The sequence below is a fragment of the Mustela putorius genome, unplaced genomic scaffold (genome assembly GCF_011764305.1).
Source record: "Mustela putorius furo isolate JIRA1106 unplaced genomic scaffold, ASM1176430v1.1 tig00000174_pilon_pilon_pilon, whole genome shotgun sequence".
Lineage (NCBI taxonomy): Eukaryota > Metazoa > Chordata > Mammalia > Carnivora > Mustelidae > Mustela > Mustela putorius.
This window is the reverse complement of record NW_025421304.1, coordinates 42831439-42973074: the sequence shown is the minus strand read 5'-3', so window position 1 is coordinate 42973074 and position 141636 is coordinate 42831439. Positions and strand designations below refer to the sequence as shown.

The 141636-nt window shown below is 59.0% G+C and overlaps 1 protein-coding gene across 6 annotated transcripts; it reads right to left on the bottom strand.

Moving 5' to 3' along the window:
- Positions 1 to 22644: 22644 nt before the first annotated feature.
- LOC101673278 (BTG3 associated nuclear protein) lies at positions 22645 to 140502 on the bottom strand. Of its 6 annotated transcripts, none has more exons than XM_045076415.1 (13): positions 140388 to 140502; positions 116419 to 116557; positions 111918 to 112009; positions 110656 to 110855; positions 97644 to 97760; positions 95842 to 96017; positions 86168 to 86407; positions 79484 to 79651; positions 74194 to 74324; positions 72701 to 72772; positions 71338 to 71376; positions 43959 to 44102; positions 22645 to 23022 (listed from the first exon to the last, which is right to left on the bottom strand). In XM_045076415.1, exons 2-13 carry the CDS (start codon positions 116486 to 116488, stop codon positions 22969 to 22971), a joined length of 1503 nt encoding a protein of 500 aa, XP_044932350.1. In that variant the 5' UTR covers positions 116489 to 116557; positions 140388 to 140502; the 3' UTR covers positions 22645 to 22968. The 6 variants fall into 6 exon arrangements, with proteins under 6 accessions (XP_044932350.1, XP_044932348.1, XP_044932349.1 ...); XM_045076413.1 differs by lacking the exon at positions 22645 to 23022 and adding an exon at positions 39597 to 40241; XM_045076414.1 differs by lacking the exon at positions 22645 to 23022 and adding an exon at positions 39597 to 40241 and having other exon boundaries at positions 72701 to 72763.
- Positions 140503 to 141636: the final 1134 nt, after the last annotated feature.

Below are 141636 nucleotides of genomic sequence, written 5' to 3'. Positions count from 1 at the left end.
CTTCCTACGGTCAAGAGAGACAGGCTGCAGGAGGGGGTGTCGGGGTCTCCCGTGGCTCCCGCAGGAGGCGACCACGAACCCACCGGTGGGAACACATTCCCTCAGTCGGGCACAGCAGGCCTCGCGGAGCTGAAAGCGGGGTATGGGCAGGTGGTTCCCGCCAGAGGCTCCGGGGAGGGGCTGGTCTCTCGCCTCCTCTAGTATCCAGAGGCTGTGGCTCCTGGACCCTCCCTGTACGTACCAGCCAGTCGCACAGCCACATCGTGTCCCCAGGGAGGACACTGGGCCCACCAGGACCATCCCCAACCACCTCCCCGCCTCCGAGTCCTTAATCGCACAAACACCTTTAGGCCACGTGAGGTCGCGCAGTCACGGAGTCTGGGGTCCATAATGTGGACGTCTTTGGGGGAGCCGCCCTTCAGCCAACCACGGGAACAGGACCTCCAGGCCAGGCCCCCCAAGGGACCGGCACACACGCGGGGCTCCGTCGGGGTTCTGCCAACCGCACCGGGCAGACGCTGGTCTCGTGCCGCCACGTCGGGCACAGCGTGGAGACAGCAGCCAGCCTGCACCTGGAGAGGCTGCGTGGGCTTCAGGCCCCGCGAGGGAACCGTCCGGGAGCTGGAAGCTGCCGTTCTCCTCGGAGGTCGGGGCGAGCGAGGCTGGAGAGACCCCGGGCCTGCGCACCCCCAGCACTGAGCGAGAGCGGGCAGCGGGTTCCGCGCCGCGGCCACGGGGGAGCGTGAGCCAGCTGAAGTCATCGCGAGGCCGGGCTCGGAGGGTGATTTCCAAAACATGTGGCTGGGCGTGACGTGAAGCCTCGGGACTCCGGCCTGTGATGGGAAACAGACGGCGGCCTGGCGTGTCGTCCCGCACGGAGGGGAGAGCGGACGCCACTGTCCTCAGCTCCCCTGAAGACGGGGCGGGCAGCACACACCGCCCACCCGGCCCAGGGCCCCAGGTCACCCCAGGAGGTCACCGGGACAGATCCTGGCCCTGGGGGTGTAGGGGGCGAATGGGTTCCCGCCATCAGCAGTGGACAGGACAACGGCCAGCTCCGTCCTGCATCCCTCTCCCAGGGGGCAGGCAGCGACACGCCACGCACGGAACCTGCCCGTGCGTCTGCCTTCCCGCGTCCCCGGAACACGCCTGCACGCACACAGGCTCGCCTGGCTTCCCCCCAAGCAGAGGGGCCTCTCTGCGTGCTCACAAGTGTGCAAATGTGAATTCACACCTGCTTTCTTGCCCAGAAGTGAGACGGCCCCGGGAGGCATGGCCGGGGAAGGTCCCTCCGGCAGGAAGGCCAGCGAGAAACCCCGCCCTGCCCCATCCGCCTCCGGACGGGCTCACTGCTCAGATGACGCGCCAAGGCTTCGCTCTGTTTTCCATTTCTCAACAGTCTCTGGCTGAGAAAAGCGGTCCGTGGGGTGAGTGTGCCTTAGCTTCTCCTTCTACGAGAACACGGAACTCAGGGCAGGGCTGCTGGCGGAGCCCCCCCGCCCCCTGCTCCCTCCACGGGCGTCTGAGCACAACCGTCCGTGTGAGATTTCATCCAGCAGAGACACGGGCAGACAGGCAGCCGCGGACCCGCGCGGGGACAGGGCACCCTCGAGCCTGAGAGCCGCCCCCACCAGCCCCCGCGGCGGCCGCCCTCCCGCACCGCGTGCCCTGTGATCCCGGAGAGCCGGGCCGTGGCTAGTGCGGTCCTAACGCGCTGGAGCCCCGAGCGCAGGCGAAGCCGGCTGCCGTCCCGTCGGGCCCCCGGCCTGACGCATCGCTGGTGAGTGTTGAAGGTTCCCCGCGACACTGCCGTTCACGTCGTGGGATTCTCCAGGTGCCGATCCTTAGGGACACGCCTGTCACTTTACAGCAGAACTACCCACGTCCCGTGTGGTGCATTTTCCAGAGGACACTCGGCTGCGGTGAGACCCTGGTGCTTCCCTCCATCGCCCCTGGAGAATCCCAGTGTCCCCTGGGGCCCTGCCCTGTGGATGCGGTGGGGCACACCTGGCCCCCTCTTCCAGGAGAACAGGCTGCCTCGCGTGGTTCACAGCGTGGATTCACACAGACCCGGGGACACATCTGCAGGAAGACGCCCCCAACCTACAGGTTTACACAGTCGTTCTTAAAAATTGTTGAAGTCACGTCTGCACCCAACGCAGGGTTCACACTCACGACGCCGAGATCAAGGGTCACAGTTCCACCCCGAGCCAGCAGACGCCCCCACAGTGCTGTGGCTCCCAATGGACAGAACCACAGAAATCTCTTCCTGCCCCACGACAGGGTTCACCCCAAATTGGCCACTTTCTGAAACCAAAGGCTTGGGGACGTCTGGCCGGAGTGACTGGATTCTGTCAACTGAACGAGGGTTCGTTCACCACTGACCTAGGGAGTCCGGCCGCCGAGCCAGAGCGGGACCTGGGCGCTGGTTTCCGTTATCGTCCGACGGATCCGCCGCGCCGAGCGCAGAGCAGAGGCCCCAAGGGAGGAGCGAGAACTACGGCCATGTCCACGACCCTCAACCAGGCCCCCGGACCATTGTGCTCCAGGCTTTGCCCTGGGAGACCCTCAGCACAAGACAGACCGGCGGCCCAGAGAGCGTGAGCGCCTCGTGCCAGTTTGCACAGTGAGTGAACCAGTCGAGCGTTTCACACTCTAGCAGCACATTCTGGATGACTTTTGTGAACTCAGTCCACTTACAGTCGACCTTGACACCAGGGTTGAAGCCCGCAACCTTCTGAGAAGTGGGTCCATCTCAGGGCGCGAGGTGCCCGGGAAGCTGCAGGTTTGCTCCCTGCTTTGTCTTGAACGAAGCACGGACTTTCCCAGAACAGCTAGTGACGCCTGGCTCCCGCCCCCCTCGGGAGGGGCAGCCCTGGGAGTTGTCTGTCGCCACGCACCCCGAAGCAGGTGAGCAGGTGCCCAGGTGGACAGAGAGCCCAGCAGGTGGAAGCAGAAATCCCGACCGGACGGGGCAGCAGCTCCCGTCTGGGCTGGGGCCTCCTCCACGAACAGAGCACCTTGGCCCGGAAGCTCAGGTTCCTGCAGACGGGAAGGGCTTCCGGAGAGTTCTGGGCCGGCACCCATGCCTCTCGCTGGGGCACCCATTTCATGGAAACGCTGCCCTTCAGGAGGCTGCACCGGCCAGTGTCCCAGTCACCATCGGGGTTAGGCCACAGCCGTGCGCTGGGCCTCCTGGGGGCAGGGGCCATCCACCGCACCCCCACACTCAGCCCTGGGGCACCAGAGGGAGCCAGCCCCCGCCTTCCAGAACATGCACGTCAGCGCCACTGACCCTGACCGCTCCCTGCCCGCGGGTGGGAGCACGTGTATGCCAGAGGCTCTGGGCTCCATGGTGGGCACGGCCCCCGTGAGACCCTGCGATGCTGAGTGAGGCGGGAGAAAACGCTGGTCGTTCGGGGGAAGAGCCGCTTCAAGCAAGGAAGTCCTCCTCAGTGCCGTTCTGCTGGCGGCCACGTCGAAGCGTAGAAGCACGTCCCACGGACACCCGTCCACTGCGGCCTGACTGCGTCCGGGGCGCCCAGCATGCACGGCGGCCACCGAGGGGGACACTCGGTCCTGCCCATGCTCCGCGCACGATCACCCCTGTGTCCAGGCACCTCGCGACTTCCCTGCGACGCGACAGACGCCCTGAAACCAAACTTGTTCACCGGCTGCTGACGACATCATCAGACTCAACTGAGTCCCCAGGAAGCAAACACAAGCTGTGTAGACAGAGGGCACTGCTGAGTCAGCGGGTCCTGAGGGCAGTGGGTCCATCTCGGAAGGAGAAAGTCACTCCCCATCAGAGTCCCTCAGAAGTACGGGAGGACAGATGTCTCCTCACTCACGTGGCTCTGACGCCAGAACCAGACGACGTCCCGTGAAAACAAGACCAGAGCCTCCCCTAAGCCCAGAGGGTAACTCCCGACCACGTGTGAGCGCGTCGACTCGGCTGCGTGTGAAAATGGCAGCACGCCGTCACCAAGTAGGGGTTCGTCCCGGCAAGGTAACCAACCACGGTTACAGAAGGAAAAGAGGAGAAGTATGAGATCGTCTCATGAGGTCTGGGGAAGCTCCTGACAAAACTGAGATCCAAATAGGACACAAACCCACAGCCAGTCTGGGAGAGAACCCACCGCCCCACCGGTGCGGAGGCGCCTGTGGGAGCGCCGGGGCTCACGCCGTGCTAGGTGCAGGGGTGGTGCACGTCCCCCGGAGACGAGGCGTGCGGCCCGCCGTCCGCGGTCCCCACTTTTACGATGTGCTGCGTCTCAGCTGGTAGGAAGAGATCCTACAAACCTGAACTCACAGACAACGGGAGCAGCTCCCTGGATGAGCCTAGGAAGTTACGGGGGAAAGAACAGAAGAAGCAGGTTCAGGAAGAAGAAGGATCCCAGAATCCGTCGTGTCTCTCGGTAGAGGCGCGCGCGATGGGAAACTGAGAGAAGATTTAAATTCAACCAAAGGGATGCCAGGCCCAGCGGTGAAAACCCCAGCACGGCACGGACAGAGACAGCAGGACACGCAGACAAGGAAGCGACCTGTGTGTGGGTCGAGGGGTCCACGCGGTGCGATGTGGCCCCTCCCAGGCCGGCCCACGAGTCCACGGACAAGCACGTTGTTCCTTCAGTAACACAGAGGATCTGTCCGAGCCTAAGTTTGTTTTTTATTTTTTTAAGATTCTATTTATGCATTTGAGAGAGAGAGCACGTGTGCACCGTAAGGGAGCCGCAGGCGGGGGGGAAGCAGGCTCGCCGCTGAGCAGGGAGCTCGGTGCGGGGCTCGATCCCAGGACCCGGAATCATGACCCGAGCCGAGGGCAGACGCTTAATCAGCAGAGCTCCCCGGGCGCTGGCCGAAGTAGTTTTGGAAAAGAAGACGCGTACTCGAAGCTACGATGATCCCGGTGGGTAGGCGTCGGCATGAAGACAGGTCAGCCGACGGCCGACTCATTCCCAACCAGGTGCCCCGAGAATTCCGCGGGGGGACCAAGGGCCTTTTCAGAAAACAGCAGCACCACGACCGCATATCCACACGCAGGGAAACTCAACCGCCAACCCCTGCTTCCGACCAGACACACGGATGGTCCTGAAGGGGATCACAGATTCACCCGGAAACGCTTCGTCTATAAAACGTCTGGAAGAAAACCCTCGAAAGATGACTCACGTCCTTGGGAGGGACACGCAGTTCTTGGAGAGGACACAGAAGAGCTTGAGCCATAAAACACTGGTAAACTGCACGCCATGAACTTGCGTTCTTCAGAAGCCACGATTAAGAAGAGTGGAGACGCCACGGACAAGGAGACGCTACGCAGCAGACACATACGTCTCGGAGGACGTGTCTTCGGACCATACTTAAAAGCTCTCAAAACTCAGCCACAAGCTCGGACACCCCAGTGGAGAGGGGCCGAGGACGGAGGAGACACTTCCCTGAAGACCACGGCGGCACAGGACGTGCTCCGAATCACGAGCCACGAGACAACGCCGACGCGCGCCTGTCCGAACGGCGTCCCAGCGACAGACAGGACCGGGCTCTGGCAAGACTGTGGGGACGTCGGCCGCACCGGGGCCGGGCGCGGTGGCGGCAGAGGCCCTACCGAGGGGCCCTGCAAGTGGGCGCCCCTGAAAGTCTGCCCCGAGGTGTCCACCCTTGTCCCCAACATCTGCAGCCCCGGACGTCCGTGGCGGGGACGCATGAGGGTAAGACGAGGGCGCCCGTCCCTGCACACGCGCAGGGATGCGCTCACGGCGTTGCTCCCAAGAACCCCATGTGGGAAACGGCCTGCGCCCCTCCACGGGGGAGAGCACACGCCCCGTGGGACAGCCAGGCCACGAAACGCTACTACCCGTGAGAAGGAGCGAGGCTCTGAGTAGCACGCGGGGATGGCCCTCCGCAACGCCGCGCCGCACGCACACACATTGCGCCTGAGGTTCTGCGCATGTGACAGTGGAGACGCGACGTCTCATCCAGTGAGGGGAAGCAGGTGGGCGACCGTCCCGGCGACGGAGACCGCGGGTCTCAGCGCTGGTGGCAGTTACGCGTGCCCGGACTCACCAACACGCACATTTCAAATGATAAAAAGTATCTAACGTGAGAAAAATGACACTAAGACCCTTAGATTTTGAGAAGACGCCGGCACCCCTCGAAGGGCCCGCCCGCCCCGGCCGCCGCCCGCAGCTCCGAGGGTCAGACCCGCGGCGACCACGACAGAGAGGCACACAGACCCGCGACCAAACCCTGGCGCTCGCCGTCGGGCCCGCCGCGTGCCTGGCTTCTCGGGGCCTCGCTGGCTCACCAGGGTCAACGCCTGCTTTCCCCGCACCCCCGGCACGTACCATCCACGAGCCCCTCACAGGGACCCCGCAGGAACCAGGCGAGTCCCCCTCGGTGCAGAATGAGAGCTGAGACACAGAAGGACGCACGGACTCGGACGGACGCCACCTGGGATGCGGCTGGGAGGCCAGCGGGGGCCTTGCTGGGGGCGCGGCCGGCGACGTCTCAGCCGCCACTCAGTCCAGCCTGGGCCTGGCCTCTGGCACTCGGCGGCAGGGGTGCGGGGGGCGCGGCAGGGGCTGCCCACGTCTGTGCGGCCCTGAAGACGGGAGGCGCGTGGCTTCGCGGTGGTGGGGTAGAGACTCGCCACGTCCTCGTGCGTTCCTCCTGCGGCGGGCGGACTGAGAACGGAGAGGCACGGGCGAAACAAGTCCTCGGGATAAGGACGCCGGAGCCGGACGGGCATCGCGCGCCTACGTCCACCGTCACAGCGGAACCGCGTCACGGGGTCGGGCAAACACTCTGCCGGTTAGGGATCAGGACGCAACAGACGAGATGGTCCCTCATTCTCCGGTCCCTGGAGGGGAACAGATGCGCTCAGCTGCGTGGGGACCACGGGACCAGCTCCCGCGAGGCCCCACGTCAGACGGAACCCGCACGCCACGAGCCGTGGCGCCGAAGCCAACCGTCCTGCCGAGGACGACGTCGCCTCTCTGCTCCGCTGCTTCTGAAACTGGCCGCGTCCGACCAGTCTGACGGCCGTCGCCCCTGCTTCTGCAGGTTTCAGCAACCATTTGGCGGCGTCGGCAGAGTTTGTCTTTGGTCTGACTTTGCACGAACCTCTCGCGCGGTTTTTATTTTCAGGTCTCTAGAGCAGGGTCAACTCTCGGAGGCCGCCACCGGCACCGGGGTCGGAGGAAGGCAGGCGCCGTGCAGACCCCGTCGGCTGCACTCGTGTCCCGCGGAGGGAGGGAGGGGGACCGACGCGTCACTTCCAGAGCCTGAAAATCCACCCCTGCAGCTGAGATCCAAGGAGGCCCTCCGGCCCGGCTCCTCCTTCCAGAGCCACGTCCAGGCCCCGCGCACGGCCGGCTGCCCTCCCCCTGCCCCCGCTGGCATTTTCGGGCGGCGCGCCCTGCCTTCTGCCCGCCCGGAGGCAGCGCCGACAGGGAGCGTGGGAACCATGTGTCCTCGCCCACGGCCCACCCTGGGGGGGTGCTGACTCATGGCTTTGGGGTGGAGCCCCGGGATCCGGGAGCCCAGCCGGGCGCTGGCGGATGGAGGGCGGCGCCTTTCACGGGCCTGGGCTCGGGCTCCCGCCAGGTGCTGGTAATGAAGGTCGGACCGTGCCCAGCTGCCGGTGGGTCGGGGAGAGCCGCTTCCTTTCCCAGCCCCGCAGCTAAGAACGCCTCCGCCTCCCTCGAGGGCCGGATGACTTCACCGCGTGAAATGAAAACAAAGATCCCAGGCCCAGACGCACGTTCCGGCGGCCATTTCTGTAACACACGCGAGGCAGGAGGGCCTCCCTCCCCGGGGTCAGCGGGGCTCGTCAGAAGATCGGTCGGTAACTGGAACAGCCTGGGCCGACAGACGCCCCCTGGAACCAGGGGAAGGTGGAGAGAGGCCTGGCACGGCTTCCCCCGCTGGCGTGGGCACGTCCCCCACGGGGAAGCAGCTCAGACACCAGCTTCTCCATCCAGACTCCCCCGGGGGCACCTTTTCGCCCTGGGCACCCCCTCCCCAGGGCAAACTCCCCTCCTCCCCCTCCCAGAAGCCCGTGGTCTCCAGGCTGGGAGGCCTTGGGTCCAAACAGGCTCGCCCCCACCCCGAGGGCCCTCCAGGTAGAGCTCAGGGCGAGCCCCAGGTGGGCGTCAGTCCCTGTGCTGGCGTTGGCGGGCGAGCGGTCCTGCCTCCCCACACTCACGCGGACGCCGTCCCGACAATCTCAGGCCGGGCTGGTTTGCGGACAGCTCCCCGTGTCCCAGGAGAGCAGGGAAGCTGCGGGACGTGGTCCAGCCTCGGCTCGCACGGCTGCACGGCTGCCTAGCAGGGCACGGCTCCCGGCGCCTGGGGCTGCGTCTCGTCGACCCGCAGTGCGTGGGGTCTACGTCTGAGCCACCAGGCCCCACACCAGGGGCAGGGGTGACTCCCAACTCCTCGTAAGGAGTCTCGGGCTCTGCTGGACCCCGGGGTTCTCAGAACCCGGCTGCTGAGAGCAGCTGGCTTGGAAAGGACTCACCAGTGGAAAATGCATGGCCAGGAGTCCAGAGGGTGGCTGCAGACTGGGCTCTGGGCCGAGCCAGGAGCTGCCACCACCAGGGTCCCCAGACATGCACATGCCCCACACGGACCAGCTTCTCCGGCCACCCTAGTACCGGGGAAGCATCACCGCCATTCAGCAGCGCAGGAAGGGTCAGGAAAACGCGCAGGAGACATTGACATTGACATGGGAAGGAAGGACGCAGTGGGGCAGCCGGCAGCCTGGCGCTCTGTCCTTCCGTCGGGCAGCCGGCAGCCTGGCGCTCTGTCCTTCCGTCGGAGGCTGCACCACAAGCTCCGGGACAGGTGGCAGTGACCTGCGGTGGCTCCCGCCCCAGAGAGGCCAACCAGCCGTGTCTGCGCCCCCAGGTCAACCCTGGTCTCTCTGCAGGTTCCTACCGGCACCCCTGCCGCCTGCGTGCTGGCAGCGTCCTCCTGATTCTCGCAGTGGCGCTCCGGTCCCGTGTGTGCGTCTTGTGTCGGCTTCAAGTCCGAACGTTCTCTTAAACGGGTCCCACTCCGTCAGGGTCTCTCCGCGGGTAACAGGCACGGTGGGGACCGCGCCCCTCACCCGGGCGCGCCGGTGAGCTTCCTGACGTCTCGTCTTCAGGTGAGGAAGCGGGGGTTCTGCGGACACCGGGGTCAAACCAGCAGACTCTGCTCCTAATCCCACCACAGGCCCCCGGATGGGCACCTCCACCGGAGCGCACGGAGGCTGTGGTCCTGCTCTGGGGCAGCCCATGGGAGGCCCCACGAAAAGGCTCCGCAGGGCCGTGCTGGGAACAAAGTCCCCAAGGGCCACCAAGCCTTCTGGGGGGAGTGTGAGCAGCTCTGTGGGGCGGCTTTTCCATACAGGACACAGGAAGGCAAGTGACCGTCCAGCCACGGGAAAACCCTCGCCGTGAGAGGGAGGGAGGGAGCAACCGAGACGGCCCAGTCCTGTCCGTCAAGGCCTTGGGGGAGCCACTTCCTCCCTCGATGGTTGCCGGCTGGCAGCCGAATGCAGCCAGGAGACCTTCGGTGTCCCTCCAGCATCCCCGGGCTTCCGCGAGAACAGCCCCGCCCAGGGACGGGGTCTAAACGCAGACTTCCGGGGTCTGTGCACAGAGTCCAAACCTGAAAGTCATGGGGGCGCCTGGCAATCTGCATTTCTGGGGGCAGGCCCTGTGGTTTCTGCCGCAGTGAGGTCTCACCAGGCACGGTGGGCCGGGGGCCTCCGACACGAAGGGCTCCGTCCCAGGAGCTGCCAAACAGACGAGAAACAAAATCACATCTTCATTCTCACGACCCTCCAGCTAAAACAGAGCATCTGCTGCAAGGTCAAATGTCCGTCCCAGAGTGTGGGGCTCTGTCCCCGGGGCAGCTGCAGCCGCCGTCGCAGGGAACCGCATGACCTGAACCGCACTGTGGGGCAGAGCGACCTCCTGATCTCCGCGGATGTGCGGCACGTGGCCCGATGTGCTTCCTGGGGCATCTGTCCCGCAGCAGACCTGGGCTCCTCTCTGCGTCCAGAATTCCGGTTCTACCTCATAGGTCCAAGATCTTGACTCTGAGCTGGAGCCGTGACACCAACACAGTTAGGAAGCCCTGATCGGAGTGGGACGCCCAGCAGCGCGGCCCGCGTGGCCCACACGTGAGCTGCACGTGGCCAAGAAGCAGACTCTCCACAGGAAGGAAAATCCCCACGATGTAGGCCCTGGGCTTGGAAAGCCGCAGCTGCCCTCCCGGAGGCGGGGCAGGCCCGTCCCCGCACAAAGGCAGCAGCGTGGAGAGGCCGACTGAGGGGCGGCGGGAACACGCGCCGTGAGACCCCTTTCCTCCCATCCTGGGGGAGGCGGCCCGCTGGGCCAAGACGACGCGTCCCTGCAGCTCCGAGTGGCCACAGAGCTCACGTCCCATCCGGCTGCGGAGAGCCAAGGAGGGCAGAGGCTCCCCTGCACGCCTCACGCGGCCTGTCAGAGCCCGCTGGGTTGGAGACGGGGGCCCAGCGAGGTTGAGGGGCTCACCCGAGGCCCCAGAGAAGCAAAGCTCCTTCCGCAGGCCAGACCCCGCTGTCCGTCTCTTTCCTGACCTGCTGCCTGAGGGGCCGCGCCTTCCCTGAGCGGAGCGCTGGGGCGTCAGGAGAGGCAGCGCGGAAAGCTCGCTCAGGCGTACACCCCTCGGGGCAGAAGCAAGCTGTGCCCCCTCGAGCTCCTGCTGCACCCCGACAGGGATGCGGCCTCTGGGCCACCAGCAGTGGCGTGACCGTCCACGCTCCCGAGGGTAGAGAGACACCTTCTAGAGCCCGTGCCCAGGAGCGCAGCCCGTCGTATCCTCTCTGAGGAAGGGGGTTTGGGGGCCGGGGAGGCCGCCAGTGCCTGGTGCAAACCCCGCTCTGCCACCCCTCGCTGTGTGACCTGGGGCAGGCGGCTTGACCTCTCTGTGCTCCACGTCCCCCTTCTGGGTCGGCGCACAACAGGTGCTCCATACACACCACCAAGCACCGAGGCCCTGTGACCTTCAAAACACCCCCTTACGGTCCGACCGACAGCTTCCGTGCTTACTCTCCCTTAGCAAGACTCGGAGACACGGAGTCCCCGGGGGGAAGCCCGGCAGGGCCAAGACCTCGGCGGGAGAGTCCTTCCTGTGGAGAGTCTGCTTCCCGGGCCACGTGCAGCTCACGTGTGGGCCACGTGGGCAGTGCTGCTGGGGTGTCAACCCTAAGGCTTCTCTCGGCCCCCGATCCTACATTTTCCTACGATTCTCTTCCTGAGTTCTACAGTTTTTCATTTTATATTTAACCCCTGACCCAGTCTGTGTTAACTTCTGGATGAGGGGTCAGGCCAGCTGGAGGCTCACTTTCTGTTTCGGGACGTGCCGCTGTAGAAAACGCTGTGCTCCCTCCCTGGAACGGCTCTGGCCTTTGCTAAGAACCCGATGGGTGTGTCTGTGTGGGTCTACTCCTGGGCGGCAGACTCTGTCCCACACCTCTGTGCGTCTGTCCCCCCGGTGACACCACACGCTGTCCTGTAGGTCGCTGGGGGACCGGTCTGGATCAGGCATGGGGATCCTTCCCAATTCAGGCGACTTTTTCAAAATTGCTCTAGGATTCTAGGTTCTTCCACTTCATATACAGGCTCTATGTCCAGAAATCCTTGCTGTATTTTATTTTCTCCTTTTCAAAAACAAGGATCTGAAATGAAGCGTGTTCACGAAGGCATTTCTTCAAGTCCCGGGGCAGAGCGACTCCAACGCTTCCCATCGCTCTGGGCAGATGTCAGCTTGATTTCCTTGGCCACCAGCGTTTTCCACTTAGTAAGCGGCCTCCTGGGTGGTGCCCCTTCCGACCCACGTCCCACCCCTCCTCAAGCTGGCCCCTTCCCCCAGCACAACCAGAAAACCCGAAGGGATCTCCCACCATGCTGGTGGCTGGCCCCAAGGGGCTACACCCAGTGTAGCTGGGTGGCTACACCCAGCGAGAGGGGGGCTCAGGAAGAGATGCCAGCATCCGACAGACACCCAGAGGTGGGGGATCCAGGGAGAGTACAGGGCCTGGGACCATCAGGGACACAGCTCCTCTCTTTCCTTCCCATCAACCTTAGAGTCTGGCTTTTGTCCTCATGCCACAAGATGGCTGCTGCTCCTCCGGGCATCACATCTGCCTTCCAAACAGGATGAAGGGGGTAAGGACAAAAGGCGAACGGAGCTTGCAGACCGAGTCTGTCCAGGGAGCCCCACCCAGTACAGTCAACGGTCATCGCAGGGACACACCCTCTCCTGCAAGGGAGCCACAGAAGTAACTGTGTCCAAACCCGTTCCATTCCAGACAAGTCAGGGTTTCAGTGAGGGCGGGAGACGTGGAAAGCCTGCAAGATGCCCAGACGTGGGGCCGGCCGTGGTTCAGAGGCTAGCCGCTCTCGGGAAGGGACCTGCTCCGTCCGTCAGGACTTACAGGCTTCGTGCATTTTGCTTCTGCTCTTCAAGGACTTCATCTGTTTCTTCTGACTATGAAAATGACATGCATTAAGCGGGAAACTACAGCACGGTATAACACCATGCCGGCAGCCGGGAAGAAACACAGCGGCCACGTCTGCCGTGCTTCCCCTCACCGTCCCCGGCTGCAGCAGGAGGACACAAAACACGCTTGGAGGTTTCAGAGACGACCATCTGGGTCTCCAGGGGGTACTCGTCCTGCACTGACCCCAGGACCTCACGCCTCCCGGGCTCCGCTTCCTCATCTGCAGAGTGGGTACAGGTGCCTGGAAGGTCAGGCAGCGTGGGCAAAGCTCTCCAAATCCGGCAGCGTTGGGCGGACGTCGGCAGCCCCGGGGCAGGTTGAGGTTGGTGAGCTGGGCGTAAGCTTTTCTGTTTGGGAGATGCAGTCTTGCCAGTTGGGAGGGTCGCGTCGATGTCCTAAGATCCTCATGAGAAGCCCACACAGGCTCCAGCCCCAGAAATCCCTGCACCAGCGCAGGACGGGGCTCCTGCTGGCTCCGGGCGGGTGCACTCACGTGGAGATCACAGACGCCAGCTTACCACCAGCCCCAGCCACACGGCCGTCCCGTCATGGATGGGGCGGGAGGGGTCTGCCCGGACCAGTGGAGTGGGGAGCTGGGACGGGCCCAGGCTTTGGGCGGCGGGGGGCGGGGGGGGGCATTTCCGTTGTGTCACCCCAGAGAACTGGGGGGGGGGGGTCAGCGTGGCCCCACGGCGCGGGCTTGGAAGGCCTGTCTGGCACAGTCCCAGCACCAGGGCTGTGTCCCCACCCCACAGTTGGGACTCTCACAGTTGAGGCTCTCGCCTCGCGGGCAGCGCTCACTGCGTTCTCAAGGAGCTGGACACGTCGCGCAGGGGACCGCTCGGGGACTTTCCAAAGCCACAGCTCCCGCCCATGTGTCCCGCAGCCCCTGCCCCCACACCCGCGCCCGGCAGCGGCAGGCCCGAGATCGGGGTGATGCCAACAGCAGGGTAACAACGGCGCCAGGAAACCCTCACCTGAGCGCCCGCTCCTGAGCATCCTGCTTTACAGACAAAATGGCCTCGGAAGGGGGCCGGCCCAGGAGGCTGGCGAGGCCGCGCACCCTGCGAAGCCCGCGGGCAGCCCAGATGCTCGCTGCGCCCCTGCCGTCCCTCCAGGCCTGGGGGCTGCCCTGGGCCCCTCAGACACGTGCCCCCCATCTTCGTCACACCTGGCCACGTCCTCAGGGGCTGGCGCCCGCCAGAGCTTGGCTTTCATGGCTCACCTGGGCCGCGGGTGAGCGACACATGCGGGGGGAGTTCAGTCGGGATCACTGACCCGCCCGCCCCGGCTCGAAGTCCATCGGCCTCAAATCCTCGTGGCCGCTTCCCTCCTCCCCACGCCGGAGAAGCTCTGCCTCTTCTGGAGAAGCTCCTTCCCCAGGAGCGGATTTTAAGGGCCCCACTCAGGGGGCCCGTGGCTGGCCTGGTGACACGAGGGTGTGGCTGTTGACCCCGGGGGGTGGGCTGGACGCAGAGACCCCCCCCGACCCCACCGAGAGCCGTGGCTCACGTGCTCGGACTTGTTCTCGGGCTGGAGCCCGCTGGAGCGGAGCGGTGGCGCACGAGCAGCACACGGGGCCCGAAGCCACAGCCCAGCAGGCCCTCGCTGTGGGCACTCGGGGACGTGGCCCGTGGCTCTTCCGGCAGGCCCTGAGAGCCGCCTGCCTCACAACCGGGTGGGGACACCCAGTGACAGCCCCAAGCCAGCCGGTCCCAAACCAGTGGATGGGACCCGGGGGGCTGGGGGAGGGGCCAGTTCAGCCGAAGCGGGAACGGGGGCGGGGCAGTTCTCCAAGTGTGGCCACAGCGCTCCAACCTCTGCCTCTGGTCACGTGGGCTCTGTCTGTGCAAGTGCCCCGCCCCGTAAGGATCCGGTGACACTGCACAGGGTGACCAATGACACCGAGAACCCCCTGACGAGATCCTTATCCTAACACCTGTGAAGTCCTCGGCCACTGAGGTCACCGGCCACAGCGTCTAGGGATTAGGATGAGGCCATTTTCAGTCGCCGCATCTTAAACAAAGTCATAAACCTGCCCACCGTGGGCAGCGGGGGTGGGGACCCAGGCAAGCTCACTCTTACGGGGCCCACGGCCACCCGCACCCCAGCCTCATAGGCCCGGGAGGAGCCGTGGGCAGAGGGGAGCCGTGGGCCCCAATGGAGGCCGCAGAGAGCAGAGGCTGACGTTTCAGGACCCCCGTGAAGAGGGGCTTCTGCGCGGCCCCGCTGTGGAGACACAGACGCACGCCCCCGTCTCTGGCTGCGGGAACGCCGCCCTCTCAAAGGGAAAGACGTCCGTGGGAGCAGAGAGATGAGGAAGGTGAGGAGGGAACGTTCCGGAACTCTGGTGGCAGGAGGCCACATCCCGGCTCCCCGGACAGAGTACACGGGGTTCTTCCTCTGCGCGAATTCACGGCCCTGGACGGCCCGAGAGAGGGCGTTCCTGCGGGGCCCGGCCAAGGGCTGCGCGTCAGGAAGTCGGGGAGCGGGGCTCGGCAGCGCACTGACTTCTGAGGTGCGGGGGTGCGCGCGGGGACACTGGCGGCGCTCCACACCGTCTCCCTCTGCGGAGACGCGCCGGCCGAGAAGGAAACATCTTGTGCTGGCCCGGACCCTGCCAGATGTGGCCAGACCGACTCTGGGTTTAAATCCTCGATGACTCCGAGGGGCTGACCGGGGAGGTGACGTCCGCACAGACTCCCGGAGACCAGCCCGCGGGGCCTGCGCCCACAGTCCGCCCGCCTGAAACGTGGCCTGGTCCGCGCTTGCTGCCCCGGGGCCCTGTGCTCCCATCCACGCGCACACGCGTGCCTGTGAGGACCTGCCTGCCGCATGTGCCCCGGGCCTCGTGTCTGGGATCCTGTGGCCTCCCCACTGTGAAGCCAACGCACACTGGCCACCACCACGTGGGCCACGTCCCGGCCCCGTGTTCCCTGCCGTGAGGGGGCCGTTGCTCACCGTCACGGAAACCGGGGCCGGCTTCGGGGTCTTCCCGGTGCAGAACTTGAGGCCCTAGGGACTTGGTCCACCTGCAGGGACTCGGGCCACCTGGAGGGACGCCAGTCCTGCCTGCGTCGCTGCCGCCCATGCTATTCTGAAAGCACAGCCCCTCCCTGGCCCCTGGGGGGCGTGTGGGACGGATGTCAGACTGCTGTGAGGATCCGCGGGGTGTCCCCTCGGGGAGGAGAGCCGCCGGGAGCGCGTGCGCTGGTATGAGAAGCAGCTCAGGCCGCCGACAGCACACGAGGCCAGAGCCCGCCGGACCCGCAGCCACCATGGGTGCCGGGCGGTGGTGAGATGCAGACAGCCACGCGGCGATCGCTAGTGACTCTCCCAGAGGCCGTGAGGCTGGGCAGGCAGGGCCGGGATCTGGTGGGGAAGGAGGTGCTACCTCGGGGGTGGGCTGGGGCACGCAAGGGAGGGAAGCCCCCGCCACGGCGCACAAACACGGCGCGGTCACGGGAAAGGCCCAGCACGGGCAAACCCGGAGACGAGCGGGTGCGGGCGGCTTGGCCGGGGAAGGGGCCGTGTCGGGGCTCGGGTGTGCACTCGGTGCTGGTGTCCCAAAGCCCACAGCAGGGAGGGCCCCACGGACGTGCTGCAGACCACAGCGTTGTACGCCCGCAGGGAGCGGACCGCGTGTCTTTGTGGCCCTGCCAGGGACTTCCAGGTGGCAAATGGCCTCATGACAGGACAGCCAGGTTGCTCCTGGGCTCAGGATTCCCGGGCCTGTGACCTTGGCTAGTACTTAACCACCCCGAGGCCCAGTCTCTGTGACCATAAAAGGCAGTTGGGACACCTGTCCGCGTTGGGCTTGGGGGGGCTCCTGCGAGGACGGAAACCGCCCCAGCGGCCACCGGCAGGCGGGAGACACAGGAAACCCACTCCTGTGGGAGCAGGCCTGGCGACGCCCAGACCTGGGAGGGGCTTGGTGACCCCTAAGCGCTCCCGAAGCCTGGTCCGGCCCCTCCCCCCATGCGGTGAGAGCAAGTTCGCTGCACGAGAAAGGGCCAGAGCCCCACCCCCACCCATGATGGCCCCACATTGTGTAGTGGGGACTTAGGGGCCAGAGCCCCTAACTCCTCCCGTGCGTGAGCACCCACAGCCACCCCGAGGTAGACCCGAAGGGAAAACCCTGGGCTGCCGGAAGCGCAGAGCAGCGGGACGGGCTCCTCTGGGAGGGGGGCCACAACTGTCCACCACGGCGACAGCACGTCCACGCCCAGAGGCCCTGGGCACCTGGGGCTGTGGGGTCATGCAGTGGGGAGGTGAGAGCCGCCGAAAATGTGGGAGCCGGCCCGCGGAGAGCCAGTCCTGCCTAGGGGAGCACCTCGCACTAAGGACCCCTGCACATTAGGGCTCCATCTCAAGAAACACCCAAACCAGGACCAGGTGCCTTCACCTGAGCCTGGCCATCCTGTTGGTCACAGTCACGAGGCGTGTGCCACGGCACAAAGCCGAGGGGACAAGGTCCCAGCAGATGACATGGAAACAGACACGCTCGGGTGGTGGCCGCTCCCGTGTTAGGCGCAGGCGGCCCGGGTGTCCGGCGGCCAGCAGGCTACCTTGTTCTGACCACTCAGCCTGGGCCAAGCTCCCGGGCTGGGAGGCCTCGGTCCATGGAGTCCAGTCCTGGGAAGACAGCTGTGACCATCAGCAGGGGGAGAATTCTGAATCCAGACACTGACCACCAGCAGGCACCGACCGCCGGAGGCCGCGGGGTGGGCAGGGAGCCCCATGTCCTCACACCGTCTGCACTGGGGTGGGAGTCCTGCCAGGGTTCTCGACAGCCCCAAACCACCTCCGCCCCACGCCCAGTACCACGCGGGACACGGGGGGCACGAGGAATCACCGAGACAGGGCGCCGGCTCGCCGAGATCTCACGGCGCCGGACTTTGGCTCGAAGCGCAACGAGGCCTGGGGGACTGGAACTTTGAGACCTCACCCACGTCCCCTCCTGTCTGTCACCCGGGTCCCTGCAGGCTGCCATCCTTCCTGAGGACCCAGCCCGGGAGAACCTCCAGCAAACCCCACACCGGGGCTTTGGGCCGAGTCTGCATGGGATGGGGGGCCCTTCCTGGGGAGTTTCAGGAAGTGGTTGTGGAAACTGTGACCGTCACTCTCGCCGGCAGCCCGACTGCTAATGGGCACCAGACACGTCAGGGAGCACAGGCCTCCTGGGGACCCCGCTCTCACAGTGCGCAACACCCTGAGGTCGTGCCGGGGATGGACGGCGTGCCCTGCGAACCATGCATCCGGGTCTGCTCCTGCGTGCTCGGGGGACCGGCCCTGCCTGCTCGCTGAGTCAGAAAGGCCGTAACGAGATGCACACTGAGCAAGAAACACACTCGTCAGACTCGCTCACGGCCCATGCGAAGCAGGCGCCTGGAGAGATAAGGCTGTCCCCGGGGACGGAGCCCGGGAAGGAACCCACACAGACACCCAGAGAAAGCCTTCAGGAAGGGGCGCCCCGATGGCGGCCGATCACGGGCTGCCAACGGGTCTCTGTGCCCAGCACACGGATCCGCCTCCGAGCTCACATCTGGTCCAGATGTGGAATTTCTGCGGGGTAAGGGGAAGGCCCCCCTCGGCCTTAGAGACGTCCCCAGATGGCATCGGTTCCCGCAGTTTGGCAGCAGGTCCGCATGTGCTCACAGCAACGGTAACGACGCAGCCTGCCCGAGTAGCGTCCCTTCCAAGCGCCCCAGGAAAGCACCACATTTCCAACCTCCCTCCCGGGCCGCCAGGGCCAGCGTGGTCGCCGGAGCCTGCTCTTAGCACTTACCCCGGGGGCAGCGGTGGCCGGTCTGCAGCACGTCCTGGCATGTGCGGTGTGTCCGGGCAGCTTTCCGAGCGCTCCGGGACGGCCCCAGACCAGGTGCCTGCAGCCCCGCCAGGCGGCCGCCTCTGCCTCTCCTCCGGCTGCTCGGCTCTCAGCTGCGGAGTTTCAAGTCCCACGAAGCCTGCTCCCAGTTCACGCACTTAACCCTGCTGTTGCCTGGTTAGGAGGGATCCGAAGAAAGTCAGTCTTGCCCATTCAGGGAGGTGGACGGGCTGCCCGCGGGGGCGAAGGACCGGCTCCCGGTCTCCAGCAGACTCTGCTCCTGCTTTCTCTTTCCTCAACGCGAGCCCATGGGGAAGATGCCGGAAGATGGTCGTCCGTGCGGCTCTGCCGGCTTTCTTAACCCTCGGGGCTGCGTCGTCAGGCCAGAGGGGGGCACCTGCTGGTGGGGGTCAGGAGACCTCCCCTGCCAGCCCACAGGTGTTGGGGTCCTTTCTACAGCCACCTCGGCAGACTTGAGCAGCTCAGACTCACCCCCAAGCTCGGGGAGGGTGGTGGGCGCTGGGGGCGACGCGTGACGGGATGCATTCCAGCCTCTCCTAGTTCTCTGTGGACACTCAGCCGTCGTGTTCCTTTGTGAGCCCCAAGTCCACGTCTGCGGCAGGTAAGGAGCACCCCCTGACCACCAAACTTGGGGGAAGCTATTGGCATGCCCGGTGGCGGCAAGGTCACCAAACGTGAAAGCCTGTCTCTGCTCTGAGCCCACACACCCCGCGGCCCCAGACCCGCCTCATCTGTCCGCTTACCAAGGCATCCTTGGCTCTCGTGAGCTAGCAGGGAAACTGAGTATGAGAACTTGACCCGGCCATAATCGACCCCTTTCTTAGGTAGCTGCGAGCTGCTGTGTGCCAAATGGGGATCCCACAGTGGACGTGACGAAGGGCAGGAGGGACGCCTCTCGGGGACAGTAGCCCTGCAGAGGACCCCCAGCCCCCGAGGGGCCCCAGGCACACTAGCACACGCATGCTCACACACAACACGCATGACACGCATGTCCACACATGGGCTCACATCCGTATTTCCGTCCAGCCAGGGACCAAGCAAGGCTGCCACGCGACACTCGGAAGCGTCCCTGGGGTCTCTGGTGTCCTTCCAGGCTACGAAGCCCTCAGGAAGGAACCTCAGGAGCCACTGGGTGGGGAGACTGAAAAGACCCGTCCCCAACCTTGCTTCTGGTTTCTGATTCCAGAACTCAGCAGACACCCTAGAGTTGCAGCCCGTGGCTCCCCAGCATCCATACCACGTGGCCCCGGGAGGCAGCAGCGTGTAGGGGTCAGACCCTGACTTGACCACATCCTGGCTGGGCCGGTCAAAGCAAGTTGCTTAACCTAAGCTCAGCCAAGTTCGGATCCTGAGTGCACCGCTCCGGTGGGGACAAGGCTCAGTGTTACATGAGTGCGAGCTGGTGCCACGTCCTTGGGGCACCATCACCAGAAACCCAGGCCGACATCGCCCCCAGTGCTTGGTCCCGCGGCTGGGGGCTTGCGCAAGCAGGTCTGCAGCCTTGAAAATGCCGCTAACTTCTGAAGTCGCCCTACGGCGCCGCCTCTTCTCCCGGGAGCCAGGATCTGGAAAGCATGTTCCAAGGACGCTCACTGGCAGTTCAACACTCCCAGGTTCGGGGGGTGGGTTCTCCAGTGGCTCCAGGGTGATGGCTCAAGGCCCGTCCCCTTTGTGGGGTTTCCCTCCAAACCCGAACTTAGACGTAAGTAATTCTGTCCGGAACAGGCAGTAGGAGACCCAGGAGTAGGGCCACCACGTCAGGTCCCCTGATGTCTGAGGCGTGGAGAATGCACAGGAAGACCCCAAAACGGAGACACCCCACCAGTCCGAGTTGGGTGTGTCCGGGCAGGAGAGTTCGAGGTGGTCTCCACCTCCTGCCTCCTGCTTTTCCGTATGTTTGCGGTTTCCTACAACGAGCGTGGAGCCCTTACAAACGGGAAACAGACGTCTGCAAGCAGGAGAGCCCGTCCCAAATGCGGGCTCCTCTCCAGCCCCCAGGTCCTCCTCCGCAGGTCTCGATGCCTCCCAGAGTGGCCGGGTGCCCTGTGCCGCCAGCCTGGGGCAGACCCGGGGGTGTTGGTGCCGCTGTGCCCATCTCCCAGATGGGAACAGTGAGACTCGGAGAGCTAAGCACCTTGCCCAAGTCACGCAGCTGGGGCTTGAACCCATCCCACGCCTGAGGCCGGAGCCGTCCTAAGAAGTGAGAAGTCCCTGCCCATGAGGTCCGCAGGGAAGGAGCCCCTTCACCGGTGCTTCCCTCTGGGCCTTGTCTGGATGTCACCCCTCGGCACAAGGGCCTCCAGTCCCCGTCACAGCCACCTCAGCATCCCCGTCAGCGGCAGCCGGCAGGCAAATCCAGCACGCCCATCAGTGGGGCACGAGGGGCACAGAGCCCAGGCAGGAACTGCCTCCAAGGGTTTGGGGCCAGAATCCCAGCAGGTGGCTCCTTCTGGGGGCAGCCGGGACAGGAGGGGGAGGAGCCCGGCCGGGTCTGGGAGCAGGGGTCAGGGCTCCACGCCCCGGGCGGTCCCCCCAGCCCGCTGTTCGATAACACAGGGGCTGCTGGGAAGGGGCCTGGCGGCCGGGGTGGACATCCGGGTGCAGGAGCTCACCCTCCAAGCAGCGGCTGGGCCACCCCCTTTCCGTTGAAGGACGGCGAGAGGAAAGCAGAGTTTCCTCGAGGAAGAAGAAATGTGCCTGCGGACGTGGGCCAGCGCGGGCTGTTTCCGGTGGCCTCCTGGCCTGGGGGGAGCCCAATCCTTGAAGGCGGGTCTCGGGTGTGAAATGCGTCCTGCTGGCTCTGGCCCGGCCTGTCTAGGCGCTCCCGGAGGTGCCATCTGAGAGCCCCCCAACCGACCACACCCGCGTGGGTCGCTGGTCGACCGCAGGCTCTGCGGCCAGCTCCAGCTCGGAAGCCCATCTGGGCACGCAGCCCGCCGAGGCCGCCGTGACGGATTTTCCTGCAGCAAATGCGATTACCCGTAAACCTCTCGGGCCCGACGGCCACTTCCTGAACAACGATCCCCAGGACTGAGGTTTGACACGCTAACCGAGAGGTCTGGGGTGTATACGAGACCAAGAGGGCTTATTAGCAGGAACCCGGCGGGTCTGAACCGGTGGTTTCACCTGTGGGCAGGGCTCGGAGCCCCGGGGCCTGGTGTGTTCCGGACGCCCTAGTCACAGTCCCGGGAGCCGCAGCACCCCAGGCTTCCAGCTCCGCAGCCGTCCCGATGCTCGGCCAAGCGTGAGCGCATCTGGCTTACCCGCCAAAACCCCGATTCGGCATTTCGGACGAGGCATCTTCTTTCGTGGGGCAAACACGGGCCGCGCCTCCTATGGACGGCGCAGCCCGACGCCTGGGGTGGGGGAAGAGGAGCGAACACCCGCCTCCTGCGGGCTGAACTCGCTGGACAGGCTGCCGTCAGGTGAAGGTGGCCGGGGGCATCGGACTGCCCTCCTCACGGCGCTGCGGGTGGGGGAGGCCGCTCCAGAACCAGATGAAGCGGAAACCTCGGGGCAGGTAGCGGAGGCTGCGCAGCGAGCAGTCACTCTGGGATCTTAAGACGTGTCTTCGGGAGGACGGGGTGCTCCTGTGTGTTCCTGGTGCCCAGCTATGTGCATCCCTCATCTACGGTCTGCACGGGGGGGCTGGCTTCAGTGATCCCCGGCTGCGCGACGAGTCACCCAGCGGCGCCCGGCTTGGAACAGGAAACAGCACTCAGGATCGCTCGCGCCTTCTGTTGGCGGTTTCCTCTGGGGCTATGCCCGGTGGTCTCACCTGAAGGCCGGGCTGGGGCCCTCGCCGGCTGGCAGGCTGGTTGGCTTTGGCTGGGGACCTCAGTTCCTCCTCACGTGCCTGCCCGAGAGTCCCCACAGCACGGCGGCTGGCTTCCCCGACAGTCGGAGCGGGGACGAGCTGCAGGGCTTCTAGAATCTCCCATGGAGGAGGAGCCCCACACCGTCGCGGCCACCGCATGACAGCGTGTGTGCAGGCCCAGCGGCTTCGGGGTGCGAGGGGCAGGCACAGCAGCAGCACCGACAGCACCTGGAGGCCGGCCCCGCCACGCGTCCTGATTCCCCAAAGCGTCCACGTCCCTCCCACTGCCCCCGCGAATGAGAAAGATGTTTTCGGACACGGAAGCGTGTCTCCCTGGTCTCTAACATCCCTCTGTGGGGGCTCCTCTGCCCCCCAGGCCTCCCCTCACGAGCCACTGGGAGAAGCCGCCCTCCGAGCTCCCCCCACAAATCTCGCTCCGTCACTCAGCCCAGTAGTGTAGGTTTATTTTCCATACTGAGGCAGGCGACAGCGCTGCTCAACTGTAAGTGGGACCCGGACCCCTTTTCTCCGGAAAGGGCTTGATGGGGGGCAGCCTCGCTTGCGACCGCGTGTGCGGCCGTGGGCTCGCGTCGGCCAGCTCTACAGTCTCGTCTGGAGGTACGGTCAGGCCAGCAGGATCGGGGGGCTCTCGGCCACGGAGCTCAGCGCCTCTCCAAGCGGCCTCTCCACGGGGCTGCCCGAGCGTCCCAGCGGTGATGGGCGTCCTTCACGGCGCACGACCCAAGGGACCAACACGAAGCTTGCTCAGCCTCAGCAGTCAGCGCCGCCAGCACCACCATATTCCACTGGCCACTTGAACTGGACCTGATGCAAGGTGGGAAGGTGACAAAACCAAGATGCATGGGTCAATGAGGTCATCGGAGAGGCTGCCCACCGCAGCACCGTCCTAAAGAGAGGCCCACAGGAAAGAGGTGCAGAAAAGAGCATCGAGAAGGTCAAGGGTCAGACCGAGGGACCTGAAAGTGACCAGGTTAGACCAGGCTGGTGAGCCGCGGGACAGCATCCGAGGTCAGCAGAGATGAGCTCACCGCCCTGCCCGAGGCGGGGACCGTCGCACACCTCCTCATCAGCTGAGGCGACGGACGGCGCCGACCGCCCCCTCCACTCACGCACCTGAAGACCGAAGCAGCAAGAGAAAGAGCAGCGAAGTGCCCCGGGGTGACACAGTTGTCATTAACTTTTAATCGTGATCAGACATGACGAGGCCCCTTTAAAAAAAACCCACAGCTCGGGACACCCGGGTGGCTCAGTCGGTTGGGCGTCGGACTCTTGAGCCGAGCTCAGATCTGGATCTCAGGGCCGTGAGTTCAAGCCCGCACTGGTGTGGAGAAGACAGCTTTGCCGGTGATTGAACTCACACACTGCGCGTTTCACTGGATTTCAGTCCACCACCCCCGCCAGACGACATGGGGTCCTCTGGGCCCTTGAGAGGGTATTTTCAGGCCACAAAAGGAAATGCCAGTCGATGCGGCAGAAGCTATTAGCCCAGGAGGCACGAGGAACCACGGAGTTCGGGCTGAGGAAGGGCTGCGATGGGAAGAGACGTCTGGACACGTGAGGCTGAACCGCCTGTGCAGGGAGCCTGGAACGAATGGCGGCTGACGGCTGACGGCCTCAGCACCACAGGGAGAAGCCCCTTCCTGAACCCCAAGCCCCCTGCTTCACTGCCCAACGTGCCCCCACCATGCTCTCCAGTTCCAGGCCAGGGCACCAGCAGTCAGATACCCAAACTGTGGCCACACCTCCGGGAGGCAGGGGCAGGCTTGGCCTGGCTGGGGTGGGGGGGCAGCGCCCTGACAAAGGAAACGGGCCGCAGGTGGGCAGGCTTCCCTTCTGACGAACCACGGCCGGGTGGAGGAGACGGGGCACCCCTCCAGCGGCAGAGGGAGAGCGGGCACGCAAGCCCTGGATGGCCGCCTGTTCAGACAGGACGTGCTTCCCTGCCTGCCTCTTCCCTTGCTCCACGGCAAGTCCAACGAGCAGAAAGCCCTGCTGGCCCAGGAGCAAGGGAATGGGATGGTGCCGTCTTGTGTAGTGGAGAGCTGGGGACTCCTCACAACTCCAGAAAGCCGGAAGTCCCAGCCAGCCCCGGACGCAGTCTGGAGCGCTGTTTCCTCTGCGCCACGGCCCCGGAGCCAGATCCCAGCTGGTTTATTAAAAACACTCGCTCCTCTCCTCTCCACGCACTTGGGCCTGGAGAACCCCTGCCATTCCCCTTGGCCCCTGACCTCCAGCCAGGGATCTAGAAGTCTGTAGCAGACGCCCAAGTTGGGGTTCATGGACGCATCCTGGACACAGAGAGGGCTTTTCATTCAGCCTTTCGCTCGTTACCACAATGACTCCTAGCATCCTTCCAGAGACCTGGTCAGAGAGCCTCCCCGATCAGTTCTGCCATCAGCCCAGACTCCCAAAGGGCTACGGAATCCTAGCCGGGATCAAGAGAGGGGTTCTGTGCATCGAAGAACTGAAAACGTAGCCCACTCGACAAGGGGAAGGGGAACTCGCGCCAGGGAAACTCAGCAGCAGATAACGTACATACGGGCGTGTGAGCAAGAGGGTGTGTCTGTGCAGACACACGCGTGCACACACACACGCACGCACACACACACCCTGGGAGCAGGGACACCCCAGGGCGAGGGTCCCGAACACCCCTAGCCTCCAGATCTTGGTTATTCTAAACACCATCTTCCACGAACAGTGAGCAGGACCCCGCAGAGACGGAAGATTTCCATCCAGCCAGGAAGCATCAGGTGCTTCTGGAAGGTTCCGACACACCGGTGGCAAGGAAGCCCACCAGGAGCCCAGGGGCTGTCAAAACTCTCGGGAGCCAGTTCATGGGGCTCGCTGAGCATGACAGGTCACACTGTTTAAAAAAAAAAAAAAAAAACTAGTTCCCGAGTCCAAACTCAGAAAGACTGATAAATAATGGAACTGTGAGGAAGTGTGAAGTGTTCATATAGTTGTAAAGTATTTTTCCACAAAATCCTTCTTATGATAGAGAAAAAAAGAGTAATTTGCTGCAGAGGGGACCTGGCAAACACCACCCCGAACCGTCACTACTCCCAGGAGCAGGAATGGGACGAACCGAAGTCCGGCCCCCTCCCCCAGCGGCCAGCTCAGAGGCCCGGCCCCAGTTCCTGCTGCCCTGCCCCACGGGAGTCTCATCCCTGGGAGACACCAGACATCGCACAGGACAGACGAGCGCCGACGCCAAGAGGAGACGAGGAACTTGCTTGGACTAAAGTGGGCGGAGTGGGACAGACAGCCCGAGGCAGAGCACAAACGGACAGACCCTGCCTGCTCTCTGGTCCAGCGGGGACGGGGCTCCCACGGGCTATCAGGGTGTTGCTTTGCACTCGGATAGCACAAGGTTTGAGTCTGCAGGAGCCGAGCCCACACACCCAGGTGCTGGGCAGGGCGGGGCGGGGCCAGTCCGACGCCGCAGCCCTATCTGGCGCTGTGGGCACCCCCTCGCCTTGGTGCGGCCCTGCTGTGTCGTCCGTGTCAGGCCCACATGGCTTCCTCTGTCTCCCTGACCAGCGTCCACCCCTGCGTGAGGGGCAGACCTGTCCACCTCTGCAGCTCTTGCCGGACTGCCCCTCAGCTTCTCCTGATCCAAGCGGAACCCCCACTGTCCACCATGTACTCTGCTGCCCGGGGCCTCGGCCTGGAGGGGTGGTTGGGAAGCAGGAGCCCAGGGCATGGGCTCAAGCGAGGCCCCGAGGGACAGGCAGGCCCCTGGCACCCTGAGCCTCCATGGGAAGTGCATGCAGACCCACTTCCAGTGGCCACCGCTGCAGACATCGGGGTGGGAGACCCCTTGGGCCAGGGCATCCCTTCTCCCACTGCCCGCGCCCAGTCCTGGCCAAGACGAGGGACGGATGCCGTGCAGATGGGAAGGCGGCCGCTCTGAGACCCCCGGCCTCACTAGAGGGATCTTCTCCCACTGCCTTCGCCTCGCTCCTCACGCCGGGTCCTGGGTCCTGCCTCCACCCACTGGAAGCCCAGAGCACCCCTTCCCCGGTTCTAACAACCAACAACATCTTCAGATGTTGCCCAGCGTCCCGCGGGGTCAGAATTTCCACGGGCTGAGAACCACGGGGTCCTCTCTAACCCACCTCTGTACCCACTTGAGCTGCCAGGCCCTGGTACTCCCAGCTTACTGGTGACCCGACGCCCCTGGTCTCACCACTGAGCGGGAGGCGGGAGGGCTGAGGCCGGCGCAGGAGCACTCGGGCCGTGCCTGGGGCCTCTGGAGGCCCGGTCCTGGCTAGAGAGAGAAGCACGAGAGTGAAGCAAATTCTGCCAAGGACACACGAGATCCATCTGCGAGGTCTGGGGCTGGCGGTCACGAAGAGCACCCGCAGGCTGTCCCCGTCGTCTGCAGGCAACACCCTCGGCCCTGAGATCATTCTCGAGAAGCCGGAGGTCAGAGACGCGGCGGAGGAGGGAGCTGCTTCGCCGTGATAAGCCGGGTCTGGCTCCAGGGGTTCTTGGAGCCGCCCCAGGCCCGCCAGCCAGCATGAGGTCCTCACTGAGGTATGCCTGGGCCTGGGATCCATGGGGAGGCCTGCCCCACACCCACTCGGCCTGGCCACCGGCCAGGGGCTCCTGCATGGTCACACCCGGAGGTCCCTGCAGGGAACAGAGCCGGCAGCCGGGGTGAGGGCCCGGGGCCCACAGCTCCCCTCGTCCTGACAGCCGGGCTGCCCTGAGGAGGGCTAGGTGGGACATGGTCGAACAGAGGGACGTTTAAACCAGATCAGGCCTGTGGGCAGGGGTCTGGAGAGGGTGTCCTGGGTCCCCTTCCCGTGACAGGCAGGGCCCAGAGGGCAGCAGGCTCCTGCCCAGGAGAGAGGCCGGTGTCTGTCCCCCACGAGGAAACACCCCCAGCTCTGGGGGTTTCAGCTGAGCCCAGGCTGTGCGCAGACCTTGGGATGGCTTATTAGGGACGTGTGGTAACTGTGAGGGTTCACGGGACAGGGCACAGGAAACGAGCTGAAAATCAGACCCACCGCCCACATTCTGGGCCTGCGACGAGAGCCCTTTCCGCTGGGTCCAAGAAATCTGGGAGCTGCGGACGAGGTGACGGGCAAACCCAGTTTGTGGGGCCTCTTCAAGAGGAGCGACCACCATGTCCGGGACCCTAGACCGGCCACGGTGATGAGTGCTCATCGCTCCCGCTCTGCCTGGCGGCTCGGTGCCGGCGGGGTCACCGTCTGTCCCTGGGGACCTGGGCCCTGGGGCAGCCAGAACCTCCCTGGGCCCTGCGTCCACACCCAGGACGGCAAGCAGCAGCGCGATTCCACTAGAAGAGACAGCAAGCCACACACGCCCCTTCCAGACCCAAACGCCGACCGTCGGCTGGACCCGTGGGCTTCGCCGCAGCACCAGCACCAGCAGCGGGAGGTGGGGGCGCGCACTGACGGCAGCCACAGCCGATGCACTTAGGAAACCTCAGGAGGCCGACCTCATGGATGCTTACAGCCACAGGAGCAGGGCCACCAGGGGAGCACGGCCATGGGAGCACAGTCCTGGCGGAAGCAAGCCCACGGGGTGGCCACCAAGGACACAGTGAAGAAAGTTCCCTCCAGCTCCTTGTGCTGGACGTTTCGACCCTCTGCCCAGCACAGTCCGGAAAACGGAATCCAGACCAGGGTCACTCACCAGTGACTTCAAATGGATGTGCCTTGGGGACGTGGGGACAGGCCCTTCTGAAAGTGAGAATGTGGGGTGCAGGGGTGTCTGAGCCGAGCCCGCCCCGCTCGGGGTGGGCACCAGCCTCAGAAGTTCCCGGCATCGTCGTGGAGGGGGTGGGGGAGGGAAAACGTGCTCAGGGAGGACCAAGCCGGCAGCGGTGCCACCGAGCTCCACGCCCTCCGGGCACGCGGAGACCAGACCGCGCGCAGACCACTCCGGGCGGCTGGGAGAGCAGGGACCCACTGGCGGGCTCCCACTGGGAGGGCGCGCAGAGCCGGCGGGAGGCCGAGATGCTGAGGTCGGCCTGAGCGGCCCACGGCTCCAGGCGCACGGAGAGACTAACACGGACCTGGCTCCCGGGGCCACAGACGGGCTTCCGGGAGACCACGCAGGCAGAGCCCTCTGCTCCGCGGCTTCGTCAACAGCGCAGACAACTCGGGGCAAAGCCTACACCCACGCGGTCCCCGAACACCCGTGGGTTTCTGGCTCTGCTCCGACCTGTACCTGGCTGGGACCTCCGCCCCGTGCTTCAGCCGCTGGGTCTGGAGCTCAGGAAAAGCCATTTGCCCCGGGCAGAAGAGACAGAGCGGGGTCACTGGAGCTCCACGCAAGGATCGTGGGAGACGAGCACAATGGAGCCTCAGGGTTGGGACCTGAATTCAAGGTCAAATGCAATCTCCTCACTCAGGAGGTGTGGATGGTCCCCAAGCGCAGGGCCAGCGAGGGCAGGGAGCGGGGAGCAGAACCCAGGGCCCCCAACAGGACCAGTGCTGGGATGGGGTGTGGGGGACAGGAAATATGCACCTGGCCTTTGACGTCTCCTGCCGCCGCCTCCAGCCTGGGCCTCTCGTGCCACGTTAAGCAGGAAGCCATGCCCTGGGGGCCACCACCCAGCAGCAGACAGCACCGCGCACTCTGCCCGAAGGACAATGCGCCCTGAGCTCCGGTTCTCCAGGGCCACCGACAAGGCGGAGGCCACTCCTTACGCAGGGCTTGTCGCCCTCCCCTTCCAGGGTGCCGTGGCACAAGACCAGGACGGGGCTGTCCCCACTGCGCAGGCAAGCTTGGCCTTCTCTGAAGGTCCTCCTCCTCCTCGAGTAACACTGGCCTTAGTCGGCACTGGTGGCCAAGCTGTGAGCGTCCACAGTGGCTTTGCGGCTGGACTCTGATGGCCTCAGATAAAACCCACCGTCCGTCTGGCCACTGTGGGGGTGAGACGCAGGAAGGCCTGGCTCCATCCCAGGGACCAGAGCAGGAAATCGGCCGCGGCCCCAGGCCAGGCTGCCCTCCCCAGCTTGCTGGCAGCTGCCCCCCTCGCCCACACGAGGCCCACAGATCCCACGCACTCCTGTGTCCTCTGCCTCAGCCCATGAGCACCCAGAGCTCCCCCCGTCCACCTTCCCAGGGCCAGTCGGTGCGCGGGGAATGGGAGGGGGCCGGGTGGGCCGGGCTTACGAGGGTGCATGGTGGTTCCTTCACGGCAACGGCGGCAGGCAGAGCCAGGGGGCGGCCAGGCGGAACCTCCCTCCTGACGGCTTCACAGATGACGTCAGGGAGCACCCCGAGGGGGTGAAGATGGGGAGACGCAGCAGGCCGGTGCCCAGCAGCGGAAGAAAGGATGAAAGCACCAGGCAGAATGAAGCGTCCACCGGGGAGGGCGGGGTCTCCCAGGGAACGTGCCACCACCCAGCCGGGGGCCTGTCGCCCAGCTCACCAGGCACAGTCGTGGGTGCAGGCAAAAATTCAAGTTTTCCAAGTTCAGGGTTTTGCCAAGGCGACTGATAGGAAGCGGATGCAGGCAGCAGGACAGGGTGCCCAGGGGAGCCAAGGTAAGGCCGGCTCGCAGAGTCCGGGCTGGGGGAGGTGGTCCCGAGGTGGGGTGCACAGGTCCCCCCGCCCCCCGGGCTCAAGATTTAAGTGGGGGGCCAGCGGCACAGGAGGACAGGCCGGGACCAATGGCACACTACCCCGCCGACGCGGGACAGGCCTCCCCTGAGAACACGGCGTGCGTCTTGAATTGGATTCGGAAGCCGGTATTTCAGACCCCGTAAGACACCGTGAGCCTAGACAGATGACGGCTGGCCAGCGTTTCGGTAAGTGCTTGCTGCCGGTCTACAGAAATGCAGCGTTTCGTGCGTCGACTTTGATACCCCAAACACTGCTGAGGTCTCTTAACGGCTCCAACAACTTATCCTTGGCAATTATTTTAGATCTTACCTTCGGAAATTATTTGGAACGTTCTAGAACACAGTTGCGTCATTGCGATGTGTCTCTCCCTACCCACTACCTGTCCCCAGGTGGTGATGGGAGCCCGGGCCGTCCTAGAGACGTGTGCAGCAGGCCGTGAGCCGTCTGGTGTCTGTGGAAGCCCCTGACCAAGTCACGAGGTTCCTTGTTTCCAGAATGTCTTCTCCTTTCCCAACATTCCGGAGGGATGACGTTTCTCAGAGGCTGCTTCTGCCTCGGCTGAGATGCTGCTCTTTTCTCTTATTCTGAGGTCACACCAGGCTGCGCTCATGATCGAAACAGCCCTCAGGGTCCCCGCCCCAGCGAGGGGTCTGCGGGGCCCTCCCTCCTGAACACAGGGTGGCGGCTCGGCAGCAGGTGCTGGATCACGGCCATCCCAGGGGCCCCGCGGCCCCAACAGCACGCGTGCCTGGACCGCGGGCAGGGAGGCCTCCCCCCTCGGGAGCCCCGCACATCGCTGCCCGCTCACGTCGGCCCGCCCCCGCTGTCCGCCCCCCTCCCCTCCCTCTTCTGCACTGACCGGGGCTCTTCGGGTCGCAACCCCCCGCCCCACTGCTCGTTTGGATGCTCTACACGGTTTCCAGGCCTGCCGTGGATAAGGAAGCACAGCTTGCGAGACCCCAGCCCACGCGCCGTGACCCCTCCTCCACGACACGCTCACCACGCGGCTGGACAGCCCGTTTCTGGGACCACCCAGCTATCCATGCGGCCCTCGCACTCAGGGTCCTCTGGCCGGGATCACTCAACTTTGCCCAGAGGACAGTCTTTGAAACTCCTTTCAGTGTGGGTCTGCTGGTCGCAAAATTCCGTCTTTTGTTTAAAGACAACCTTTTAGGAACTCCTGGGTGGCTTGGTCGGTGAAGTGTCTGCCTTCAGCTTAGGTCATAATCCTGGCGTCCTGGGACCGAGTCCCGCACTGGCCTCCCTGCCCGGCGAGGAGCCTGCGGCTTCCTCCCCTGCCCCCTCCACCTGGGGTCTCTCTCTTTCGCTCATTAACAAATGAGTAAAATCTTAAAAATAAAAAAAGCACAACCTTTTAAATTGGAAGATGACAGAGAAAAGCACGCAGCGCCGCACCCATGACGCCAGGCTCCGGGGTCACTAGGGCCTCTGCCCCCCGGGTGCTGCTAACACCGCCAGCCGTCCTGCGGGTCTCGGAACAGCATCAGTGGGGTCGCACGATGTCCTCCTCCTTCCCACACCACACGCGTGGACCGCTGGCCTCACTGCGGAGGCGGCCACTCCTTTGTTCCCGTGGCACAAGGCAGCCTGGTCTGTGAAGTCACCGTCCTGCCGGGGTGGGCGTCACACGGGCCGCTGGGGTGCATGTGCTGGCTTGGGTGAGGGGCCGCGCACGGACTCCACCCGCACACACAGCAGCTCCCACCCTGCACACCGAGCATGCTGTAAAACTTCCCGGCCGCGGCATCTTGTGGCGGCGTGGATGTGCCCGGTGAGAGGAGCACTTGTCCAGATGTTCATGGGCCATCGTAGGTCTTCGCTGGTGGCGTGCCTGTCCGTGGGCTCCCAGGACCAGTGCTCGTTACTCGTTACGTGACTCGTCACGTGACTCGGCAGAAGGATGACATCCACATCCCTCGTTTCTAGAAATGATCAGAACAGCTTCCCTCCCCCACCCCTCTGGGCCATTTAAACATGATGCTGGGTGCTTACCTTACGGGAACTAGGGAGCCTCACCACCTCACTGATCCAGGGGACCTGTCCGCGGCCAAAAGGATGGCGAAGCCTACCCCGCTCTGCCCTCCTGCCCCTTCGTGAGCCAGAGCCTCCACTGCCGGGCGTCTCCTTCCACTCGTCCTTCCGTACCCAGCCGAGAAGCCTCTGGAATGCCGAGCTCACAGCGAGAACTCCTCCCGGGCGTTTCGTGGTGTCTCCTGCACGTGCTGCCCTGCTGAGTTTGGGACACGTCGTGGACGGGGTTCACAGCTGCTCCCCTGGGCGTATCTAACTGACCCAGGACCACACAGACCACAGCGCCTTCTTCCCTGCGCCGCACCGTCCATGGCTCGACGAGACACCCCACACAAGCGGGTCCACCTGCAGGCGTCCAATCCCGAGGCCCTGCGTCCACAGTGTCCTCCAAAGTTGTTCAAGGTCTTCAAGACGGTCTCTGCTCTTCTTGGCCCTCTGCATTTCCGAACACGCTCCGGAACAAGCTTGTCGATTTCCACCAAAACTCCCTGCACGGATTTCAGCCGCACGCACGGGATCCCCCATCCAGTAAAGGACGGACCCTCCGAGGCTTCCGACCCGCCCATGTGCCGGACGCTCCATTCCTTGGGTGTTCGTCGACAGCGCACAGTAGTTCTCGGCCCCAGGAACCGTCTGTTAATCGTTACGTAACTCTAGTGTCTGAAAGGCTGTGCGAGTCCTTACTGATTTTTCCTGGTAACTAGAATCAGGTCTTGCACGGTGAGCATGTGACTAGCAACCTTGCAAACTCTACTCACTGCTCCTGAGAGCTTCTTGTGGATTTCTCTTGATTTTCTTCATGTGTAACCGTTTCTGTGCAAATAACAACAGTTTCCTTTCTGGATTTTCAAGGTGTACATCTTTCAATCTCCTTTTCTGGCCAGGCTCCGGCGTGAGGAGAGCGGACATGCCGAGACGGCCACAGGCCTGTCTCCACCTCACCTCAGGGACAGAGCGGCCGATGCCGCCCCACGAGGCAGGGTGCTTGTCCGAGCTCTCGGCTGACTACGGAGGTTCCTTTCTGCCCCTGGTTTGCTAAAAGAGCTCCCTTACTCACGAAAGGGTGTTGAACTGTACAAATGACTTTTCTGTTTGCCAAGACCACACAGTTTATCTCTTCATGGATGTGAATTGTACAGCTTTTCGGACACACACGCCGGCACTCCTGAGCCCGACCCGACCTGCTCGTCCTCTCTCGCCACTCAACATCACGAAGCCCGGCTCGTGCTTGGTTTCGGACTGTTCGGGATTTTCAAGGGAGCCTGCTCGGCAACGCTCTCTCTCCCTCTCTCCCTCCTTGCTTTCTCTGAAACACCCTTGTCAGGTCTGGGCGTCAAGGTCATGCTGCCTCATGAAACAAGACAGGTCAGGAGGCTTCCTCGTTGCCGCGGCCTCTCGGCGGAGGGTCTACGACACGCTGCTCTTCCCCGAACGCGCCTGAGCACTGAGCAGTGAAGTCGTCTGTGCCTGGAGTTCTCCTTGTGAGAGCGCTCTAAGTTCAGGGAGGCTTCGGGAAGATGGGAGCGAGCGAGAGCCGTGTCAGCAAGGCGGCGGTACAGCGGCTTCTGGCACTCGTCCCCTCCTGGAAAGTCCGTCTGAACGCCTATGCCACAGAAGGATGCCCTCCAACGGCTGAGGAGTGCAGGTGGGGATGCCAGCGCCCTGGTGGCGGAGAGCCAAGGAAAGACAGTTTTGCACCGAGACGGACACGTTCCCCATGGGCAGGGGTGGGGGGCTCAGGTAGGCGCCTTGAGTGGCCCAGAGACTCCAACGCTGGTCCGCAGGGAACGCAGGGTCCAGACTCAACCCTGCAGACCCGGGCACCAGGCCACCTGCCCAAGGACTCCAGCACACAGCCAGACGGCTCATCCAGGTTTCTGGATGGACAGACTGTGAAAGGCATCCCTGCCAGCGCCCGTCCATGCAGACTAGAGTCCAGACACCAACACAAGGCCATAAGAGTCACGGCAAATCATGGAGACATGACATCTCAAAAGAAAACCGACAGAACAACAACTGACCCTAAAAAAGGAAGGGCCATAGAGAGTCTGGAGAGAAGGCAGAATGACCTTCTTAAAGAAATTCAGTGGACAATATGAGAACAAACACAATTAAATGAAATTTGGGAAACAATACACAAACAACAGGATGAAGAAGTTCGCAAAGAGCGAGAACATTTTTCTAAAATCAGAAATCCTGACCTTGAAGAATACAGCTCTCGGCAGAGAGCTTCACGGATGGACGGGTCCGGCAGAAGGGCAGTGACGGCGCCAGGAGACACGTCCCCAGACTCACCCAGCACAGAGAACAAGGAAAGGGGAAGAGACCCCAACGGGAGCTCCAGGAGAACTTCCAGAGAAGCCATGAGCACATGGCTGGACTCCCAAGAGGAGAGAGGCAGACGGGTGCCAGGACCTGAGTTCAAGGAATACCAGTTCACAAAGCTCCATGACACCCCCCCAGACCTCAACCCCAATTATCTTCTCCAGGACACATTATAATAAAACTCTAAAACCACAGGGAAGATAAGCTTTGCAAGCAGCCATGAGCCAACAACTCGTGTACCAGGGAACCTACACAGGCTCTAGGTGGAGTTCTCCGCAGAAGCGATGTGGGTTGGAGGCTAGAGGGGGGATACATGCAGAGCGCTGAAAGGAAAAAGCTGCCAACCGGAACGGCCAGCAGAGGTGTCCTCCAGAAACAAAGGACAGAAAGTCATTCCAGGATGAACTCAAGCAGAGGGAGGTCATTACCATGAGCCTGCCTTAGGACAGGTGTTGAAAAGACTTCTGCAGGCGGAGACAGGCAGACGCTAATGAGTAACACAAGACAGAAATACAGGACACATGGAGGCAGGTGAGGGCACGAACTCAGAACACCCCGCCACATGTGCAGACGTGCTCATCACTGACTCGAGCACAAAAGGTAAAGGAGAGAAACATTAAAAATAACTGTTGGGGGGCGCCTGGGGGGCTCAGTGGGTTAAGCCGCTGCCTTTGGCTCGGGTCATGATCTCAGGGTCCTGGGATCGAGCCCCACATCGGGGTCTGTGCTCAGCAGGGAGCCTGCTTCCTCCTCTCTCTGTCCACTTGTAATCTCTGTCTGTCAAATAAATACATAAATAAATCTTAAAAAAATAAAAAAAAAATAAAAATAAAACTGTCGGGGGAGTGCCACCCAGCTGGCTCAGTTTGAAGAGCACGGGACTCCTGCTCTCAGGGTAGATGAGTTCAAGCCTCATGCTGGGTGTAGTTTACTTCAAAAAGAAAAAACTTAAAAAATAATAATAATAATAACAATTCGTCAATAAATGCACAATGTAAAAAGATATAAAATGTGACATCAAAAGCATAAAATGAGGCACGGGTAAAGAGTAGTTTTTCATGTGACTGATGTTGTTACCAACTTTAAAGAGACGTTAAGTTAGCTTCATGGGAACAGCAAAGCAAAACCTTACAAAGGAAATGGCACCAAAGAGCATCACCTCAGACAACCATCACTGGAGAGAGGGAAGAGCACAGGAACAAGAGAACTACAAGACAGGAAGGAAATAATCAAGAAAAGCATCAGTGGGACGCCTGGGTGGCTCAGTTGGTTAAGCAGCTGCCTTCGGCTCAGGTCATGATCACAGTGTCCTGGGATCGAGTCCCACATCGGGATCCTTGCTCAGCAGGGAGCCTGCTTCTCCCTCTGCCTGCTATTTGTGCTCGCTCTCTCCCCCTCTCTCTCTGATAAATAAATAAAATCTTAAAAAAAAGAAAAGAAAAGCATTAGTAATTCTCCTAATTACTTTAAATATAAATGGATTAAATTATCCAATCAAAAGGCACAGAGGAGTTGAATGGATCAAAACCAAGACTCAACCACAAGCTGTCTAGAAAGAGACCCCCTTTCAGTTTTAAGGACACACAGAGACTCCAAGTGAATGGGTAGAAAAGATATTCCAGGCCAGTGGAAAACCAAACCCAAAAGGGGCTGCTACACTTACATTAAAAAATAGATCTTCAGTTAAAAACTGTAATGAGACAAAAAAGGCCAGCGTATGATGATAAAGGGGTTAATTCACCCGTACACTGAAGGGATGCAGCAACAACAAATGCATATATACTGTGGGGGTGCTGTTTTTCTGGAAAGATAAGCAAAATTGACAAATCTTTAGCCAGACTGAGGAGAGACACAAATATAATGGGAAATGAAAGAGGAGACATTACCACAGAGATGCAGAAGGATCCTATACTGTAAGCATTTATGTGCCAACCAACTAGACAACCTAGAAGGAACAAGTTCCTAGAAAATACAAGCTACCCCATGAAATCATGAAGAAATAAAATGTGAACAGACCAGTAACAAGGACATTAAACAGTCATCAGAACCTCCAACGCAGAGAAGCCCAAGCCAGATGGCTTCACTGATGAATTCTTCCAAACACTTGAAGAAGAATTAATGCCAATCCTTCTCAAGCTCTTCCAAAAAACTTGAGAGGACACAGTATTACCCTGATATGAAAGCCAGATGAAGACACCACCAGAGAGGAAAACTGCAAGCTGATATCCCAGATGACTGTAGATGTGAAAATTCTCGACAAAAGACCAGCAAACCATACACCGTGATCAAGTGTGAGGACACGAGGGACGTGGAGATATCCAACACACACAGATCAATAAGCATGATCTACCGTGTTAATAAAATGTAGAATAAAAACCATAGGATCATCTCTATAGGCGCCAAAAGAGCATCTGGCAAAACACAACGTCCTCTCATGATAAAAAGTCTCAACAAATAGGGTACAGAAGGGACCTACTTCAGTTTACTAAAGGCTGTATGTGAGAAGCCCATAGCTAATATCACCTCAACAGTGAAAGGGTAAAAGCTTATTCTCTAAAATCAGGAACAAGACAAAGATGCCCACCCTTCTTTTTTCCAGTTTTACTGAAAAATAACCAATATACATCCTGCATCAGGCAGAGAGCATGAGGGCTTGGTTTACATGGATTGTGGAAGAATTACCTCCGCAGGTTCAGCAAACACCCACCTTCTTATGTAAATATAAGAAAATGAAAGGGCAGAAGGGAAAAGGGGCGGACTTTCTTCTTGGGATGAGAGCTCTGAGGATTACGCGGTTTCCTATCCTGGGTGTCATACGGCAGAAATCAAATCGAAACCACAAACAAAGGCCCCTGGGTGGCTCAGCCGGTTAAGCGTCTGGCTCTTGGTTTGAGGATGTGGGAAAAAAGTTGTGCACGGCTGCGGGGATTCCAGCCTGGGGCAGCCACCAAGGAAAACAATATGGAGGATCCTCAAAAAATTAAAAATTAAACTATTAAAAGACCCACAAGTCCCACTTCTGGGACTACATCCGAAGGAAACAGGTATTTTCCAAGCACAACGTCCAACATATTCCACGAGTTTTGATACGTTAATCAGTCACATTTAACTGGTAATTAAAGCCACCTTTCCATTCTGGTATTTTACTTGACCCATGGGCTATTTTAAAAGGACACTACCTCACCGGCAAACATTTGCAAACGCACTCATTTTTTCTCATTAGCTTCTAACTTCGTCCCACTTGGTCCAAGAGTGCGGTCTGCGGGTATCGGTCCTCTGGATGTGTGTGGGGGCCTTCTTTACATTCAGGCACGAGGCCAACCTTGAAAATGTTCCGGAGAGCACATGGCAAGACTTTCCTCCGTGGCTGCTGGACGTGGCCTTCTGCACGCCAGCGAGACCCCGCTCCTTGGTCACACATCCGCCACCTTAACCGTTTCCACATACTGCATTTCTTAAACGCTTGTCAAGGGTAGTAAACCCCCAGGTCTGGACATGGGACAGTATCTCAATCTCTTTTCTCCAGGGCAATCAAAAGGGGCTTTGAAACAATTTAGCTCCTTCCTGCCGGTCTGAACAAAGTCATTTTTTCCAGCATCTTCCTAGTGTATTATCATATTTGAAAATATTATACTTGAAAATTTCAACATGGACAGTTTTAAATCCAGCCCTTAGACATACTTGTTTTATTTCATTTGTTCGCCCATTCTTCTTCCTTTTAAAACCTCTTCCTGGGTCCGAACTCCTGTTCCTGAATTAAATTCCTTGCAACTTCCTTTGCAGGAGGAATCATCTGCAGGTAACACCCCTGTTTTGTCCGTGAACTATTTTTGAAGTGTCATCCTTTATTTTTAGTAACATCAAGTCACAAGCTGAAAAACTCACCCTCCTAAGAAGTATCGACTTCAGCGACTTTCAGTGTGTTTACAGAGCTGGGCCAATGACACCATTTAATTCCAGAACATTCTGGCCTCCTCACATGAAAGCCCGCCCCATGGGCTGTCGCTCTCCACTTCTCTTCGCTTCTTCTGGGGACTGGCCTGTTCCGAGCACTTCCTAGAAATGGGACTGTTGATATACAGCCCCTCTCGGTCGGCCCGACACCGGTGTTGGAACTTCACGCCTTTGCGTGGCTGAGTAATACTCCACGAGCAGATGGCAGGATCCCATCAGGCTCACCGTGCGTCTGTGGACAGGCCGGGCTGCTTCCACTTCGGAGCCAATACAAATAACGCCACAGTGCCCGCTTGTGTACAAGTTTGTGCGGACACATGCTTTGTGTCCTCGCGTGTAGAGCTACACCCAGGACAGAAATGCTGGGTCGGACTGGAAGGGTCCTAGATATTCCCAACAACACCCAGTTCTCCTCAGCATTCAAGCAGGAGCGGCCACGGTGCTGGTCTCGGAGCCTCGATGGCACAGGCCGACGTGCCCGACGTCGGAGCTCGCGGAGAAGTTGACCGTGCTCTGCCCTGGTCCCTCCCCCGCACGGGGGCTTGTCCGTTCTCTCCACCCGCTTTCAGAATTAGCCTTGAACGCTGCGTGGGGGCTCGGGCATGATTTCATTTCTCCTTCTGCCCAGGATCTGTTCTGTTCCTGGCGTCCCTTAAACGTGATCTTCCTTTTCTTCTCTCTCTCCGGGATTCCAGACATTTCCGTCTGCGGGAGAACGGACCCACCCCTTGGCGGTAGTGGGAGGCAGGGGAGGCAGAGGTGCCGTCCCACTCCCGGGAGCTGCTGCCCCAGCCCGCCGACCCCCCTCAGCGTGCCCGCCCCCGTGTCAACCAAGCAGCCCGCGGACCCCTACGGCACAGCCTGGGAGAGCCGCAATGATTTGGGACGGCAGCTTCGAACCCTTTCCAGAAAAAGCACTGAGCGGCCATGGTCTGAGTCGGTGAATGCGGTTTTGTGGTGGAGGAGGGAGGCCCAGACCCCACAAGGCAAGTGCCAGACGGAGCGGACAGGGAGAGCAGGCACTGCTGGGCGCGTCTCGCCAACCACCTCCAGGACGTCAGTGTGGAACCCCCTCTCGGTTTACAATTTTATAGGAGACGCCGTACTTCTTTGGATGTGACTTGCCCTGGGGACCCCCCCCCCCAAGCTGGGACTATAGAGCCGGGAAAGGCCCGTGTGACTCGGGGTCTGCCTGCAGGGCTCCTGCAACACCGTGACAGGCCTGAGTCCGAGGGGGCATGCCGTGGTACGGCACTCGGCGACCGGGGAGCCACTCCCGGGGCCTGTTCTGTGGGACCGGGAGAAACAGCCATAGCCTTCCTTTGGACCCCACAACTCCCGTCTAGCTGAGAGGGCCCACGGTGGGACTCCCACGCAGCCACCAGGAAGGAGGCCGGGCTCTGGGCGAAGCAGCTCTTCACGCAAAGACACAAAGCTGCTGTGGTCATAAATACATTTTATTTCATTAGAAATGCATAATTAACAGTGTTGAGAGCATTTCCCCCTAGAAAAGTAGGTAAGCAATATTTCCATCAAAATCGTTAGTTGTCTTTTGCAAATACCTATTTTCATTACACGGAACAGAGCACACAGCAAAAGGCTTCTGCTACTCCACTTTTTTTTTTTCAATTTTCTCTTTTGTTATAAACACCATAGCAAATTAAAAAAAGCTGTTTGAACAGAGAAAAATATCGTAGTTCTTGACTTTCCGCACGTACTTAACGCAGTCCACGCTGTGCCTCCCCACTCTCTCTCTGGACACCAACAGTGGGACTCAAAGGGAAGGGTCTTCCGGCAGGGGCGGCGGCTGTTACCGGCACCCTGTGTTGACCGGGACACCCCCTGTCCGCGCAGGTGAGGCTTTCCGACGCACTCGAACGGAACACGTGCAGTCCCCTCCGTGCAAAGCCGTGGGGCCGGGGCGCGCGGGACGGGGCGGGAGGCTGGAGCCGGCGCAGAGCACGGCCGCGGCTCCATCTTAGGTCCTGTGGTGGGTGGGCGGCCTGTCCCGCCTACTGGATCTGGATGGCTCCGTGCTCGAGCTGCATTTCAGGCTGCAGGCCGGGCTGCAGGGTCTCGGCCGTCTGCAAGAGGGGAAAGAGGAGGCTTTCTATGCAAGTACCCGGCGCGCGAGGCCAGGCTCCTCGCCGGTCACAGAGCACCAGTGGCTTTCGGGCTTGGAAGACACACACACAGCAGAGCCGAAGGAGCCAACGTCCCTCTTTTCAGAGCCTTCTGTTTGCCACGCCCCCCCACCGACCCTGCCGCACACACTCTGTGGCTCGCTGGGCCTGTTTCCCAGTCCCACCCTGCCCATCACTGGGGACCATCTTCCGGGCGCTTAAACCGTCCTGTCCCTAGAACTTCGGTCACCAATCTGCCTTCTAACAAAAACTGTTCCACTGTCCCCCCAAAAACCCTTTTAGGGGCAGTTACCCTGTCTTCCCTAATGAAAGAAGTTCTAACCAAGGAGCTCCAGGTGTTGATTCCAGCGTGTACTCAGAGGCCGGAGAGAAGGAGCCAACGGCCAGGAAGAACAAGCAGCAACATCAGCCCATGGACCAGAATGAGCCCCAAACAGAGATCAGCAGGCGGTTGTCCTTCGGCTCCCCCAAGCTGCCCATCAAAGACAAGGTCACGAAGATGGGACCCTCAGAGAGGGGCGTCCGGCTGCCCCAAAGGAGCCGTGGTGAGAGAGGTCGGGCAGGAGGCAGTGAAGGCGGTAGAGGCCGAGGCCGGGGACATGGGCAGGCAGGAGCCCCGAGGCGTGCGGCTGGGGCTGCGGCTCCCACTACCCTAGAGGCCGTGCTGCTGGGACTTGGGCGGCAGAGGACACCACACGCAGGGCTTCCTGAGCAGAGTGAGAGGCCCTGTGGTGACACCCTGAGCACGGGCATCGCCAGCAACGCCTGCCGAGCCCGGGACGGCAGCCCAGGCAGGGGTAAGGAGGGAGGCAGAGCCGGGATGACCCGGGAGGCCCCCGCACGCATCCGGGCGAGGGAAAGCAGATCCAGGCAGGTGGCAGCCACAGGCGGAGGGAGCAGGGGGCTGCAGGAGGGTACAGAGGCCCCCGGGACGCAGAGTGACTCCCCTTCATCCCCTGGAAAGGTAGCTTCAGACTCGGGCCCACAAAAGGTGGATCTCAGATGAGGGGACACCTACTTGGGGAACTTGGGGGAACCCCAGCCCTCCCTTCTCTTTTGTCCTCAAAATGCAGCAGCCAGACCTGTGTCTCGGGCAGGAAATGGAGAGAAAGGACTCCAACCAGATGACACAGAAAGTTCCAGACGTTGGAGGGAACCAAAGACAGCCGGCAGCCCCGGGCAGCCCTGGAGTTCAACTCGGGCATCTGCCTGTGCAGGGGGTGCCAGGGGCAGGGCCCATCACATGGGCCAGCTCCCTGGGGTCCTGCCCAGGAAAAGCCAGACCCTTCCTCCAGCCCCATGGCGGCTCCTGGGTTATTCTCCTCAGCTGCATGCCGCCTTCTCCAGGAAGAAGGTCACGTCCCTGAGCCTGTCCTGTGGCAGACTCGACGTACATGCACCAAGAGCAGAGCCTTCATGCTGACAGTCAGGGACCCCTTCCCTCTGCAGACACAGGCCCGTCTACGGGAGGCGCCGGGGGGGGCCACAAGAGCGCGAGCCCCCAAGGATGAGATGGGAAGAACAGGCCCCAGGGCCACCCCGTTCCTGGATCACCTGCTGACGGACCGAGTCCAAGCCGCACGGGGTCTGTGACAGGGACAACACCCCCGTGGGCGCACAGCTCACTCCCTGGCCTGTTCCTACACAGACTCACTAAGTCGGTCCCCAGAACGCTCCAGGCAGGAATCGAGACAGAGAACAGAGACAGGAAGCCAAGGAGGCCACGAGCTGAACGGACACAGCCTTCCTCAATCCTGCAACCTGCAGCAGGACCACGGACGCACGGTCCAGGAAGGCGGCCGGCCGCACCACACCCCAGGTCTGAAGAAACTGGGGACCCTTCCATGCCTGCTGGGAGGCGGGGAAGGAAAGTGCCCAAGTGCAGGGCCCACCTAGAACCATGCGGGCACCAGACGCAAGCCACCTGGTGTGGGCAGAAGGAGGCCTGCGGGGGCTCTGGCTTCCAGGACACACTCGTCCTTAGACCAGAGAGAGGTCCAACTCGTCCCCCAACACTGCTGGCTCCGGGTCTTACTCAACCCCTCTCGGCTCAGGCCACGGTGGAGTGGGCCTCTGTGGTCACTACCACACAAAAGCCACATAGAAGGTCCCAGGCTACCGCAACCACTCACATGGGAGGGGCTGAAGTCGAAGGGAAGAGAAAAGCGGCACTCCTCCAGGAAACACGCTTGCCCACTGGGGCATCGCCACCAATTGGGAGATGAAGAATTTAAGCCCGCAGGGGAGCGCTGAGCTCGGCCAGCGGGCTCCTGGGTCCCGGGTCCCCGGCGGCCGCACCGACTCCCGTCCTCGGCAGCCCCTCCGCAGCAAGCGAGGGGAAGGAGACCCCTCCTCCCGAGGGCCGGGAGCACACGACACCCAGCCCGGTCCCGAGCAGAGACCCAGGGAGCACGGAGATCTGGGGCTTCCGTGCTGAGCAGCAGGAGCTGGGGCATCGCGACACACGGGCTCCCTGGTAGCGGAGGCGGGGGGGGACGGAGGACGGCCGGGCATGCGAGGAAGCAGCAGGAGCCGGCCAGCTGCGCTCGGAGCAGCCGCGAGCCCCAGCGTCAGCGCGTCCCTCTGCCCGGCCTGAGCGGGAAGGCCGGCGACTTCAAGCACCCCAGGAGCTCCGAGGACACAAGGAAAGAGCACACCTGCCGCTCCCACCACCCACAGCCTGCGCTCTGTGCCAGCACGGACCCCCACACTCTCGGGACCCCCGTCATTACTGTCAGACACAGGCCCCGCTGTTCAACCAGCCCACGACACCAAAACCACCGTGTCCCCTAAGGGGAGCTTCCACCTGGCTCCCTGCACTAGCAGGGGGCCCCCGAGGACCCAGAGGGGAGGCCACACGGCTCGCTGGGTCAGGGCACTTGGTGAGGGGCCGCTCCACAAATGCATCGTCGACCCGAAGCAGCAGCCGCCACATCGGGCACCGCGAGCACGCGTTCTCCCACGCTCAGGAGACAGCACGGAGGACAGGCAGGGGACGGGCCCCACCACCCAGCCAACCAGACGACATGCGCGGTGGCGGTGGGGCGCGGCTGGGGCTTCCCTCCCCACTGCCCCGCGCACGAGCTGTGCCCAGCAAGGCCCTCAGGCTGCCTCACGGGCGGTGCGCTGCAGGAGGTTGCGACCCAGGACCAGCGGGGCCCCAGGGACGTGCCACAGTTGCCCCAGGCCATCGTGCGTCCCCAGCAGAGAGGAGCCCGCTGTGGCAAGGACCCACACCCCAGCCCTGGAGAAAGGGTCCAGGCCAACAGCTGGAGCTACACTGTCTGTGGACATGCTGACCCCTGGGCTGGGCCCTGCGGCTGTCAGAGGGGCAGTGGGGTCTCAGGTCAACGGACCCTCTCGCTCCGCAGTGCCCAGACACAACTCAATTCCTGCCTCTGAGTTTACAGAGAAGACGCGACACGGGTTGTGTCGGAACTGGCTTCCTACTGGCACCCGGGCGGGGACTGGGCTCCTCAGCTCCACATCGTCAGGCATCCCAAGAAACCAGGGCCTCCACACACAGCATGTGCCCTTCAACGACCCGTCACCCTCCTTACGGGACAGCGGCAGCAGAAGCCCCGAGCTGCGCCCCCGCCAGCAGGAGCCCCGGGACCCGTCCGCAGACAGGCGTCGGCCTCCAGCAAGTGCACCCACCTGGGCCGCAGCGGCGTGCTCAGTCACCGGAGCCAGCTGCACGTACTGGACCTGGATGTCACTGCCCTGGAGGGGCGAGCCGTCCACGCCTGCAGCAGCGGGGTCGGAAGAGGCCACGGCGATCAGCTGGGCGCCCTGCAGCACCTGCGGAGACATAGCAGACACGGTCAGCACAACAGCACGGTCAGCACGGACCGCCGCGCCTGGCCGGCGGCAACCGCCACTCCCATGGCCACACGAACCCAGGGAGGTGGCCCACAGTCCCCGTCCACACCGCGGGGCCCACCAGGCGAACGCACACAGCGTGACCGAACTGCTCTGCTTCGCTCCCAGGTGACGGCCCTCGCATAGCCACGTGCCGCGCAGAATGCTGGGTCTGCCAGCCGACTAGAGAAAGACCAACCAGCTCCGGTTTTAAAGAGTAAAGCCGGGGGACGCGGCCGAGGGGAGCCTGAGAAGGCTGGCAAGGAGACGGCGGGTGCCTCCATGGGGAAGCCGAAGAACCGAAGACCTTCCAGAAATCACCGTCACCTGAAGTTCGCGGGAGGCCACCCCCCGAGCACTTGAGAGCCCAGAGACGAAGCCCTCTGAGCGCAGACACACGCGGTCACAGAGGGAAGCAGCAACAGGCACGAATCAGGGACCTACGGCTCCAGGTGCCACAGGTCACAGCTCAGCGTGAGGGGCTGCCGGAGGGAAGAGAGCAAGGGGGAGCCCCCAGGGCACAGGACACACCGAGAGGAGGGGGCAGATGAGGACCCCGGGGACAGGCTCTGGATGACCTCCCGACTCCTGAGCACCCCAACACCCAGGCTCCCTCGCACCCAGCCCTCCTGGTGCTCCAACAGCTGGGCACGGAGGGGGGCACCTGCAGCCCCGCGGGCCAGACGGGGAGTGGGGGTGAGGGCCTCCAAGGCTCCGTATTCATCAGGAGTTGCCGAACCGTGCGGGTTTATACCTGGGGTGTGTCCCTCCCCTTTCAAATTCTACGATCATGGGGCCGCCCTCTAGATCCCTGCCAGTAGCGCACAGCAGCAACGCCCACGCCTCCTGACCAGCCCAACTGCCACCCACAGCAATGGTCAGGGCCGAGGACGAGGTGCGGGTCTCAGAGCGGGGGCTGTCCGCTCCGGGAAAGGCGGGCTCCGGTACGGATCAACGACCGTCTGCACAAAAATGCAGTCTGTGGTTCTGAAACAGCTTTGGAGCTTCTGATGAACGAACGTTCTATTTCTTTGACTACCACCCATCAGTAGAGAAAAACAAAAGGTAGATTCAATTATTAAAACAGAAGCTAGAAAGTTCTTAATTCCTTTCTCTTCTGTGTCTTCAGAAACCACTCACGCGGTCTCGTGTCCTGATAGCGGCTGGCTGCGCTGGGAAGGCGGAGGCCCGGACAGGCACAAGGACACTCCAGGCCCTGTGGGTGTGTCCCCAGCAGGCACCTTGCAGTTGGGACTAAGGTGAGGCTATCACCACACGGAGTGACCTCGGGCAGGGGCCCAGCGTCCCACGGCACCTTGAGAAGCAGAGACACAACGTGAAGGGAGCCCTCTGGTCAGCTGCGGCTTGGAGGAGGGGAGACGGGCCAGGAGCCACAGGTGGGGCAGGTCTGGAGGCTGGGGAAGCCGGGAGGCAACCCTGCCCTGGAGTGTGCCAGAGGAGCGGCCCAAGGACAGCCTGGTATCAGCCCTATGACGCCCACGCTGGACACAGACCTTCACACTTCAGAGCCTGAGTGTGTGACTGCCCGCCGCCGTGGCCACAGGATCGGCACACAGCACGCCGGCCTTCCTGGGCTGCATCCTTCCAAGGAGCCGGCTTCTCGCTCCCCGAGGGCTGACCCAACCCTGGCTCCTTTTCCATTATCAGCTCCTTGCGTCACTGGGTGCTCGACACAGAGCTTTAGAAGAACTGCCGACACCCCTAGTCTCCTGCATTAGTCCCCGGACCCCCCAGACCTCTCACGGTCACACGATAACCCCCAGCACTGCTCACAGGAAAGCCCCCGGCCCCCACGTGTCCCGTGGGATGACAGCCCTGGGCAGGGGCCACTCCTCCAGCAGGAGAGCCTGCCGTCAACCTGGCGGAATCAAGCACACGGCGCTCCCACTGGGCGCAGCTCAGCCCAGGCAGCAAGGAAAGATCCGGACGGGGAAGCCAGGGAAGGGGCCTAGAACAGCCCAGCGGTGCCCGTGGCTGTGCTCACTTAGCACGCCGTGGCTCGGTCCTGCACTGAGCATAGAAACCGTGCACCGTCTGTGAACACGGGTACCACGGCATTAGGTAACGTCACGGTTCTGTCACCACCGCGTGCCGCAGAAGGCCCCCAACGCACTGACGGTCACGCCATCAACTACTGTTAACGAAAGCCACACCATCGCAGAACCTTTTCCCCAGAAGCCTCTGCCTTCGTCTGGTGCTGGCGGTGAGCCACGACCACCCGGGACCTGGGCTTGTTAGGGCTCCCCGAGAGTGAGCTGCTTCCTGTCGGCACCCCCGGAAGGGGACACGGCCCGCGGGCCGCACCGCTGACGGCGTCGAGAACGAGAACATGAGTTCGGAATCTCAACAAGCCGGGCGAGGACAACGAAGCCCAGCACTTCCCCGGCCCGGCTGCCGGGGACACAGAAACCGGAAAACACTCCCCGAGCTCTCACCCCAAACACCACACTTCCTCAGTGTGTCTGCACTTTTGCTTTTGGCAACTGACTCGAGAACAAGTCAGAAAGTCAACCTGGGCGCGGCGCTGGTAGGAAAGGCCTTCCAGGCCTCGGTCAGCGCCCCTGCCCTTCCTCACACCCCCGACCCCGCGGAGGAAACCCTCCCACGGCGGCCTCCACAGGAGCAGCTGGGAGTGCAACCAGATCGGGGCACCGGTCCTCCAGTGGGGACAGCGACAGCCCCGCAGGGAGACAAGCTTCTCGATGGGAAGGATGGCTTCCCCTATGGTGGACAGAAAGCTCGTCCCGAGTGGAGTCAAGCCGAGGGCAGCGGCAGCCTCGGGAGCCCAGCCGGCTGACGGGAAAGCTCAGCAGCGGACACACGGGTCTCAGGGCACCTCCCAGGCCCGCCTCACCCTGGGGAAGGCACTGCCACCAACTCTCTCCCGGCCTGGCCTGACCTGCAGGCTTCAGCCCACGGCTGCCCTCAGTCCCGCAAGGGGCACTTCCAGCCCCGCAGGCGGACCCCAAGCACCCACAGCAGAGGCGGCACGCCCGGGCCCCAGCGCCCGCACACAAAGCAGTTGGGACGCTTTTCAGGCCGTCCTCTGAATCCGGGAGAAGCTCTCCGAAGGTGACACTCGCACTCTGCTAGAGGACAGCTGCAGAGGAAGGAACACAAGCAGGAGGGGCCGGCCGGCCGGACAGCTCTGCCAGCAGGGCTTCACGAGGGAGGTGGGATGCTCGTTGGGAGGCAGGCCTTACCCATCACAGCACAGCCCAGGAGGCGGGGGTGCGGGTGAGGACGTGGGCAGGGACACCGCCTCTCCCCCGTCCAGGAAACCACAAGGACACCAAGCACCCGGCAGAGGAGGACTCTGGGTCGCGTGGCCCCGCTGTCTCTGTGCCGGACCCACCCAGTCCGTGCTCAACCCCTGGAAGGGACGACCGGCGAAGGAGGTGTTCTAGGAGGAGAGACAGGACGGCAGCCGCACTGCGGATCCTGGGTTTCTCTGCGATCGGTGCGCACTTGCTAGGAGCCAGTGGTGAGGACCCTGCGCCGCTGTGTTCAGGAGAAACTCTGACGTAAGCTGGTGCGCTGAGGCACCCCCACGAGGCGAGCAGGAACCCCCACCGTCAAGCCTGTGGGGCAGCTTCCATCTCACCGTCACCCTCGGACAATGAGACAACGGACCACAGCCCCAGGGCAGGGCTTGGGGCGGGAGGCCACGGAGGGCCACAGTCATGGCCAAGAAAGGACGAGTGGCCAGTGCACGGACACTGTGAGTGACCAGGGTGGACAGGGAGGCACAGACATGTGGGCTGAGAGGCGAGCACCCAGCGGCTGTGGCCCCACGGGTCAGGGCGGCACCCGGAGCAACCCACAGGAAGAACAGGACCTGTCCCCGCTCTGCTTAGAGGGCGGAGGCCGGCACGTCGGCCCGCCCCTGCTCTAGAGGCCGCAGAGGCGTCGGTGAGGAGCTTCCAGCTCCCTCCCCCTCACCGCAGGTCTGCAGCCTCTTCCCAAGGCTCTGGAACACAGAAGACCTCACAGGGACGCGGCGGGCTCCAGGCCAGCCGCCAGCAGCACGGCCTCCCGAAGCCGCCGGCCTGCGCTGACCTGGACATGCGCCACCCGCCCCCCCTCCAGACTCAGAGGCGGCACGAGAGGCACCTGCCGGGTCCCCATCCCCAGCTCAGAGGGCTCGGCGCACCGGAAGCGGAGCCTACCCAGGGGGATCCTGCTCGCGTCCGGTTTTCCCCGACACACCCCCCATCTTGAAACGATCTAATACCCCTGTGAGATAACGCAAAACTGGTATAACCCCAAATAAGCACGGGCAGTCCAAGGGCTTCTCAGCAGGGTTTGGGTTCAGAACCCAGACTCCAGCCCGGAGTCTCCTCAGCTGAGAACCACACACACGACCGCCGGCCCGGCCCCTCCTGGGGCCGGAGGACGCGCGCTCCACACGGTGTAGTCACGTGCGTGGCCAGAAACAGAGGCGAGACCGCGACCTCCGCTGTCCTGGGATAGAAGGGCACTCGCTTGTGGCCCCGCCTGCGACCAGCTCGCTGAGGGAGCGCGCTCAATGACGTCCTCCTCAAATCTTGGTGTTGATTTGAGAAGGAGCTTCCTCGTGGCCGTGAAAGCAGGACCTGAGAGAGGGATGGCCGCCACAGGGACGCCCTGAATCCCACCCGGCCGGAGCCCCCCAGACGCAAACCCTGCTCCTACAGCTGCGCAGCAACCGCCGAACACGGACCATGGTTCTTAAGCCGCAAAACCCTCTGACAGGAACGCTCCTGGGCTCGCTCGGTGCCACTGTGAGCGCCTTCCTGAGCCCAGGTGCTGTGAGAACCCGGTCCCAAACCAGCAAAGAAGGCATCCGGGCAGACGCAGAAGCCACCGCTCCAGGGCCGCACGTCAGCAGCGCGGGGACAACGCCCGCGAGCCACCGCCAGATCCCGCCCCCGCAAACACGCCGAGCGGCCCGCAGCGATGAGCGTGGTTCCTGCCGTGGCCTCCGGAGCCCGCTCCAGCATGGAGCGCAGCGCGGCTCAAACACAATCTGGGGAACAGCAACGCAAAACCTAAAAAAGGCAGTGAAGCGGGAACGAAGTCTGGGGTGGCTGGTACTCCTCCCCATCCCTCCAGAAACGCCGGCACTCCGGGGAACAGAGCTCCACCATGTGTTTTAAAACGTTCCAGCAGGTCGAGGGGGCGTTAATAACCCAGCCAAGGTCAGATCTGAAGACCTCCAGCTTCTCCCGCGGGTTCCAGGCCTCCGGCTTCCAGAAGGGCCGCGTGGGGTGGGCGGGGAGCGGGTGAGACAGAACGGGAAGGGCGTGAAAGATCTGCACGGCTCCGCGGGAGTCGGTCTCCGCTACCTTGGGCCGGTGACGGGGAGCCGCTGAAGGGCCAGCCACGGGCGGGCACACGGCCTGGGCTCCCCGTCCCGTGATCGTGCTCCCACGGCCCTGCTCACTGCTTCAACGTGGGAAACTCACTGCTTCTCGTGCTGTTCGCCATGTGGGCAGAAGAAAGAGCTTCAGAAAGGGGCGAGGCCCTCTCCCTTGAGGTCACTTCGGTAGAAAGCTCACGAGGGCCCTGCTGTAGGAGTTACAGATGCCAGCCGGGGGGTGCGGAGGCTGCACTGAGCGGCTGTGGGCTTCAGGCTCTCCCCTACAGACAGCACCGTGCGCTGGTGAGAATGACACGCAGCCCCCAGGTCTGGAGGGAAAGATCAGGAGAGGTGCCTCTTGCCTCAGGGCGTAGCCCGAAGTCAACACCTGAGTCGGTGTATAACCGTGACAGTTCGCCAGGCTGTAAACACACAGGGGCCCGCAGGGCACACAGCCACATACTCGTGTGAGCTGCTGGCTAACGGCGTCCGCGCCTTCCAAACACGGCAGGGCCACAGCGTCTTTCTTCTACTCTGGGAAGGCTCAGAAATGCGGTTCTCTGCTGGGCAAGACTAATCATAGGCCGGAGAAGGCCTCATGAGGGACAGCATCTCCCCCCGGGGCCAGGACAGCACGTGCCTCTCCAGGCATCCATTCCAGAGGTGACCATGCCCATAACCCAGTCTCAAAGCACAGCCCGACCGGCAACAGGAAGCCCTCCGCACCGGCTCTCCTGTCCTACAAACATGGGCCTCCAGCAAGCCCACGAGGTAGAGCCTCGGGGGACGGTCCTGGTCGCTCTCAGCCACAGTGGGTCCCCCCTAGAGTGCTGCCAGTGGCTACAAGATCAGGACCACATGCAGTGTCGATGTCCCCAGAGCTCGTCGACTGCCACTCCACCAACGCAGGAGCAGGACCATCAGAGCAGGGAGCTTGCGGGGCGCGGCAGGACGGGCTGGGATCCCGGGGCCTCAGCCCAAGCGCATAGCCCTGGGCATCTGGCAGACGGCATCTTGTTAGTTACCATCAGCTCCACGCTGCCAGGGAGGAAGGGGGCCTCGGGGCTAACTTGTGTGCGGGCACCACAGGCCAGTAAAAGTACAAGCAAAGAGCAGCAGCTCTGAGCACGGCTGTGCCAACTGCGGGCCCAGCTGCCTCCCAGCTCGGGGCCAGAGCTGATCCCGTGTGAGTGAGTGGTCGGGGACCAGCCAGGACAACCACACACCAGCCACGGGGCTCCCAACACTGAGGGACACTGTGTAGGCAGAGCCCTTGCCACCCCGGCCTTCGCAGTGAGAACACAGCCACAGGCCTTCGGTTTCCCTTGGGCCGATCGTCTCCTGGCAGAACTCCCTCTGATGGCCGATCTCTCCACCCTCGGATGCCAACGAAGCGTCATCCCAGATGGAAAAGAATTCTCTCGAAACAACTCATCCACTGGCTACGCCACGAAGGCCTATTTCTGAGGAGGCCAGGCTGCCCCTCCTACTTGAGCAAACCTCCCACTCACTGCGCCCCTCACGGAACCCCATCAGGACACCTGTGTGCAACAGGCCCACCAGTGGCCGGCAGCCGGCGGCCTGCATCTGGGCGGACGGCCCAGGGGGTGCACACGTGCCTCGGCTGGCCCCACTCCTGGGGAGGGCACACGTGCACGGACAGGCAGGGTGGCTCTCGCGGCCTTCTGGCCATGTTGTTACTCTGCTCAAGGCCTCCGGCGTCAAACCGCATGCGCGGCACTTGCCGCGTTCTCCGGCGACGAGGCTGAACTCGGAGCTCGGGCCAAGCGGCCGCGCTGGGCACGGGCCTGGCCCTGACTCCATGCACACGGCATCGAGTGCTGCGCGAACCTCGATGACACAACATGACGTGAGAACCGAGGCTGGAGGCGAAGGCAGCAGCTCAGCGGGGATGAAGGAGCAGACTATTAACAATCCGTCTGGGTCACTTCACAAGCTGTTGGTTTGCTTCACTTTGCGGCAACCTGAAACACGACCTGAATTTTTAAACATACACGACTGTTCACACGTCGAAGTAATCGCTACGTCATTTTCCACCCGTCGCGTGGTTTGTGCACACAGCAGCTCTCCGTCCAGGGTGCTCCTGCCGCCCCCAAGCCCGCGCCCTGCAGGGTCAGACACGCCCCCTCCAGCCCAAGCCCGGGCAGTCCCGCACTCTGCATCTGCGGGCGAGAGCCGCAGCGTCCTCACCCAGTTTCCTCGCAGTCCCCTCGCCACCCGTGAGAGCGGAAACCAGGACCTTTTCCAGCTGCTCAGAACGCGGCGGAAACCACCCCGTTCTGGGACCCGCTGCTGGGTCAGGAACAGACCTCTGCTCTTGCCCTCGCCTCGGCTGTCACGTGCGTGATTCTGCAACGAACCGGCACGAAGTTCTAAACCTCGACCCTTACAGAGCTTCCCTCCTGGACGTGGTGGGCCCCGTCGGCCGTGCCCGCTGCCGGTGGGAAAACCGCACCAGCAAAGACTCCCAGCGAGGGCGGGGGACCTGCATGCTGTCCTTTGGGTTCCCAAGGTCAGCTGCTGATCTTAAGTCACTCGGCTAGCCACCAAACAGCAGCCGACTTTGCTAACCAGGCACCCCGCTCAGAGCAGACCTCGGATCTCCAGACACGGCTTCCTCATGGACACACGATGAACTGAATACTCAGCGGTTCACTCCCGAAGCAGGTGGAAAATGCGAAAGTTACACTGGGCTTAAGACTTTGTCCTTCTGCAGCAGTTCTGTCCTTTGACAACCCAAGGGCCCCGTGTGACATCCCTTGGGCTCCCGGCTCTTATCCATCAGGATTCGGCCCACAGTGCGCCTCTTGCCACCACGCTGGCCAGCAGGCAGGTCCTCGGTGGCCCTGCCTCCTCCCTGCTCAGCATCCCGAGGGTCGACCGTGTGTGTGAGGCCTCCAGACTCTGAACGCCCCCGGCAGCCCTCCCGGCCCTGAGCCACCTGGCTGCTCTCCCCTCCCACAGTGTAAGCCCAGAGTCCACAGGGAGGGCAGGGAATAGGCTCGAGCTGCGGGCAAGGGGGCCCATCAGAGGGCCCGAGTCTGCATAAGGCAGTGCTGCGTGTGATCAGAGTAGGGATGAAACGTCCTAACACATGGCCCTCTCTCACTCCCCACCTCTGTGACGAGTAAGAAGTGAAACCTTCACGCAGTGCCAGGGAGTGCCGCCTCCCTGCACAACCGAGAGATTCAGAAATCCCATTCCTGGGACCGCGGTGGGGACGGTTTCCTCTCCACAGATGCCGCCTGCTGGCACGGCTCCCAGAAGCGAACCCTCAGGTGTCCAGAACCTTCACAGGCTCCTCAGCTGCGTCCCAGCCAAGCGACCAGACCCGCGGGCACGGCCGCCAGCCCGTCACGGGGACATCCCCACCCACGACACAGCAGGCCCAGTCACCACACACACAGACGCATCAGGGAGACGCGACAGAAGAGCCCGGGGAGATCGGCACACCTCCCTTACACAGAAACACCTGAACCTGGATCTCACCAAAAAGAAATTCTGGAATTCCTCGGAAGTCAGTTTTCCAGCTTACTGAGCTGTGCACTCTAAGGGAGCGCCCTTCTGGGGTGTGCGGGCTGTCACCCTCGAGGACAGCCATCAGGGAAAGTGCGGCTCCACTGCGGACCGCTCGGAAACAGGGGAGTTTCAGAACGCCTCGTGCTTGCGCGTCCTACAACTAAGAGCGAACAGAACCGTTCTCCGCTCACTGGCTCGTCAACACGTCACACCAGCAACGGAGGCTGTGCTCCGATACTGCGTTCTGCAAGGAACAGAAATAGTAAAATCTGTGGACCTAAGGGTATTCAAACGATTTAATTTACCTTTTAAACACACTTGATAATGATTTTAAGGTCTGCCCTTGATTTGAAGACACCCCCCGCCGACCATCTGCAGTCACAGGACCTGGATGTGAGATCTACCCCAGGGAGCTCAGGCTGGGCCGTGGGCATGTGACCAGCACAGAGTGTGTCCAGACGGGGAGGACCCAGGGGTACCACAAGGCTCCTCCAGCCTCAACTACACGGGAGCTCCTCAAAGACAGAGTCATCTCAGCTACGCCAAATTGTAGAGCAGACACGTACGTTATCGGTTCAGGCAACTCCTCTCGAGAACACGGCAGAATATCCTTCCCGTCAAACCACAGCCTGGACAGAGCAGCCCGGCCGTGACCCCGCAGGGAAACACGGCTGGCCTGCGGAAAGAGCCCCAACTCACTGTCGGAGGGCTCGGAGACGGGACGCTCCAGAACATGTCCCTGTGTGTCCCCCTGACTGGAAGCCAGTCCGTGTGGCTTCGTGTAACAAGCCTCTGCTGGGGACCAAAACGATTCCAGAATAACCGGAGCCGGCGGCGGAACACAGGGGCCCGCAGACCCATCCGGGCCAGGCGCCCCAGGCAGGCTGACGGACCCAGGGCGCCGCACTAAGCCAGCCCTGGAGAGGCGGCCCAGCCTCCCCCATCCGGCAACAGGAGATGCAAACTCATTAACACCAAACTCATTCTGCTCTGGCCTTTATGACGTCAATTCTACTTTCCACCATCTCTAGTCAGGGAAGGCTTTTCCATAAGGGACCGATGCCCTGAACTACCTGTAGGTCCTCCAAGTTTCCTGTCTCTGTCTGGCCCGCAACAGCTGTACTTTCGTGAATGACACGTTCTTCTTAGAAGCGAAGGGACCCAGTGCATGCTGTGTGCGAGGTCAAGGCTGTCGTCGACTGTGAACCACCATCCAAAGCCGACAGCCACCCTCCCAGAAACACAACCCTCTTACTGCCACAGAGAAGGGCCCCTACGTGCACACACAACACACCTTCTTCTGCACACACGCACCCCTTCTTCTCACCCACTCCAAAAGAAGTCGTGCATATAAGACGTTGGATACTTCCTGCCTCTTCTAATCTTTTCCCCAGCTCGTTCAGAGGCCCCATTTCACGGGAAAAGGTCTGAAAGCTACTGAAATCTCCTTTCAAGTATGAGGAGGAACGCAAATGCCAAAGAAGACGTTTAAGAGTTTAAAGACCACCGAGCTGTTGTTAGCGGGATGTTGGCGAAGCTACCCTGGAAATTCACCATGAGTGCAGCCCGGACTCAGAGCTGTGCCACCGAACTCTGCTCCGTACAAGTGCATCGGGTGTGCCGGGTGTGCCCGCCACGACAGGGACGGGCTAACCCGAAGACACATGGCCCCCAGGCGCTGGCGTGAATGGGTACCGTCCGGGACAGAGCCGTGCGGACTCCCCTCACGCACATCTCAGAGCATCAGCTCCCACTATGAAACACGATCGCATCCCAACGCACATCAAGGTGAAACAACCCTGAACCATCCCGTGATTCACGCTCGAAGCACAAGCAAAGCCCAGGTCTTTAAAGACGGCCTGCGAGGCTACCAATCTCCCACGTGGAGAGAAGTCACGGACCCCAGCAGGACTCTTTCCAGAGACAGGATGTTGCCCAGCGAGAGAGTCTGGAACAGAGCGCGTGATCGATCCTCTAAAATCTGAATCCGGGTCCCCCGCTGGGCACTGGCCGTGTCGGTAAGCAGCCCTGCGCGCCTGTGCCCACTGCTCGTACCACGTGACCAGAAACGGCCCTCACAAGCGCCCCTTCAGTCCCTTGGAGTCTCCGTGAAGTCCCGGCCCCCGGCAGAAACGTGGAGGAGCCCCGTGGAGGAAGCACGGCCGTTCCAGGGGCCCCAGAAAGGACAGAGAAGGCAGCGAGCAGAGGGGACAGGCGCGAACACCGCGCAAGACTGTGAGCAAGCCCATTCGATCTCCGCGGCGGTGGCAACAGCAGTGGAGAGAGGGTGGTCTAGAACACCGGAGCCCGCGCGTGACTTCCCGAGGCGCGGACCCCTCCCGGGCTTTCCCTTCCCAACCAAGCCCACGTGCACAGACTCCAACACACACTTGCTCCCGGAACTCAGCCCCTCCCCAGCAAAGCCACAGGAGAGGCTACGATAGGGTCCAGCTCCGGGGACGGGGACCTGAGGGCCTGCAGGCCCAGTGCCTGCTCCTCACGGGGCTTTGGAGGGCAGCAAGGCGCCGTCGGCTCTCTGGAGGGCATTTTCGCGGGACAGGCACCTTCCTGCATGATGCACAAGATTCAGGCGACCCCGAACCTCTCGTTCCTGGTGGTGTCTTGATCTCTAACGAGTTAGTATTGACTATGAGGAAGCAGGTGCCTGTCCTTGGTGCTGAGGAGCCCATAAGCAGAGGGGGGCCGTGGCCATCGTGCGCCACGGGGACCAGAGGTCAGGCAGCCGCGGCGGCCACTCTCCAAACACAGACTGCTTTTGGACCAGTATTTCCAGTCACATGAATACATGTTTAGGTCTTTGCTTTGTTTTCGTAAACTCCCAAGAAAATGACATGAACAGAACGAAAAGCTATTTCAGGACCCGTGTAAATGTAGACTGTGAAAACCTGAGCTCGCTACAGGCAGAGCAGAAAGACGGAGGACGTCCCGCGGCTCGGGGGGGCCCCGGCCCCCGCGGAGAACTACGGAGACGCACCCGACGTGCTCCGTCGGCGAGGCTGCTCCAACAAAGCACACCGTGACGCACACGGAGCTCCTCAGTGAGGATCTGGGCCACACGGGTGGGCTACGTGTGGGCTGCTGCCTGCCTGAAGTCATGACCCCAGCGCTGACAGCCCGCCCCCAGCCTGACCGCCGCATCCGGGAGAGCCCCTGGGGCCTGCACGTGTTGCCTGAGTCACGCAGTCGACGTCTCCAGACACACACTCAGGCGCTCTCCAGGGCCCTGTGCCCCGCCCTAGAACGGCCAGGTGCCCCGCAGCCCCGGTCCCTGCACGCCTGCCATGCGTGTGGGCAGAGCCCCTCCCTGGGCACAGCCTGGGCCCTGCCCTGCAGGAGCTCACAGCCAAGCCACGCTGGGAGCAAAGTGGAGGCCGCGAGACCCCGAGACCCTCCGTGCAGGCACCCTCGACCTCACCCCTCGCAGCGCCCTCCCGGCAGAGACAGCCGGGTCACCACAAGACTTGGCAGGCCCACAGCCTCGGTTCTCAAACGCTGGCTACGTCCCCTCTTGGAAGCCAGCCACAGTGCTGGGAGGCCCAGGGCCACGAGGGGAGTCTGCACAGGGGAGGACCGAAGGGCCTCAGAGCCCCGGGCCACGGGCCAGCCCAGCTACGGCCTGACGGCAGCCTGCTCGGACCCCAGATGACCCCAGTGACGCCGTTCCACACCGAAGCCCCACCCGCTGCACCCAGGAAAACCAGATCGTGAGGCATAATGACCACGGCTGGTCATCAGCCCTGTTTTGGGGCGGCATGTGGCACAGCAAGAGGGAACTAAAGCGAGCGTGATGGTCCTACTCCTTGCACAGACAAGTGTCCCGTGCCCAGGTCCCCACGCCCACCGCTAGACCGGCATCCCTGTCCAGCCCCCGCCACGGCTCGACGAGTGTCCCCGTCCCGGCGTCTACAGCTCTACTCCAAGGTTTCTGGCACGTGCAACTTGCTGTCAAATAGTTGAGAACACAACGGATCCACACACACTGTTACCAAACGCGTGCATTTCTGCTTATCTGTACTTTCATACACTGAATCTCGACTCACTAGTGACTGGCTCTAATCCAGGCAGAGCGAGAGCCAGGCCCTCCTGCACTGCCAGCGCCGAATCGTGTCGGCAGCTGAGGGATACGGACCCTTCCGGTCCAGAACCCGCCCTCACACTTACATGACCGGCTTCACCCGTCCCTCGAATGCCCCAGCAGTCATCAGGGAGAGGACGGCTCACGAGCCCAGCTGCACGAGACGAGCTGCAGCCACCGTTTCCCTGCGGGTCTTGCCTAAGTACCGCACAAAGCCACAGACAAGGGCCGCGTCCTGGCTGCCCTGACGGGACCACAGGGCCACGCAGACCCGTGCTCTCCTCCATGGCACACTCGGGCAGAGCGGCGATGCAGCTCTAGTTACTACAGCACCGTTCCCAGGGCTCATGCCATCTAAACCCCCAGAAGACAAGGATCTCTAGAGAAGGGAAGAGGAAACAAATAAAACATTTCTGTTTTAGCAACGTAATGAGTTACAGGAGGCGTCGGGTCCTGATGTGCAGGCTCGTGGCTGGAGCTCTGCATCTTGAGCGCGTGAACTCAGAGCAGTCTTGCTTCCACAGTCGTGCCAAAGCCAGGCTCGTCTCACCAGAGACCCCCGCGGCCCCCGCCACAGAGCAGGGCACACCACGTGGGTTCACGCTGTCTCCCAGCGTGTCGCGAGGACGCAGACTCCGACACCTCACACGTCCACGGCGCCGCTTGCTCCGTGGAAGCCGAGGCAACAGACGACATTCAGAACAAACGTCCTTCCTCTCTGGACACTTCCTCCCGCCTCAACTCACGCCGAACCACTCGGGGGGAGGCCTGTACTTCCACGTTTAATTCTACGACGGCCTCGCCGGCTCGTAAACTGAGGCTAATTATGCAGCTGTTCTTCCAACTGATTAGATAAATCTGAAAAATTATTGGGAGCTGGCAAGCCTTCGATCACATAAAATTAATCAGAACCAAAGCATGCACTGTCCCTCCCACTGTCTAAACCCTGAGCGACCACATGTTCCCTACAAGGACCCAGCAACATTTTTATCCGAAATTCACCCAACCGAAAACCACTGTAACAAATGCACACTCAACTGTGCCCCTGCACGTGACTTCGGAGACGCTGGAGCCGCGACTCATCGGGGCTCGCCCGCGCTGGCGCCCGTCAGCTGTCCCCGCCATCCTAAGGGTCACCCCATGAGTCCAGTGTTTGCTTCTGCTAGCACCTGGGGACACTGTGCCTGGGGTCAAATCCACACGGCGGCTTTGAAGTCCTGGCTAGATGGTCCTGAGTTGCAGCCAGGTAAAGACCAGATGTGACCGACACCCACCACGTCAGAGCATGACGACGATCAAGCACTCCATCATCAGGACACGGGGCCTGAACAAAGCACGACTCCTCCGTGGACAGAACACTGACCTGGGGGCGTTTCCTCTGAGAAGTGGGGCGTCTGGGAGGGGCAGGAAGGCACTGCCACTGTCGCCACTGGCGGTAATGGCCCAGAGAGCCGCACGCACGTGCTCGGCGTCTCACAAGGGCCGGACTCTGACTCATGCCACAGGGTGCTTATCTGCAGGCCCTAACCGGGGTTCTATGAACAGAGGGGTGGGCGCACCAGGCCTCCCCTGAGCGGACTCCACGACACACAGAGCCAGGCCGACCGGTCCACAGGTGAGCAGCAGGAGCAGCGCGGGACACAGTGGCCCCAGCCCTCCTCTTAGAGGAACGCATCCGATTTCTCCCCTTCTTGCCTGACAAAGCGCTGCTGGCGAACCACAGGCGAGCTCCTCCAGGGAGGCCAGGGTCCTGGTGTCCAAGGCTGCAGACTAATATGTTGCACTTTGTTGGGATTGTGTGGGGAAGGCCCCCCTTTTGAGGCTCACATTCAAATCTTGAAAGTGGAAAAGGTTTTAGAGGCCCTCTTGTTGCAAAGACCCCGTCTTCCAGAAGAAGAGGGAGAAGTCCACATCCACAAAGCGCCTTGGGACGCCCGCCTCAAAGCCAGGAGAGCGGGCAGCGCTGCGCCCGCGTCGCAGGCCCTTGGCAGCCTGCACGCCCGCTCCCAGGAAGGGCACCGCTGTCGAAGGCAGACATCAGAACAGCATCGTCTGCCCCGAACCCCAAGCCCGCGCGTCGTCCCTGTGCCCACGGAGCAGGCAGCCTCACGAGGCGCAGAGCTGTCGGGCCAACACAGCACGGGAGGCAGGGGCTGCTGGACAGTGAGACGCGAACAGCCCCGTGACAGACCAGGGAAGAAAGTCGGGGCTGTGCCAGGAAAAGTCACAGCGAAAGGACAGGCACCACGCTGCGAAACCCAAGGCCCATCTACTGGAACTCGGGAGTCACTCCCCAAGCATCCCCAACGGGCTCACTCTTCTTTAATACAGCTTAATGCACACAACCGGCCAAATTCTAATCCTGTATTGTTCATCTAAAATGGTTTTGAAAACATCTTGCCGAGGTTAAAAGTCTCTACAACTTTACGAGCCCATCCCGTGTATTAAGGGGCAAGGCTAGCCCAGCACAGGGTTCCACCACAGCCGGACTGCCCTCCTCGGCCTCGGTGACCAGTATCCGTGCTCGCCACATTCTGCTTTCCAGATGCAGGGACAGAAGCAAGACTCGCGGGAATGATGGAGAGGCTGTCTTGACTGACATGTTCGCTCTACAAGGCAAAACTGGTAAGAGCCAGACCTGGGCATCTTCCCAGCCATGGGCATCCCAGCTCCTGTGTGACGTCACAGGCCCGTGAGTGGCCAGCTCTCGGAAGCACGTGCGCCCCACTCGGGGTTCTCTAGAACACACACAACCCCTCTGGCCTTCCAGCACTGTGTGTTAGCAGCTCCCCAAGATGACCAACACGTGCATGCCTGGCCCTTCTTTAACAGAACACATGAAGCCATTTTTTTATAAGCTGAATTTCTAAACCACGTTGCTTTACACTGATTAGGCTCAAAGAACCTTTCTTTTTTTTTTTTTTTTTTAAGATTTTATTTATTTATTTGACAGACAGAGATCACAAGTAGGCAGAGAGGCAGGCAGAGAGAGAGGAGGAAGCAGGTTCCCCGCTGAGCAGAGAGTCTGATGCGGGATTCGACCCTAGGACCCTGAGGTCATGACCTGAGCCGAAGGCAAAGGCTTAACCCACTGAGCCACCCAGGCACCCCTCAGAAGACCTTTCTTTAAAAGGCTCATTCATGGTGCTAACTTTAACGAGAAACGGAATATATCCTAATTAACTACCGCTTTAATGGGTACCTGGGTGGCTCAGGTCATGACCCCAGGGTCCTGGGATCAAGCCCCACATCAGGCTCCCTGCTCCTGCTTTTCTCTCTCCCCATACTTGTGTTCCCTCTCTTGCTGTGTCTCTGTCAAATAAATACATAAAATCTTTTTTTAAAAAGTAAATAATAAATTTTAAAAATTACTTAAGGACATCACAGAGCTACAGGTTCCTAAGACAAGAAAGAGACATCAGTGGTCACCTGTTCTAGACCTTTTCAAACCGCAAGCCATGAAATAGATTTAATGTGTCACAACCAGTACTCGAAAGAGATTTTTAAAAAGAAGAAGAAAAAGAGAACAAAGTAAAAAGTATTAGAGCACCCAGCGTGCAGTGAGGTTAAGTAGAAACCCTTTTGGGAACCTGTTCCAGCTGCGCGTGTGCACGTGAGCACGAGAGGGTGCTAGAGTCCTAAACGCACACCTGTCTTCACGCTGTGCACCCGGACGCAGTCCAGGCCCACAGCACAGACCCATCATTCGGCCGGCGGTGTACCAGACCTGCAGGGTGGCCCAGCGGCCACAGTGAGCGAGGACGCTCGAGAAGCGAGGAGGACTTGGAGCCGAGGCCCAGTCGGCAGGCAGAGCGACTGCAGGGAGGGAGTCCCTGAGGACTCCTCTCCCTGAGGAGGCCCCCGGCCCGCATAAGGGCCACATGACTCCATGTAAAAGTTCCCATGAGCTCCTAATTTCTCACTGAAAATGCATCTCAAAATCATTTCATCCGCCTCACGGCAATTTGCAACCTCTATGGCTCTTAACATTTGAAAACCTTCTGTTTTCACTTTTTCAGAATCTTCTGAAAATCCACACCAAATTTCAAAATGCTATTATACTGGGGCACCCAGGGTTCCCATCAGTGAGCGTCTGACTCTTGATTTCAGCTCAGGTCATGATCTCGGGGCTGGGAGATGGAGCCCTGTATCAGGCTCAGGGCTGGACGTGGAGCCTGCTTGGGATTCTCTCTCTATTCCCACCCAGCCCGCCACCGGCTAGCACCATGAGCTCTCACGCTAAAAAAAATTCTATCACTCCAACCGCTAACTCGGAAAGCTGAACTCCCTTACACAAGCGATCACTTCCCATGCCGAGCACCTTCGATACACGTCTACACACGCAACTCGTGTTCTGGGCGTCACTATCAGCCAGGGTTAGCTTTAGGCTCCTCCTGAGAAGCCCAGATTTCCCTGTCCCTGATCTCATTCACTACACAAAGTCCATGTGCCCAAACAGATTCCACAATTCCGAGTCACCACGTGGGCAAAAACACACCCAAACCCTTTTAAGTCCTCACGTTCTTTACAAGGCTCTGTGCTCTCGGTTCACACGACACTGAACATGGATCCTGAAACAGTCGCGGCTGACAGAGAAGACAGCAGCACGAGGCAGTAGAAGAAATCACCCGGTACCCACACTCAGGCTGCCAACAAAAGAATCAGCACGGCACAAACGGGCCCAGTAACGTGCCTCTGAACGAGAACCATCGGGAGCAGGACCACAGATCTGCAGCCCACACATCTCACCCCCAGGAGCTGTGCTCGCCCAGAGCCCAGGCCCAAGACCAGGATTCATCACTGCACGTGAACTTCGCCACAGTAAATCTGACTGTCTAGACTCCCCCAAAAACAGATCAGGAGGATGAGGAAGTGGTCACTGCGAGAAGACACAGGTGGCCAGAAACAGAGGGAAGAGAACAAGAAACATGTAACTGGGCCACCAGCGGGCGCCGTGACATTCCCTTGAGAGAAGGCTTCCAACTAAACCCCCAGCTCCCTCCCACTGTGCATGTCGGCTCTCGCTCCGTAACGTTCCTTCCCACATCTGGGGAGCACGGGACACTGCTGTGTCTCTAATGCACCAGGCCCATGCTCACGTGCCCCTGCAACAGACCCGCCACAGGTAGGGGCCACGGCCCAGGGAGGAGAAGCACGTGGGGGCTCCCGAGACGTAAGGCGAAACCGCATCCGTGTAGGGCGCACCGGCAGGCGGCAGCTCTCCCTCTCCCGAAAACAGGGTCCGCCCAGAGTGACCATGCACGCGGCTCTTACCCCCTCCCCACCCTGGCACGAAACGCGGAGCTTTCCCAGACACCAGGCGCTGACACAGAAAGTTATCCCCGTGAACAGCCCGTGACGCATGGGACCAGAGCCCAAGAGAAGTGGGAAGGGCCGCGGTGGCTCCCAGGGTCAGGAAGCAAGTGGGAGAAGAGACCACGGGCTGTGTGTGGCCGCCGCCCCCGCGTGACTTGGAGCTGTGCTGGAAGGACGTGGAGGGCGGCCACGTCGTCGGGCCGCAGGGAGACTTAACACGAAGCCAGCAGTCGGTGAGTCTGCGCACTCTACAAGACCAGCAGTACGAGAACTTCCTCACGGGCTTCTGCAACTCAGGAGGCTATCAGGCTCCCCAATGAGCCCCTCTGCTCCCTAAAACCAGAACAAGCCTCAGGCGGTGCTCTTCAGGAAACCACACACCCACAAAGACACCAGGACCGGCATGGGCCCCACCACGTGGGAACTGGGGAGCGGCTCTAAGACCGTGGGGCCCCGTGTGAGTGACACGGAAAGAGCCGCAGCGCCTGGCACCGTCCTCCTGCGGGTGTGCGAGGCCAGGGGAGGCAGGCTGGGGCGCCGGGGGTGAGAAGGGGCGGGGGTGAGGGCAGGGGAAGGCCTCACGGCGCCCCGGCTTCCAGCACGGCCGCACTTCTCACTTGCCCCATCACGGACACCACGTGGGACGGCGTGTTCTGTCTTGCAAAACATCATTCTGTTTTGCAAATTTTTGGTTAACGTTAAAAATGAGGCTATCTCAAGCAGAATAACTTAACAGGACCCAGAGTCCGCCAAGGGATACGACAACAAGGAAACGGAAAGGACGCGCTGGACAGACCGGCCGGGAAAGGCAGCTTCAGAGCAACACGTGGGGTCTGTTTAAGTCAGAAAACCAGGCTGCCCTTAGGAAAGCAGAAGGCGACAGCTGGGAAAAATCCTCTGGCCACCGTTGGCGTTGTCCTGCCTGTCCTCGAGCTCCGTCTCAGCGGCCGTCCCGGACAGGACGGATGGTGAGCGCCGGGCAGAGCTGGACGGCAGCACGCGCTCGGACAGGCAACCGTGAGCAGACGATGAGTACAGCACCATCGGCCCGGCAGAGACGGCAGGCAGGGCGGCGGCCCACGGCCCTTCTCCGGCAGCGGCGAGAGGCACGGGTGCTGGCGGTCGAGCATCTGGGGAAGGCCGCGGCCCACACAGACAAGCCCAGGCCTGCGGCCACAGTGAGGCCCACAGCACGCGCAAAGCACGCACAGGACACTCGGGTCGTACCATGCTGAGAGCGGGCCTCCTCCAACATGCCCGGAGCACCTCAGGGGCTCAACGCCGGGCCTGCCATCTCGGCCACAGAGGCTGGGACCTCGGCCTTCCTGACCGACTCCGGATGTGCTGTGTCCAGCTGCACACGGTACTGCCATCATAAAAAGTCCATGCTGTTTTTCCTTTCAAAGCTTCCGAGTGGCCTTCCGCTCAGGAACAGAGACACAAACGGGGGGAATCCGACATCACGTGTGATACTCCGGTGAGGACAAACACTCAGTGGTCAAAACCAGAGGTGGATGATGGGCAATGACCCGTCCTCTCCTACCCGAGACGGGAGAGCGCTCTCCCCACCCAGAGAACACGGGCGAAAGCCGGCCGAGAGCCGCCCTCCACCTGCCTGGCCCAGCGACCTGCTCTCCAGACAGGGTCGGGGACATGGCGGGGCGCCTGGCGATGGTGGCATTGCCTTGGCCTCTGGGGGCGCCGGGCTCTGACGGAGACCCCAACGGAGGGGAGCGCGGTGGCCGCGGAGCAGGAGGCCGAGATACCATCAGGCCGAGGAGCTCGGCTGGGAGGTCTTGGCACCACTGCGGACACCCACAAACCTGCAGGAGACGGAGGAGAGCCGCAGCTCCAGGACCAGAAGATCGAGCCGTCGGGGACGGCGGGCCGCGCGGAGACGCGATCGGAAGCTTCGGGAAGACAGGCCGCGGCGGGAGGGGCCGGCTGCCAGCCAGCGCAGGAGCGACCCAACTGTCACAGTCCGCCCCAGAGGCTAAGCGGGCGCTGCCCTCCGGGGACGGTCGGCTCGGTCCCGCGGTCCGAGTGCGGCAGGGCTCGCGGGTTTCGGCGCCGGCCGCCCGCCGCAGAGCCGGAGCCCAGGACACGCGCTCGGCTCGGGGTCACCTCAGGCCAGGAGCCGAGGCACCGTCGGGCCACCGCTCTCCCGCAGGACCCCACAAGGGCAGACCCGGGGACCCTCCGTCCCCTTGGGTTGGGGGGAGGCCCGGGAGTGCGCGGCCGGACTCTGCGGGCTCTGCAGGCGCCAGACACAGAGACGCCGCATCACAGGCCGGGGAGCTCGGAGCGCGGCCGGAGACGCCGGAGACGGGAGGACCGACGGCTTCACCGAGGAGCCACCAGGGCTCTGGGCTCCTCCGCCACAGACCGGGCGGCCGCCACCTCGGTTTGCCTCCGGGGCTCTACGGACAGCGCGCGGGGCCCAAAAGCTCCGAGAGCGAACCCAGCGGATGACTCAGCCCGGGCGAGGGCGGCGCAATCCCGCCTCGGACAACGACGACTGAGAATCACGGCAACGGGCCCCTCCCGCAGAAGATCAGCAGGAACGTCCAGCCAAGTCCAAGTTCACCCATTACTGAGACCTGCGGAACTTCAAGCTAGGGGAAAGCGACCCATAGAATTCCCAGCTTTTTTCCCATGATCCTCTAGTCATGCAAAGTTAAATTAAAAAATTTTTTTTCTATTTTTCTATTTTTATTTTTCCTCTTTGCTATTTTAACATTTTAAACTATCTTATCAATACATTTTTAAAAATCTTTTTAAATTTTCATCATTAGTCATATTTTATCCCTGTATTGCATTTAACCTTAATTTTTATATATAGGGTTTTTTCCCTTTAAAATTTTGGGATACAATTTCTCTATTAGATCAAAATATACCCTGGGGCGCCTGGGTGGCTCAGTGGGTTAAGCCGCTGCCTTCGGCTCAGGTCATGATCTCAGGGTCCTGGGATCGAGTCCCACATCGGGCTCTCTGCTCAGCAGGGAGCCTGCTTCCCTATCTCTCTCTCTCTCTCTCTCTCTGGCTGCCTCTCCGTCTACTTGTGATTTCTCTCTGTCAAATTAATAAATTTAAAAAAAGCTTTAAAAATAAATAAATAAAAATTAAAAAATAAAAATATACCCTAAATGGAGCACATGGCTTTGTTCTAGTCTCCAGCCTGATCACACTCCTTCCTTTTCTTTTTCCCCACCAACTTCTTATCAATTCCTTTTTTAGAATCTTTTCTAATATTCATCTTTACAGTCATATACCATCCCTTCATTGTGTTTACCCTTATTTTTGTGTATATATATGTTTTTCTTTCTTTAAAATTTTGGGAGGTGGTTTCTTCTAACAGACCAAAATAGGCAGAAAGCATATTGGAGCAAACTATAATAGGTAATTTACCTAATATGGCCAAGGGAACAAGCATGAAAATCCAGGGGGCAAAGAGAACCCCCTCAAAATCAATTAAAAAAGGTCCACACCCCGTCATCTTAATGACAAAGAGAATACTTACAAGTCTTAATGACAAAGAGAAAATCCTGGAAGCAGCTCGGGACAAGAGGTCTATAACATACAACAGTAGAAATATTAGATTGGCAGCAGACCTATCCACAGAGACCTGGTAGGCCAGAAAGGACTGGCATGATATATTCAGAGCACTAAATGAGAAAAATATGCTGCTAAGAATACTATATCCAGATAGACTATCATTGAAAATAGAGAGATAAAAAGCTTCCAAGACAAACAAAAATTAAAAGAATTTGCAAACACCAAACCAGTCCTACAAGAAATATTGAAAGGGTCCTATAAGCAAAGAGAGAGCCTAAAAGTAACAGACCAGAAAGGAACAATATACACTAACAGTCACCTTACAGGCAATATAACGGCACTAAATTCATATTTTTCAAAAGTTGCCCTAATCAAAAGACAGAGGGTATCAGAATGGATTTAAAAAAAAAAACAAGACCCATCAATACGCTCTCCCCAAGAAACTCATTTTAGACCCAAAGATACCTCCAGAGTTAAAGTGAGGAGGTGGAAAATAATTTACCATGCTAACGGACATCAAAAGAAAGCTGGGGTGGCAATACTTATATGAGATACCCTAGATTTTAAGCCGCGGACTATAATAAGAGATGAGAAAGGACACTATATCATATATAAAGGGTCTGTCCAACAAGAAGATCTAACATTTTTAAATATCTATCCCCTAACATGGGAGCAGCCAATTATATAAACCAATTAATGACAAAATCAAAGAAACACATCAATAATAATATAATAATAGTAGGGGACTTTAACACACACACCCCTTACTGAAAGGGACAGATCATCTAAGCAAAAGACCAACAAGGAAATAAAGGCCTTAAAAGACACACTGGACCAGATGGACATCACAGACATATTTAGAACATTCCATCCCAAAGCAAGAGAATACACATTCTTCTCTAGTGCACATGGAACATTCTCCAGAACAGATCACATCCTGGGTCTCAAAGCGGGTCTCAACAAGTACTAAAAGATGAGGATCATTCCCTGCATATTTCCAGACCACTATGCTCTGAAACTAGAACTCAATCACAAGAGGAAAGTTGGAAAGAACTCAAATACATAGACGCTAAAGAACATCCTACTAAGAATGAATGGGTCAAACAGGAAATTAAAGAAGAACTGAAAAAATTCATGGAAACAAATGAAAATGAAAACACAACTGTTCAAAATTTTTGGGATGCAGCAAAGGCAGTCCTAGGAGCAAAGTCTAGAGCAATACGAGCCTTTCTCAAGAAACAAGAAAGGTCTCAAGTACACAACCTAGCCCTACACCTAAAGGAGCTGGAGAAAGAACAGCAAAGAAACCCTAAACCCAGCAGAAGAGAAATCATAAAGATCAGAGCAGAAATGAATGAAATAGAAACCCCCAAAACAGGAGAAAAGATAATGAAACTAGGGAGCTGGTTCCTTGAAAGAATTAATAAGATTGATAAATCCCTGGCCAGACTTACCAAAATGAAAAGAGAAAGGACGCAAATTAATAAAATCATGAGTGAAAGAAGAGAGATCATAAACAATACCAAATAAATACAAACAATCATAAGAACATATTATGAGCAACTATACACCAGCAAATTTGACAATCTGGAAGAAATGGATGCATTCCTAGAGTATCAACTACCAAAACTGAACCAGGAAGAAATAAAAAACCTGAACAGACCCATAACCGGTAAGGAGATTGAAGCAGTCATCAAAAATCTCCCAACAAACAAAAGCCCAGGGCCAGACAGCTTCCCAGGGGAATTCTACCAAACATTTAAAGAAGAATTAGTACCTATTCTCCTGAAACTGTTCCAAAAAATAAAAATGGAAGGAAAACATCTAAATTCATTTTATGAGGCCAACATTACCTTGATCCCAAAGACCCCATCAAAAAAGAGAATTACAGACCAATATCCTTAATGAACACAGATGCGAAAATTCTCACCAAAATACTAGCTAATAGGATCCAACAGTCCATTAAAAGTATTATTCACCACGACCCAGTAGCAATTTATTCCTGGGCTGCAATGTTGATTCAACATCCACAAATCAATGTGATACAATACATTAAAAAAAGAAAGAATAAGAACCATATGATACTCTCAACAGACGCTGAAAAAGCATTTGACAAAGTACAGCATCCTTTCTTGATCAAAACTCTTTCAATTGTAGGGATAGAGGGTACATACCTCAATATCACCAAAGCCATCTATGAAAAACCCACAGTGAAAATCATTCTCAATGGGGAAAAACTGAGAGCTTTCCCCCGAAGGTCAGGAACATGGCAGGCATGTCCATTATTTCCACTATCACCACTGCTATTCAACATAGTACTAGAAGTCCTAGCCTCAGCAATCAGACAATAAAAAGAAATTAAAGGCATCCGAATCAGAAAAGAAGTCGTCAAACTCTCACTCTTTGCAGATAATATGATACTTTATGTGGAAAGCCCAAATGACTCTACTCCAGAACTGCTAGAACTCCTACAGGAATTGAGTAAAGTGTCAGGATATAAAATGAATAAACAAATCAGTTGCATTTCTATACACCAACAAGAAGATAGGAGAAAGAGAAATTAAGGAGTCAATCCCATTTACAACTGCACCCAAAACCATAAGATACCTAGGAATAAACCTAACCAAAGAGGCCAAGAATCTGTACTAAGAAATCTATACTCATGAAAGTACTCGTGAAAGAAATTGAGGAAAACAAAAAGAAATGGAAAAACGTTCTGTGCTCCTGGATTGGAAAAACAAATAATGTGAAAATGTCTATGCTACCTAAAGCAATCTACACCTTTAATGCAATCCCTATCAATATACCATCAATTTTTTTCAAAGAAATGGAACAAATAATCCTAAAATTTACATGGAACCAGAAAAGTCCTGAATAGTCAGAGGAATGTTGAAAAAGAAAGCCAAAGTTGGTGGCATCACAATTCCAAACTTCAAGGTCTATTGCAAAGCTGTCATCATCCAGACAGCATGGTACTGGCACAAAAACAGACACATAGCTCAATGAGACAGAATAGAGAGCCCAGAAATAGACCCTCAACTCTATGGTCAACTAATCTTCAACAAAGCAAGAAAAAATGTCCAATGGAAAAAAGGAGTCTCTTCGACAAATGGTGTTGGGAAAATTGGACAGCCACATGCAGAAGAATGAAATTGAACCATTTCCTTACACCACACACAAAAATAGACTCAAAATGGATGAAAGACCTCAACATGAGACAGGAATCCATCAAAATCCTTGAGGAGAACACAGGTAGCAACCTCTTCGACCTCAGCCGCAGCAACATCTTCCTAGAAACATGGCCAAAGGCAAGGGAAGCAAGGGCGAAAGTGAACTATTGGGGCTTCATCAAGATCAAAAGCTTTTGCACAGCAAAGGAAACAGTGAACAAAATCAAAAGACAACTGACAGAATGGGAGAAGATATTTGCAAACGACATATCAGATAAAGGGCTAGTATCCAAAAATCTATAAAGAGCTTATCAAACTCAATACCCAAAGAACAAATAATCCAATCAAGAAATGGGCAGAGGACATGAACAGACGTTTCTGCAAAGAAGACATCCAGATGGCCAACAGACACATGAAAAAGTGCTCCACATCACTCGGCATCAGGGAAATACAAATCAAAACCACAATGAGATATCACCTCACACCAGTCAGAATGGCTAAAATCAACAAGTCAGGAAATGACAGATGCTGGCGAGGATGCGGAGAAAGGGGAACCCTCCTACACTGTTGGTGGGAATGCAAGCTGGTGCAGCCACTCTGGAAAACAGCATGGCGGTTCCTCAAACAGTGAAAAATAGAGCTACCCTGTGACCCAGCAATCGCACTACTGGGTATTTACCCCAAAGATACAAATGTAGTGATCCAAAGGGGTACGGTATGCGCACCCGGATGTTTATAGCAGCAACGTCCACAATAGCCAAACTATGGAAAGAACCTAGGTGTCCGTCAACAGATGAGTGGATAATGAAGATGTGGTATATATACACAATGGAATACTGTGCAGCCATCAAAAGAAATGAAATCTTGCTGTTTGCGACAACGTGGATGGAACTAGAGGGTATTATGCTGAGCAAAATAAGTCAATCAGAGAAAGACAACGATCATATGGTCTCTCTGATAAGAGGAAGTTGAGAGGCAAAGTGGGGGGTCATGGGGGGAAGGGACGTAAAAAATTAATGATGGGACCGGGAGGGAGACAAACCATAAGAGACTCAATCTCACGAAGCAAACTGGGGGCTGCTGGAGGGAGTGGGGAGGGAGAGAGTGGTTGGGTTATGGTCTATGGTGAGTGCTGTGAAATGTTTAAGCCTGACAATTCACAGACCTGTACCCCTGGGGCAAACCAACACACTGCATATTAATAACAATAAAAAAAAAAAAACACCTCATGTGTTTGTTCAAGACGAAACTGGAAACAGAGAAACTCCAATCTAAACAAGTGACTTAGGGTCCGCGGTGCTTCTCCCAAGGCTTTCAGAGGTTCCAAATACAACACACGGGGTGCCACTGTGCTCTCGTTTCTGAGTCCAGGGACACCCATGCTCCAGGCCCCATGCATGGCAAACACCAGGCCCCCACCAACACATCAGGGCCGCACTCGGCTGTTTCGAAGCAGGCAGCCCAGCTGGTCTGGAGAACAAGAAGTATTATTGTTGTGACAGCAAATGAGCTCTTGTGGCTCCGGGTCTCGTGGTATCAGGAAGATTCTCCAGACTCTCTTTCATCATTTTCAAATACCACAAACATCTCTGTAACAGAAACTCTCCAAAAGGGCATGGAAATATCAATGCTCCAAGTCACCGACAATCTCACTGGATGTTAGCAAGCTAGAACCTCCCCGCCGGATCACTCCACCTCGTAAACACGGTACATATCCCAAGTGTTCAACGACTATTCCGTTATGCTTTTTGTCAAAGATTTTTTTTAAGGCTGGTGACTGGCATTTTGCAGTAACCTCCACGAAAACCCCACCGCACTCTAGTATATAACTAGTGCACAAACACGGCCACCGACAGCACATGTGTAAGCTCACAGACGACAACGCTACAGGGACGGATGTTCCTCTACAAAACAAAAAACTACATCACACCCCACAAAGCCACACATGTAGCCCAGAGCCCCACCTGTGCACGTGTCCACGTGCTCCAAGACGTCCGTGGCTGCAGGGCTAGCACTGGCCTGTCCCCGAGGCTGATGCCGCACCAGCATCCGGCTGCCCACCCCGCCCCGTAGCAATGCCAGATCTGGCGACACCCACGGCAAGCTGGCATTAAGGGAGCGCATGTGAGCACTTACCTGCCCATCCTGGCCCACGTGGTGGATCTGGAGATTGCCCTGCAGAATGGGTGAAAAGGCAGAGATCAATGACCAGAAAAACTTCCAGACACAATGAGACAGAGGCAGGGGCAACCGTGCCATCTGTGAATAAACAGCAAAACTATGTGTACGAGTTCTACAAAAAGTCAACCCCTGTAACAATGAAACACCCAAAACAAAACAAAATCCGAGTTTACAGACTATTTTTTCTTATAAAAACCATTGTGCCCCCCCCCCAGTACTGACCCCAAATGGAATTGTCATGTTTTCCCCCAAATTCAATTTTGAAACAACTTTAGACCGAGGAGAACAAGAAGTTGTTGCACAGCGCTGTCCCGTGTACTCATCACCCAGGGCCCTGACGGGGACACCTGAAGCACCCAGGGGCAGGGCCCCAACCAGGGAGCAGACAGGACACAACATAACTGACCAGATCCCAGGCCCACTGGGGTCTGACCAGGTGGAAATGCATTTTCATTTGTTTAGGAACAAATGACTGTTACAGCACTAAGAGGCTCTGCTAAAACTGTCTGTACAGGTAGCTTCGCTTTGACAAAGTATTTGTTCAACGAACAAGTGTTTTGCGTGTGGGGACCAACCGCGGCTGTAACTTAGGACAAAGTAATTATTGACGGCATCAACGACTTCTTCTGATTCAGTGCACTCGACTCCTCATGGCCACAAACACTGGGCTACATGGACAGGAGGGACGCGCTTATGAGATGTGAAAAAAGGGGCGGATTCATGAAATCCAAGAGATGTTCTCCTGACTTTTTGGGCAGAAACAGTATGAACACGAATGCATAACGGTCTCCCTCCAGGAGGCTACCGTAAGTTCCAGGGTGTAGTGAAGGATCCCCTATCCTGGCAGGCGTCGGGGGCCACTACCTGGGCCTCGAACCTCTCTGCGCCCCTACAAGGGAGCCCCCCGCCCTCAAGGGAACCCCGTGCCTGCGACCGCCTCCAGCCGCACCGTCGGCTCTCCTCTCCCGCCCAGCGCTGTGGCCACTCCACGAGCTGGCTGCCCTCCTGCCGGGGTACCCCCTCACAGGACCTGGCCAGCGCTCACTCAGCAGCAGGTCCTTACCCCCCCCACCCCTGCCCCGAGCACCTCTGGGCCACTTCCCTCTGGACGTGGCCTGCTGCCAGGCACTTCCGTCCTAATAACATGTCCTAGGTCCCTCTCCCCGCAGCCCCGTCCCCGACCACAGCGACCTCCTGAGGAAACGGGAGTCAGGTGGTCACTGCGGGAGGCTGTGTCAGCTGGGGACTCCCAGCCATCCCCCCTGCTGGACCACGACCACAGAGCAGGCCCAGGGCAGTGCCGGGGGCCTCGACTTACCTCGCTGTCCTGCGTGATCTGCACCTGCTCACCCTGCGGCACCTGCGCGATGTGGAGATGGCCCTGTGGGATCCGCAGCAAGAGAAGACACCAAGAAGCATCAGAAGAAACCCAAAGCCACAGGAAACAAGCAACGCTTTCTGAAGCTCTTGCTCCGGATTGGCTGCTGGCAATTCCAGACCACTAAACCCTGAACAGCGTAAGAGAACATGCAGACGAGGCGGGGGAGCGCATTATCAAACAGCCTCCCGAAACCACCAAAGTTCTGGTCTGTAACAGACACACAGCACCGCAATGTTCTTAAAGAAGCAATGGGGCCCAGGAACAATCTGTTCCATCTTCAAATGGTACCAAACAGGCAAATTTAACCATGGAAATAGCATTAGAAGAAGACGAGAAACAGAAAGTTCCCAAAAAATGAGAACTTTTTTTTTCCGCCATCCTGTCAACCTGGAGGGACCAGAAAGCTCCCGGAAGCAGCAGGTGGTCCTCGCGGTCTGGGGTAAGAAGGCCACAGTGCTGTACGGGGTCGGTGGGAGGGGCCGCACTGGGTGTCTACCCTGAACGTGGGTCAGGCAAGGTGTTTAAATCAAGAAACAAAACTACTTAAATAGGTCAGTCAACACCAAGAACCCCGCCAATACGCCCTTAGGGCTGTGGGGGCAGGCAGGACCCCGCCCGGCATAAATGCCAGCAGGACTCCGCGCCGCTGCGAACGTGCTGCTGCGCTGGTTCTACTCCAACCGTGCAAACGGGATCGAAGGGATCCGCTCCAGAACCCCTCAAAGACTCTGCCACTAAGACGGGAGTAATGGCCTTGGTGACAGTCAGTCACACAGAGGACTCAGCATCCTCCTCTGGAAGGTGAAGAAAACCCCTCGAAAAGCAGTGGTTAGCAGCGTTCCGGAAGCCCACCTTTCCAAGGCAGCACGCCAAGTGCAAGGTCAGACCGGGGCCCCTGGGACTTGCAGGAGAACGCAGCTCGGTGGGACGAGGGCATCCGCAGGAGCCAGGGACACGATGAACGGGGCAGCTCCCTCGCGACACCCCCTACTCTCCTCGGCCACAGGGCCCCGTGATCGGGAGGACTTTTTACCCGGGCCGGGACATGCAAAGCAGAATGCGGCGCTCACAGCCTCCACGAGCTTAGCGCACGTCACACCACCCAGAGGAAGGGCTACGCAGGACTAAAGGTCCCTCCCTTTCTCTCCGGATGCCAGAAGGAGATGACTTTTTCTTCCTTCAGTGGAAGGGTGCCTGTTTCTGAACTGAGAAACTATCAACAGGGCACCTGCAGTGCACAGCAGGACAGGCCACAATGGGGACAGCTGAAGACCCAGACCTCGGAGCAGACGGTGGCCTCCGGGGTAGCACATGCAAAGGAGACGAAGGGGCCATGGGGCATGGCCCTCCCCACTGGCCGTGCCCCTGCCCCAGCCCCAGCCCCCTCCCCACATCCCTTCCGGAGGCAGACTAATGAGAAGGGTACATACTACTTGGACCTGTCCGTCCTCTCCGATCTGGTGGATCTGGACCTGCTGGGCGCCGGCCAGGGCGTAGTGCAGGGCCTGCGGCGGCGGCTGCGGCAGCTCACCGGTGGGGGGCGGGGTGCTCATCACGGTCTCTGCGGAGAAGGACAGAAGGCCTCAGGCACCAGCCCGAGACGGGCGGCCCCAGCCCCGTGCAAGCCTCTGGGCTTCCTTCCCTCCCCAGCCCCACATCCCCACAGAGAAGAAAGGGAACTGCTCCTCCCGAGTCCGGTCGACAGGTCCCAAGGGAGGGCCCACGGCATCGCCTAGAGACCGCAGTTCTAAGCGCGGGGGAATGGAGGTTTCCGACCTGTGGACACAAGGGGGCTGAAGGACTGACTGCTCGGACAGACGATTCTCATCTGTTTGTTAAATGAAGTGGCTCCAGAGTCATCAGCAAAAATGAAAAGGAATAAAGTTGGTAATAGTCTGCTTTACACCAGCAGTAAATAATACTTGTTCACGGACAATTAAACTCACGGGGGCGGGGGGGGGGGGTCCCCAACCACTTCTTTCAAGATACATTTCCAGTAAAACCTCACTCCCTTTGTTTAATCCAAAATAATACATTGTGTCGACGTGTTGTGTGTTCGTTTCAGCTGCAACCTTATCTTAACAGAACTTTCTTAAACACTTAGAACATTAAAGCCTCCGAAAAACATTCTGATTTTGTGTGTACAATTTTCTGCAGAGAATTATGGCAGACGGATAGTAAAAATGTAAACACGCATCACGGCAGGGCGAGACTCAGTGTGAAGTGAATGGAAGGAGAAAAAAGATGTAAAATGTCTGCTTACCCAACGGAAGCTTTTCGTTCTTTAACAGCTTAATGGTGGGCATTACGGGGACATGAAACATATAATCCACTGAATACGTCTGCATGCGAGATGTTAACCCTTGCATTATGTCAGAAATGACATCCTTTTCAATGATTTCAAAGTATAATGAAAACTTCTAGCTGTCAACATTTTAAAACGTCAAGTTAAAAATACGCAAGGAAGAATACACATTTTCTAACCTCTTAAAGAGGGTATCTGACCAAAACATTTAAAGTTCACTCTGCTAGTTAATAAGAATTACATAACTGAATAGATTCCCAAATCATTCTGCTCTAGTGTTAGGGGCGCCCAGGTAGCTCAGTGGGTTAAAGTGGGTTAAAGCCTCTGCCTTCGGCTCAGGTCATGATCTCAGGGCCCTGGGATCGAGTCCCGCATCGGGCTCTCTGCTCAGCGGGGAGCCTGCTTCTCCCCCTCTCTCTCTGCCTGCCTCTCTGCCTGCTTGTGACCTCTGTCTCTGTCAAATAAATAAATAAAATATTTTTTTTAAAAATCACTGATCTTGCCAATTCTCTATTGGCTCCAATAAAGGAAGAATGAGTCCCCGAGGCTGTAAAGACACTGCAGAAGACAGGCCATGCGGGTATGAGGTCAATGGTTTCCAAGCCTAAGATTCAAATTACTGAGTCTACCAGCGAATCAAGTGCTCCCCACAGTCATTCTACATAAAGAACAGTTTCAGTCCACGTCTCACAATCTGTGCTGACATCAAAGTCCAGCCAAGAAGCTGTGCTGGATGCTTGCTTGTGATCGAGCCGACACCACTGACCCTGCGAAGGTTTCAGACCGCAGCGCCCGCCGTCAGAGCGCGCACCAGGAAGGCCACCCGGAGGGCCTCCCCCGCCTGCCTGCCAACCTGGCTCTTCTCCACATCCGGAAGAAAGGCAGCTGCACACACAGATGGGCTAATTCTCTGCAAGCCTAAACTACTGGGCCCCGCACAGACACCCGTGAGGACTTAAACTCCCTGATGAGGCCTGCAGGGTGGGTACAGAGCGGCACGGCCAACAGTGAAACGCGGCCATCTTTCCCTCCAGCACGTCCAACAGCTCACACGCTGCGGCCAGACAGGAGAGCGCATTACCAATGTTTTAATAAACTGATTTTGTAAACATCCATGGACACTAGTAATTTTAGTCTGTGCTCACAGGACAGCACGAAATCAGCTTTAAACAGAGGAGCCTGGACTCAGAATTTCCTTTTTTTTTTTTTTTTTTTTTTTTTTTTTTTAAAGATTTATTTATTTGTTTATTTGACAGAGAGAAATCACAAGTAGTAGGAGAGGCAGGCAGAGAGAGAGGAGGAAGCAGGCTCCCCACTGAGCAGAGAGCCCGATGCGGGACTCGACCCCAGGACCCTGAGATCATGACCTGAGCCGAAGACAGAGGCTTTAACCCACTGAGCCACCCAGGCGCCCTCAGAATTTCCTTTGTAACACGTATTTGGAAGTTCTTTTTTTTGGCTGCTGATAATTCAGGAGTAAGCAAGGCAGACGCAGCTGGAGTCACTAGCCATTCCAAAGTGAGCCAGGAATCCGGGAATTTTCCTGATTATTTCTGTCACCGCCTCAGACTTGCCTGAGGAGGCAGGGAGGGAGCAAACCGGACCAGGACAGGCCCCAGAGCCCCCCAGAGCCCCAGAGTCCCCAGAGCCCCCCGAGCCCCCAGAGCCCCCAGAGCCCCCGAGCCCCCAGAGCCCCCAGAGCCCCCAGAGCCCCAGAGCCCCCAGAGTCCCAGAGCCCCAAGAGTCCCAGAGCCCCAGAGCCCCAGAGTCCCCAGAGCCCCAGAGTCCCCAGAGCCCCCCGAGCCCCCAGAGCCCCCGAGCCCCCAGAGCCCCCAGAGCCCCCAGAGTCCCAGAGCCCCAAGAGTCCCAGAGCCCCAGAGCCCCAGAGTCCCCAGAGCCCCCAGAGTCCCAGAGCCCCAGAGTCCCCAGAGCCCCAGAGTCCCCAGAGCCCCCAGAGTCCCCAGAGCCCCAGAGTCCCCAGAGCCCCCAGAGCCCCCAGAGCCCCCAGAGTCCCAGAGCCCCAGAGCCCCCAGAGCCCCAGAGTCCCCAGAGTCCCCAGAGCCCCCAGAGCCCCCAGAGTCCCAGAGCCCCAGAGCCCCCAGAGCCCCCAGAGCCCCCCAGCCCCCAGCCACCAGCTACTTCCCTTTATGTGATTTTAGTCAGGTGTGCAACACAAAATCAGAAACAATGACACCGACAGAGATTTACGAAGCCAAGGACATTTTAGGGGTGTCTGGGGGGCACAGCTGGCTAAGCGGCCAACTCTGTCTTTGGCTTAGGTCATGATCTCAGGGTCCCCATGTCAGGGTCAAGGGGTCCAGCCCCGCACCAGGCTCTGCACTCAGCATGAGGTCTGCTTGCATTTCTCTCTCCGTCTCCCTGTCCCCCTCACCCCAGCTCTCACATGCTCGCTCCCTCAAATAAATAAATACATCGTTTAAAACAAACAAAAAAAAGCCATGTATTTTTTTTCTCAAGTTTGACAAAAGAAAAATACATGTTTTGTGTTTCTCTTGCAAACTCAATTCCAGCGCTCAGCAGGAAGCCTACAGCCGTGAGCGGACCACACAGGAAGCAGCCCCTGTTGTGACTGGAGAGCTGCACAGACTCCGGGCACGGAGGCCTTGGCGGAGGCGGACAGGTTCTCCTGTGGGACAAGGACACCTGGGCACAGGCGTGATTCCTTCCTGAGGACACGGGCGGGCCACGAGAAGCATTGCCGTGTCATCAATGGACATGGTCTATTCCAAACAACACGTCCTAGGACCCCCGACTCACGTCCCCACGTGTGGAGCCTGCCCCGGGGAGCGGGCACTGGACATGCGCTCACAGGACGGCTGCTTACCACCCCCGAGAGGCCAATAGCACCGGAAAGTTACTCAAACCCAAAGCCCCTTAGAAGAAATACCGAAATACGTGTAAATAAACAAGTAAAGGAACTCAATTCCTGATCAACGAACTACCGGCAGTTAAAAGAAACACTAGTGACCGGAAGAGAAGGAAAGACTCCAAATACACAAAATGTCATAAAATCGCCGACCGCACAACAGAACTCAAACCTGCATGCAAGGTAAAGCCACTGGGTCTCCAATCGGGGTGAGAAGCAGGGTGAGGGCTGGCCGGCCCCACGACCCCACCACCGATGGGACGCGACACTCACACACCCCGGTGCGGGCTGGCCTGCAGGCATCACTGCTACTTGCTGGAAACACGGACTTACAGGGTTGGGTGGACTGAACCAGAAAGGGAACAGAACCGGATTCCCGGGGCCACTCTGCCTCGCCAGCACCTCCAGAGACGGGCGCACACCGCGTCCACAGAGACAGCGCCGTCCTGACATTCCTCCTCTGGCATTCGGGACACGCACGGACGGCCAACTGCGCATCCAGCTCTGTGTTCTGCCACCTGGACCCCAGGGTGAGGAGGACAAAGCCCACCTCCCTGAACTCTCCAGACCCATAGAGGCAGTCGACTTCCTCAAGGAGAGACGGCTTCTGCGCGTCCCCCAGTGGCTGCCTCCGAGTCCCCAGGACAGACCGGCTCAGCGCCAACAGAAAGGTCTGGACTCCCCACTAGGAGGTTCTTCAGGGCGGCCGCTCACAAAGGCAGGGCTTTGGGGCACAACGTGTGTGGCCACCTCCCATCTCCGGGAACTGCTGGCAAGTGACGCCCAGAACGACAGGAGAAAAGCCGCTTCCTGAGGTCGCCTCAGAAGGACAAAACCCTGCAAGAATGTCCGGCGACCCGGTCCCCACCGTGCTTCAGAACAGGTTCCAGCCGGCCCTGACCATGCTACCCCGGGACCTGGGACCGGCCCCAGCCACGGCCTCAGGTTCTACGAGCCGTCGCCAAGGGAGCTTCTGGGGAGACTTGGTTTTCAATGTTCCCGTTAAGCTGCTCGGAGACGGACTGGTGAAAAGCAATACTGAAACCACACCGGTTCCCAGGGAGATGTTCCTAGGGGAAAGCCAGTCCTCCGCCGACACTGAAAGAAGAGTCTGGAAGGCCCGTTTTCTTGTGCACAAGTGGAACTGAGGCGCTACACTGAGAACAGTAGTAACGAACACCGCAGTCCCGCGTGCACCCCCTCCCCCTCACCGGCTGTCCCCATACGGACCCCAGGGCTCTGTTCGGGACCTCGGCTGCAGGACGTGACACAGCGCCTCACCGCCGCAGCTGCCACCATCCTGACTGAGCTCCTCCTGCTGCTTCGAACGCAAGCAGGATGAGGAAGACAGCCAGGCCCTGCTCTCCAGGCCTCCATCCAGAACACTTCCAGGAGGGCCCCCCGGCAGTGGCCCACAGGAACCCGCCCGCAGGGCGCACACAGAAGGGGCCTCTGGTCACGGGGCTCCACGTGGACACCACGACCCCGCCCCCGGGCCCCCGGGCCCCCGGGACGGGACAGAACATACCTGAAGCGCTGTACGAAGACGAGGACGGCGTTCTCCGGGAGAAGCTCTTGACGGCCAGGCTCTGGCCTCGCTGCTTCCGCCGCCAGGCCGTCCGACACTTGGAGTCGATGCTCTGCTTGATCCGGTACCAGTCGGACTCCGTGATTCCGAACTTGTAGAACAGGTGACCTGTAAACACAGCCGGACTGCGGCACCAGGAGGGGCGGGCCCCCAAGCATCCGGCGCAGGAGCGGCGCGGCCCGAGCACCGCCCCGGCAGACACCCCCGCGGGGCTCTTGACGCATTCCGCTCACTTACGCTACAGGCAGCCGACTGGTCCACGCAGCGACGAGCGGGGTGCTGGGTGCCCGGAGCCTCCGAGACACCCACGCTTGACTCTGTCCACTCCCGCGGACAGAGTAACACGGGGACATTACCCCCTCAACGCCCAGAACAGAACTGGGGCCCGTGACCCCATCGGAGCCCCATTCCCAAGAACCAGCTCGCCCTCTCCTGGGCCTCCGTGCCTGCAGCTCTCCCCCACTCCCGCAAGTCTCTGCTCAGACACGACCTCAGTGACCCTGCCCCTAACCAGCCCAAGGGACCCCGAGTCCCTCCCACCCGCACCGCCAGCCAGCTCTCGAGCATCTCCAAGAACTGACGTATTTACTGTTCAGTGTGCCAAGAGCCCAGACCCTGGGCACGCGGCACACGCTTCCGTGCCAGCAGACTAACTGTGGTCACAATTCATCCAAAGACACTCTTCTGTCACTGCCCGGGTCTGACGCTGGCCTCTAGGACTTGGTCCGGAGGAAAACTCAAAGGGCACGTTACTCTTCATGCCCGAGGGCCCTGCACACCCTGGTGGAGGGCATCTCCTCACTCTGCTGCCCACGACCCCAGAGGGCCCACTCCTCACCATGGAGCATCTTACTGGCGCCCACATGTGTTCACTTCCACGACAGAGCCCTCTCGGCACACACACCCAGCACCAGAGACCCCCGCCATCATCCACAAGGAAACTGGGCATGAGGGAGACCACCGAGGAACGGATGGCAGACAGAGACCCTCCCTGGACACTTCACCCCTTCTCTGGGCCAAGTCACAGTCACGAGCATGGGAACAGGAAGACACCTCGTCTACACGGTGACCTCCTCTCAAGCCGGCTGGTGAAACTTCACTGGTTAACAGGAAAATAAACGGACAGAATCCAAAAGTTGAAGACTAAAAAAAAAAACGGGGCTGAACAACACCGATTTGACCGCTGGGAGGGCCGTGTTTACGCCGTCCACTGAGAGCGACCTGGCGCCCGCTGGGAGGGCCGTGTTTACGCCGTCCACTGAGAGCGACCTGGCGCCCGCTGGGAGGGCCGTGTTTACGCCGTCCACTGAGAGCGACCTGGCGCCCGCCCCCTAAAACCTCCTCCCGCGAGCCCGCCGCCCGGAGAGCCACCAGGAGAGCTGGTTTTCCCGTATCCTATGCAGTATCGAGTTTCTTCTGTCTTGGAAAGACACTTCTTGGCTTTACAAGCATGTGCTAAGACCAGATCTAAACACAACAGCCCAAAGTCCCGTGACCTACATCGACGGGGACCCGGATGAGAAACACTGATGGAAAGAAAAGTGACCCAGTCACTCCGACAGCTCTTGTGACCCTCGTGCGCAAGAGGAAATACACACACGGAGTGGCCCCTTCTTTGCTTTCTGGTGTTCGGGCCGCCTCTCAAAGAGCCACAGACCAGTAATCAGTATCTACCAAGTGGCCGCCACGTGCCCCATGTGGCCTTGAGTGCAGGGGCGGACTGAGAAAGTCCGGGCGAGTTGCCAGCACTGGTGACAGAAGCCCAGCTCCCGGGCAGCAGTGCTCTCCAAGACGAGAGAAGAAAACGCAATCACGGCCTCCGAAGGGCCCCCAGGCAAGCGCCACAATGAGGAGGAACATTCTAGCCCGTCTTCCTGCCCTCAGACCCCCACACTCAGGGAGAAACCTTCCCGAGGCCTCTAGGGGCTAATGACATGCTGTGAAATTTTGAAAAACGCGTTAGGAACAGAAACGACTACCTACAACACACACAGACATACGAGCAACGAGCAAGAACGTTACTATTTAAATTCAACTCTGTAAAAACCAACAGCCGTTCAACACCTGGCTTGCACGCGCTCGTGCGTCACAAGCCGTCCGTCTCAGTCCTCCCTGGGCCTCACGCTACCCACTCCTTCCATCAGCAGCGCCACCTGCCACCCCCACTGCACGCGCCCGCGGGGACAGCCCAGCGGGAGGAAGGCGCCCCCCACGGTGCACGCCACCCAGGCTTCAGCTCGGCCTTCCTGAGCTTGTCAGGGCAGCGGCCGGGGGCCTGAGACCCTGCGCGCCCCCAAGACAGCTGCGTTCTCGGCCACGTCTCTGCCGGCACCGAGCAGCCCCACTTCACAAGCGCTGGAGGAGAAACCTCGGTAATGAGGGACAGAAAACTCACTTTAACTGCCTTTTCACACTGTTGAAGCATCTTCTCTCTTGTGTTATCTGATGCTTCCAAGAAAACCTCATGAGCTAAGAATGCCAGGCCCCCAGCTTCAGTTCCTCTCCAAGTATCAGTCAGGAGTGAGACACGATCCTGAAATCCAGGCCTCCAGGCACCCACCCAAGCAGAGCAGCAGTGGCCACAGAAACCCCAGCTCCGGCCCCCTCTGCCCCGCACGGCACCGCCCGCCCGGTGCGCCAGTTCTCCCGACCTCCGTCCACGAGGCCGCCACCACGGCGCCCGGGCAGGAGGCATGGCAACCAGAAGGCTGCTCCCAGGGCTGTGCCCCAGCACATGGGGTCCCCAGGAAGCTGCAGGGTCTGGGTCATCCTCAAGGCGAGCCGCTTGTCACCTCACCGTCTTGGAGGAGAACGCTCAGCTGCCCCCAATACACTGCCTCCCCAGCCTGCTCCACGGCTTCCCGGGCAAGCTCTCCGGCTACCCCCCCCAAAGATCCAAAGCTCCATCAGCGTCCACTGCCTTCCCACTTCCCGGAGCACCCATCCTCACACTGGGGCTGTGAACTGTAAGACCAGACGCCCAGCTGTGTAACACGGAGCTCCACAAGGGCCGAGGGAAAAAGGAACAGAGCTGGCCATCTCCCGTCCGTGGTGGGTGGCACGGGGCTTATCAGAAAGAGGAATGAGAAACATTATCACTGCTTGTGGAATCTCGAGTTCAAGGACAAAGAAAAGCAGAAAGCGGAGTGCCAGAAATTTATGTCCCAAAAGGAGCCTCGATAAGGACTGACCCAGAAAAACAAGAGAAATCTTTAGCCCGAGTGAGGGGAGCAGCCAGTGTGTCTCCGCGTACTGTGTGTCTGGTATCCTGGGCTCAGAGCCGAAGCAGCCCCCGCTCCCGGAGCAGTGAGAAGCTCCCCGAGCAGTGAGAAGCTCCCCGAGCAGTGAGAAGCTCCCCGACAGCAGAGAAGCACAACGGGAGGGGCCCAAGGCCCCCCACGGCCTTGCGTCCAGGCGCCCCAGCAAGGGCCCCAACAGTCTCTCACACGGGCTGACCACACCTGCCTCCCAGCCCCAGGCTCACGGTGGCCCCTCAAGGTCCCCAAACCCACCTGCCGGGCACCCCTGGGGCAACTGTGTGACGCACTATGGCTGATTACCAAGTTCCAAAGAACCCAGGCCCCAGGCCCCAGGAAGTGTCCCCCAAAATGCATGTCCTTCCCAGGACCTCAGAATGTGACCTCCCTCAGAAGCCAAGTCTCTGCAGACGGGGTTAATTAAGATGGGGTCAGAGGAGGAGCACACGAGGCTCTCAATGCACCATGATGGGTGTCCTTCTAAGGAGAGAGGAGAGACATCCCCACAGGGAGGAGACGGGCGAGTATCAACACCGGGGGGATGGAAGCCGTGTGGGCACAAAACCCCAGCACCAGCAGAAGCTGGAGGGCGCCAGGACTCCCCCCTTCCCTTCAGACACTGTGCGGTCAGACTTCCAGCCTCTGGGGCGGACAGAGAGCCAAATGCTGCCGCAGTTAGCACCGCAGGGGGCTGCGCCCGGTGGCAGGCACCCAAGACGTTCCTGCACCCCAGTACCCACAGCGGCACCAGGACACACACAGGCACGAGCTGCCCAGCCTCTGGGTGCCCTCACGGAACACGACCTCCAGTCGGGGCGGCTGCCGGGGCAGAACGGGCCAGCCGCAGTCCCCTGAGAGAGCAGGACCCGAGTCCCGGTCAAGTGCTCGGTGGCCTCCTGGGGATCTCTCCTCCACGTCTGCAGGCTTCCCAGATGCCTTCCGAGACGGGGCCGTCCGAGCGACACGCACGTTCCTTGTCTTTCCCGCAGCCCCCCGGGGGGCGTGCTCACGGCGGCTCACCCTGCGCAGAGGTGCCGGCCCCGCCAGCGCAAGCCCGAGAGCAAAGGCTCTGTGCTCGGCTCGATGGGAGCGCACCAGCCCTGGCGTTCTCGGGGCCATTACTCAGATGCTGGCCCCTGCTGGGGAAGTCACCGGAATGCGCTGATGCTTCGGGCACACTCTGTAAGGTCGGGTTGCCCGAACCTGGGGGAGCCCGGCAGCTCCCAGGAGCCCCGAGACGTGCACACGCTGGGAAGCACGTGTGCTCTTCGGGGAGCAGCTTCCGCCCTGCCTCTACCTCTCAGAAGACCCTCGCTCCCGCACGACAAAGGCAGTTCGTGGAAACAGCCTACCGTACGCCTCGAAAATGCTGTTTTCCCCAGTAAGACCAGACAGAGCAGGAGAGACAACATCTGCAGGAGCCACTCTGTGTGGGCGGCGCAGGCCCCCAGTGCTACCCCGCGGCCCTGCAAGGCCACTCTCCGCTCTGGGAGGGGGGCAGGGGGACCGACCTAGGGTCCCAAGTCGTGGCTCAAACCCACTCCTGCTTGCACTTCTGCACCCCAGGACCGAGCTGCGTGGGGCTTCAGAGAGGCCGCAGGCATAGGCGTGGACCACCAGATAGGGGCTCTCCCACTGGGGCCACCGACGGCTGCTCCCTGCTTCCCAGCCAAGATGCCAGACACCACCTCCTCTGAAGACCGCGTCCTGACAGCCCCTGTGGTCGCGGACGGGCAACCGGTCCCTGGCAGAGCTGCGGAGCACAACCTGCAGACACCCCCTCACGAGCATGGCAGGCCCCCGCCCCGCAGCCTGCGCTCCTCCTGCCGGGCCGCACACACAGGCCGCAAGCCCGGAACGGCGGTCAGACGGCTCCTCCCAGGACACCGGCCGCTACCACGCCTGGCCTGCTCTCTCAGCGGGGGCCTTCCTGGAGGGTGAAGCTCCGTGAGGGCAGGCCCCACTTTCCGGGGCAACACTCGCTGTGGACAGTCCATCTCAATTCAAGATACACCGTCATTCATAGCAAACTGCACACAGGAAAGCCAATGTGCGCGTTCTAGGTCAGGAACTCCTCCAGCCTGAGGCCCCACAGGGCTTCCCTTGCGTGGGAAAGAGACCGGGCCAAGTTTGGTGCTTATGCAAAGCAGCTGCCTGGAAAGCCAGCCCCCGGACAGCCTGCCACCCCAGAACCCTCCTGCCCTCCCTGGGCCCCCACGAGAACACGCAGGCGGCCCAGGCTCCTGCCAATACACGCTCAGGGCCCCGGCACTTGGCTCCGACGCAAACACAACCATTCTGCTTAGAACTCAGAAGCCGATGACGGTAAAGGCATCCTCTGCTACAGAGAGAGTGGGCGCTCCCCCACAGCACACAGCGCTAATGCTGACCTCCGGAGTTCGTGTTCAGTCAAGCCGTGCGCCTGTTTCCAGAACCCTGGGCTCTATCTGTGACTCCTGCTGCACGCAGCAGACCCGGGCTGGACGCCCCGTCAGTCTCCCAACACAGCCCTGCTAAGACACTGCCTGTCCTTCTTCAGTCCCCTGGAGCTCAGCTGCCCAAGACCCTCCCTCCCCGGAGCTCAGTAGCAAAACCAGCACTACCGGCGGGGGCGGGGGAGGGGGTCCAGTCACTCTGGGCGCAGACACGGGTGCACTTCCATCCCACAGCAGCTCGCGCCCAGAGACCTCCTAAGGGGGCTGCAGCACCTGTGCGGGTCCCCTGCCGGGGGTCCAGCCCAGCTGGCACACGTGCATAGGGTGCCTCGGCTTGACAGTCTGCGCCATTTCACTCCCGGGGCCCAGCAGGCTCCATGGGGGGGGACAAGCCCAGGGCGGGTGAGAGGCGCGTGAGTGCTGCCGAGGTCACAGGCCTCCTGCACCCCTGAGATGTCACCAACAGGATACAGGGACGACTGATTTGAATGTGGGGTGCTCTTCGAAGAGGAGGAAAACCACAAACACCGTGGGGACATCAGGACCAGTGTCAGGAGATCAGGGAGGTGAGCCTGTAATGACAGCCGCACCTGAAGGGCAGGAGGCGGGCCGCACCATGCTCTTGCCATGGGAAGCCCAGGAAAGGCCGCACTCAGCGGGCGGCAGAGGTTGGCTCCGGCCCTGCTCCTCCCCGAGCCCCAGAGCCATCTGGGGACCAGGGAAGCGGGTCTGAGAGGCCTGCGTCTCCCATGTCTCTCCCACGGCAGGCAGCCGCCACCTCTACTGAACACGCTCCACCCACAGACTCGGGAGGAGGGGCAAGCCCAGCCCCCTCCCCGACCCCAGGGCACGGTCCTGACTCGCCCAGAATGCTCCCCCATAGGACCCCCCGACCCCGCACTACAGGGCGGGAACGAGGCCGCCGCACTTACAGCGGATGCCGTAGATGGTGAGGGGGTCGAGCTGCTTCTTGCCGTGCTTGCCCTGGCCCGACAGGTTGGACACGGCCTGCACCTCCCGGTGGAACAGGTAGTCCAGCAACGTCAGGGCCATCTTCTCGGCCGTGCGGCAGTTGGTGCTGATATGCAGCATGTCCGAGGGGATGATGGCACAGCGCACACGCATCTCGGGGTTGTTCTCGTCGCCCAGCCACGTGCCGTTGGGGTAGTCCTCTGCGAGAGAGAGAAGAGGCGGGTTCCCGTCAGCTCGGGACCGGGCTCGGCACAGACGCGCTCCGGGGAGGCTGCTGGAGAACTGCTCCCCAGGAGCAAGGGGGTGACCCCTGGGGTCACCGAGGACACGTGATGAACGGAAACCACGCATCATTCACACAAGGGCCACCTTGGTGTCCACCGACCCATCGCAGGGAGACGGACGGGCCGGCCACACGGAAACCCTCTTCTGCCTTCCCGACTGGCTTCCGCGGGCCGAGCCCTGCCCCACTAACTCATATATGAGCAAACAGGAGGCAGTGCGCCCTGCGTGCAGGCCGGTCTATGGCTGGGGAGTCAAACGTACACACCCAGAGCTCCGCGTTCAGGTCGGGGAGGGATCCCCTCTGCCTTCGACAAGGCCACAGAGATGATCATGACACAGACACGGCGCTGATGCGGAAAGAGAGGCAGGCAGTGGACGGGAGAAACCTCTCTACCTGGGGTGCCCCCCCAGGCCCACGGGCACCTCACCAGCTCACTGTGGGAGAAGCGGGGGACACTGTGAGACAGAGACCAGCCTCACAGCCATCCCCTGGATCCTGAGCGAGGCCCCCAGCAAGGGGTCTGGCTTTGCCCGACCACGGAGGACCATGGATTCCGTCACCGTAAACAGCCGCCAGCGGTCAGAGTGGCCCAGTGTGCGTGCAAAAGGGCTCCGTGTTCGTCAAGCGTAACACCAACTCAAGGGAGCCTCAACCTTTGGCAGAAGAAAGCTCCACTTAAGATCCCAAACCCGGGGACCCATTAGTTCTGCTAAGAAACTGGCGGCTTCCCCAGCAATCTCTTCTGAGCCGGACTCCGAAGCCGGGGCAGGGGGGAGAGCACACCTGCGTGAAGCAGCCCCCGGGGGAGAGCAGGGGTGCTAAGCAGGGGGAGGCCTCCTCCTGGGTGGCTGGGGTGTGAGAGGGACACCCGCTTTCTATCAAGTGGGCTGCTAGGTCACGCCACGGCCAAGCCGGCCCAGCTTCAGATCTCTCTCGAGCTTGATTCCAAAATGTCGTGATGCCGGCATCCCCATGACCCCTGGCAGGAAGAGGTCCCACCAGGAGCAGCCAAAGGCTGGAGCAGAGCACGTGGCCACCCAGCCGTGACTCACACGCCCCAGCCCCTTGCAGAGAGCCTCTCCTGGCTGAGCTCCCGCATCACGAGATCTGCGAGAGCATCCGATGAGGCTCGGCAACCCCATCTAGGTGACCACGTCGCCCACGGGGACCGGCCAGCGGCTGGAAGAACTGCTTAGTGAGTTTGAGGCCAGGCGCCTGGCTTTAGCTAAGGACAGAAAACCAATCACAAACCCGATTATCGCAACTGTGAATGAGCCACCGGGAGGCAGGCTCGTTTCTGAGAACACCAGGGCTCTGGGAGTGACGGCGCCCCGGGCACACGCTCAGCAGACGCGTGCTTCTGAACGCCAACCAGCTCCTGCTACGTTCGGCCTATGCGCAGAAACCAGTCCGGCCCAGCGATCTGCGCAGGCGGGGGCCTGGCGGGGCCTGGCGGGGCTATCCCCAGGTCGTATCTGAAATGTCAGAAAAGCTCCCACTTCCAGGGTATTTACTGCTTCATCTATACTTACTGGGCAACTCTGCGCCCGGCACTGGGTCTCGTGCTCCGGCCGAAGCCCTCGGGGAACCCCGGCTTCAGGACAGCACGCAGAGCGGGAAGATGTCCCTCCCTGCCGCAGTCGGGCCACAGAGCGAGCAGGGGAGAGGAAGGAAGGACGGGGAGGCCCATCTGTGCTGACAACGGCGGGGCAGGGAACGTGTGTGGGGTGACAGCAGACACCCACGGCCGCTGATGGGCTACCCGGCATCCAAGCAGCAGCAGGGCCTACGGCGCTGAAACCTTCCCACACGCTGCCGGTTTCCCTGTGAACATTCGCAGTCGGACCAAAGGCGCGGTCTACGGACCTTCTCCAGACCTAAGTATTTGAACAGGAGGATCCCGCGAGCCCGTGGGGAAGGGCGGAAGCACGCTGAGCCAGGAGGGGCGCGGGCCGCCACGGCACCTGCCTCCCGGACCACCACGGACACGACCCATGGCCAGCGCAAGGGCTTAACTGCGAAAGACCACGGCAGTCTATCTCAGGAGGAAGAAGTGATGGGATTGTGCTGGCGAGCCCCCCGGTGACACGGTGTTTCTAAAGCAGCAGACACAGTGGACAAGAGAACAAACGGAGAGTCAGAGTCAATGTCTTCTCAAACCAGCACTGAGAAGAGGTGCCGGCAGCCAGGGCGTGACTTGGCCAGGGACGGGCCACAGCCCAGCCCCACCAACGCCGCTCAACAAACCAGCTGGCCACCCAAACTGCCCCACGGCCCCCTCGGGGACATGTCTCCCTTCACCAAAGCCATGCTGTCCATGCTGTGCGGTCTCCTGCTGGCTCTGCTGTCCATAGACCAAACACTCTTCAGCACGGACGCTCCCGACAGCCACGGGCCTGTGCCGAGAGCACGTCCCCCTGTCCAAACCCCGTACTCGGCCCCTGGAGCCGACACAGTGATGTACAAGGAAAAAGGCCACTCTTCCAAATGTCCCTTACCGGAGAGCCTCAGTTTCAGAAACAAGAAAGAAAAACACCAGCACACTGACACCAGGACAGTCCACTTCCGTGACCCCAGTAGCCAAAGGTGTAAATGCAAGTATTTTCCAAAATGATTCACGGGAAAGAAAAGAAAAAGTGATGTCACCTATGTAAGAGCAAAACATGACGCAAAATGAGTGAAAAAAAGTGACAAATAACCATTAAAACCCATTTCCTTCATATCACAAATAAACATCAGTAAGATGGGTCCGTATTCCCCGACTCGTCTCCGCTGGGGTGCTGACTGCGGCAGGCCCTACAGGAGCCAAGCCTGGCGCCCCTCCTCCGCCGACGGCACTCCAACAGAAGCAGGGAACCCGCCCTGGGACGCAAGAGGGCCAGCCCCGCACCAAGCCAAGAGAGGAAGCTGGCTTCCCCATCCAGCGGGGGCCCTGCTCCGTGCCGCCGCCTGCCTGCAGACAAAAAGCCTGTCCTTTGTGCCGAGCACATGGCTCTGGAAATGGTACCAGAATATTCTGAGGATGAAAGGTGCCTGTTCAAACTCCTACGGTAAGTACTGTTTCAGGAGATGCTGCTCCCCTCCAAAAAGGACATTAAAGATTAACTCTCCTCATCTCCCACCCCCTTACCACTCCCAAATAGAACGGTTTAAATTTTTTCTGGTACCACAGAAAATTACCCAGAAATTTTATTCCGATCCAACATCTCAACATTTTACAAGGCATTTCCTGTTTACAACCGACTCGTCCCGAATGTCACCAGATGCCCTGCAAACGATGGGTGTGTGCTCCTTGCCAGAGCAGGAAGCCAAGCCAGGACAAGGATGGCAGCCTCAGTGACCCTGACCAACGACGAGATGAAAGGTCACTGTCATGCGAGCCAGAGACCAGTGGGAGAGGGACCAGGACACCACCACTGCCGTCGCAGTCCTGTGGGAGACGCGCTGCATCCCCGTGAGCCCTGCGGCAAGAGGACAGGACCGCCAGGGACACGCAGGAGCCCGTCCTTCCCGGGGTCGCGCCGGCTGACCCACTGGCTCAGGCCTGCTCCCCTGGGGAAGACTCGGCCCCAACTCACTTCCGACTCGGAGGCAAGAACGCAGGCCGGACTCCAGCTTCTCAGCAGTGATGATGAATCATGTCTTTTAAATGAGAAACAAGATGAAACACCTTCCCACATAAATATGTGAGAAATTCCCCTTTCGACCCTTCAGAAAGCGTGTATTTATTTTACTAAAATAGCCTGGGCATCTGAAGCAGATTCTACCGGCCTTACTGAAAAACTACCAGATCGTAAGAAAAATAAACTAACCTTCTATTCCGATTATTCTGTCAACGGAATGAACTAGCGCTTCTGAAAGACCTAACAAAAGCCCTTCAGGACTAACTCGAATTTTCCTCCCCCGAAAACACTTCCGCACAACTAACACTCTGTCCTGAGGGTCTGTTCCAGCCCCGGGAAGAGGACGGAGCAGCGGAGAGCAGCAAGACGACGGCACCAGCCACGCCGTCACGCGCACCCGCGGGACAGAGAGCAGGGCCACCGGCGTCCTGCGCCCCGCCACTCACACACGGACGCCGATGTGCCTGAGACCCCCACGCGGTCGCACCCCGGGCTCCGAAGTCCCAGGGCCGTGCTGTGCGCTCTTGCTTCCAGAGGCTGTGGGCTCGGAGACACGGGAGCCACTTGAGGAAAGGCGTGGGATCAGGGGGAATCCGCGGGGTCTTCCGTTCGACCCACGTCCAGGCCCACTGCTGGACCACGCTGCCCCGCTCCGACATCACCTGGAGGCTTTCATAACCGGAGTGCAAGGCCTCTCCGGTGGCTCCAAGAGCCCAGCCCTCACAACCGTCCTCTTGGCCTCACGCCCTGGAGCATCCAGCTCCCCGCGTCGCCCTCCTGAACCAGACCATTCCCAGAGCAAACATCGTTAGCTTCTGGAGTCAAAGGCTAAGGCCAGTACGAAGGTGTGACCTTTTCTATGGCCTGCTGAGTGGGGGCGGCGAGGACACGGGGCCCCACGGGCTGCCGGGACCAGAGGCTCTGGCCACAGTCATGGAGGACAGCCCTGTGAACAAGCTGACCACGGCTTTCCAAGACAGGCCCTGCTGGGGTGGCCCCCAAGCCCCGGATCACACAGGACTCTCACAACCCGGCACATTCCTGACCGCTCCCGAGTCACGCGTGTCACCTGAAGTGAGTGCGGACAACACTCGACCCTCAGACCGACCTGAGAAACCAGACAGCCCACCTCTCTGGGATTAGCCACAGTGCACTATGTACCCTCAGCGCAAACCCCCAGGCTTCTCTGGGAGTGACGGGACATCTGTGCGCTATAAACAGATTGATAATTTGGGGTTTTAAAATGGGCAGTTGAAGACGACTGAGTCACACACAGGATCACAAGAAAAAGGGAAAAAAACAAATGGTCTTTGGTACCGCAGCCAAGCCCCTTCCCCCAACTCTAAGCACGTTCCCCAGAAACCACGCGTGCACCAGCGACCGAGGCGCAAGGCCACCGACTCCGGCCAGGCGGCCCTACTGAGCGCGAGTCATCACGACCTCAGCCAGGACTACAGCACGAGGCCAAGGACGTCCTCCTTGGCCGGAGCGAGCGGGAACCACGGGACACGGACAGGGCATCCCCCGTCAGCGGCACGCGCCGTTCCTTCTGGAACCACGCGGGAGGAGCCAGAAGCCCTAACTCCGGGACCGGCACCCCCCAGCCCCCTCCCCTGGCCTGTCGGGTCCTTCCGCCATTCTGGCTTCACGCGCCAACGCCACCTTTGCCAGGCACCAGCCTGTCCATAGTCCCACGGTTCTCAGGAGCCCACTCAGGATGCCGATCAACGTTCTTAATGTCAGAGCGCCTGGAGGGCTCAGACGGTAAAGCCTCTGCCTTCGCTCAGGTCATGACCCCAGGGTCCTGGGGTCGAGTCCCACATGAGGCTCCCTGCTCCGCAGAAGCCTGCTTCTCCCTCTGTGTCTCTGCTTGTGTGTGTGCGCACGCGCTCTCTCCCTCTATCAAATAAATGAGAAATCTTAAAAAGAAATAAAAATAAAAATAAAGAATTTATGTTAAAAAAAATAAGTTTACGTCGGGGCGACTGGGTGGCCGGCGGGTTAAGCCTGTGACGCTTCATCTCAGCTCCCGCCTCAATCCCAGGGTCACGCGTTCAAGCCCCATGCTGGGCTCTGCACTGGGCATGACGCCTACTTCAAAAAAAAAAAAAAAATTTATGAAAATAAATTCTCAAGAAATGTTTTCAGGACGCACCTGGGGGTACAGTCCGTGAAGCACCTGATTCTTGGTTTCAGCTCAGGTCACGATGTCGGGATCGAGCCCCGCGCTGGGCTCCAAGCTCAGCAGGGAGGTCACATGAGAGCCCCTCCCTCTGCCCTCCCCTCCCCACCCACACGCTCGCTCGCTCTTTAAAAAATGAAATACAATAAATACAAAATACAGATACGGTGCCTTGCAGTAAGTAATGGACTCCACACTGATATAAAACAGCATATCAGTTCATGCAAACCATTTGGAATTCTTAAGAAATAACTATTTTGGAACCTGTGGTTTTTAAAACTGTAGACAATTGGCGCGTCCCTGTGCAGCTCTGGGCGGTTATTCAGGAACTCGGGGACGCCATGCAACGCCGAGCCCAGGGCCTGCAGAGCTCTGCGTGTTATCAGAGCTTAACAGAAACTAGCTGACCCGACCCTCTCCGGCTGGGCTGGCTGAGCTGGTCTCGGGGAGGACATGGGAGGGATGGTGCTTGTGCATCTCAGAGAAGGTTTTCACACGCGACGCCACTACAGGCCGATGGTGACTCTGACAGGCACTAACAGAGGGCCTGCTCCACAGCATGTGGGTGCGTGGCAGCCTCCAGGCCCTTGGGCACCGACCACAGTTCTAGCTGGGGCAGCACAGCGGGGCCTCCCCCCAGATGTCCAACTGCCGGGGGAGATGTTCCCAGGGCAGAGGCCGCAGAAGGCACACATCCCAGCGAGCTTGCTCCTGATGCCGTGGTCAAACAGAACGGTCCTGAATTACGATCGCTTCTTCGAACATCAGAAAAATTCCTCTAGTTTGCCTCAATCCTTTTTTAGTTCGTTTTTTTTAAGATTTTATTTATTTATTTGAGAAAAAGAGAGAGAACACACACGCACGTGAGCAGGGGCAGAGGGAGAAGCAGGCTCCGCACGGGGCAGGAACTCCAACACGGGGCTCAATCCCAGCTCCCGCAGACGGGGACCAGAGCCACCCAGGCCCCCTGGTTTGCCCCAATCCTAACAACATGTACCGACCCTCAGACATGTCAGTGGACACAATCCCCGGGATTGCGGGTCATGGTTCCCGCAAACGCGTCAGCGCGTCAAGAACTCAGACTCAGGGGTGCCTGGGTGGCTCAGTGGGTTAAACCGCTGCCTTCGGCTCAGGTCATGATCTCAGGGTCCTGGGATCGAGTCCCACATCGGGCTCTCTGCTCAGCAGGGAGCCTGCTTCACTCTCTCTCTCTCTCTCTCTCTCTGCCAGTCTCTCTACCTACCTGTGATCTCTCTCTCTGTCAAATAAATAAATAAAAAATCTTTAAAAAAAAAAAAAAAGAACTCAGACTCAGATAAAAAGAAGATCTGTATTTTTTTCTCCGAGAGGTCACTAAGCTCAGAGTTTGAACATTTTTCTGTGCTCATTTAGGAGCATGCTGTAGTTTCCCCAAATTAAGTATTTTTCACATTAACCACATCAAAGTAAGATACTTAAAAAGGTAAAATATTCTATTTTTAAGATAACCCGAGAAACTTCCCGAATTATCAAGTGCCGAGTGCCTCAGCAGATGCAGCTGAAACCAAGCGCACGTCGGGCCTCGAGGGGCGGCCAGACCCGCGTGGGTAGTGACCCGGAGTCCCCGTGGACAGACAGAGCACGCACTGCTGCCAACGCCCTCCCCACCACGGAGGTTAATGCCACTAGCTGAGATCGGGGCATCCCTCTCCTCCTCAAATCTAACGTGCAAAACAGCGAGGCGAATCCACTCCCGGGTACCTACCAAGAGAAACGGAAACACACGCTCTCGCCAACCCCTGGGCAGGCGTGGTCATCACGGTTAGAAACTGGAAGCACCCTGAGCGTCCGCCAACAGATGAGCATGGTCCATCCACACGGCGGAGCAGGACCCGGCCACGGACAGGGTGAAGGGCTGGTGCTCTCTCCGCCCCCGACCCCCTCCACCGCCCCCACCCCCACCCGCACCCCACGTGGGAAGTGCCTACAACAGGTCATTCCAGAGACGGAAAGCGGGCCAGTGGCTCCCAGGGACAACGGGCAGGGACTACGGCGGGGCTCCTTTCTAGCGTGACAGAATGTTCTAGAATCAGACTAGATGATAGCTGCACACTATGCAAGAATACAAAACACCGCTGAACGGTCGACCTCAGATTGAAATTAGACCTCAGATGCACAGAAAGGCCATCCCTAAGCTCTCATACTCTCCCCGCTCCTGTGCTGCCGCCCCGTGCTAGCAATTTATGTCAGACGTGAGCAAAACTTGGAGAAAAATACTGTTTTCCCTGCTTCAGCTATGGTAACCAGTGTAACAGGAAAACCTTTGCTCAGTAAATCTACATCCTTGTCCTAAGGAATTCACACAGCTCCTGAAGTAAAAATCAACAACTCGGACCTAGAACCAGAAAACCTCCCAAGTACATTAGAAAATGAAACCCAGGCTTTCAAAGTCAGCAGCACAACACCAAACACACCCGCCCCTGCTGTAAAAAGCTGTGTGAAAAGCCCAAGTGGGCCCAAAAAGGCAGGACAAACGCGCCAGGCAGCAGGGGTCCGCTGCGAGGCACGTGAGGCCGGCTGCACCGAGCAGGCCAGTCGCGGGCAGACGTCCGACCGCGGCAGGAGAAGCAGGGGGACAGGAAGCCAGGTGTGGGCGCAACAGGCTCACGTCCAGGCATGGCAGAGCGCTCGCTCCGCCTCTCGGGGCGGGACGAAGAAGACCACGACCCCCCCCAAGCACCTATGTCTGGCTCTTGGCAGAGATGCAGACAGAGCCCTGGTCAAAGGCAGTGACCAGCTGCCGGCTACAAAAGCGCAAGAGCCTGTCATCAGAGAGTCTCCAGAGCCCGACTGATCCGCACGCCATGGAAGGCTCCCGTGCTGCCGGGGAGGAGAGCCCCACAATCACACGGCGCGCATGTCGCCACAAGAAGAGCGAGCAGACTGACCGCAGTCCCCAGACACAAAATCCACGCGGCTCTCGCTCTGTTCTCTCCTGGGAAACAGCCACCGTCTGCACACCCTCCCCGCTGAGCAGGGCTCCGTCCCGAGAAACCTATCCGAGCTTGAGGAACGCGAGGTCAGAAACTCACGTCACGCCTCAACCCACCGAGCCTCATACTCAAGCCCGGCCCAGCCTAGACGTGCTCAGAACATCCACGTTAGCCTCCAGGGGGACAGTCATGTCACACACACAATACCGCGGGCGACAGCCCAGGGAACGTCCGAATCCTGCGCTAAAAGCGACCACGAGGTCGGCCGTGTCTAGGTGCTCCGTGGCGGGGGCGGGGTGGCTGCTGACCGCAGGATCGTCGGGGGACGGGGAGCCCTGCCCCGCGCCAGCAGCCCGGGGAAGAGACCCAGATGCAAAACGCGAACTACGTCTCGACCGAGCGTGGGTCATTTTGGCACCGCCAAACCGTGCTGACGACGTTGACAAACCGTGAAGCTGAGCCATCGGGGACGGAGGCCCGTCTCGCTTTCCTAAGAGGCAGAAAAACAAGACAAAACACAAAACGGTACCTACTGCCGTTCAGGCAAAAGCAAGAAGCTTTGCAGGCGCACCTTCCGAGTTCAGGGTGATGAGGGTCACGTTGCTGCCAATGTTCTGACTTCCTGACTGTCCACAGCTGGAAATGGAGTCGCTGGCCTCGGACCCGCTCTCCCCGTCCTCGTTGTGGCTGTCCTCTTGACCCGGCACCTTCACCACAATCGTGTTCTGCCGTCGCCCCGGCACCGCGCTGAGCGGGAGACAAAAACACCAGCCAATGTTGTGAGAGCGCCACGACCCACAGGCAGACACGAGCGCTCGGGCACCGCCGTGTTCTTCTGTCCTCCGTTTATCAGACTCTAACCGCGCACGGGGCAGCCGCGCACGGGGCCTCCCACCAGCTCTCCCCACCGAGACGGACAGCAACTCAACAGCACAAAATAGTCTGGGGTTGGAAGAAACCGTATGAAATTTAAAAGCGTGCAAACATGTTTATATCGCAAAAGAAGGAAAATCACAACCCACTGTCACTCCAGGCCCAGACTGCAGCTCTCTGATCACTGAGGTGACCCCGCAAATCAGACACGTGCATAACTTTGGAGACAATGTCAAAGAAAGACCGGATTAGGAGGAGGTGAGCCCGGAGACTCCCACTGACCCAATGCACTCCGCACTGTTACACCTTCTGGGAGCAACTGGGCTTAGCTAAGGGCAGCGACCACTCCTGCCTCTTCCCGCCGACAAAAACCACTCACGTGGGTCTACAAAGCCAGCCAAGAACGTCCTGGGGGGTCGTCTCACCACACCTAGGGATCCTGACAAGGAGCAATGAGCTACTGCCCGAAGAACAAGACACAAGCCAGCAGCTCCGAGAAGGGCTCGAAGCACCGCTATGGACTACTGCCCGGACGTGCTCCCTGGGCCTTCCGGGACCTTCTCAGCACCCTTTCACTGGGCCTGGCAGGCAGGGAAAAAGGGGAGGAAACGCACTTTGCCTGTTTACACACACAAAACACGCTTCCAGCCCTGGCCGAGCCGCGGGGAGGGAGCTACACCTTCGGAACCTGACTGCACCGCAGCCTGCCCAAGCTGACCTCGCTCCTGAATGCTCCGAGTCTGACAGCTGACCTCCAGCCAAGCCCCGCGGGAGGCCCACCTGACCCTGCCTCGCCTCCACGGGCCGGGGCTCCTTGGATGGCCTTTCCCACCCGGCACAGCAGGCCGCGGTCCGGCGGGGCCCCCGAGACCGGCAGGACAATAAAGGAAGCGGGACACAGCGGGGAGATGGGGAGCAAAGGCCGAACAGAACTCTGTGGACACACGGATGGAAACCACAGGCCAAAGAGGCCTCTCGGGCACGTTCCCAGGAAAAGCTGAGCCCAGACCGCCAGGCAGGGCCGCCCGCAGTGACCTCACCGTCCACGCTGCCGTAAAGCTCTCCTATTTCTGACCAAGGTTACATCCACCGGGTCTCCAAAGAGAAACATCACCTGGACATGCCTTCCTCACTCAGCAAACTTGAAAAAAGGCTGTCTGTTGACCTGACATGCTGCTACAGAGACAGACAGACAGACAGACGTGAGTGTGGGGCGGTCAGGGAGGGGGACATAAGCTCCAGCGGCTGCTGTGGAAACATCCAGCCAGCTCCCCTAAAGCACGAGAGCACTGGACGTGGCAGCTCCAAGTGCCTCTCCCTGGACGCGTCCGCTCCTCCAGCCAGCACGTCAGGACGCGGACCCGCAGCACGGCTCGGCCCTCCCCTACCACGGACAACTGCGGCCGGCTGTGCCCGGCTCGGAACGCTGGCTGGTTCTCCAGGGGACTCATCTCGGTGGCAGTGGCAGTGAAAGATGGGGCTGGTGTTGTGGCTACTGACTTGCTAATGACATTTTCCAGGGACTCCGGCGCCCTGCCGCTCAAGGGGTCGTCCATCTTGGCTACAATGGCGTTCTGCCGATCATTGTTGAGTATTACTGTAGTCTGGGGGACGACGCTAGGGAACAAAAGAATCACAGAGAAAAAGAAGACCTTAAAACAACAACATTCATTTTCAGCGTACATAAGAGTCATTCAACACAGTCGGCTCCCCTTGACCTGCACTCAGGGCGGGGAGGCGGCCCCGAGTGGAAGTCACGGGTCAAGGTAAGGGGCGCTCCACACCGGGTGAAGAATAAACTGGAGGTGCTCCCCTTTTTCTTTTTGTTTTTTACTTTTTTTCTTTTGAGGAGAGAGTTTACCTTCCCCCACGGCCGCTGTTCTCAGTGGAGATGAGCAGGAACACTGACACAGAAAGGAGCCAGAGCTCCCGGGGTGTTGGGCAGTTAAGGTCTCCGCATAAACACAGCTTGCTATCCGTACTCAGTGCGTCCCAGAGATGTCCTCCACGACAAACCGAGGCTTTCCTCAGCACGACGCTTGCCAGCCTCACCCCAGGGTTAGGTCTGCTAGGAAAGGGGCAAACCCCTCCGGCTGCTACCAGGGGAGTGTGGGAACCGCAACACAGAGCCTGGGTTCTTCCCTCCAAAGGAAAAGGATCAGACAACAGAACAGAGTCCCTAGTGGCCTCCGAGAGGCGGGACCCTGCCCGGACACCCTCTGGGAGGCGGCCTGTGAGTTTCAACAAGCGGCAGCCGACAGCACATCTCACGGACTCCCAGACCACTGGGTCATTGAGCGTCCGGCCACTGGAGCTGTGGTCCCGGGAGGTCGGGGCGTGCTTTGCGGGGAGGGGGCAGGGCCGCACTGGAAATGCACAGCAGCACCACGTGCGAAGAGGTTATTCTGAAATTTTACCACTCAGGGGGAGACGATGCTTTCACATGAGAAGTTTCACGTAACCCAAAGCGCGTATGAAAATGCAACCCAGGGTCACGGCCTCACGGCTGTTAAACCCCCTCTCCCCAGATCAGGGGCACAGACAGCGCCGTTTCATGCCTGTGGAAACCAGAGGACCATGAGGTGTTTTCTAAAATAAAAGCTGAATCAACGGCATTTCATTCACAATTATTATTTTTCGGCGATTCTACTTGTCCTCGGACAGGGACCTAAAGGAAGCCAATCCTTACAGCCTGGTCACAGGGCAGGCATCACAGTAACCCGGGCCACGACCCTTGACTCGGTGCCACGGGTGCAGCGGGCTGTCCAGATGTCCGAGTCTCCTGCGTGGAGACAGGAGATCCCAGTTCTTGGGCGTTCGCTATTTCCCTGCAGCAAAGTCCGCGGAGCCCCGCTCTGTGCGGGGTCCCACACAGGCCTCCCCAACCTCCCCTCCCACGAGCCGCTCTAGGACGGCTCTGCGGGCTACCAGTGCGCTAACGGGAGCTCACCACGGCGGCAGGACACGAAAGCTCTCGAAGTCTGGAAGGGAACAGATTAAAATGCACTCGTGGCACCGACTGACAACGTCGTTGGACAAACAGACCTCTCCTCCCTCACGGCTCTTGTCGAGGGCGAGGAAGCAATGTCCGGAAGCAGCCAGCATCAAGGTGAACGAGTAGCCCGAAGGGGCGCCCACGACGTCCCGGGGCTCCTGGACGGGGGCCGCTCTCAGCAACGCCACGTCCACTTCCTTGCCTTGCAGAACGAACTCTTTCCTAAAACCGTTTTGCTTCGAGAGCGCACCACGGGCGACGTGTCCGATCTCTCTCACAAAGCCCCCTTCCTGCCTTAAAGGGAAAGGAGCTGTCCCTGCAGCGACACATACGCGCGCCGTCCATCCAGGGGACCAGCCCCCAGCGGAACGCGGGGCCCCGGGGAGGCACCAGGCTCGGTGTGAGAAAGCCGATCCGCGGCCCCGGCGCAATACCAGCACCCCGCTCTCGGCTTTCGGCAAAACTGACAGACGACCTAGTTCCCTCTTGAGCCCAGAGATCATCAAACGTCATCCCCGATGACAGCGCACACGGCCCTTAGACGCGGCCCGAGGAGCTGAGAGGCTTCTCCCCTCCCGGAACGAAGCTTCTCAGCACTTGAAACTGAAAACTAGCCCTGGAAGTAGGACCAGGGCGGACCCTCGTCTCCCTTTAAGTGGTAAGTCATCCACGGATTCAAGGATTAGTCGACACGAAAGCCCATCCATCCCAGGGACGCAGTCGGAATCCTGGACTATTACGAGTTCGTTCTAGGCTGACACACGGATGCGGTTTTGTCCGACCGGGCATGAACGGTCAGGAGATCCGTCCAAAACAGCTTTTAACACCTCCGGCCTCACAGCTACAAGAAACACTTTCTTCAGCTTCAGCCTCTCTCTCTGCCCCTGCTGGACAGAAGTACATTGGCCGATGAACCCAGTAAACTCCAGGAAGAGGAGGAGATGGGAACGAACTTCCAAAAAAGCAAAGGAATGGGGGCGCCTGGGTGGCTCAGTGGGTTAAGCCTCTGCCTTCGGCTCAGGTCATGATCTCAGGGTCCTGGGATCGAGCCCCGCATCGGACTCTCTGCTCAGTGGGGAGCCTGCTTCCCCCTCTCTCTCTGCCTGCCTCTCTGCCTGCTTGTGACCTCTGTCAAATAAATAATCTTTGAAAAAAAAAAGAAAAAAGCAAAGGAATACAGTGAAATTCTACTGGGGAAAGCGCATTCGTGGAGTGTTTTTCAGCAAATGACGGTATTCAGATGACAACGCAAACATCTGAGAAAGCACATCAGCCAGTGCTCCAACACACCAGAAATTTTACACTTTCAACTAACGCAATTTATCAGCCTCAGGTGTACAAAAGAATATCTCATTTTTCAAAAATTAAGGAACATCTATATCCACTAGTAAGAATGAAACTGTCGTTGAAGGGTTGACATGGGAAAATCGCCACCATAATGTGCGTGTCCTGCCCGGGCGGAAGGACACGCCCCAATTACTCCATCACACGGACCTGCGTGGGCGATGAAGCAGTTCTGCAGATGTGATTAAAAGTCCGCACTGGCTGACCCCAAATTAACCAAAGGGAGATGATCCCGGGTGGGCCTGGCCAGATCAGGGGAGGGGTCGAGGCCTTCTTTGGTCTTGGAGACGCCCAGCGGCCCCCGCCAGGTGATCCTGACCTCCCGCTCCTGCCGACCTGCTCTAGATGTCCAATGAGCTTGGCTGCCCCCACAGCTGTGCTGGCCAACGGCGGCACAGACCCTTACAGCTGTCCGGTCCCTCTCTCGCTCTGCCACACCTCCTCTCTCAGCCACACACACGATGGTATCGCCTACTGGTTCTGCTCTGAAATTACTGGAGGTGGTAAAAGTACCCAGAGTCCCGTGCCCCCGTGGTGACACCCTATAAAGCGCGTAGCTCAGTACAGTAGGGAAAGACCGAAACTCACCCTGGAACACTTCTGGGAACGCTTCTGGGAACGAGCCTCCAGTCCTTCCTCAGACTTCCCGGCTACGTGTGTGCATGTCTGGGTCCGTGCTCCTGGGCGGACGCTGCCCCTTGAGACATGTCTGCCCTCCCAGCCTCACCCCTGCCCCCAGCAACCACTAGCCTGCTCTCCACCTGTGCGGTTCTCACACTTGGCAACGCAAGACACACGCTAGCCTTTGAGACCGGCTTTCTGGGCCGGGCGGAACCCCCGAGGTCGGTTCCCTCAGGGCGGCTGAGGACATTCCTGCGGCAAAGGGCATCACTCGTGGGCAGCCTGCCCTCTCCCCTGTAACCCCGCCAGGGCAGCGGGAGACCGGCTGGTTTGGGTCATTACAAACGAGGCTGCCAGACATGCGCGTGGTGCTTGTGGACACACGCTCTCACTTCTCCAGGCTAGTGCCCAGGAACGGGACTGCCAGGCCGCACGGTATGGCCGCATCTCCCCTCCTCGAGGAGCATAAGCTCGTCACTTCACCGCGTCCAACTCCTCCCTGACCTTATGGACGCTGCTGTCACTCCCACGTCTAAGAGGTCCGGGCCAGGTCCTGGGTCTCGAAGAGTTTCCCCTACAGCTTCCTCTGCAGGTCTCGGCTCTACACTGAAATCTGTGCTCCCCTGGAGATTAACTTTTGTTCCAGGGGTGACGTGACCCCAGGCTCCTTCCTCTCGTTCTGCCTGCAGGTGTCCGGGTGTCCTGACTCCATGAGTTAAAAGGCTGCCCCTCCCCCCCGGGGTGGGTCTCCGCACCTCGACGCAGCCTATTTCTAAGCTCTGCTATATCCCACCCACCGATTTCTCTCCCTCATTTTGTTTTCTAAAAACTCTGTCCCCGATTCACTCGTTGACAACCTTCAATCATTTTCTATCTCCTTACCTATATGTTTGTCGTTTTGGTTCTTAAGTTTCTATTAAATAAAAACCAAAATACTGGGGCACCTGGGGAACTCCGTCAGCGAAGTGTCTGCCTTCCGCTCAGGTCACGGTCTCGGGGTCCTGGGACCGAGCCCCACATCGGGCTCCCTGCTCAGTGGGGACCTGCTTCTCCCTCTCCCTCTGCTGCTCCCCCTGCTTGTGCGCTCTCTATCAAATAAAAGATTTTACTTATTTGAGAGAGACAGCGGGATAGAGCACGAGCAGGGGGAAAGGGAGAAGCAGACTCCCTACCACGCAGGAAGCCCCGACCCAGGACCCGCACTGACGCCAGACACTTGACCCACTATGCCAGCCACGTGACCCTAATAGATAAAATCTTAAAAATAAAATTAAGGAAAAGTAGAAAAATGACACTCAGACTGTGCCGCCTGTTATAATTCTAAGATTACACTGATTACAAGCGAAATGTGCCTAACTAAGGTTATGCTAATTACGCAAGCTGGATACGCTTACCTCTTACCTCAAAATGGTATTGTTCAGAAGGAAAAGATACACAGTGACCTGTGACCAGGGGCACAAGGACCACTCCCCCTTGTGGACAGCGACTGAGTCCAGGGCCCACAGCGACGCCCCCAGGAGCACTCACGGTGGGCAGCACCGCCCCAAGGACCCCACGTGGAAGGACACACTCTCGAAACACAAAGGCACCGCACTGCCTTCCCCGTGCAGACCAGGTAAGATGGCCACCCAAGGCCACACGGCCCCGTGACACTGTCCCAGACTTCTCCCGGGAGAGTCGAACCGAAACCAACGAGCAACAGCTCACAAGCAACTACTGTTTCAACATTAGAATTTCCTGGGGGTTCTAGAGACCAGCCCCAGTGAGCCCAGCGGTTTTGTGTTTTTTCTAACCATTTCTTCCGGGATTCTGCTGGTGCCGCTAGCTCCCAACACCAACAAGAAAACCGCACACGTGTTCCCCCGTGTCAGAGGCACAGGTGTGCCCCGCTCGCTGTTTCCCACGTGCTGCACTGGGCTTGTCACGCGGCACTCCCCCGCCCCCGCACCGCGCACAGGCTCTCTCTGTCCACCTGCCGCCCCGGCGAGTGCCTGGAACACAAGCCTGCGTGTGTCACGGGGGAATGACTTCCACACAAGCCCGGTGACTGAACTCAGGCCTCTGGCTCTTGCCTCCAGATTCCCTGGTCTCAAGCTGCTGGTCCACGTGCCGAAAGAAACCAAGAATCACGGCCAGAACAGAAACCTCACGAGGAGACACCCAAAGGACCGCCGAGGGCACGGTCATCCACGGAGGGGACCTGGAACTCTGTGGGCTTCGGGGCCCAGCACAGGGCACGAGGCCAGGCTGACGCTAGACCCTCGGTGAACAGAACTCTTGTGTGATCCGTCTTCGCAGCCTCACGGGGCTGGAGAGAAGGGCGCCGCGCGCTCGTAGCTTCACCGTCCGCGCGCTGAGGAGGGACTGCTGCTTGCGGAGGGCATGGATGTGCCCACGGTCTCCCCACTTACGGGTGACAGAGCTCGTATTCAAAACCAAGTGCCTCTCACGCTCTCAGCGCCTTGTGAGCCCAGCCCAGGAACGGCCCGATGGCACTTACTGCTACACTGCGCTACCCTTTCGGTGTGGGGTTTCACGGTTTTATTTTGATGGACTGAAAACAACACGTCTCCAGCTTCCAGACCACGCAAACATCTTCAAGCTAAGTCACAAATGGGCCTTCAGCGTCTCTGCTGCGGCAGGAAGCGGCTGTGTGACCATGTTAGAATTCTCTGTACCAGGGCGCCTGGGTGGCTCAGTGGGTTAAGCCGCTGCCTTCGGCTCAGGTCATGATCTCAGGGTCCTGGGATCGAGCCCCGCATCGGGCTCTCTGCTCAGCGGGGAGCCTGCTTCCTCCTCTCTCTCTACCTGCCTCTCTGCCCACTTGTGATCTCTCTCTGTCAAATAAATAAATAAAATCTTTAAAAAAAAAAAAAAAGAATTCTCTGTACCAGAATTTAGACGTTCACGTTTCCGTTCCTCGGCTCATCACACACACAGAACGGGACTGTCATCTGAACGTGCGCCAAGGGGCTCTGCCGAAGTTGAAAAATCAACAAACCACAAAAATAAAAGACTTAAAAAGAAAATCTTCCTGAAAAATGCGGATTTAAACTATTTCTCACAAGTTGGTGTTTTCCACTTTTTATTACAGAAGGAAAACAGAAAAGAAGCTTGTTTGAGCCACAGGGCTTAAGGACCCACACCACGGTCGATGCAGGTGGGGACACCGGGAGGAGGGGCAGGGGCGCCCAGGACCCAGGCCGGCCAGCACCGGAGAGGAGCTCAGCGTGTGACATGCACACGGCCCAGCGACAAACACACGCAGACCTCAGGCAAAGAGAAGCCAAAATCAAAATCCCCCCAAGTCAGGGGACCCAGAGCGTCCAACAGTTCTCTAGAAGAGCCTGATGTCAGCTCCGCATAAGCCAAGGGAACGCGACAGCAGCTCTGTGAACCGGCTTCAACCTCACTCAGATCTCAGGGACGTATCACCAATCCCAAACGGACACTTGCACACACAGACACACAAGGGCCAGGCTGCGTCCTCACGGAGAGAACCCCTTCAACTAGGACAGCAGGAGGGGGCTCGGGGCCCGGCTCCGACCGGACGGCAGGCTACTCTGGGTTTGCAGCTGCAGCGAGCTGGAGGGGACGAGCGGCCACCAACTAGCCCGTCCACCATAGGAACGGCGGGGCGGGGAAACTCCGTACGCTGGGGTTACCCCAGAACAACCCTGGAGCTCCCTTACAGCACGGGCACGCCCGGAAGGTCAGGTTTCTAACGAGCAGCGTGGGTGGTCGCTCCCCATGACCAAGGAGACTGTCCGGCAGCCCCGCCGGCGTTCACCACACACTCACGCTCATCTAGGAGAGAAGAAGCCAGCGGCCGGCCAGTTGGGTTAATCCCAACAGTGACAGGCCCGTGGGTGTTCACGGCAGCAGCATCCGTGGCTGGGGGACATAGGGACCGGGCCTCACGCCACCGCAAGACGGAGAAGGGAGGCCACAGCCACATTCTGTGCCAAAACCTCCCCTTACGTGGGCGGGTGCGGGGGCATGACCATCCTAGGAGAAACTAACCTTCCAAAGACAAGGTTAAATGACTCCAAGTGCCCGAAGGAGAGTCCCCTGCCGACTCCTTCCCGGAAGAAGCCGAGAGCTCGGCGAGAACCCCGCTCTGGGCACCGAAGAGACCCCGGCCCTCCTGCCCGGGCGCTCCCAGTCTGTCGTTGGCACCAACCCAAGCCGGGCCGGGGCCTTGCCGTCAAGGGGAGGCAAGACCACAACCTCACAGGATGCCGGCTCCTTCACAGTGCCTCCTCGGCCCACCCGCGTGAAGCCGGCAGCCCCGTGCTCTGTGGCCGTGGGAGGAGGGGTCCCGCCGGAACGTTCGAGAAATATCTGGGAACATTTCTGCCTCCTTCCCACCCGCGGTGCAGCCCCCGTGGACCCTCTTCCGCGGACAGCTGACCCCTCCCAACGCAAAGGAACCACTCGAAAAGTCCAGCTGGGTAAATCAGACACGATACTCATCTTCCAAAGGAAAAAATCTCAATGAAAGAGAGCTAGCAAAAATCTCAAGTAATCCCACTTTCTATTCCAAGGAAACGCACTTGCAGATTCTTCTGAAACTCCAGACAGGCGCGCCCCGAATGCCCATGTCCCCCGCCGCTGTCCCGGCTGTCCCCGGACCCGCACACAGGAACGTGGCTCATCGACTTACAACACTGCTTGCCGGTCTCAGGCCTCAACCAGCGCACACGAGGCGGGTGCGGCAGCCGTGGGGTGACAACCGAGGTCCTCATGTCCGGGGCAGCGCGGGCCCGTGTCCACCACGAACCCTGCGCCCTCCGCATAGGGCGGGCCTGCCCGGGAGCCGCGACGCAGCCAGGCTCCACTCCAGACCCTCTCGCAAGCAAAGAGCGCCCTGGACAGGTGCTCGGGGAGACGTAAACAGGAGAGAGCCGCGTTCTCAGACACAGAGTGCGCCAGCCTGCGACCCTCAACCCACGGGGTCAGAAGAAGCCTCGTGGCAGCGGCCCGCAAACAACGGCAAACCGGAATCTAAAACACAAGAGCATTCACAACAGCAGCCGAAAGCCAGGAACGAGAGAGCTGCGTGAGGGAAAAGACCGATGGTGTTTCGACGCCGGTTCTCTCCGAATGGAGTTTCGAGCGACCCCACCAGCGGAGACGCACTCCGAACCACGAGACCGCGCACGACCTCCGCAAACACTGGCCGACGTGGCACCTGCTTCGGGTGTCAGATTACGTGTGAGTCGTGAGAGCGGGCTAATGGATCCCCAGATCGTACGTGCGTGAGCTGTATGCGTCCCTCGTACGGGGGTCGTGAGTAGGGCACTACGAGTGGGCAGCTGTCCGGTGCGGTGTGCCTCAGTCCCGAAGAGAAATCCTACGTCTACAAAAGTCAGTGGAAACATCAAAAACTCAAAATTTGTACTCGAGCCCATCGTGGCTGAGACCAAACCATCCGTCCGCGATTCCAACAGCCCTACCGGAGCAGCCCGCGCAGAGCTCCACGCCTGACTGAGCAGGCCCACGGCCCCGAGGGGAGCCGCTCTCCGCGCCGGCCAGCGCCCCCACCACCGGCAGCGCTCCGGGGCTGGCACAGGAGCTCGGAGGGGACCGCTCTCCACCCGGAAGCCGCGGGGCTCACACAGCAGCCTTTCCCAAACACCCACCGCGTTTCCGACAGAAGGCCTGCGAGAAACAGAACAACGACTCGGCAACCAGGAGCAGAGGGGCCTTCAGTAATTTGCTGATCGAGTGTCTCAGGTCTCCGTGGGCAAATAAGCAGCTTCCAGGAAAATAACCCGACGCCCCCCATCTGTGCGTCTGGTGGGACACAGCTCTCTGAAGGACAGGACTTTGAAAAGAAATCACTTTCATGCCTGAGTATTATAAAGAGGCCACTGGGTTACCGCAGCTGTTTCAGAATTGTAGAAACACACTAAAGCCCTTTAAAAATATATATATATATATTTAAGCTTAAAAAATAAAAATCTGTTATAGGGCAATTATATCTCAATAAAAATAAACCATTTGTGCCTTGAAAAAATAAAAAACATATGCTTTTAAAAGTAAGAAACAAGCATTTTTCTAATTAGGACATCCCATTCATGAAAACAAACAGAACACCCACGTCTGAGTTGCCCTCCAACTCACCCAGGAGTCCGGCCCTATAAGACCCCGCCACACAGGGCGCCTGGGGGGCTCAGTCAATGACACGGGTGTCATCGGCTCAGATCATGATCTCAGGGTCCTGGGATCGAGTCCCACGTCGGGCTCCCTACTCGGCAGGGAGTCTGCTTCTCCCTCTGTGCTCTCCATCTCTCTCTCTCTCTCAAATAAATAAAATCTTTAAAAAACAAATAAATGGAAGACCCTGCTGCACAAGCAGGTCCCCCGTCCCGTGATCCCGGCACTGCTCTACCCAGGCGCCATGCTGCCGGCCTCCTGGCGGTCGTCCACTGGGGTTACGCCGCACTCGGCCATGGCCTGCTCCCTGCGCCCTCCTCAAAGGGCTCTGCGTCTAGCTTCAAAGAAGGGCCAAGGAGGAACTTCTGAGCCGACCGGGGGAAGTGTCCCTGTCTGTGCACCTGGTCTCCCCAACAGCCCCTGGAAGGAAGAGCCCGAGGTACCAGGACCAGCACGGCCCATCCCGGAGCGCTCCAGGCGCCTGCCCCTTCCGCCACCGGGGAAAGCAGCTTCAGAGGTGAAGATGCAAGTTGCAACACCCCGAATCACAATTAAGCAAAATCCGAATTTGTGCTGCACTTTCAAGGACGAAAAGCACATGCCTGCGCTCACCCCAGCCCACCTGCCCGTTCCCCAAGGAGAGCACCGCCACGGGGCGGAACCCCGCCGAAGACCCTCACAGACACTCTTATTACAACGATCAAGCGTTGGCCCCACAGGAAAACAGCTTCCGTCACTGCCTTTCCTTGATGTGCTCAGACGATCGCACTCGGGTGTAGACTCTGACCATCGGATGCCACACACCCGCTCTGCCCGCCAGGGGATACGGACAGGTGACGGATTCTCCAAGCCCGGAGTGCGCTCCCGTGGGCCGGCGTCATCAGAAGCAACCAACAGGGCAGTGACTCTCCGAGTGCGGAGGGACTGGGCCCTGCTCCGGGGGTCGCGGCCGGCTCTGGGCCACGGGCGGCCTCTCCGAATGCAAGTGCGAGGCGTTGCAGGGACAGTCCTCAGGCACCACCCGGGATCCTCGTTAACTGAAAAGACCTTTCCGGTGCCGGCACCCGTTGGGCCCAGTGACCCTCAGACCCCGCCACGAACCATCCGCAACAAACGCAGACGGGCCCCAGCAATCCTACGTTCTTCTTAAAAGCATACGGGTTGCACATAAAATAATCCAACTTTTACCTTCAATACCTGAGGCCCAAAACAGATAACGGCGGAAGGACTCTGTGACTTGGTGTTAACCCGCCTCCGGCTCGTTCTGGAGCCTCTCCCTCTTCCACGTTCACTCACTGCCCACACTCGACACTTAGTTTTTAATCACCGACATGTCTACATATTCGTAACTTGCGAATTACACTGTGTCTTTCTCACTGCTGCACGGCCTCAAATTCTTATTCTTCTCCCCAAATGTCATCTTAGTCGTTTTCAACTATTGTCCTACTTCTTTAAAAATCACTTGTACGGAGGCGCAGGGCTCCTCACTTGGTGGGGGGACGGTCTGCTTCTCCATCTGCCTGCCGCTCCCTCTGCTTGCGCGTGCGCTCGCTCCCTCTGTCTCTCTCTCTGACAAATAAAGAAAATCTTTTAAAAAAAAGGCAGCATTTAAAACCATGCCGAGAGGGGCTCCTGGGTGGCTCAGTGGGTTGAAGCCACGCCAAGGAGGGAACAGAGAAAGGACTGTCCCTTCTGCTCCTCTTCCGTCAGCGTCTGCATCCAGCGGTTTTACTAACAGTGAACGCACCTTGTGCTGAAGCCCAGCGCCTGCGTATTCTAGAATGACTTCATCCTACGTCACCTGTACCATTCTTTAAAGCCAGGAAACCTGAGAGATTTGGACGAACAAGGTTAAACATCTGCATCCAAGCTAGAAAACCTGCCTTTCGCTCTGCCACTTGTCAACACACGTGGAGAAAACCACCGCAGGTCGGCTCACAGCCGTGACAGCACTCCCACTCAGGGAAGTGCTGATGGGGTCTCCCCACGAGCCTGAAATCACGAAAACGCTGAGGAGGGTCAGAACTGCTGGGGGCTTCCTGCAGCCCGGCAATGCCTTTCTTTAGCCAAGCAGCCCCTCCGTCATCAGACCGCCCGAACCCCGGAGGGACGTGGCGCACCAGTGTGGGGGCACCGCCACCCTCCTCCCCCCTGCCAGCTTCATCATTAAAACTATGGGGGTGCCAAGGGGGTCCTAAGGTATGCCTAGGTCACTGTCGTCTTGTCCTGCTTTGCAAGATGGGGACAGCCTGTGGCACCCAGAGGCCTGTGCTCCCAACAGCGCACACCGCTCTGGAGAGAGAAGGAATCCCGAAATTAGCTGGGGTGGAGTGTCCCTGCCTACAGAGCACACGCTCAGCCAGGGTCCGCTGGGGGAAGACACACAGACGCAGCAGGACACCGGTCTCAGAGAATACTACAACCATCCCCCTTAGGGACAGAGATCGGGTGTGAGGCCACACAGCGTTCCCAACACAGGACACTACCCATTAAGCCCACAAGGCAGGGGTGATCCACAGCTGTCCTGGACAACACAGGACAGGGGACGCCTTCGAGGCGAAACCTCGTCATGGGCACCCCCAAACCACACCAGGAACCCCTCCTCAACCCCACATTCCCTGGAAAAAGTGCACCATGGCCCTCCTGCTGCTCCTGTCCCCGGGGCACATGGATGGGGAGCCCAGCAAACACGGCCGTGAGGCCCCCGCAAACATGCTTCAAGCACTCGTCAGCTACAAGGACTAATTCTGCCACCGCCACACACTGGACGTCCTTGGAGCCAGCCGCAGGGACAAGCACAGGTGCCAGACTGAGCCTCAGCTCCTCGGGGGGGCTCCGGCATCTCACGGGCGCCGAGGACGGACATCCATGAACAGGCCAAACACTGCGAGGCACCTCTCCCGTCTAAGCAAATCCTTTACCAAATTCCAACTCAAACAGTGCCTGAAGGACCACACACATCACTGACATTAGATTCCAAATATTTAAAAAGAAGAGAAAGGCAGAGGGAACAACTACTGATATGAAGGGAAAATCCGGGACTCGAGAGGAATGGATAAGCACGACCGGGGAGCACACGGGCCAGGCAGAGCCGAGAGGAAGGGGCGGAATGCACCTCTGCGAGGACCCAGTGGCCCCGGCCCAGAGAGAGGATGCGCAGTGCGACTTCTGTCCGACAGAGACCGGGGGAAGGACCTCAAGGCGCCAGGCTGGGCGTCCCACGTGCGGCTTGTGGCTGTGATGAAACTGGAGCCGCCCAGCCACGCGCAAGGCGACGCGAACAGCTGGGCTGGGGGGCTGGGAAGCAGGGGGGCTGGGGAGCCAGGGGACCAGGGAGCCGGGGGGCTGGGGAGCCGGGGAGCAGCGGCCCGCCCTCCGCTGGGCTCTTACCATCGCACTTTGTTGCACGTCTGGGTCGCGCCAAGAGGGGAGCCTGCCACCATGGGGACCTGGATGGGGCTGTGCTGCTTATTGGTGACCAGGTCCAGCTTCTCTTCTAACGACTTGCACGTGGCCTCGAGAGCCTGCAGCTTGGCCTCAATGCTGTCCAGCCGTAAGCAGATCGTCTGGTTGATGGAGTACAGGAATGACTGCAAGAGGAGAGGAGAGCCCGCTCAGAAGGGGTGTCGGGCCACAGGGGACAGCGGCACAGACCCCGCTCTAGGGCCCGGATCCCAACAGTGTCCGCTCGAGCAGATGGGGCCCTGCCCCGGGCTCCTTTGTTTCCAGGGGCGACAGGTGCGCAGAACAGGGGCCGCGTGCCGCCCCCGCGGGTGAGCCCAGTCACTGGCAGAAGCAGGGGCGGTGTGCAGGGTGTGCTCCAGGCGACAGGCGGCACACGCACAAGCAGGCCAGGCCATCTAGCTGGGGAGGCAGCACGCCCGGGCGGCCACAGCCAAGGGCTTATGCACAGCAAGCCTGCCACCCAGTGGCTGGCCTGGCTCCTCCAGCCGCAGCAGTGTGGCTGCCTTCTACCGGCAAGGCCCCAGGCCACCAGGGCATGCTGGGCCAGGAGAGCCCCAGGCTTCCCCGCCACCACCCCCAGGGGCAGAGACACTGCGTGTACACCACATATGCACCAGAGCACCCGCGCTGGTCCTGCAGCCCAGGCAATGCTCGACCGGGAACTCAACCAGAAACTCGACCGGGAACTCGCAGGAACTCGCGGGTGCTCTCCTCTCGGGTCCCCGAGATGGGGGGTGGGGCAGAAAGTGCGCGGGGCTGCAGGGACCAGGGTACAGGGAGCAGGGCTGCCGGGCACGAGTAGCACACGGGGCTTCTCGAGAATCCACAGGCGTGGGTGACGGTCCGGGCCGCTGGGTGGGGCCCCACAGTGATCACAGCAGCCCCTCCCCAAGATGAGTATTCACCACGGGGCTGCAGGCGCAGGGAAGGCTGCCTCCACGTCCGCCGGGAGGACCGGGGGCGGGCACCGCATGGCGCAAGCACACGGGGCATCGCGACCACGGTGGGAAGTACGGAGAGACCGGCGGGCCCTGCAGATGCCGCACGCCCTGGGCCACCACAGAGCTCCAGCCGCAGCGAGCAGCCAGCGAGGCCGTGGGGGGAGCCCCTCCTGGGCAGGGGGGCCCCTGGGGCAGTGCAGGGGTGCGGGCGCCCCCGGCAGGCAGAGCGCGCAGGGAGGAGCTCACCTTGATGGAGGGATCCTGGCAGTTGATCTCCAGGCGCTGGCGCTTCAGGGCCGGCTCGTCGTCATCCGCCACCACATGGTTCTCCAGCACGACTGCAAACCGACGCAGACACGGCAGGGGTAAGCGCTGTGACCGCTGGCGCCCGTCCTCAAGCGTGCACAGCGTCTGTCCTAGCTCTCACCGACCAAAGAGCCACACGCCACTCCCGGGGCTCTGTGCAGCTCCCCCACCTGACTCCCAGCTTCACGAATCCCAAGGACAATAAGGACTTCTGTCCACGTCAAAGGCCTGTCAGTGGCGACCTCATCTGGAAATCAAACCCCTGGGTGCACATGGCGCCTTCCTACGCAGACAAGACGCGGTCACGCCCACAGCCTCCCTGCCCCTGTGCAGCCGGCCACCCAGCCCTGCGTGGGGGACCAGCAGCCTGCCCACAGCCAGTGCCTTCCTCCATCCCAAGGTCACTACAAACTCAACACTGGAGATCCACACACAATCAAACCCCATGAGGGCCACAACCAGATCCCCTCCTGAGGCACACGTCCCTCCATCCCTGAGCTCTGGCCCCAGACCCGGTCAACCTCAAAACACACACGGACTTGCAGCGGCACACAGAACTCCAGGTTGGTCATCTGTCTTCACGTCACACCACGAAGCCCCTTCCATCTCCCTGCAGTGCTTCTCGCCCTCTCCCTGCCCGCGGTCCCCAGCGCGCCCGCCCCGTGTGTTCCTCCTCCTCCGTCCTGCGTGGCCACACGTGGCCGCAGACACAGCGCAGAGACGCCCGCCTGCTCCGCAGCTTCAACCGACTTTCTCACGGTGAAGCAGTCGGGGACCCTAGTCCAGAATGACGACTGGTACGTGAGAACACACCGGAGTACGCGTAGAACACAGTACAACGGGGTGTGAGTGTGCGCCTGGAAGCATACACGAGTGCACACACACTTTGGGGTTTCATCCGTCCACCCTCCACGTGCACCCCACACTCCAGTCAAGCAGGACAGACTCACCGCGACAGGCACCCTCGTCTGCTTGTTCCGACAGCGCTCCTCTCCCCAGGACCACCCCCCGCCCACTCACCCCCACTCAGCCGTCACCCTGCAGCCCCGTGCGGAGGCGGGAACTCAAGCCGGCTCTCACCTGCTACCAGCTGGGACGAAGGGCCCATCCCCGGACCAGAGAGCTCCCCTGCCCCCTCTGCACAAAGCCACCCACACACGTGGACCTGTGAGTCCTCATGTGCTGAGGGAGGGCTGGGGGAAAGCCAGGAGCCGGGCCTCACCGCCACCTACGCATGTCGCTTGGACAGGAGGCTCCGAGGTTCCAAATCACATCTCCATTTTGTGTCAAAGCCTTTAAGCCTGTACATACCAGATGACCCAACAAGAAACCAAAATGTAATGATAAACAGTCCCGAGGCTCAAACACAAGCCTTTCTTGGGTTCTAGGCAAGGATTTACCTAGAAGTAAATTACCCAGAGCTTCACCTTGCAGAAACCAGCCAAGGTCCAGCATGAACAAGGAGCTTCCCGCTGCCCGAAGGGCTGCGCGCCGTACCCTGTGGATCCCACGCAGCAGGGAAGGCTTCAACCGCCTCCACGGAAATGTGGGCGAACGAACTCTCATTTAATTAAGTAAAAAAGGGGAAAATCCAGGCCACCACAAGTGTTTGTGGTTAGCAAAGTACAGGTTCTCAAAACCTTAGTCTATTTGCTCCCCCTGGAAACTGGTGACTTGTACCAGGACTGGAAGACAGAGCGATCCTGGCAATCATGACCCTAATCCTTTTCATCTGCTGCCGAGGAAGCAAGTCCTGTGACGGTAAGTGACTTATACAGGGCCGCACAGCTCGCTCCTGTAACGGGAGAGAAGGCGCCCCACAGCAGCGAGACCGCCTCGAGGCTTTGAGCAAAGGGCAGCAAAGCAGCCCCACGAAAGGACGTGGGCCCACGGCCAACAACAAAGGTGGACACGCCGGCCATTCCAGCACGGCTAGCTCTGGCCGGGGCAGCTGTCCTGTGCCATACTTGCACGAATGACCGGCACTGCTTTGCATAATTTTGCACACGTTATTTTTGGAATCAGGTAGAAGAACTCAGTGCTCATGTTAAAGCCGTGACGATCAGCTGAAGGCAGGCCCGATGGAGGCTGCAGTCTGTGTCCAAGCCAGAGAGCTTGGGGGGGCGGCCACATGGGGAGGACGTGCGGGTTCAGAGAGACCAGAGCATCAGAAAGAAGGAGACAGACGCCCACGCCCGTAAGCAGTTCTACTGTGAGGATCACGGGACATTTTTATTTCTTCCACTTGCTTAACCACCTCTAAATTCGACAAAGTTCATACTACAGAGATGAAGGAGAAAAAATCATCTCCTTCTCAAGCCCACTCCGGAGGCCAGCGTGTGCCCCATGGGACATGCCGGGTGCGTGCGAGTTCTCCGGGCCAGAGATCGGAAGCCGCCTGTCTACGCGGGCTTCAGAGAGCCCGGCGCACGGCGGTCTCACCGAATTGCTAACTATGATCCCGGTTACTCTGGGAATGGAGACTGGACAAAACCAAGGTCAGACACGGATTCTCTAAGCCGTCTTTGAAATATAATCTACAAAGAAAGAATTTACTTGGGTAGTAAACTACAGACCTTTAAGAGTTCTAAAAAAGTTTAAAATCTACTTAACTGCAACAAGTTTCTCGCATAACATCGCAGTGTGTGTTTTCTTTTTGTTTTTTTTTTTAAAGATTTTATTTATTTATTTGACAGAGAGAGAGCAAAAGTAGGTGGAGAGACAAGCAGAGAGAGAGAAAGGGAAGCAGGCTCCCTGCTGAGCAGAGAGCCCGATGCGGAGCTCGATCCCAGGACCCTGGGATCATGACCTGAGCCAAAGGCAGCGGCTTAACCCACTGAGCCATCCAGGTGCCCCACCCAGTGTGTGTTTTCTAAAGATACAGTCGTTCACCTACCAAAATATGAAGTTATTTTTCAAATTTTTATGGACAGTGATAGTCTTTCCACTTTCTTATTTTTTTGTCTTTTGCGCTCGGTGTCCCGGAGGCGTGCCGCTGAGCCGGCCCGGCTACAAGCTCTGGCTCTACGCCGCTGGCCGGCTGCCACAGGGAAGCCGCGCTCACACGGCTCCGCTCCCCGTGCTGACCCTGTTCGTGACCTGACAGACTCCTGATCTCACCGGCCAGCAGGTGACAGTTGCTCTCACAACAAATCAGAGGCAGAGACAGCAGCCCACGAAGAGCGCCTCCGCTTCGTGACTGCCCGCCAGCATCATTACGCTGCTCTTCCTCCCGCAGCACAGCTAAGCTCCAAGGCGGTTTTTTTTAGTTTTCCCCCAGTGAAGGTTTTTTCAATTAACAAATCAAATAGCTCATAAAAGAAAGCCATCATTGTACTCTCTTAGGAGATTTCCGAAAATTCTCTTTTTTGTGGGAAAACAAAAGTCAGCATTTCAATTCTGTGATTCCAAAAACCATAACCAGGCAACTAACACACTCACTGGTTCTGTTATGTGCACTTCTCACTTCGAACCATAAAAAAGAAAAGAAAGGAAAAGAAATTTACAAAGAAATCTTCTAAAATAAATGTGCGGACCAAGTTCTTTCATAGGTGAAATCCCTGAAACTTGGGGTTTCTTTTATAAAGAAACTTCTCAAAACAAGTATTTAAAAAATTTCAAAGTAGATATGTGGTTTTAGCGTCATTAAGAAAAACTACCCATCTTAATAAAAGTATCAAATAAAAAGGTCTCCCATGGGCGCCTGCGTGGCTCAGTGGGTTAAGCGTCTGCCTTCGGCTCAGGTCATGATCTCAGGGTCCTGGGATCGAGTCCCGCATCAGGCTCTCTGCTCAGCGGGGAGCCTGCTTCCTCCTCTCTCTCTGCCTGCCTCTCTGCCTACGTGTGATCTCTCTGTCAAATAAATAAAATCTTAAAAAAAAAAAAAAAAGTTCTCCCAGTCAATGAAAGAATGACTTAATAAACATTTTTGGAAGATCTGTCGTTTCTTACCGAAATTCTGAACATACACAGAAATTCTACTTCTGGGAACTTACCCTGCAAAAATGTTTGCCAAGAGATGGGAACCAGGCCCTTTACCGCAAACACGGGAACGATGCCTACAGGGAAGAGGTCCATCAGTCGGTCCGTCAGTCGTCCGTCAGTCGGTCCGTCAGTCAGTCCATCAGAGCCTGAGGCCGACCGGTACACCGCAACAAAGCACCTGCACTAACGAGTTCTAAGAGGAGGTCACGAGAGGACCGTGGTGGAACCCCAAGTGTCAGGGGACGGCCGCAGGCGGGGTTGGGATGGGGGGAAGAGACTGTGGGGTCCGGGGGCTGCCCCGGGGAAGGCCGGATGTGGGGTGAGGCTCCATTTTCCACCATCCGTGCACACGTCACTTTCTTGCTCTGTTTTTAAAGGAAACACCAGCCCTGCCAGCACTCCTGGACTTCCGGAGAAGAGAGACGGAGACGCCGCCCACCGGCCCTCAGCGCCGTACCTGGGTGACCGGGACTCAGGTCTTCCACGGCAATCTGCACCACGTCCGCCAGGTCCTGTTCTGACATCATCCAGAGGGAGAGTAGAGTGGCCGGGGAGTGGGCAGGAACCAAACTCACGCAGGACTGGGTTTCTGCCACCTAAGAAACCGAGACAGACAGGGAGATCACAAGTGTGACCTGTGACGTGAGGCCCACTGCCAACCATGTGTATCCCTGAGCACGTCAAGTGCTAGGCACTGCTGGATACCCTTCAGACCCCCGAACGGGAGTGTTCTCTGAGAGGCGAGAAGCAGTTCACAAACACAGCTCAGGGCCTCCGTCCGTCACCACTAGATCAGCCCCTACCTGACAGCCTCCCGCTTCCCCAGCCCACTCCTCCTCACACCACCTCCCAAGTCAGCTGCCTGTGATGGCCTGACTGTGCCGTCCCCAAGCCAGGAGTCTCAGGGGTCTCCTACCTCCCCTGCAGTACTGTTCTGCCCTTCCTGCTGCACACACCACAACTGCACACACCACATGCCCACTGCCGGTCTCCAGTAACACGCGGCCCACCTCCTGGACTGACCCTCCACGGACCCTGCCACCCTCGAGGCAGTGCCACATTCCCTTTCTGCTACCCAGACCGCCCTCCCACTAAGCGCCTCTGTTCTGCTGCCCTCTGGCTTCCAGGGCGGACGCAAACCCCAGCAGCACCCCAGGACCCTGGCCTGGGAGCGTCCCGTGCCCCACGGGCCCTCAGGAGCAGGGCTTTGAGCTGTCTCCCCTGAGCCAAAAACCATCTCCAGAACAGTCAGTTCCTTTCTTCTTGCTCTTGAAACATTTTGATTAGGCCAAGAAGGACCTTCTCTCCCAAAACAGAAACGAGGTCACAGGATGCCAGACGTGGTCCGTCGACAGCGGGACCGAACCATACTGAAGAATGGGATGTCCCAGAGACCTCCGGAGTCAATGTCGCCATTATGTTTTCGCATATTTATCTTCAGTTATTTGTGTCTACACGTTTTTAATACACATTATTTCCTGCTCGTCTGCCAACTAGAGTACATGCTCTCCGGGGACAGGAAGCACACCCTGAACTCGCCGGCATGGCCCTTGTCACCAGGACGTCTCAAAGTCCCGAGTCCCTGCTCCCGTGGGGCAGGAAGAGTCCAGTCAAAATCTCAGATCACCTGGCTTCACCCAGGTGTCTAAGGACATCTCCTTTTAATGAGTCGGTTCCAGCAGGCGTAAGAGCAAGCCTGCAGGTGTCCCACATGTGCTCACATCCGCGAAGAAAACGTGCTTCCTCTTCTCTTCCGCCCAGATCTTAATTCTACAGAACTTCTGAGAGACGAACTTGTAAAAGAAGGAACCAAGCTCCTGTCTTACCTTTTCCTTTGGAGAGTACGGGCAACATTTTTGCATAAACACGTTCTCAAAATTGCAAAGGCATTTTGATTCTCCACAGACATCCCTGACAGGACACGGAATGAGAGGCCCAAGCACCCACTGTCCACAACAAAGGGGAGACTGATGACACACTGGGCGGGGGGGCAGAGGAGGCCTTGCAGGCAGCACCGAACCTGGTAGGACCCGCAGTGGAAAGATGGTGATGGCAGAGGTCTTTAACCCCCGCGTCCCTCCAACAAAGCCACATGAGCAGCCCGGCTAGCAAGACCAACACCCAGGTCAGCACCCGTAACGAGACGGTGTGACGAGGTTTTCCCGACGAGCCCCAGAATACCAGCGCAGGGGACAAAGCCCTGACAGCCACAAGGTCACCACGGTGGTAGAAGCAGATGGAAGCAGGAAGCAGAGAGCAGCAACGCCGGGACCGGGACCAAGCACCATCCAAGGGCACAGGATGGCGACGGGCTTGCGGAAGCGTCCAGAAGGCCTAGCACAGTCCGGACCCCACGAACTCTCAGAGCTAATTATCTAACTATCCAAAGCTCCCCTCAGGCCACGTCCACTAAAAAGAAATGACTGGGGATAGAATATCCAGTCAGGACAGGGAGAGCGAGAGGCAGGGAAATGGAGTCTGGTGGAAGGTGGGAGAGAGGGAGCCTGGCTGGCTCCGTGGGCGGAACATGAGTCTCCACCACAGGGCTGCGAGTTCAAGCCCCACTCAGGGCACAGAGCGTACTTTAAAAAAAAAAAAAAAAAAAAATGTGGGGGAGAAAAACAGAGCCAGGAGAGCTCAGAAAATCAACTGCTGCATCTTTTAAAACTTTCTAACATCAATGGCATATAGGACCCTGAACACCGAAATTAGAAATAACTATTCTAAACCATGCCTCCCTTCTAAATATTCAGGAAAATTAACTCTACATGAAAAGGAACAACAGCAGATACTAAAGTCCAACCTCATGCAAAGACAACGTAATCTAAGAGCATAAGGAAAAAGCAACGCCTCCACAGACCACGGCAGCCCACTCAAAGACAAGCGCTTCAGAGAGGCACGACCCTTCCCCCTGAAGTGCACCCAGGACAGCGCTTATGGGGAGCCCCGGGACGGCATCAGAAGGTGCAGACGGGCAGGGACGGGGGTCAGGGGAGCTCAGACATGAACGAGAGGAGACGCCCAGGAGCAGTGAACGCGGGGAAACAGCGCCTAAGAAACAAAAGGAGAAAAGAAGGAAAGTTTTAAGAAAGAGAAAGAGCCGGCGAAGGGTTCGAGGAGGAGGAGCCCAGCCGGTGGCCGAGGCCCGCCGGCCTGGGGAGGAAAACGGCTCCGAAGAGGAAAACCACGGCCAAGCCCGGGGGCAATGGAGCGCCCAGAGGGGGGAGTCACGGCGACTCTCTGGAAAGGAGCACGTCCAAAACGACTTACCAAAAAGCCACGCCGCAAACCCAGAGAGAGGGGGCGGAAAACGGACACCCAACCCCAAGACACAGTCTAATAAAACTATTACTGGAAGAAAAAGGGGAACACCTTACACGTCCAGGCAAGAAGACCAGGTGACGTAAAACGGGAAAGGATGATCAAACTCCAACAGAAAAAAAACAGATGAGCACGTCGGAGATCCTCAAAGAAAGGAACACGGGCCGAGCATTTAACACGCAGACAAAAGGACTTCCGAGCGTGAGGGCAACAGACATTTCTCGCCACTAGCGCTAGAGGAGGATGTTCCCAGGAGCCCCCCCCCCCCGAAAACGGCTGGAAAACAAACTGGAAAAGGAAACGCAGCTGAAGAGACCGGTGGGAAGCGGTGGGAAGCGGTGGGAAGCAGCGAGCGGTGAGCGCGCTTCCTCCCGACCCGAACCAAGAGAGGAACCGAGCGGCGCAGCACCCCCAAGGCCGCGTGCTCTGAGACACAAACATCCAGCCTTCCGACAGGAGGAAAAGTGGAGGAATGTGCGCGGAACAAGGGCCCAATCGTCCACGGTCCCGTCGACCCGCAGCGTCGGAATTCCCTTCTGAGAATGTTCTGTGTTCAGATGAGCACTTCCGGGACCTTCCAACCCCATCACTCTCCATGTCCTTGAGGACCGGGACCAGGAACCCAGAGGTCAGGCAGACACCTGGGGCTGTGAGTGGGCGGCAGGTGCGAACTCGAGCAGGCCGTGTGTCTGTGTGCACACTCTAACTCTCTCCAGCGAAGAAAGGCGAAGAGACCGTGGTCAGTCCGCTAGCGACGGGCGTTCCTAGAGCCCACGCTGTGATGCTGCAGGGACACATCCCACCCGAGGAGAGCAGGGCCTCCCAGAGGGACCGCTGACTCCAGAACCAGACGAGGGGCACGCAGAATGAGCCCAGGACGGCGAGCCAGGCCAGAGGGAAGGAAGGCACGACGGACATTAGGGCTCCATCAAGTGGACTCGCCGCCAACACGAAGAGCTCCTCCTCGAGCAAAGACAACGACCGACCATCAACAAGGATAACTATGTCAATGGACTTAGAAAGTATTTTTAAGTTCATGACATCATGATACCAACAACAATAGAAGTCACCCTCGGAAGGTGCCAGGGAATGAAGTCTTTAATTTTTTCAAAATGGTGATAAAAAGAAATCAAACACTTATCCTGGCTCTCCACCTGAAATGGACCACTAGACAAGTTCCACGGCACAAAGAGTGCGGAAGTGATACCGTGAAGACGCGACTTTGCGATCCTGATGAATCGAGAATGTGGCGCTGGAGCCACCAGGGTCAAGAGCACCAAACACGACTCTCCCGCTTTAACGACGAGCACGCCACCCCCGACCCAGGCAGGCCCGCCGCCGGACACGCAAAGCCATCTCCAGAACCCTACTGCTCCCGACGCCAGCACACAGAGACATCGCGGAACACGCCACGGGCGCCACCAAAACGCACACAGCAAACCAAAAGGCATATGAGGGAACCCCAGGTCGGGAGGCGACAAAGAAAGCCCCTAATTAATTAAAGGAGAGAACAAGAGAGTGGACAGAACTACAGTTTTCTAAATTCGCAGTATATTTAATAAGGATTTCTAAAGGCAAACGTCAAACCAACTTGAAAACGGTATTAGCTACATGTATGCCAAACAGCTAATTTCCTTCTTGCACAGCGACAGGCCTAAGACCAATAACCCCGATAAAAAACGAGCATACAAAATGAGGGTGAATTCACAGGAAAAAAAAAGAAGTCACAAGGCCTTTAAACATGAGACGACTTCAACCTTGCATGTAATTTTTACACTGCAAATTCCAAATGAGACACCACCTTGCACCCGTCAGACCGGCAACCCTCAGTCACTCGGTGTGCTCCAGGCGGCCGCGGCGGGCTCCGCGGGGCGTCGGTGGCAGTGGAGGCCGGCAGGACTCCGTCAAGCACAGCAGGCGAGAGCGGTCAGAACGCGGCTGGCCACGGCCCGCACCCTGCGCACACCCTTCGGGAATCCGTCCAGCGCCCAGATCCACATGTATGCGCACAGACCTACAGCCACAAAAACCCAGAACAACTAAGGAGCTGCTCGGGAAGCAAAGGAAGGGATACGGCCGACACGTACAGTGACAGGATCTCCTACAGGACACCCACAGCCACACCACGGGACACACCGAAACAGCCACGTGAAAACACAGGCCGGATCTCTCTAAGAACCAGCTCCCAAGATGCTGAACTACACAAGTGTAGACAGAGCAAAGTGTATAGCGTGTGTTCTTGTCTGCGAGGTGCGCTAGACATACACGGATGACTTCTGGGGCGCAAGAAGGAAAGGAAATTATTTTCCCCTGTTCATCCTTTTATAATATTTGCATTTTTATCCTGTGCATCCATCATCTTTTCAGAAAGAAAAAGCACTTTTTAAAAATGGTCAACTAGGGGCAGCTGGGCGGCTCGCTCAGTTACGTGTCCGACTCTTGATCTCAGCTCAGGTCTTGATCTCGGGGTCGTGAGTTCAAGCCCCACGTGGGGTACCAGGCCTACTTAGGAAAAAGAAGAAGAAGAAAAAAAATCAGTCACCTAAACACAGAGGCATAAATGGCCGGGGAACTCCAGCATCCCAGCCCCTGCCGGAGAATAGCGCTCTCCCAGAGCCGGGGCTCACCCCTCCGAGACCCAGTGGTCCGGGCAGACACCGGAGGAAGCACGAGGGCCTATGAGACTGGAGTCTGGAAACAGGTGTCGTGCCACCTCTGTGTCCTCTGAAGATGACCTCTAAGTACAGATTAACTGGTGGTCAGTCTGAAGGTCGGAGCTAGTCATGCCATAAACTCGGTCTTCTTTGCCCAAATCGAGAACCCAAGCAAAGATTATTGAAGGATACAGTGAATGGGTTAACCAAGGCGGCAGACCTCAGGGAGAGAACCACCCAACCAACCTTTGAACTGGTGGGTTTAAAACATTTTCGGGTCACTGACTGCTTTCAAAATCTTAAAAAAAAAAAAAAAAACAGAACCAAAGAAAAAAACCCTATGAACCGTTTTCCAGGAAAAAGACACAGAGACAAAATTCTGCCAAGTTTCAGAGCCTCACAAACACCAACAGCGGCGGCCTATCTCAGTGGCTGCTCCACGGACGCTCAGTAAGAGCCACAGTTTACGGGGACACGTGCCCCAGGCCAACTGCCCTCCCCCGCAGCCACTCCAGCAGCACACCTCGGCCAAGGATCCGGGTCCCTCCGACAGGGTGTAAGTGCAGACGTGGCACAGGGCAGCTTCCGGGCACCTCGGGAAAGGGCAGCTGGCACGTGGCCACAGCCCTCCTCCCTGCCCTCCGGCCGCCGGACTCCAGGCATGAGGACGGGACGGAAAGGACCAGAAGGCTGGAGCAGAGAGCAGGACAGGAGCTGCCACATGTCCCTGCACGGGCAGCGTCAGACGTCCCCCACCGGAAGGGAAACTCACAAGCCACCTGCTCTAGAACAGCGAGTTCCAGAAGCCGCTGCACGCTGCCAGGCTTAACCCAGGTGCGGCGCCGGGACTCCTGTTCGTGACAGCCCCGGGGCCGCAGGTCCCAGGATAAACAGCTCGCTCACCAAGGGCTAATGAAAAGTTTTCAGACGCCCAGTTCAAGCCTCTTCCCGGTCTTCCAAATTCTGCAAGCAGCTTGAGAAAATACTCCAAGCTCACCATAAAATCCCCAGCCCTGAGCTCTTCCAAATGAGGACGCCACACACTATCCAGGTTGTTTACTCAAGACGGTTCTGTTGCCAGGATAGAGTCATTTAAAATTCTGCTAACAGTGAAGGTCTGAACAGAAAAAAGTCAGGCAACAAGCCCAAGAAAACTGGAGCCCAGCGGAACATGCGGTTGCCATTTTGGCAAATTAGATCCACCGTTTCTCAGAAGTCCTGGAGACAATCCAGTCCTAACACAATGAAGCAGCTGGGCTGAGATTAACGCTCAGGAACGTCTCGGACAGCGATGAGGCGCTGGCCCCTAGCACGCCTGCGAAGGGGGCGTCCTCCCCGGCGTACAGGAAGTCCAGGACCCACCAAGCAACATCAACGGCCCAAGTGCTTGATCTTGAGGGGATGACGGACGAGCGACAGCACAGCACGCCCTGAAACGGCGCCCTCGTCACTGTGAGTGGGGCGGGTTTAGCGACCGGAACAAGATTGGAAGGTGTCCGGGATCTCACACGAGCAGAGAGGGATGTAACAGGAAACCTGCAGAACTATATGTGCTTGACCCCAGTCCTGCTGGCTAATAACGCCACGTATGTGCAGCCACACGTCCGTGTGTGTGTGTGTGTAAACGCTCACAGGAGGGTCTGGAGTGACCACGGGGAACTTCCCGGGACCCGGGAGGGAGGAAGAAGGCAGACAACGCAGACCATGCTCGTCCCGTATCCTTCCCAGCTGTGGGGTCAGCACCTGTGAGCGTCCCTGGGAAACTGCTTCCCTAAGACCGGCGGGAATTCAGACAAGGCACCGTGTCAAACCCCGATGAACACCAGACAACTGCCTCAGCCCTGCCTGTGCACAAATCCACACAGCCCTGCTCAGGGAGCGCCGCTGCCCTGCACCCGTGACACCCCCGCACCCGCCCCCATGTCTGGGGCCCACCCTTTCTCCTCCACCTTCCGCATCCAGCCCCTCCCTCCAGGGCACAGCTGGCAGCTGGTTCTCCCCATCCCCCACCAGTGCTTGCCAAGAACTCTCCTTGCCCCTGTGGCTGTTGTGGACGCTCCCCTGGGCTCTGGGGTCATTCCCAATGCAAATCACCAGTATGTCCCCAGCTGCCCTCCATCTCTGTCGCTCTGCTCCCCTTCAGGGCAAAACTCCCCAATCTACTGCCCAGACTTGCTGCCTCGCTTCCCTCTAGGACCTTGCCCGATCAGACATCCACCCATCAGAGCGCCCAGGGGGTTCCAGGCGGGCTCACTCCCGCCTCATGCACCTGCCTCTCTTGCCTTCCCCTCCCTCTGTGGGGGTCCTCATCTCCCAGACTTGGCCGAATGTCCAGGCCAGGGGCAGGACCTCTTCTCAGTCACGAGGACGGTCAGCTGCGACTCAGACCTCTCGGGTGAACTGCAAATCCACCCCGGTCACCTCCCGGGGCCGTCCCAATCTCCACATGCCCAAAGCGCACTCTGCACCCACCCCGCCACCACCCTGCTCCCCGCAGACTTGCCACGTCAAAACCTTCAGTCTCTGGCTCTTGTCCCTCTTACAGCCAATCTGTGAGCCAAGCTCTCACTTGACACGCTCGGGCCTCGTCTTCTCCCATCTGGATCTGCGTGCTAGCCTCCGCAGAATCTCCTGCTCCGTCTTTGCATTATGCCCAATACCGAGTTCAAAAGCCACTTGGATCATGTTAAAACACGTGTCAGGGGGTGCCCAGGTGGCTCAGTGGGTTAAGCAGCTGCCTTCAGCTTGGGTCATGATTCCAGGGTCCTGGGATCGAGCCCCACATCAGGCTCCCTGCTCAGCAGAGAGCCTGCTTCTCTCTCTCCCCCTCTCCCTGACACTCTGCTTACTTGTGCTAACTCTCCGTCAAATAAATAAAATACTTAAAAAAAAAAAAAAAAAAAAAAACACATGTCAGGCTTTGTCACTCCTCTGTTCAAAGCCACCAAAGGCTTCTTGCCAGCTCATGGGCTTCCTGGCACTCTGAAGCCAGCTGTGTACCGGCCGACACCCTCCCGTGCCCCTCAGGCTCTCCCTGCGCTCCTTGGACCCAGCCAAGGTGGCCTCCCCACTCGGCTGGGACATGGTCAGCTCAGCGCCCTGGCACTCCAGCCATCTTCCCAGAGACACTGAATCACATCCGTGTGAAACCCACCAGCCGCGCCTGCCTCCCTGCTCCTCTCCTGCTTCAGCACAAAGCACTGCCAGCCTCACTCACTGCATACACTCCTGAGCACCTGTCTCCCCTACCAGGAGATAAGCTCCCTCCGGCAGGGACTTCCATCACTTTGCTCTCTGCCCAGCACCGGGCCTGGCACCGGCTGAGACGCAGGAACGACACGCACGGTATGTCTCGTGGAAGAACCCACTGCGGGCTTCCACCCCAGTGCAGAACCAGGACAGTCAGCACTCCGAGTTAAGAACGTGCAGAAAGTCTGCAACATACTGGGTCTGTGTTTCCATTTCAGTAAGGACCGACCTGTAACTAAGTCCCCAGTCAGTTTCCTTTATGACCTTGGACTCCTGTGAATGGAGTTAACAATGTAACAAGCGGCTCCTCACTTGCCAGGCGACCCCAGCCCCTGCTCATCAGAGGAAATACAGAACTGCAAATTTATTTTTAATTTTGCTAATTTGTAAATATTTTGAACACCCATAAAATAAAACCACAAGGCCATTAAAATAGGAACAAAGAAAAGCTACTGTGATTGAGCATAGGACTTTGCCTTAGCAGTAAAGGCTTAAAAAAAGGAAATGCTCTGGACTGTCAGCCCTCGTTACAAAAAAAGCGGCAAGAAAAAAGCGAACAAAGCCTCCCTGTGTCCACGCTGGGATTTTCTGTCCCTGCAAGAACACCACCAAGTGGTTTGCCTCATTAGGGATGTCACACATATAGGATTTTCTTTCCCATCAGTTATTTTAGGGCAGAAATTCTTCGCAGAGCTGTTTCTTACAACAACCCTGAACGAAGGCTTGACACTGACCCTGGCCAGGAAGAGGCTACCTCGCCTCACCCCGAGGACAGCGACCGGACTCCACGCTACTGCAATGACTTCCCTGCCATCAGACAGACCTGGTGTGGACAGCCAGCGAGACAGAGCCAGAAAGCCTGGGCACGCCCCACCTCGAAAGGGCCTTCTGTCTAGCGCCAGTCTAACTTCAAGTCACACGTGATGAAGACGCAAACTGAAGATACGACCCTGCGGGTCAGGAGTGCCCCGGCACGCGTCTAAGAGTCTCGGAGCACCACTACCAGGGACAGATGCTCGGAATGTGGGGGAAACCTCCAAGAAACTAAAAAATCATTCCATTTAGTCAAATCCTTTTGGATATAAGTGTAGTAATGACATAATTAAAAACCAGTATGCAGTAAGCAAAGAAATCAATATTATTTAAATTAAGGCATGTGAAAAAAACTCAGCTTGCTTGATTTTTTTCTCCCAAATCAGTGGGGGTCAGGGGAGGGCAGAAAACTGGGAAGCAGGAAATCCGTCTTCCTGTGGTTTCCACTTCTTCCTAGGAAAACCTAGCCACACCATGCCTTGGTTAAGACAGCCCCTAAACGTGTTTACATTTAAAATCAGAAACCAGCCAAGCAAGAGAGCAGGTCTTCAGAGAGCCGGCTAATATGTTTGGTTAGATTTGCCACATTTCTTCATCTTTTCCAAAAACTACCCACCTCCTCAAACACGACCCATGACGGAGGAAAGAGCTGGACTGAAGCGGCTCACAGCCTCCACTGCCCTTGTCACACACGTGCCGAGCTCAGGACCCCCCAGACCACCCTAAAGCCAGTGAGACCCCCCAAAGAGCCTCGTGCCCGTAGGGGTGTACCTAGCAGTTACCAGATCTGAAATTAGAGCAGAAAATGCAGGACCATCTCTTCATTCATTTAAAAATTAGAGAAACCAAATTATAAAAAATAAACACATCACATGTTAACATACTAAACCTCTTTTATGAGAAATGACCACAGATCCCGAAGCAAGAGCAGCAGCAGAATCTGGAGGTCAGGCTTCACAGGAAGATAACCGGATTTGCAGATCTGTGGCAACTTTCAGTCTTGTGCTCAGAACGGTGCTGGCTGACACACACGAAGACAAGCCACCGTCCCACAGAAGCGCAACAGGGACACTGCTTCAGCACCGCTTCAGGTGGCTGTGGCTGTTCCCTGTCACTGCGCACCAAAACTCCACAGGTGTCTTATTCTCCCCCAAAGTCTCGCTGCGGTGTGCCATGTGAAACCTTATCAGTGACTGTTTCACTTTCTGACTCTGAAATCCACTGGTCCGTCTTGCACTGGCCACAGATCTCCCAGAGGGCCAGTGTGCAATGTCGTGCATGCTCATCTGGAAAACACTGGGTCACCGAGTGATGAGGGTTTTCCAAACGCCGTTTATTAGGTCTCATCAAAGCATGACGTTCATTTACAGTAACGCTCGTAGCAGGAACATCTGTGAGTACCGAGAAGCTGTCGGGGTCCCCATGGCAGAGACACACTTTCAGAAATTCCAATCCCACTTGGAAGCCCCAATCTGATCACCGGCGAGAGCGCTGGCGGCTAACTCTGTTCACTTAGCAAGAAACATCTGCAGTTTGTCGATTATTCTTTCCCGCTGGCCCTTGAAAAGAAGACGGCTCGCTGAGCGGGCACCGGACAGGCAGGAGGGCTTGTCCTCGAGGCCACGCGCCACTCAGAAAGCCAGATGCCTGCTTTCCACAAACTTCCCGCTGCTCACACTGAGTGTTCAAGGGACGTGTACTCACAGGTTGAGACTCAATGAAATAGATTTTTATTGCTGCGTCAGGGACATTCTTAGGTGAAAATGGCTTTTTTTTATAAGGACCCAACTGCAGCTTGGGGCCTTGGCCTCAGGTGTGGCCCGGGGGCCGCACCTTCTCCACATCAACCCCGCACCATCGGTGCAAGTACCGGCACACAGAAGAGGCAAGTGGCCCCTTCCTATCGTTAGGAAAACCGGCCTCTCGGGCCCCAGGCGAGTTCTCAAGCCCACACCGGCCCCTCAGACCCACTGACTGACAGCTGCTGCTCTCCGCGCCCATCTCCTGCGCGACTGGGTGAATTTCGGGTAACTTCTGCTATGAAATGCAAACCATCAAAGCAATTACAAGCAACTTTCACTTGGTTTACCAGCTGCCAGAGACAAACGTGAACGCGCCCGAGAAGCTGGCGGGGAGGAGCGCGGGTGCTCACCGCCACAGCCCCCAGCGCCAGGCCCTGAGCCGGCGGTGCGTCGTCGCTCACACGGTAGGGATCTCCCCCGACAACAGAAACCACCACCTGCCCCCAAGAGGCAGGAGCACGGTACTGTGCACCCGACTGCAGGCTTCCAGGCCTCAGCCTGACGTCTTAGCTCTGGGAGGAGCTTCTAGAAGCCTCTGTGAACTTTGACACATTAAGTGGCCTTCTTGCGCCCTTCTAAAGTAGCCGCTGGGCGCTGCGGTCCACCGTCGCCACGAGGGAGGAGAGCGTCACCCGCCCTGAAGGTGCTTCCTAGCAAGGCGGCTGCGAGGGACGGGCGGACCTACCGCTGGCCGGAGCGGGGAACAGGCCTAGCTCGGGGACCACTGACCGAGGCTGCTGGAGATCTGAGGGAGTCGGCAGAGGACGGAGGCAAAAACTTAGGTGTTAGAGGTTCAGATCTCCCAGGGCCCTTGAAAAGCCCACGGCATAAAGCCAGCAGAAGCTTGGGGTGCCTGGGGGGCTCAGTTGGTTGGGCGTCTGCCTTAGGCTCAGGCCATGATCCCAGGGTCCCGGAATCAAGCCCTGCAGCAGGGTCCCTGCTCAGCAGGGAGCCTGCTTCTCCCTCTCCCCCTGCTGGCATTCCCTCTCTCCCTGTGTCTCTCTTTGTCAAATAAATAAAGTCTTAAAAAAAAAATAAAAACCTAGCAGGTCTGCTCTCAGTGATCCAAGCCTAAGGAGCCCTGCCCGATGCCATAAGGTCCCAGCAGGGGGCGGGGGCGGTGGGGAGGGTGGCAGGATCATCAGCCATAAATGATTTCGGGGGACACTTAGACATGGGCAGTATCCTCGGTGGCACTATTACTCTTTTCAGGCACTGTTATGTGAAAGGACGCTCCTGCTCTCGGACACGGGCACTCGAGCACTGAGTGGGGAAACACGGCGAGCTCTGCGACTCACGGATCACAGGTGACCAAAAACTACCAAAAGGTGTGGTTCTCACAGTATTTCAAGCTTTTTCATTATTACTTGTTGTGCTGACCTGTGATCAGGGATTATGAGTCACCGAAAGCAGTGAGACGAGCAGCACGTTTTAGCGACGACGTAGCCCTGAGATCAGGCACGTGCAGGGTCTCGCTCCGCGCACTGCTCCGGCGGCCGGTGCAAACTGTCAGCGGCAGCACAATGCAAACCCCTGCACGTGCCAGGCACGCTGGGAAACCCGGGGACCCACAGGACTCACTTCACTGCGGAGGTCTGCGACCAGACCGCAGCATCTCGAGGTGTGCCCAGACACGCTGAGGCAGCAGCGCCCGTAACACCAGCCCTCGGCGGGCAAAGATGGAGGCCCCACACCCGTGAACCCGCTGCTCTCCTCCAGCAACTCTCCTCTAGACTAACGGGAGGAGAGGCGGCACAGAACCACGGCCCCCACAGAAGCCACTCGTCCCGAGGGGCCAAGCAGCGGCTGGAGGGCTCCCTGCTGGCGGCCGGCGCCCCACACCGTGGTGACGTGCGCTGCTGAGAGTGGGGGAACCAGGTACAGAAGAACAACGCGTTCTACTCTGCAGCATCGCTGGTAAAAGGCCCTAAGATAAGGAAATGTTTAGAAAAAAACAAAAATAAAAAAACCCGCCAATCCACTGGGTTGCCCCCCACGACCACCACCACATCCCTCCTGCGCCCGAGTCTTCAAGCGCATTCTGGAACTCTCCCCCAAACCGTTCACAAACAGTGAGTCTTCCCTCTGCCTCCGAATTCCAGACACACAGTCTGGTTTCCAAACCCACTGTCGGACTGGAGCTGCTCTCCGGGGGCGCAGAGAAGAGCCCGGCAGCAACCCCCGACGGCGCGTGCGCACCGCCCTTTCGTGACACACACAAGGGACAGCACCGCGGAGCCACAGCACACTCACAAGGTACAATGAAAACGCAAGACGGGCGCTGGGGGGCTCAGCGGGTTATGCCGCTGCCTTCGGCTCAGGTCATGATCTCAGGGTCCTGGGATCGAGTCCCGCATCGGGCTCTCTGCTCAGCGGGGAGCCTGCTTCCTCCTCTCTCTCTGCCTGCCTCTCTGCCTACTTGTGATCTCTGTCTGTCCAATAAATAAATAAATAAATAAATGAAAGCGCAAGAGAGGGCCCTTCCCTGGAGAGAGCGAGAGTGTCTCGAGAGCTAACGCCTGTCCAGGACGGCTGCAGGGACAGTGGCCTGTGGAGTGCACGCTGGCCAGTTCCTCCCAGCAGAGACACAGAAGTCATCGTGGGTCCTTGCACTTCAAATAAACGTGTCCCTCACAAGTATGGGCAAGCTTCTTCCTAGCGAGATTACTAATTTAAAATGCTCCAAGTTCCTGGCCAGCTCTAAAACCCAAGACTCTGGGATGTGGAAATTCGACCAGAGTGCCCTGAAGACACAGGGTGGGGACGGGGAGTTAGCAGAGCGCGCTGCCCACGACCGTGTCCTGCTAACTGCGCCGACAGTGTCCGTCTTCCGCCCTGGTGTCTGCGCCTGCGCAGCCGTCCACCTTTTTTGGCTCCTCCAGATACTGAAATCCTTTCATTGCCCATCTGCTTCTCCTGCTTAACGCCGCGTACTGTGAAGCCTGCGGAGGAGGACGGTCGTCGGTCCAGGGACAAGGACGCCATAGCGTACTGACCTTCTTCTCCCACCTCGCGATTTCACAGAAACCAAACAAAACAACTAGCGGGTGCCAAGATGTTAAGGCAGTTTGGGATCCTAACCAGGCAACAGAGAAACAAAAGAAGATTATCTCCCAACTTGAGTAGTCATTAAAATAACTGACAGTGACAGGGGACAGGTGGCAGACGCGGGGACAATTCTACAAGTTTCTGATCCCTGCCACGTGTCAAGCAAGTGCAACCTCTCAGAGGCAGGGCTGACCACCAACGAGAACTCGTTAATATGATCCAGAACAGAAAACAAAGTCCAGGGAGACTGGCAAAGGTCATGTCAGGGACACCGGCTGACCCGGGCACAGCCCTCACACAGGCTCGCTGGTGGTAGGCACGGCCCATGGCCCTATCGTGGTGAGGGCCCGGGGATCTCAGTTAATGGTCTTGGTACTAGACACAGCATCCTGGCACTGCTTTACTCGAGGTCATGGTTCTCGATATGCAGTCAGAACTTAGTCATGGAAAACACCACAAATAAGCTGCACGTGGGACCCCAAGTTAGCTGGATCAGGTCTAAGACTGAAAGAGGGTCCACACAGCCCACACGTCCATGTAAAGCGTCTAGTGTGATTCTGTACAGCCACGTGGTCATGCGATGTCCTCATCCAGCTAGTTGGCCTTCCTCTTAGCTCTAGAACACCAGGAAGCGTGTGTGAACTAGGATGGGGACTCGGGAGTCTGGGCTGCAGAGGGCAGGAAGGAAAGAAGCCCGGTGGATGCTGAGCTACCGGCTTCCCGAATGTGCCCATCTGCACCCCCCCAGCCCCGCCATTGGGGCTCGGGCTGCCTACCCTGGAGGGGACGCTGAAGGGTCTGCCCTGAGCCAAAGAGCCAGAACAAGGTGCTCTGGGTCTCAGACCCCAACACTCCCCCTCCTCGAAACCAGCCCACGCCACGCCACGTTAGACAGTCCTATCGGCGACAGAGCGGCGACGCGTCTGAGAGGACGAGTCCACCTGAACACAGAGGCGTGTGAGGACCCGCGGCCGGGGTGCGGAGCGGGAGCCCGGAGCCCACGCTCGAGTCGGAGCCACACACTGAGCCCAGCACGCCGGACTCCAGGCGCGAACTCAGACGAGGAGGGCAACGCAGGAACCTGAAAGGGTTTGCCGGGGAGCGAAGACAGCCTCCAGCTGAAACGCGCTCGGACGTCTTAAGGTCCGTTTGCTCACCGAGAAAATCTACTTTGGTTAAAGACACAGGACATGGGCGGCTGCTGGCTCAGTCGTTTAAGCGTTTGCCTTTGGCTCGGGGCACGAGAGCAGGGTCCTGGGAAGGAGCCCCCCACGCCTCCCTCCCCCTCTGCCCACCCCCCCCTCAGTCTCTCTCAAATAAAATCTAAAACCAAACCAAACCAAACAAACAAACAAACAAACACATGACATAATTTACTTGGCTCTCAGAGATGTTTTCACCTTAGCCCCATAACAACCTTTCAAAGGTGTTAATTTTCAATTCAAAAACCCAAAACATTTAGACTCTGATTAAAAATAAACAAAACACGGGACGCCTGGGTGGCTCAGTTGGTTGAGCAGCTGCCTTCGGCTCAGGTCATGACCCCAGCGTCCTGGGATCGAGTCCCACATCGGGCTCCTTGCTCCGCAGGGAGCCTGCTTCTCCCTCTGACTCGGCCTTCCACTCTGTCTGCCTGTGCTCGCTCCCGCTCGCTCTCTCTCTTACAAATAAATAAATAAAATCAAAAAAATAAAAAAATAAAAATAAACAAAACAGGGGCGCCTGGGTGGCTCAGTGGGTTAAAGCCTCTGCCTTCGGCTCAGGTCATGATCTCAGGGTCCTGGGATCGAGCCCCGCATCGGGCTCTCTGCTCAGCGGGGAGCCTGCTTCCTCCTCTCTCTCTGCTGCCTCTCTGCCTACTTGTGATCTCTGTCAGATAAATAAAGAAAAAATCTTTAAAAAAATAAAAAAATAAACAAAACAACAACAAAAACAGGTCCAGGTCCAGCACTGAGTAGGTACCCTCGGAAAATAACTTACCTAGCCCAACAGGGTTATGCACACTTGAGAACAACCTTAGTAAACTTTTTTAAATTAAAAAAGGTTTTAAAAAATACCTTTTAAAAAATAAATCTAGCAGATGACACTACATGAGGTCCTATTCACTTCTGACCCCAATTCTAGCACATTCTCACCACACCGCACGCACACTTGCGACTGATGGTCTGAGACTCCGGAACGAGCGAGCACTGTCCCCGCTGACCGTCTTCCCATTTCTAATCAGAAGCGCAGAAGGAAATGGTTATTCAACGTGGTTTTTGTCAACAATAAATTCACACATTTTATTTTACTAACACGTGTCATTTATAATGAGTGTGGGCCTAATTTCTGATTATATGGGCCAGGGCAAATATTCTGGGGGAAAAACAGATTCATCCAAGTGTACAAGAGTCCGTCTTTCTTTTACCGTAAGGACGTTGTCGGGACAAGAAGTAAAATCCGAGTTAGCTCCGCTGCTCAGATAACAGAGCTAGATGAATGATCAATTTCCAATTTCAGTAATTGTGTTGTGGTTACACAAAACAATATCCCTGTTTATAGGAAACCACTACTTAAAGACTTAGGAGTAAAGGGGCATCACATCTTACGCTGTTCAGGGGGAAAAATACACACATCAACAGTTAGAGAGAGGAGAGGAAATAAACCAAGTGTAAGACAGAACACGTGAGAACGGAGAGGCTGTCACAGCTCTCCGTACTGTTCCTGCAAATTCGAAGCCCGAAAACACCCAACTCCTACGGAAAGAAGAGGGTTTTCTCCACAGAACGGCGCTGCGGACAGAGGGAAGCTTTCTCATCCGAAGGGGCCTCCGACACGCCCACTTCCACTTCTGAGACGCCGCCACGGGACACTTCCTTTCCGAGCAGATTTCCCGAAAATGGACTCGAGGTTTCTGCCCCACGCGCCCCACGTGCCTTCTGCAACTGGCGAGGCGGTCCCCGTGGACGTCCCCCGGCACAGCCCGGTCTCAGTGCGGGTCAGGAGCGGACGGTGCCCGTGAACAGCGGCGGCTGTGACAGAGGACAGCCCCATGAGCAGCCCCTGGCACCAGCTCTAGTGGCCCCGCCATGTCGGGGTCACCGAGCCCCCATCTCAGAGTTCTCCAACCCGCACAAGCATTCCGGGTCTGGGCGTGGGGACCAACCACAGCCCAGGAGCCCAACCCTGCGCCTTCCGGAGTCCCCGCGCTACAGGACGGATGCACGCATCCTGGCTCCCGCCTCCAGGGGCAGAGCTGGGCAGTCGGGACAGAGACGCCAACGCCAAAAACAGTCCCTTCTCCTGCCCTTTACGGGGAAGGATTCTGCACTTCTGCCCTAGAGCTCCCAAGCGTTGAGAGACCTTTGTGGCATCTTCAGACCTTGAAACTGCCTCGAGACCGAGGGATCAAGAAACTCGGACCCCATTTCTGTGGAAGGGTCATCCTGGGCTCCCGAAAGACGTGCCTGCGCGGTGGCAGGACCAGGACGTGCCTCCGGGTCTCCGCCGGCTCCTCTTCCGCCGCGCTCACTGGATGGACAGACCTCGGGTTCCTACCGTGGGGGGTCCATGAAAATCCCAACCAGGTAACGCACGCTTGCAGAGTTCCCGCACAATCCCCCGGAGGACTGCAGAAGCCAGCCTCCCGGCACCGCGGACGGGCAGCCTGTGCCTGCGGTCATGGTCATGGTACGCCGTCGCCCCTTCTGTCTCCGCCTCCTCCCTAACACAGCATGATAGCACTTTACATCAATTTGAATGACACAAATCTAAAATAACACATTAAACCCTCACTTGGCAAAAAAAGTGTGAAAATCAGTTGAATGTCACAAATCGTAAAAATCCATAAAATGTTTAATTGCAAAAGAAGGCCAAGTCACTACCAACAGCTGCGACGACTTTTAGCTGGAAACAGGACACTCTGCCTTCTCTGACCAATTCAGTCTGAGAAACCGTGGGGAGTGAATCACGGCAGGCACCTTCGGGGCAGCCTGGCAAGCGCTCGGCTCCTGGGACAAGAGCTCACCCCATACAGCATGGGGTGGCGGCAGACAGGTGCCTCCCGGCCATCCACCTGCTGGCGGCATCAGAGGTGACAGCGGCCGGAGTCGGTCTGTCCCTGCCCTGTGAAGCGAAGACGCCCAGGACTCTGGCCACATCCAGGGACGCACTGCGGACCCCCGGGAGTGCCGGCAGCGCACATCACCAAGTTTTCACGGGCAGTTTCCCTCAAACCCCCTTCTGGTTATTTCATGATTTTCTACCTTGTGAAACGAGGGAAAATCAGTACAGACCACAAGCAGCGTTTTGAAGCACAGAAAGTCAGTCTTTATTACTGAACAGTTGGTCAGTACAGGGTTCTGCCCACAGGAGCTCAGGCCCCAGCCCGACCGGCTCGCCGCGGACCCACATTCCCGACAGCACGCCCGGCTGCTCACCGGGCCGCCGTCCCCCCGGGGGCCCTCCCGTCCAAGCCGCCGTCGCTCGCCGTGCTCTGCGGATGCTCCTCTCCTAAACACTCGTACGGAATCACCTGGGCAAGGCAACGGCGTCCGTTTCCCCACAAACCCCCCCTCCACCTACCTACTTTGCACGCAGCTGAATTAAAGCGCGCTCAGCTCTGCCTTCTGCTTGCCCGACGTCCTTCGTCCATCGTTTCCGGGCCGTAAGCAATCCGACCCCGCAGGGCACTACCAACCACCACCGCCTCTCCCTTCCACTGTCACGCTTAGTCATAAAGCGAATCTGACAGGCCTCCCAGCACAGAGATAGATGGTCAAAGAACATTTAACCAAATCGGACAGTTCTTGGCCATGGGCAGAAGTAAAAGGTGCAGGGGCACCTGGGTGGCTCAGTGGGTTAAGCCTCTGCCTTCGGCTCGGGTCATGATCCCAGGATCCTGGGATCGAGCCCCACACTGGGCTCCCTGCTCAGCGAGGAACCTGCTTCCACCTCTCTCTGTCTCTGCCTGCTTCTTTGCCTGCTTGTGATCTCTGTCTCTGTCAAATAATCTTTAAAAAAAAGAAAAAAAAAAGGAAAAGGTGCAGAAAAATTAATTCAAAATTTCATTTCATGTGATGTTACAGAATTTTGGGCCTACGATCTGCTTGTGGCTGGAGAAGTTAACGTTCCCATCTCAAGTTAAATCAAGAACAGACACACGTCTCAAGCCACGGGAGGCTCCAGGGGCGGATCCGCGCTCCACTTCCCCTGAAAGAGACGGACGAGGGGCTGCCGCCCTCACCGCTGCACTGGGGGGTGAGGAGTCAGGAACTTCCTCTGGGCGGGGGGGCGGGGGGGCCCATCCAGCCACAGTCCTGGACAAGGAACCACCAGAGCCAGAAAGCAAGGCGAAGACAGCATGAGCTAGAAGCTAAAGCTCTGATTTCTAACCAGTGTCACGGCCTACAAGAGACGAAACTGGGCCACCTAACGGGGAAGTATTTCATCACCACCCTGAGAAGCAGGGGTCGCTGCGGACTCTAATTCTCGGGGACCGGCTGAACGAGCTCTAGGCACTGCACCCCAACAAGGAAACAAGTGCCGTTTTTTTACAAAAACAAACAGCAGTCACGGGACCCCACTCGCTGCCTGCTCCCCAGGTCCCTGGCCCTCCTCACACCCCAGAACAGTGACCGTTTCGGAGCGGTTCAGAGTACTCGAGTGAACACGCCATCGTGATCTTGTTTTTCCGACCATCATATACGTGACGTCGGAGAACACAACGGTGTTTATTTACCTGTCATACGGAAGACTTGCTCAGCTTTTATCTGAGTCAATCTCATTGAAAACCTTCATGTGTATTTTCCTCCAGGAGCTTCTTCAAAAAAAAAAAAAAAAAAGTTTTCCTTTCCCAGATCTAAACGGCTGAACCGGTAAAGTTACGTGTACCTTTCCAGGTTCGTCTTGTGGGTCCCGTATTTACTGAACAGCTCAGCTGTCGGGACTCGCGCGGTGCACCAGATCGCTAAGGAGAGATGCCGGCTTTCCGGCTATGCCGTCATGAGCTCACCCAGACCCCGCCCCTGAAGCACCCATTTCCCAGTCCACAAGACTGTGGTGCTTTATCTAGCGCACCTCCTTGGCGACTGTCTCGCACAGGAAGTACTGCTTCAGCATCAAAGTGCATACACCACACCGGCCATCGTTTTAAATGCAAATTCTGGGTCTTTCTGGGTCTTTCAAGACAGGGATACTTTTAAGGAACACCCATGAACAGTTTGGTGAATGACCCTCCATTCGGGCTCTCTCAGGACGGGACTATGGGCACGCACGTGTGACTCGGGCTATCAGCTGCGGTGCGTGACATCGTAGGTGTTATTACTGGTGATGGTAAGGAGGTGATGTTTCCACAGTGAAGTTACCATTTTTCCCTTTGTAATGTAGGAGCATGTGGGAGAGATACTCGGGCTATGTAAGTGTCAGACTGGAGGAGACTTCAGGAGACATGACAATTAAATGCGGACTGGGATCCTGGATTAAATCCTGAAACAGAAAAAGGGTATTAATGGAAAACTTACGAAATTCAGTTAGGTCTGTAGTTTAGCTAACAGTACCGTGCCGACGTTGACTTTCTGATTTTTAGCATATCTGGTTATGTAAGAACTCAGCATTACCGGAAGTGCGTGACGGGAACGGGGAAGTTTTCTTAACTATTTCTGCAACTTTTCTGTGAGTCTAAAATTACTGCAAAAGGAAAAGTTTACAAAGCTGCAGATTCCGATCCCACGTCTGGTGGGGCCCTGAGTGTTTGCCTTTTCCTCGAAACACCCAGCAATGGCGAGGTCACTGTGTGGGCCCCGACAGGCCCTGACAGATGTGGGGACGTACTTCACTGCGCACAATTTTCAAAGGGTAACTGACTAAAATGCACCAAGACTTCACTTCAAGTGTAATTCCTGCTTAACTAGAAGCGATCCTGAAGTCCGGCACACTGAACCGCTACCCTCACATGACATGGCCCAAGAAGCTGCTGTGCCAAGGCGACCTCGAGTCTGAATCTACCTTCGTGACTGGTGTCTACGGCTGGCCTTCCAGGGCTGAGCTGGCCCTGCTCCAAGGCTGCGGAACCAGAACCGCCAGCAGGAACACGGGACATCCGCCCACACTGCAACGCAGAGACGGCCACGGGGACAGTGGTCAGGCCACCCACTCCACAGCGGAAGGCATCCATTACCAAGGCCGCAGAGCGGCAGGACAGCAGAGTGACAAGAACCAGAATGACGAGAATGGGCTCAGGAATACCTGCTCCCAAAAGCAAATGGTACAAAGTTGACCTCTATCCGTTCCACTAAGGTAATTGCATAATAATAAACCCACAAGAAAGAAAATAAGATACTTTGCAAATTTCTGGGCGACTCGAAGGAGCTCATGAGAGCCAAGGAATCCACAGTGTGGTGCAGCTGAAGGTGGGCTCAAAGCCGACACCAGGGCAGGGCAGGCCAGGCCAGGACACTCCGCAGAGCGCGGGCTGCGTCTGCTCCCAGAAGCTGGACACGGGCTCAGAAGAGTACGAGAACCTGCCGTAGACCAGGAAGACCATCCCCAAATCAGAGGGGTCCCTCTTCAGCTGTAAGAGCCAGAGGAAAAGGCTCTGCAACCTGGCCCCTGAAATCCCACACAGTAACAAGGTCCCGGTCACCGGAGCGGAGACCCACACGTTTTCAAAACCAGCCCCACAGGCTCGGAACGCTCTGCCCACTTCCTCTTGCCCTAAACAACAATAATTACCAATATTTAAGGAGTCTTTGCCATACGAAGTACAAAGCCAACGCTTTTAAGAAGATGGCGACAATGACACTAGAAGATGTAAGAATTCAAGGAACAAAAGAAATGAAAAAATCCTTTCGGTATCCTCCAAGTCAAGAAGTCGCACACTCCTAACACAAGCAGCTACCGCGGACAACAAAACAAATAAGCTCCGGATGGTCTTCAACCGTGGAAAGGAAAAGCCTAGAACAGCCCTGGAGATAAAGGAAGCCCCCTCCCCAAAATGAGAATGATGTGACCGAAGAGGATAAAAACAAGAGACTCCGTGGGTCAGCCCGAGCCGTCCAACATCAGAAGGACAGAAAGAATAAATCCAGAAGAAATTCCTCAGCGGATGCAAGAGAAGGTCGCGGGGCTTCGGGGGAGCCCTCAGAGCCCGTGCAGCGGGACCCCACACCCAGGGCACTCTGAGGACGCCTCCGCGGCAAGCGGGTCCTGCGGCCCCTGGACGGGACTGAAGCCCTGAAACTGGAAACGGCGGACAAAGCCTAAGACGGACTCGGACGCACGGGAAGGTGCGCGGGAACCGGGGCTGACCGACTCGGAGGGGGCCGCGGAGAAGAGCGCAGGCTGGAGAGCGGGGACAGTGCCGCTGAGCGTAAAACCCGGGACGGGTCCCGGAGCAGCACGCAGAGCCAGCCCGGGCCAGCACCGGGAAAGCCCTTCCCGCGGTGAAGCAAGCCGCCCTGGCCGTCTGGGGGCAGCGGGAGTGTCGGACACAGCGGGTCGGGAGGGGCAGCGGGTCGGGAAGGGCGTCCTCCTGCAGCAGCCGCGTCGCCGCCAGCCCACGGCCCGGTCCGGGCTCCGCACCCGGCGACTCTCTCAGAACACAGACGGCAAGCGACGGAGGCCAGCCCTCGGCCGTGCGTGTCCTGAGCGAGGGTCCTCACCTGCGCGGGTCCCAGGGACCTCGTCTGAGACACGGGGCAGCGTGCGTGACCCGGGGTCCCCGGGGTGACAACCCTGCGGTGCCCAGCAGTCCGGGCCGCCGCACCGAACCCCTGTTCGCAACGCACGGCCGAGTGACGCGGACGCAAGCCCACGTCCCCCGCGGACACGCGCGTTGACGGCAGGCACAGGCCCGGGGGCCCGGCCGGAGGGCGAACCCGCGGGCAGTCGGGTCGGCCGCGCCCGGCCAGCACCGGCTCCCCCGACCCCACGGCGGAAGGCCGAAGCGCTGGGGCCCGTCGCTCGCGGAGGACCACCGCCCCCTCCGGCGGGCGCCCCGGGCTCCTGCACGAGCTCCGCCCTCGCGCGGCCCGCGCCCGACCTCGTCCCCGGCGGCCCGGGGCCCGCCTCCCCCGCAGCGCCCGTCCACGGGGTGCGCCCGGCCCACGGCTCCCCGGACGCGGCAGGCGGCGGGCGGCGGGGACCCCGGCGCGGGCCTCGCTCGCAGGACGCCGCCCCCGCGGCCCGACAGGGACAGGCGCGCCCGGCCCCCGCCCGGCCCCGCGGAGCGAGGCGGGCGCGCGGCCCACGGCCCGGAGCGGAGTCGGGGGCGGCGGGGGCGGGGAGGGCCGGGCCGCGGGGGGCGGCGGGGGCGGGGGGGGGCGCGGGGGCGGCGCCGGCGGGACCGAGGCCGAGGCCGAGGCCGCCGGGGGGCGTCCGGGCCGAGGGCGGCGGGCCGTTGGCCGGCGGCGCAGGGCGTCCGGGCGGGGGCGGCGGGCGCGGGCGCGGCGGCCGGAGGAGGGCGCAGGGAGGAGGGAGGAGGGAGATCTCGCTCTCGCTCTCGCTCTCGCCCCGCGGGAAGGGGAGGCGGAGACGCGACCGGCTGCGGGAGCTGCAATTACCGTGTGGGCTGCGGAATTCTCGTGGTGTTTGTCGCGGAGCTGCGATGATGGCGTCCGTCCTCGCGAGAGAAGCCGCCGCTCTGCGCAGGCGCCGCGCGGCCCTCCCCGCGGCCCCGCCCCGCCTCGTCTGCGCAGGCTCTCCGAGCGGGGCGCGCCGGGCTCCGGGACGCGGCGAGGGGGCGGAGCCTGCCGCCGCGGGCCTGCCGCGCGCGCCTCCGCCCGCGCCGGCGAACGCCGAGCATGCGCACGCGTCCTCCCGCCGCGCCGCGGTCGGGGCCTCTCCGGGTCGTCCCTTCCCTGCCGTGAGCTCCGTCGTCTCGTCACCCAGGGAGAAGTCGCGTCGGCGCAGCGGGACAGGAATGTGCCATTCCTTCCGTGGCTGGAGGACGAGGGAATCACCTCCCCGCGACGACTACATATCCCGGAGGGCCTTGCGCGAGCTGCGTGCGGGGCTTTCTGGGAATCGTAGTCCCCGCGCGGCCGCCGGGCCTGCCGGAACTTGTAGTCTCCCCGTACTCCGTGCTCCCGTCGGCGCGCGCGCGGCTGTGGGACTTGTAGTTGGGAGGAAGGGCCGCAGCGCCGGGCCCGGGTGGGGGCGGGGGCAGGGCCGGCGCGCGGGGCCCCCGGCGTCCGTCCGCAGGGCCCGGCGCTGCGGCGCGCAGGCGTGTGCCCGCCCGTGCCCTCGGCCGCGGTGGCCGTCGGACGCGCTGGCAGCGGCGCGCGGTCCCCGGAAGCCCTGGCCCCGCGCGCCGGCCCCGCCGTCCGGTGTTCTGGTTCGGGCCGCTGTGTCCCCGAGCTGCCGCGGCCCGCGCGCGGACACCTGCCGGCCGCGTCGTGCGGGCGGGACACGCGGCCCTGCTCCCCGGCGTCCCCGCCCACGGCCCCCGTCGCCGCGGAGAGACCGGACCCCGGCCGGTGACGGGCCGTGCGGCCTCGGGCGACCTTGGGGGGAAGCTTCCCTTCAGAAGTGACCTCGGGGGGCCGCCGGGCCGGGTCGTCACCGGGCTACTGTGCGGGCGGGCGCCCGAAGACGCTCCGGACGGCGGCCGCGGGGGACCCGGGCGGGGGAGGACGCGCGGTCCCGACGCCGCCCCGCGACGGCCGCAAGGTCGCGCCGCCGGAAGAAGACGAGGCGGGTTCGCGGTGCGGGACGCGGTCCGGCGGCGGCCGCGCTGGGGGCGGGGCGGGGCCGCACAGACCCGCGCGGGGGCAGGGCCGGGCCGCCCACCGCGCCGCCTGCGTCCGCCCC

Coding starts and splice junctions, on each gene's coding strand:
- LOC101673278 (XM_045076413.1), bottom strand. CDS start 116,488: ATGATGTCAGAACAGGACCTGGCGGACGTGGTGCAGATTGCCGTGGAA. Junction 97,761..110,655: donor ACGTGCAACAAAGTGCGATG/GTAAGAGCCCAG, acceptor TTTGTTCCCTAG/CGTCGTCCCCCAGACTACAG. Junction 79,652..86,167: donor CACCATCTACGGCATCCGCT/GTAAGTGCGGCG, acceptor CTGTGTTTACAG/GTCACCTGTTCTACAAGTTC.